Source organism: Calliphora vicina, chromosome 4 (genome assembly GCF_958450345.1).
Source record: "Calliphora vicina chromosome 4, idCalVici1.1, whole genome shotgun sequence".
NCBI lineage: Eukaryota > Metazoa > Arthropoda > Insecta > Diptera > Calliphoridae > Calliphora > Calliphora vicina.
Genome location: NC_088783.1, coordinates 89,185,322 through 89,329,500, shown reverse-complemented (window position 1 = coordinate 89,329,500; position 144,179 = coordinate 89,185,322). Strand labels below are relative to the sequence as shown.

Sequence of the window (144,179 nt, the reverse complement as noted above, 5' to 3'; positions counted from 1 at the left end):
AAACATAAAATTTTTGACTTTTTTTGCAAAATCAAAAACTTTGTTGACTTTTTTTTTCAAAATGGACCCTTTTTTAATCTTTTTTTTAGGTCAAACAAAAGCTTAGATATTATCCTTGAAGACCCTTTTGGTCGCTTAGTGGGATGCGAGTGGGATATCTATCAAAATAAATATTTTTTAACTCAAGACTTACAATTTTTGACTTTTTTTTTGCAAATACGATTTTTTTTCCAAATGGGCCCTTTTTTTAAAATTTTTTTTGTAGTCAAAAGAAAGCTTAGGTCCATTCCTTTAAGATATTTTTAGTCCCTTAGTGGGATGCGAGTGGGATATCTATCAAAATAAATATTTTGTAACGCAAGACATACAATTTTTTAATTTTTTTTTGCAAAATCAAAATTTTTTTCCAATATGGGCCCTTTTTTAATTTTTTTTTTTGCTCAAAAGAAAGCCTAGGTCCATTCCTTTAAGATATTTTTAGTCCCTTAGTGGGATGCGAGTGGGATATCTATCAAAATAAATGTTTTAACACAAAAATTGTATGTCTTGAGTTACAAAACATTTATTTTGATATATATCCCACTCGCATCCCACTAAGCGATCAAAACCATCTTAAAGGAATAGGCCTAAGCTTTCTTTATAGCAAAAAAAAAATTACAAAAAGGGCCCATTTTAAAAAAAAGTCAAAAAAGTTTTTGATTTTGCCAAAAAATCAAAAATTGTATATCTTGAGTTACAAAATATTTATTTTGATAGATATCCCACTCGTATCCCACTAAGGGACCTAAAATATCTTAAAGGAATGGACCTAAGCTTTCTTTTGACTAAAAAAAAATTTTTAAAAAAGGGCCCATTTTGAAAAAAAATTCGAATTTGCAAAAAAAAAGTCAATAATTGAATGTCTTGAGTTACAACATTTTTATTTTAATAGATATCCTACTCACATCTTCCTAAGTGACAAAATAGGTCTTAAAGGAAAAGACCTAAGCTTTCTTTTGAGCAAAAAAAATTTTTAAAAAAAAGTCCCATATTGGAAAAAAATTTCGATTTTGCAAAAAAAAATTAAAAAATTGTATGTCTTGCGTTACAAAATATTTATTTTGATAGATATCCCACTCGCATCCCACTAAGCGACTAAAAATATCTTAAAGGAATGGACCTAAGCTTTCTTTTGACTACAAAAAAAATTTTAAAAAAAGGGCCCATTTGGAAAAAAAATCGTATTTGCAAAAAAAAAAGTCAAAAATTGTAAGTCTTGAGTTAAAAAATATTTATTTTGATAGATATCCCACTCGCATCCCACTAAGCGACCAAAAGGGTCTTCAAGGATAATATCTAAGCTTTTGTTTGACCTAAAAAAAAAGATTAAAAAAGGGTCCATTTTGAAAAAAAAAAGTCAACAAAGTTTTTGATTTTGCAAAAAAAGTCAAAAATTTTATGTTTTGAGTTACAAAATATTTATTTTGATAGATATCCCACTCGCATCCCACTAAGCGACCAAGTATGTGTTCAAGGAAAATATCTAAACTTTATTTTAAGAAAAAAAAAAAAATAAAAAAAAATAGCGTATTTTAAAAAAAAGTCAAAAAAGTTTTTGATTTCGGAAAAAAAATATTAAAAATTTTTTATTTTTTTTTTTAAATATTTTTTTTCGAAAGATCGAAGAAATAGCTATCTATACTATTTGGAACACATTTTGCTAAGAACAATAGGTAATAAGTTACATGGATAAGAAAAAACCCCTGTTTGACCAAATTGTCAAAATTTTACCCCCTATAACTCAGAGAGTTCTCGACCGATGTTGTTGAAAAATTGTGTCTGAGTTACTATCCAATAGAGCTAACCTTGGTGCAAATTTCATCCCGATCGGAAGACATCGATTTCAAAAGTTGGTTCACTTGACATGAAATCCCCCATATATATGGGGCAACAAGATCGGTCAAGAACTCTCTGAGTTATAGGTCAAAATTTGACATTTTGGCCAAACAGGTGTTTTTTTTATCCATATAACTTATTACCTATTGTTCTTAGCAAAATGTGTCCCAAATAGTTTAGATAGCTATTTATGCAATCTTTCGAAAAAAAATTTAAAAAAATTTAATAAAATATTTTTGATTTTTTTTTTTAAATCAAAAATATTTTTTTCAAAATGGGCCCTTTTTATTTTTTTTAAGAAAGCTTAGGTCTTTTCCTAAGCGACCTATATGGTCGATTAGTGGGATGCGAGTGGGATATCTATCAAAATAAATGTTTTGTAACTCAAGACAAATGTTTTTAAATTAATTTTTTTCATATTTATATGTAAGTGTTTCTAAAACCTTAAAAATAAAAACCACAACAACTGACCGATAATAGCCACTGGAGGGGTGCAATATGAGGCCGACCGCTATTAATTTTCCACCCCCAAAATTTGTCTGAGTTTTGTATCTTGCGGCTTTATTAGTCAATCCTAGAGGTAGTTTTCAGCGCACGTGATTTTCATTGTTAAAATATCAGGTGCCCCAGAAACAAATTTTTGGAATCAAGTGGAAATATTTTATGGCCCTTCTCCGAAGTACCAGTTTATTTATTATTTTATGACATTTGACTTTAAGAAGTGGGTGGAGAGGTAGAAGTTGGCAGGTAGGTTATTTATATGGTGGTTTATTTTTATTATTATTTGTAACATTTGGTTAAACTAGGTACTTTAGTATGTAAGCCCTTCTTGACCCTAATAAAAGATTTTAGACTCATTCATTAAAACGTACTACCTATATGATCTTAAAAAACTATTTATTGTCATTCTGAAGACATACGGAAATCAGTTTTTTAGAAACAGCGTTAAAGTTAAGACGTGTGTTATTTACATAAATACTTACAAAATTGAAAATGTCTACGACTTCTAAAAAGGCTAAGGTTGAAAATGAAATTTATTCGTCTTTTTGTTTTAATCCCTTTAACAAAATGAAGCACAGATCATCAGATATGCGAAATATTTCCGACGGCTTATTAAAAAAATTCCCTACCCTGTCAAAACGATTGAAAATTTGTGGATCATGCAGGAAAGAGCTCGGAAAGTTGAACGAATTACCGAATTTGAATAGTAATGAGCCTTGCGTTGAAGTTATTCCAGATGAAGACAAAAGTAATTCCGAGAATGAAGACAGAACTGTTGATGATGATGGTTATTCTATCTTTTCAAATTCAACGAATGAGTGTCGAAACCAATACCATAAGGATGCAGTAGAAGTTCTTGAACAAATAAAAGAGAAATACAAAACGTCACAGAGTGAAGCTGAAAGAATTCAACTTCTCACGCTTGCTCCAAGAACATGGAGTTCTGCAAAAACAATGACTGAGTTTGGAACGTCTCAACGAAAAGCAAGAATTGCTAAACAATTGGTTGCTGAGCATGGGATTCTCACACTCCCAAACAAAAAGAAGGGAAAAACTTTTGAGTGCGATACTAAATCTCTAATAACTCAGTTTTATCAGCGAGATGATATGAGTCGCCTGATGCCAGGGATGAAAGACTGGATGTCTGTACGAATTGATGGCAAGAAAGTTCAAATGCAGAAGAGAATGGTTCTCTGTAACCTGAATGAATTATTCGCAACATTTCAATCTGAATACGAGGATGTCAAAATTGGATTCACAAAATTTACACAACTGAGGCCAAAACATTGTGTTTTGGCAGGAAGCAGCGGAACTCACACAGTATGTGTTTGTATTTACCATGAAAATGTTAAATTGATGTTGAAGGAAATCAACTTAAATTACTTAAAAGAAGATTCATCAGAAGATTTACATCATTACCGCGATTGCCTTAAATTGACTATGTGCCCTAATGCTACAACTTCTTGCCACTTAGGTGAATGTTCGAATTGCCCGGAAACCACATCCATCAAAGAAAATTTAATCAACTCTTTTGATCGAGAATGTATTGAGGAGTTAAAATTTGAATCTTGGCTTCAGACTGAAAGATGCACACTGAAAACCATAATTTTAAATGTGGATGATTTTGTGGAAGAACTGTGTAGAGGATTGCTAAATTTGAGAACCCATGACTTTTTAGTCAAAGAGCAGTGGTCATTCTTCAAGGACTTGAAAACACATTTGAAGTCTGGTGAATTCATTATTTCATTTGATTTCGCAGAGAACTATAAATATGTTCTTCAGGATTCCATACAAGCATTCCACTTCAATAACGACCAAGCAACTATATTCACAGTAGTTATTTACTACATGAAAGAAGAAAACCTGGAACACAAAAGTATGGCAATCATATCCGACGATTTAAAACATGACACCGTTGCATTTTATGAGTACCAGAAGATAATACTAAATTATCTAAAATCAAAATTTACAGTAGAAAAGGTATACTACATTTCGGACGGAGCTCGTCAACATTTTAAAAACAAAAGTAGCTTCGCAAATCTTACAGCTCATGAAAAAGATTTTGGAATGCCAGCTGAGTGGCATTTTCATCCTACTGCTCATGGTAAAGGAGCATGTGATGGTATTGGAGCAAACCTCAAAAGAAATGCAGCGAAGTATAGCCTCCAGTGCTCTCATCAAGATCGCATCTTAGATGCGACTGGTTTATTCCATTGGGCAAAGAATTATTGTAAAGAAACGAAAATAGTTTTTAGTAGCAAAGAGGATCATGAGGAAACATTGAAAACACTAAAGAGCAGATTCGATGCTGCGGTAACAATCGATGGCACTGCTCAATACCATGCTTTCATACCGCTTGTCGATGGAAGACTCAAATTAAAAAAGTTTTCTGCATCTACTCAATGCGATTTCTTTCCAAAGCCAAAAAAGAAGCCAACAGCGAAATCAGTAGCTGAATCTAATAACGCCAAGAAAGGATTGACAAAAAAAAAGCAGCTAATAAAGGTGACAAATAAGGAGGATAAAAGTATGGATATTTGAAAATTTAAAAACTTCATAAATTAAGTGTAAAAATAGTTATTATATAAATTGATCTATTGTGATTAAGATTAAATTTTACTAAATTATTCATCTTTTTATTATTATTATTATATATTAAATTAATTATTATTACAAATAAATAACAAAATTAAATTATTCAACATTTCCATAGAAAAAAAGTGATTTTTATTCCTGAGGTTAACATATTATGGGTATTACAGTATCGAGGCTATGAAATTTTAGTTGGGTATGTTACATACCATCGGAAAGGCTAATGTGTCTAGTTTCTCTGCGTAAGTTTAATTTTTAAGGTTTACACACAAATATGAAAAAAATTAAAATAGTGCAAATTTAAAAACCTTTGTCTTGAGTTACAAAACATTTATTTTGATAGATATCCCACTCGCATCCCACTAAGCGACCAAAAAGGTTTTAAAGGAAAAGACCTAAGCTTTCTTTTGAGAAAAAAAAATTAATAAAAAAAGAGTCCATTTTGGAAAAAAAAAGTCAAAAAGGTTTTTGATTTTTCAAAAAAAAGTAAAAAATTGTATGTCTTGAATTACAAAACATTTTTTTTATAGATATCCCACTCGCATCCCACTAAGCGACAAAAAGGGTGTTAAAGGAAAACACATAAGCTTTCTTCTGAGCAAAAAAAAAAAATTAAAAAATGGGTCCATTTTTTTAAAAAAAAGTCAACAAAATTTTTGATTTTGCAAAAAAATTCAAAAATTTTAAATCTTGAGTTACAAAATATTTTTTTTGATAGATATCCCACTCGCATCCAACTAAGCGACCATATAGGTCGCTTAGGAAAAGACCTAAGCTTTCTTAAAAAAATAAAAAAAAAAATAAAAAGGGCCCATTTTGAAAAAAAAAGTCAAAAATATTTTTGATTTAAAAAAAATCTAAAATATTTTATTAAATTTTTTTAATTTTTTCGAAAGATTGCATAAATAGCTATCTAAACTATTTGGGACACATTTTGCTAAGAACAATAGGTAATAAGTTATATGGATAAAAAAACACTTGTTTGGCTAAAATGTCAAATATAACTCAGAGAGTTCTTGACCGATCTTGTTGAAAAATGGTGTCCGAATTACTATCCAATAGAACTAACATTGGTGCAAATTTCATCGCGATCGGAAGACATCGATTTCATAAGTTGGTTCACTTGACGTGAAATGCCCCATATACTTTTTTCTCTCATAGTCCCAAAAGAATTAACGAGCTTAAAGAATTTCAGGAATACTGTTCTGTAAAATCTCATAAAATATTAGGTGTTTGCCAAACAAGATGGTTATCTTTAGAAGGTGTTATTGCAAGAATTATAGAACAATGGGACAGTTTAAAATTGTATTTTATATCACGTTTTTATGACGTAAATGGTATAAGAGCAGCAGAACTGGCAGAAAGTATGTCTAATAAAATCAAAACTTATTTTTTATTCTTGACATATGTATATGATTTTAAAAAAATGGTAGGTTTAAAACGATTTTGGTAGTTTTTTGACAAAAATTTGGTAGGAATAAGATTTGTTCAGTGGCAACGCTGGAAATAAACAAACATTAAAGAGAGTAAAAAGCAATAACAAAAGAAATTCTTGCTTTTTTCTTCTTTTCAGTTAAAACTGTAAATATTTATTTTGTTCTTATAAGAAAGAATATATTTTTAATCAGTTTAGCTAGTTATTTGAGGTGACAAGTGTTAAAAAATCAAATACTGTAAAATTAAAGTGTAAAAAGTGAAAATATAAATAATAATTCAATAAAAACATTTTAAATATGAAGGGTGGAAGTAGAAGAAATTTAAAAAGATTAATAAAAAATAGAAGGCTATTTACGTCAAAAAATTAAATAGGAATAAAAAACAAAAAGAAAGTTTATTAACAATAAAATAAAGGAAGCAAATCGCGCTGTTTATGTAAGTATTTTGTTAATCTATTACGAATGATTTCAAGTACATTAATAATTTTCATTTCAGATCCGTTGTATTTCCTCTTTAATTAAAGGAAAATTACACAAATCGTTGACTGAAATTTTTTCTGTAGATGTAATTATTGATTGCAATATAGATGGTATACACGGAAAACATTCGCTGAAAAGCTTTAAACAACTTTTTGGAGCTTTAATAGGTAAGTTATATGAACATGTATATTTAATTTACTTTCGAGTGACTACTTATCGTTCATTTTCTAATTTTCGTATCATTTAATAGATGCAGTTCGGGATAATGGAGAAGAAAACCCAAATAAGGCAATTAGAAATGCGCAGAAAATAATAAAAAGCGACATTTTCAAGCCGTCTGCGTTAGCAAAAAAAAAAAGAAAACCCACCAAATTAATATTCAAAAATAAGATTAAAATTAAACAATGATATAAGTAGAATACGAATATTAATATTTTTTATAATGTAAATAATTTTAATAATAATTGAATATTTTGGTACCTTCACAATTTAATAAATATAACACAAAATAGAAGATCATTAAAGTAAACCGTTATAACATAAACACATGCACAAGTTGTGCCTGACAACTAAAAATATTATACTTTAGTTGAAACAAAACTGATGTGAATGGGCATCTCAAAATATTTCTCTTAAATATTATCGGTCTAATTCATAATAAAAACATATTGTAGATTTAAAGCACAAATTTGTTAACAAACACTTTTGCTTTATAAACCTTTAATAAAAGTAGTCTATTCCATGGCAGAACAAGCAAGGTACAATTATTAAAAAGTACGTTCTCAATTATACATTCCCTATAACGTCAAACAAAAGAAAATTAGAAAAAAACAAAACGAAATGTCTAAAACAAAAATAAATTAATTAAACAAATTTTTGTGTATTTACTTTTTTCCGTGAAATATTCAATTCAAATTAAATTTTTTCCAAATAAATATGTGTTAGTTTTAATATAAGGTGCAAAAATTGCGAAAACAAAATAAAAAGTGATGAGAGTAAATGCGTTATTTGACGTTGTAGGGGTAAGTATTGAAAACTCTCCCTAATAATTGTACCTGGTTAGTTCTACCATGGTCTATTCATAAACGTTTGATAAACCCACAATAACTAATGTACTGTTTTTTGTCTAAGCTGGCAATGCTTTTCAGTTATTTCCCCTATTTCGTTGTTAGTGTTGCTAGTCATTAAGATAAAATATTCGTTAATTCCCTTTTTTTTCATTGTTTGTTTTTAGTAATAATACATTTTTGAAGATAAAAACTAATTTTTAGAGAAAAAATCTATATTTGATTCTAGTAAATTTATATTAAGCTAAAATGTATTAATATACAAACGTTTTTATATATTTTGTTTCAATTATTCGAATGACGAATATTCTGTGATAAAATAAACATCACTATTTTAAAATCTGTTTTATTAATATATTTTTATTGTCATTTTGTTAATTTTAACAAAATTTAAAGAATTTCTATTAGGAAACATAATTTTAATTCCGGAGTGGGTATATTAGATTGTGTGGACCTACTTCCACAATGATTATACATTTTATTACAACATGGCGTTACAAGTAAAAAGAAAATGACAAAAATGGCAATCAAACTCACTTGCGAACCTCATGTAGCTCACTGCCTGAGGAATATGAAACAAAATCATATATAATTAAAGTGGAATTTATTCCCCGGCGGAGTTAAAATTATGTTTAGCAATTGCAATACCATCGTCTATTATTGCAATTTTGTAAATAACTATCTTTAAAATTCCCTTTTTTCCAGATAAAATGTAAAAAGAATACCTTAAAGTAGGTTTAAAGTAGTGTTGAACCTACAATAAATAATTCAAATTTATGAATGGCTTATAACATAATTATAACACTATTAAACGTTTATGAATACTGTTTTTTGAATTTTTTCTTATTAACGACTTATAAAGCTGTTTTAAGTTATTATAAATTAGACCGTATGTATGTAGGTATGTATGTATAATACACATTGTATATCGAAAACAGTAAACGCATTGTGAAAAATTTGTTTGTTTCTTTTGTATAGTAACAAATAAAATAAACCAAATTAACCTTCGCTTTACCAAAGGTTTTTTTATGTACATGGTTTACCAATACCCACCCGTGTGACACTACACTTTTATAAATATATGCGACGAATGAAATTTTAAAAAACCTTATAAAAAGTTTAAAATGTTTCTATTAAATTCTATAGAACCTTAAAATTTGTTCAGTGAGTATAAATTTCATTTAAATCGAAACAAAATTAAAAAAAATATTAAACCAATAAAAACGATGTGGTCACCCGGGTGGGTATTGGTAAAGCGAAGGTTAAATGAGCGCGATGAGAAAGCCTCTTAATTTTGAACATTGGACATTTTTTACTTCTCACTATTCACATACGTATATGTATGTACTCTAAATAAAAAAACTAGTGTATTTATTTATGTATGCATGCTGAAAAGTCAAAAAATTCTTAGCTACTCATTTTCAAATGGGAACGTAAAACAAAACATTTGCAAATTTCATTCATGACAATTTATTATGAATGCCTAAATTTAAGTGTTCTTTCATGAATTCTTCTGAACCCTGGCTAAAACCCAAAAAATAACTGAATACAAACTCATAAATATTGTCTTTTTATTTGTGAGATCGACTTTACTAGTATATAAAATATTACATTTCTTAGTCCCCTTTTACAAAACAGAAATTGAAAGGCAGACAGACGAAGTTTGTGGGCGAGGGGTTGAAGAGGTAGAGTGTGTATTACACAGGTTTAAGTTAGTTCAAAAGAGAATGAGAAAAATGTCTGCATTGTAAAAGCATTGTGATTAAAAAATTGTAATATCAATAAAAATTGGTTCATTTTTGATAAATTAAACAAATTTCTGGGCACTTATGAACAAAATCGGATCCATTAAATAAATATAAAATTGATTTTTGAATATGACTGATGTGTTTGCTTTGGAAACAATTTCGCAGCCTGTTCTCATAATTTTTTTTAAAAGACTATTTCTATGTCATTTAATTAAAAATATTGTTTTATTTTTAAAAAAAATTTCAAGAAAAGTTTAAAATAAAAAAAGGCTAGGACAAAATAAAATGGCTAATTCTTCCGGCTAGATTAAATCTACCCATTTTTTATGGCTAAATGAAAATAAAATCGCTAGATCTAGCCGGAAAATGGCAACCTTGGTTATACTTCGTTTTCTTTTGGTTTCTATTAATTTTTTTTTTTTAAATTTTTTTATTGCACAGACATCTTGTATGTAGTAATCTTAATTAAATTAATGAATTTAAGAGAAATTAATAATACAAAGATCGCCCGGTGGCCGAAATTCTACCACTTTTAAAATGCTATTTACCACGTTTATGGAAAGAATTTTTAAAAATTTGTGCATATCTAGAAAAACTTACCTTTTAAACCATATATGTTTCATCAATATTGGTGGACAATAACATACTTAAAAGTGTACCACAAAAAAACGTGTGGCCTATTTATATATAAGATTTCTTTGCAATAACATGTATTTAAATATTCACCCTTAGATATAACAGAAAGAGTTATTTTGTTTATTTTTTTTGTAATTAACTACATATACACATGAATGTAATAAACAAGATTGCGACATCGACAATTCCGTTATTTTAGTGTACTCTTTTACTCTTTTTTCGTGACGTCAGCAATTATTGTTTTCTTATGTTTTGAATGTAAAATACTTACTTTTTATATGAAATTTCAAAACAAATAGTGAAAAAAAAATTAATTAAAAATTAAAATGTGGTGTGCAGTCAAAAATTGCAATAATAATAATAACTAAGATCGCCCGGTGGGCGAAATTCGACCACTTTTAAACGCTTTTTACCACTTTTATGGAAAGAATTTAAAAATTATGTTCTGCAAATCTAGAGAAAATAACCTTTTAAACCATATATGTTTCATTAATATTGGTGGACAATAACATACTTCAAATTGTACCACAAAAAAACGTGTGGCCTATTTATATATGTATAATATATATAAGATAATAATAAAAAATCAAAATCGTGAACTAAAATATAGCAAAAATATTGAAAATTAATAAAGTAAAATATGTCTAATAACATAAAACCTAAAATAAATTTTATTTTATCACAGAAAAAAGTTTCAACATAAATATTATTATTTGATTTCATTGATTTCAATTCATAACATTTATAAATAATTTCTTAAATATTAACAGCCACATTTACAAAATTATAGGAAAATTTTCATAAAGTTTTATTCATAAACGATTAATAGCTTAAAATACCTTTGATAAACAATTGTTAAATGTAAACATTTTATAGTAGGTTCGACCATACTTTAAACCTACTTTAATGAATTCTTTTTGCTTTTTATCTTAAAAAAGAGGATTTTAAAGATAAATTTGGAATAATATTGCAATTGCTAAACACAATTTCCACTCCGCTGGCGATTAAGTTCCATTTTAATAGTATATGATTTTGTTTGATATTCCTCCGGCAGTGAACTATATGAGGTTCACAAGTGAGTTTGATTGGCATTTTTGTCATTTACTTTTAACCTGCAACGCCATATAGTAATAAAATGTGTAAACATTGTGGAAAAAGGTCCACAGAATCTAATATACCCACTCCGGAATTAAAACTATGTGTTTCCACATAGAAATTCATTAAATTTTGTTAAAATTTAACAAAATGTCAATAAAAATAAATTAATAAAACAAATTATAAAACAGTGATGTTTATTTTATCACAGAATATTCGTCATTCGAATACTTTAAATAATAATTGAAATAAACTATATAAAAAAGTTTGTACATTAATTAATTTTAGCTTAATATAAATTTAGTAGAATCAGATATACTTTTTTATCTAAAAATTAGTTGTTATCTTCAAAAATGTATTATTACTAAAAACAATTAATGAAAAAAAGAAAATTAACGAATATTTTATCCTAATTGAAATCAACACTAACAACAAAAAAGGGGAAATAAATGAGAAACATTGCCAGCTTAGACAAAAATCAGTACATTAGTTATTGTACCTTTATCAAACTTTTATGAATACAATACTTTTATAAATGGTTTTTATACCCTTCACCTTCGTGAGAAGGGTATATATAAGTTTGTCATTCCGTAAATTCTACATTTTTCATTTCCGACCCTATAAAGTATATATATTCTGGATCCTTATAGATAGCGGAGTCGATTAAGTCATGTCCGTCTGTCTGTCTGTTGAAATCAATTTTCTGAAGACCCCAGATATCTTCGGGATCCAAATCTTCAAGTCAGACATGCTTTCGAGAAGTTTGCTATTTAAAATCAGCAAAATCGGTCCATAAATAACAGAGATATGAGCAAAAAACCGGGACAACCTCGATTTTTGACCTATTTTTGATCTATATCTAGATTACTAAGTCATTAATATAGACAATATGGATATCTAATGATAGATATTTCAAAGTCCATTGCAACGATGTAGATAAGGCTATATTAAGTTGGACCTACAATGGGTTAAAATCGGGAAAAACATTTTTAACCCGAATTTTTTCATGAACATTTTTTTAAAAAAAAAAAAAAAAAAAATTTTAAATTTTTTTAAAAAAATTTGGAAAAAACTTTTTTTAAAAAAAATTTAAAAAAAAAAAATTTAAAAAAAAACAATTTAAAAAAAATTAAATTTTGTTTACCTAAAAATATTTAAACAAATTTATTTTAAAGTATAATTTGGTGAAGGGTATATAAGATTCGGCACAGTCGAATATAGCTCTCTTACTTGTTAAAGCTAAAGTGTTCGTTAACAAAATTGTGTTTTAAATCTACAATAAGGTTTTTTTATGCATATAGCCGTAAGATTTTGTTCATATTATATGTTTTCAAATTAAATCTAGAAGACTTGAAAAATATAATTTCATTTACATATGTTGTTGAAAAATGTTTGCAATTTTCCTTGGAAAATTTTTTATTTGTTTTTATGATTTTCGGCTACAAAATGAGCAAATATGCGCAAAATTGATTATATTTTTTTAAGGGGATGATATGCTTAATGTTTATTTATATTTTATTATGTTTAATGATACATATTTTTAATTTTCAGATATTGTTGATTCATCTTAAAATATTGGCCAATATATGGCTATTATGCAAATAGTTTTGAATTAATTCATTAGATAATGCAATTTATTATAAAATATTATTAAATTTATGCAAAAAATGCAAAAATTTCCGTCATGAAAAATTTTATAATAATATATTTTATATAATATGAACATGTTCTTATTCTGAATGAAAAAAGTTTGGGAAAAAAAAGTGAAGTTCGATTAATAATATTTATTACAAAATTCATTACAATTATGAATTTCTTTTTCCTGTGATTAAACATATATAACTTTTAAACATAATTATTGACTTTTCCATTATAAATCACATACAATTTTCATATAATATAAGAGAATTTTTTTAAGAGAGCCATGTCGCAATCTTCTTTATTTCATTCATGACATATACATACATACATATATCCATAGTAGAAAAATAGAATGTAGTTTCATTCTCTCTTTATTTTTTCAAATTCTATATCTGACATGCTTAAGGATTGTGACGTTTTCATAAAAATAGTAATGCCATATTAATTTTAAATTTTCCCTTTCATTCTTTGGGTATATTTAAATTACATTAATTTGAAAAATATTAAAAAACATAAAAATGAGTTTATTTTCCCCAACTGCAAAAATACCAAATATTTTTGCAAACATTCAAACATGATTTTTTTAAAGTCTCTACATTACCCAACATACGACAACAGCGGCTGGCTATATCTAAAAATCAAAGTAGGGCACCTTCGACATGCAAATTTTTTAAACGCGTGCCATTTTTTGTTTTCCATCAGATTTCAAAGACTTTATATTTTCTGAAAGTGCTCGGATAGATCTTGAAAATATATTCATGCGTGTGCTGTCTCTTATAATTAAAATATAAAATATTTGCATAATAATACCATAAATGGAAAAATGCATACGAAAAAAATAGTCGACGTGTTTCAATTATAAGTAAGCGCACGTTAGAAATTGAATCAATAACTTCCAACACAACATAATACATTTTTATTTAAATACTAAATTATAAATTACACATTTTCTGTAATAAATGTCTCGATAATCAGAATCATTTTTAGGAATGTGGCAACGCTTTTTATAATTCTGACAAAATAAGGAAACTTCAAAAAACCTTATTTTAAAAAACAAAATTTGATTGAAACTACCTTCTATATTTTTATCATGCATATATCTATCTACATATGAATTTTTGCTTTATAATAAATTAGAAATAGTCTATAATTTAAGGTAAAACTTCGAAGTCAGAGGAAAACAGGTAAAGTGTATTAGAGGATTCCCACATAAATTGTATATAGACCACAATGGAGTCCATAGGTTGGGAGGGTAATGAGGTCAGGGCTTTTCCATCTGGTCCTACAATATCTTTTCAATGGAAAATTTATATGTATATATGGTTTTTTTATTAGGACTTATTTTAGCACACGTGATTTTTATTTTGTACGGCTTTACGTCTACTAAGAAACAAGATCCCCACCCCTTTGCCCGAACTAGCTAGTCTATCAAGCACGTGTGTGAAGTTTCCAATAGGGACTAATGGGTGGAATATTCTTGCCAACATCATTGAGGTACATATTTCATTATATTTTGAAACCAACAACTTTCCTATTACTCGCACTTATAAAAGCCAATGTTACAAACTAAGTATTTTTTTTTAGTTTTAAACTACCTATTTATAAAAGAACAATAAACGAGTGAAAATTTCTCATAGTAAAATATTAAAATTGTCTCTCTGTTCTGAACTAAAACAACAGATATGGTACTAGAGCTAAAATGCTCCTTGGTTTTTAATTTGCTGTCAGTTGCCGTATAATGATAACGGATTCTATAATTATGACTCTTAGTTTTTCAACATTATGTCAGAATTCGTATAAAGAGAAGCAATTTTAGTTCATAGTTCAATACTGAACTAAGTGAGAAAACTATTTGAACTAGTTCATTTAGTTAAAATAATGGAATCGTTTTTTTTAACTAGTTCGTTCATGAAGCTCCCAAGTCTACTGATAATACTAAAACATTATTTTAATATGCCTAACCCCCAGTAACACGAAGTGTGGTTATGTGTGTCAGTATAACTATTAGATACACACAAAAAAATCCGTAGGTTATATTTCCTAAAAATATGGTATAAATTTAACTAAGCGCAAGGGTAGAATGGCATTTGCAAAGTTTCTTAGTTAATATAACTAAAATGTTAGATAATTTCATACATACCATTTGCACCAAAAATATTTCCAATTGACAATAAAATAAACAAAAAAAAACTTCGAAGAAGATACCAAACATCAAATTACTAATTCCAATAGTTATATTAACATAGTTTTTAGGTAAAGTGTATAGTTTGAATTACCTATTGGCATAGATAATAAAACTTAGTTTTTAGTTTTCATATAAAAAGAAATTAACTATGCAAGCTTAGTTAATATAGCCTCGATTATTTTTTTGTGTGTACTGACAGTTTTCATACAAAAATAATTTTAACCGACAGTATAACTGTTAGTTAACGCACTCAAAAAAGTTTAGTTTTTCTAAAGCCTTTTGGGAAAAGGTTTCCTGATGATCTGGCCTAAGCAACCAGTGAAATGCGCATAGGAACTAGCTTATCCCCCAACAATAAATTTCAGTGAATTTATCAAATTAAAAAATTGGGAATTTAGCATAAAAACAATTTTACTAATATATTAATTTTGTATTCCCGAATAACCTTTTAACGATTAACTGATTAGAATGATAAAGAATAATGAAAAAATAGTTATTTTGTGAAGAAATTAATTTTTTAACTTTCTATACACGTTGTTTAAAAAACAAACTACAAAATAAAAACGTTTTTCTGTTCAGTTAATATTTTTAGTTATTAATTTGTCTAAAATTGTTTACTACAATTATTAATGTTTTTGTATATTGTCAAAATAAAAGAAGCAATTGTCAAAATAATGAAATTAATAAATCAACAAATATAACTAACAATAATTTGGTAAGTTTTTCACTATTAATCATTATGTTAAATATGTATGTACAATTTATATGTAATATAATCCACAATTTTCTTCAAAGCATTGCACCAGACAAATGGTCGCATAATAATATGGGATGGAATCTGGAAAAATTAGTAACATAGTTATTTCGTAAGTAAGTATTTTATACCTAAAATGTAAGGATCACATGGTTTATTATGCCTATTAACAATAAGAATGTGCCAGAGTTGGGAAACTTTAACCGCCCCCCCCCCTCAAATGAAATTCAGATGTAAACTTTCAAAACGCCGATACACATGTCTTTTTTTTTGTCTCCTCTTTCAAAATTTATTAGTCGGACCTCGTAATTTTTTTTGGTGTTTTACACTGTAAATTTGCCGTATACACAGAATATTACTTTAATCCACACAAACCTCATTTCTTAAAACGAAACGACAAACATTTCAAAACTTTTCCCAGTATTTTTAGTACATGTTTTAAATTTACATTAAATACTAGTGATATTGTACAATCTATACATAATCACCTACATTTTTTATTTTCAGATTTCCATAGATTTTGCAACGATTATCTCAAAATATAGATGTGACGAGGTCAAAGAGAAATGTACTTATTTCCAGATATACATGATAAAGAATATTGAAGTTTTGAAATACTTATAGTAGCCCCAAGCTTATTTAATATTAATATTATTTTTTTTTATTCATTTATGAGCAATGTATGTATGTATTAGGGTATTCATTCGACTAATGATCGTTCGATTAATCGAATAATTTCTTACGAATAATTACTCGAACAATTTAAAAAATGCCATTTTCGAATAACGAATAATTCGAACAATTCTATGTAGAATAATCGAATAAAATGAATAAATATTCATATGTAATTAAATTTATTAAATTGCTTTACATTTTTCATAATTTCAAATTTAAATAACTCACAAAAATTGTATTGTTTCGGAAATTCGACAAATAACTAAAAACAAAGGGACTTTCGATCACTTTGGATGAGTGTTCCGATAGCTCCTTCTATAAATATATAAATATTTCTGCAAGAAGTTACAATTCAAGGTTGATCCAATGAAAATAAAAAGTACGGAATAAAATATTTAGCTGCCGAAGTATTAGAAGATTTGCAATTAATAATCAAAATATTAACTTAGATTAAAGTTTAGTTGAATGTGATGGAGAATGTGATTTTGAAACGGTCATCGAAAGTGATACTGAGGATGATATTTATAATGACTACATTGAAATACATGAAGGCCATGAATTTAAAATATATACGTAAGTGTTGCAAAATATTTAATAAATCGAATGATAAACACAAATATTGCAAACTAATGTTTTGTTAAGCATGGAGTTCGTCTTATACATGATTTTGAACATCGTTGAACATCTTTGTCAAACATGGTAATAAACTTTTTGCGTATTTGTAAATGCGTCAATCATGCACTGCCTGACTTCAAATTAGCTACGTTCACTGACAATGACATCAAACTTTGGACAGATTCCCTTTATTGTGTAATTCCCCAAAACCACTTTATTAAGCAAATATTCGCCAACGCACAGTGGTATGAGAATAAAAAAAGAGGGAAATAATAATGTTGAATTTTACATAAAAAATAGGCATTTTTTGAATGGACCTGATCCCGTCGGTATCAAAAATTATAAATGGTTTTTACATTTAAAATATTTGGCGTAAAGTTAGCTTTTCAAAAAGTACAAATTCATTATACATCCTCTTAGAAATTTTTTAGATAACTTAAAAAGAATAAAAGTACTTTTTTCCCAAAAAATTGCTAAAAATCGCCTTTTTTATTTTTTTTTTAAATTCAAATGAATATAACTTTGGACTCAGCCATGATTTTTAAACACTTCTTTCTTTATTTGATATATAGATCTATTGTTAATTCTATAAAAGAAAAATTGATAAAATCGGGGAATATTTGGAACCACGGTCACCAAAAAACTGGAGTAGGGTGGGTAAAAATGTTGAAAATTAAATTTTCAAATGCGAATATCTCCTAAGAGATAATTGATAGCTACGACGAAGTTTTATGTAGTGCTCGACGAGGAGATTCTAAATGTGCAATTTTTTTAAATCGTAACACAAACGAAGAAATAGGATCATTTTAAAAATTGAACATACCCGAGGTGTCCTACTTTGGGAACCCCTGGTCCCGCTCCTGGTGGGCTCATGAGGTCCAAATTCAAAAAATCGATGGAAAAAATATTTCCATCTTTTTTATTCTCATACCACTGTGCAACGTTGATAGAGCTTGATGTATAATACAATTTGTTGTAAATAATTTAGAAATAGTGAATAATTAAATTACTAAAGAATTAGTTACTCAATTTAAAACCCGAATTAATGAACTACATAAAAAAGTTCTTAATACATTTATATTGTATTTGAATTCAGGATCAAATCAACTAGCTCAAATTTTTTAAAGCATATCTCCAAAACGGAAACTAAAGGTTTTGCTAGTCAATTGTATTGTAGATTGTTCGGGAGTTATTCTGATCGGAATATTATTGTTGAAATTTTAATAATGGACTTTGTTTTCGAATGTTTTTTAACATTATCAATACTTGATTGTTAACTTTAACGTTATTTTTTGTTTTTCTTTAACAATAAAATATTAAAAAACCGAAATCAAAACTTCATTCTTTACTTTTAAAAAAAAAATTAAATTATTCGAATAATTCGATTAATTTTAAGCGTGTGATCGAATTATTCGAACAAGTTAAAATCTCTTATTCGAATTATTCGTTTTATTCGAACAAGAGAAAAATCGAATAATTCGAATACCCTAGTATGTATATTTTAATAAATTAAATTGTTAAAAATAAAATATTAAAAATATGTATTTATATAGAAATAAAAAATAGTAAAAATAAATTATAAAACGGTTGTTTTTAATGATTTTGTAGGTAGAAATTCGTCAGTTAAAAATAACTGAAAAACCATTCGTTTCTAATGTTTTGTAGTTTGTTTTTTGTGAGTTAAATTAAATGAATAATCAGTTATTTCTACTGTTTTGTAGTTTGTTTTTTGCAAGTTAAATCTAAAGAAAAATCAGTAATTTTTACGAAACTTATTGGTTAAAAAATTAACATTTAAAAATAAATGAAAATTTATTTTGATTCAAATGAAATGTAAGCGGTCCGTTTTTTGAATAAATTTATAGTTATTATTAATGAATTTTCTGTTGAATTTACCTACATAATATTTTGAGTGTGGGGATAAGAAAGATAAATGTGCTACTTGTGAAAATGTCAAGAGCTTGAGTAGCACATAATGAATAAAGAGAAGTCAAAGGAACATTTTATAGCGGAATAGTGGAAGAGCAAGGCTGATTCATCACTTCTATGTGTTAGTTTCGATCTGCAGAAGGTACTAATACACCACACGGAAACGCTAAAATACTGTTTTACTCTACTATAGATTCTAGAAAGTATGCATTCTATAACGAAAGCTTATACAAAAGTGGCAGAATTTACGGTCTGCTATATCTAAAACAGATAACACGAACATGGTCCGCTCATATATCATAATTAGGCAAAAAATCTCGACTTAAAAAAACACGAGTTAGGGCCTTTCTATATTAAGGCAACGATATGTATATATGTATGCATAAGAAGTAACAAAATGCAGTCCTTTAAGGCGTACCCAACATTACGACAATGATTCGTACTATTGGACATCCACTGTATTGATTACAAAAATATTTAATTTAAAGTACAAATAAAAAACCTAATATACATAAGTATGTATGTTTGTAAATACATACATTTATGTATAAAATGTTATAATAATGACCTAATTAGAAACACATACATACATATTAGGGTATTCAATTAATCGGGTTTCTGATTTAATCGGTTAATCGAGCAAATAATTAATCGAGGTTTAGATTTATTCGGTTAATAATCGGTTAATTTAAAATTATTCGGTTAACCGAATAATTTCTATTTTCATTTTAAATTGAAAATACAACAACAAATTTTGTGCAAATAAGGTATTTGAGATCATTTTTGTAAACAATCGCCTATTTGCTGCAACAAAGTCATAACTCAAAATCCGTGTTTTATGAACTGAGTAATACAAAATATGCGCTGTTCTATAATCTTTCATATAGTTTCATCTGTTTTCAAAAAAGTGAATTATTTTTTGTGTGAGAGTGTTTTTTGTTGTAAACATCAAAATTAAAATTCATGTTTTCTCGTATATTTGATAAGTAAAAATTTGGGTTAAATACAGATTAGAAAGATATTAACATCTACTATTTATATTTCTGAAATCACATGATTTGTTGAAAATTTATTTAAGAAATAGTAAAATGTCCTAAAATATTCAAAGATGTTTTTCTCGAAACGACTTTTTTTGAATTATGACGTTGTTGCAGCAAATGAGCGATGTGTGAGTTGTTTAGGGTTTTAGTGAGATCTTCTGAAATAATCTTTTATAAAAAGAATATAATTTAAACGATTTTATCTTTAGATTTAATAAAACTTTTCTTGAAAAAAAACTCTCTCGCTGATTGTATATGTTGGAGAAATCAAAAGCATAATAAAGAAAATTCCTTTTTGGATTGTTTTAGATTTTGATTAATTTAATAGTTTCATTTAGTTATGATAAAACACTCATTTCAAAAAAAGTTTCGTCTATACATGGAAATACAAAGTTTCAAATAGATGTAAATTAAATATTTCAATTATTATATATACTCACTAATCATGTTTATTGGATGTTCAAAAATATCTAATTTTAATTTGAAATTTGTATATGAATTGAAACGGAAAAATAAATAAAAAAAAATTTATTAAAGTGCAAAAAAAAAAGAATTTCGGTTAATCGGTTAATCGACACAAATTAATCGGTTTATTTGTTATTTGAAAATCGGCAATTTCAAATTATTCGAACAGTTAACCGTCCAAAATTAATCGGTTAACCGATTAACGGTTAATCGATTGAATACCCTAATACATATATTATAACAAAAAATGGTTTAGTAAATGAAAAAAACCCTTGTCATAAGAAAATTATATCTCAACCGACACAATTATTTCCAGTGTTATTCTGCTGTTTCGAGATTAATCAAGAAATAAATAATAAAAACCTTCTCTCCTGTAAAATTTCGTTTTCGTCGCTTGAGCTTTTTTTGCGGTTATGACTCCATATGCAACCGATATGTGACAGAAGAATATCAATTTCAAGTAACAGACGGACACACATTTTCCCTAATTTGATATGCATAAGAACCAATAATATTTTAATATTAGGGATTTGGATTTGAGAATTTCATGCAATATAACAAAGGAGATAAAAAATATTATTTAAAAACGATCGATTTATTCCAAAAATAACATTTAAAAAAACTGACACCAGTAAATAAAAAAAACTCTTTTTAAAACGATTGAAAACCCGAATTGATCGTCCAAGTTCTACCCGATACAAAAAAAACAACACTAAACATAAAGGCAAACTTATTCGAAATTTAGGATTTAAGGACATATCAATGCTAAAGACTTTTAATCAAGTCTCATAAATCAGAAGCAGCATAATTTTCATTTATGCAGTTACATACATAGGTGCCTATTATGAACTAAATTCGATTTTTGACTGTAGTCGTTGCTTACAACCTTAGACCTGCATAAAATTAACGAAAATATTTCAGTTAGTGGTACTTGGTTCACCAAAAACAAATAAAATTACAAATACTTACATTTTCAAAAATTTTTTTAATTTTATTTGCAGTGTCGAAAGCAAAATTGTGTTGGTTGAAATATTCGACGCTCAACGAAATTTTCAACAGCGATGCCAACTTATAATACGAATTTTACATACGATAGCCAACGAATATCGTTTGTCGAATGTAACTCATAATAGGACAGACTCTACCAGTAATATAAGTTCTGCACTATATTATATTTACATCAGTTGGTCAATATTCAAATTAACCCTTAAATTTTTATATATTTCCTTTAGCTTTAGCTTGATTTAGAATTTCTTTAGCTGAAACTTTTCGTACTCCATTTAATTTTTCTGAATTAGTATCGAGTTTATATTCGTCTAACATTAAGTGGAACTGGAATGTAGACAATTGGCAACAATATGCATTAAAGGGTTAAATTGCAGAATTCCTATGTAATTATACCCTTCAGCTTCGTGAGAAGGGTATATATAAGTTTGTCATTCCGTTTGTAATTTCTACATTTTTCATTTCCGACCCTATAAAGTATATATATTCTGGATCCTTATAGATAGCGGAGTCGATTAAGCCATGTCCGTCTGTCTGTCTGTCTGTCTGTCTGTCTGTCTGTCTGTCTGTCTGTCTGTCTGTCTGTCTGTCTGTCTGTCTGTCTGTCTGTCTGTCTGTCTGTCTGTCTGTCTGTCTGTCTGTCTGTCTGTCTGTCTGTCTGTCTGTCTGTCTGTCTGTCTGTCTGTCTGTCTGTCTGTCTGTCTGTCTGTCTGTCTGTCTGTCTGTCTGTCTGTCTGTCTGTCTGTCTGTCTGTCTGTCCGTCTGTCTGTCTGTCTGTCTGTCTGTTGAAATCAATTTTCTGAAGGCCCCAGATATCTCCGGGATCCAAATCTTCAACAATTCTGTCAGACATACTTTCGAGAATTTTGCTATTTAAAATCAGCAAAATCCGTCCATAAATAACGGAGATATGAGCAAAAATCCGAGATAACCTCTGAAAATTTCATCAAAAAACACAATGTTGCATGCTTTGACAAAAAAACAACAAAACGTATGTTTCTATGTGCAAGCTTTGTGTATTTTGTTTTTTCTTGTGTTTTGTTTCTTTTGGCGTTGTTGTTGTTTTTTATACAACTAAACCAGTGATGTTCAAAAATATAAATGAAGATGTATTGGTGAGAGAGCTACCCAGCAAACATAATGTCAAACACTTAAAATAAGAACAAAATAAAGAATGTTTAGATTTAGAATTTTTGCCAGATATAACCGATTTATTAAATGAATGTAATTTAAATTTTAAGGAAATAAAAGAATACACATTATACGAGCTTTGTGTATTTTTTTTTTTTTTGTGTTTTGTTTCTTTTGGCGTTGTTGTTGTTTTTTATACAACTAAACTTTTGTTTGGTTGTGTGTTGGTTTTTCTTTTGTGTTTTGTTTCTTTTGGCGTTGTTGTTGTTTTTTATACAATTAAACGTATGTTTGGATGTGTGTTGGTTTCATTGCCTTGCGTATTTTGTTTTTTTTTTGCTGTTTTGTTTCTTTTGGCGTTGTTGTTGTTTTTTGTGTTCTTGATAAATTTAGGATGCTGTACGCTGAAAATGGGCAATGTACATACATATATAATAATTATAAAAAATAATAATGCATCCACAACAAAGGTGAAGGGTATATAAGATTCGGCATAGCCGAATATAGCACTCTTACTTGTTTTGATTTAAAGTTATAAATCTTACGATAACACTTCGTTTTGGATGTGTAAGTAATTTTGTTCGATACTCATACATATGTATGTATATTCAATTCATTCACAATAACAAGAAACGATTTCTCATTGTAAAGATAAAATGGCTCGTAAAATGGGTTTCGATTGATTGATACTTAAATAAAAAACACATTTGTTTATATGAATGTTTTTGTTTTATTCTATAGTGTTTTATTTTATTAATATTTTCTTTGTCTTTTATAATTATTATTATTATGAAATTTTAACACATACAACTATATATAAATAAGTTTTTGTCTTTTTTCATAAGAAACTCTTAATTTACTACTTAATTGAATATATTGATTTTTATACGTATTTGCACACATTTCATTTTAAAAATACACGATTAGTTTTTTTTTATTATAATTTTAATATATGTATTTTGTTATTTTCTGTTTGTCTTTGTTTTCATAAAAACGCATTATTGTGTTCCGATTTCTATAATAATGCTAATATTTTACACTGGATTCATGGATTCATTTGACCACAATTATTATTTTACAGAGTTATTTAGAAAAATTTACAACTAAAATGTCTTTTTTCTTTCGATTTGCATTTTTTATTTATTTATTTATGTATGTACATCGTTAATTGGCTAAATTTTGAAGAATGAAAGTATTCTTAACTTATTTTTGAATGTAAAACCTTAAAAGAAAATAAATAAATGAAAACATAGTATGTATCAGAGCTGTAAATGAATCATTCTTTTTTGATTTTAATTCATTATGAATTAGCTAAATTTTGAATTAATTCATTGAATTGAAAAAATGAATTGAATGAAATTTGAATCAATTCAAACGAATTAGGCAGAAATGAATTTCAATTCATTTCCAATTCAAATGAATTTGTAAAAATGAGTTGCAATTCATTTACAATTCATTTGAATTGAATTGATTTTGAATTAATTCAAATGAATTAGAAAAAAGAATTAGCAATTCAAATGAATGATTCAAAAATGAGTTGCAATCAATCAAATTCAAGAGCAGATCTCTAGGGGGAATGAAAGATTTCTCCTACCAAAATGAAAATTTCCAGTACAAAAATTGAAAAGCCTTGTCCTGTATACGCGCCTGATCAATGAAAACATGGTGTTTGCAGTTTATTTCTTCAAGAAGAACTGATTTTTATTTTGAAATACGCTGAACGACATAACGTATTTAATATTCAAGAAGCAATTAATAATTTTTGAAATTTTGTGACCCACGACCACCCAACAACAAACTTTTTGCTAATATTTATATTATATTTATTTCAAAAAAATAAAACTATCTTCCAAAAATAATCAAAAATCAGGAAAAATAACAATGTATGTAGTTCAAAACACAATTGAGTTTCATAAATAAGGCTAATTAGATTTAATTAGAATACTTCATTCACCTTAAACAACAATAGCTTTTCAAAATTATCATCTGAAAGAGATCCACGTTTAGGGATGTTTAGAATAGAGGCGTACGAAAATAATCTTTCAATACCAGCTGACGATGGTAACGGCGCATTATATTTAAAGGAAGACTCTTTAACCGTCGATTAATTATACTGCATACTTAATGACATTGAAGAATCTGCTAAATATGCTGCGAATTTCGCGTCGGAGTTGCAAATGAATTGCTAATTTTTTTTCTAATTCGTTTGAATTAATTCAAAATCTTGTTCAATTCAAATGAATTGTAAATGAATTGAATTAATTCAAAATCAATTCAATTCATTTGAATTGGAAACGAATTGCAATTCATTTTTACCAAATTCATTTGAATTAATTCAAAATCAATTCAATTCATTTGAATTGGAAACGAATTGCAATTCATTTTTACCAAATTCATTTGAATTGACTCAAATTTCATTCAATTCATTTTTTTGTGTGAATGATTCGCGAATTAATTCAAAAATGAGTGATTCATTTACAGCTCTGGTATGTATTTATGTATGTATATGAAATGTTTGTTTTGTAATTTATTTTAATTCATATGTAATTATAATAATAAAGTGTTAAATTTAAAATACAATAAATTTTCTAGTAAATGTAGAAATAATAATAATAATTATAATTATATAGAAATAATATGTAATTAAGAATGTATGATACAGTGGTATTGATTTGTACATTTCGATTTAAATTTAATTAAAACTAAAAAAGGCAAAGAATAATTTACAAAAGGCTTAAGAGGATTACGAATGATTTAATGATGAAATCAATTGTATTGGCAAGTTTTTGTTAATGAGATGTAATTTTTCTCTCTGAAAAAAACACACCAGTAGAAGTGATTTCATTCTTTGGATATTTAAATTTGGAAAACAAACATTGTACCGGTCATTTAATGTCTTTCTAAACAGGTACAAGGAAATGTTTTCTCTAGTCCGCCAATCTATCTATCATTCTATCTCCTTCTTCTCTTTTCAGTCCTCTTCAAAACTATGTTTCTAAACAAATTTAATCAATAAACAACACAAGATAACGAGAGAAAAAATAACGATGATCACAAAAATTTAAGTCCTTAAAAATCATAACGACAACTAAAACCAAAACCAATAAAAGTCAGTCTCTTGAATAAACAAACAGCTTTTTGTGAAGTGGGCGGCGAGTGGATTGATTAATAAACACTTGCAACAAATCAAAAACACAAAAATGATACGTAAGGTAGTAAAAGTTACTCGTATATTATTTGTTATAACTATTTGGTAGACAACGAGTTTGGAGGCAGAGACAATCTAACTGGTCTGGGTCTCACAAAACCCATTCATTGCCTTGGGTCATGTTATTTATTTTACCTTTTGAAGAAGAGGTCAATGCGTAGTATTCGCTATTTTTTGATTTTCTCATCGATCACAACATTCGGAGGTAACACATATGTATGTATTGAGGATGAAAATATTTCAAATATGAACGAGTACTACTCGTACAATTTGTTTGCCTCCTTTCCATTTAAGATTCTCCTAAATATTTAAAAATTTCTACTTAACTTCACTGGGATTATATATTAGCTAATAGTTTTTAATGGGTAATAATTAAAAATAATAAAAAAAAACAAACAAATAAAATACAAGAACATTATTGGGTGTGGTGGAGCATTACTCGTTCAGTTTGAGGTCTTTCAGCAGAGGTGTTTTACATTGCTGGATGATTAAAGTTGTGCATTTTCATTGGCGTTTTATTGCGAACGAGAGAGAACGAGATACAGCAGTACCCACAGGGATACTCGATCGTGGATCATTTATTTTTCATATAGTTAAGGTTTATATAAAAAAATGGGCCAGCTCTTTCTTTTATAAAGTGAGCTCAGGTGTTCCGGACATTCCGAATATCGAATATTCTCAGAAAACAACATTATATTTACAAGAATTCACTAAAGTATGGACAAATATCTTTAGAAGATACGTGACAAAATGCGATTCACTGTTGGAAGAGAATGTTGAAGATGGTGATGCTGTGGAGGTGTCAACAGGTGTTGCTGTGGCTGCAGAACAACTGTCGGAGAGTTGAAGTTACCAGAACTGTTGTTCCAATTATGATAAAGTCATGCCTCGTGTTTTAGTGATATGGCGTGCTGGGAAGATACACTTGTGGAGGCATTGGAATCATTATCGCCAATACTGCTGGGCAAGGAAATTGTGCTGCCGGCCATGTTGGTAAAATGTGGAGGAAATGAGGCATTTGTAGGTGGGGAGGAAAGCTGCTGTGAGGGCATTTGATTTTGAAGTTGCGCAGCTGCTGCAGCCTGTGCAGCAACAACGGCATTGGCAGCATTGGCTGCAGCTGCGGCTGCCTTACCCTGATTGACCACACATTTGCGCATGTGTTTTTCTAATGTGGATGGGACGCTGAAAGGCATATCACAGAAACGACAGCGATACACATCCTTACCAGTTCGGCCATGTGTTTTCATGTGGCGTGTAAGCTTGGAACTCTGTGCACAGGCGTAGGAGCAAAGTTCACATTTGTATGGTTTTTCGCCAGTGTGACTGCGGCGGTGGACGGTAAGATTGGAACAGTTCTTGAACACTTTACCACAGAACTCACATGTGTCATTGCGTTGACGGCTCTCCTTTTTCATTAAAGGGTTTTGAGTCAGTAATGAATTGGCCGTACCCAGACCAAGCGGCTTAAGTTTGAGATTTTCGAAAAGTGAATCATTGCGATGCAGGGCTTGCATATTCCACCATTCGTTTCCATCCATTTTCATCCGTTTTGAGAGTTCGAAGGGATTGGGAAAAGGGTTGAAAATTGGAACTTGCGATTGAGGAAGGTTTGAGTCTTGTTGTTGTGGTGGTTTCTGGAACATATTTTTTGCAAACTCCTCCCTGAGACGTAAAGCAGCGGGAAATCCATTTAGTTTGTCAGCCATCTGATGCATTGGAGAGTTAGTGGAGTTATTGTTATCAAGATCTTTGGTAAGTTGCTTAAAATTTCCCGATTCTTGCAGAGCCTGTTTATAGGCTTCCGAATACTGAGCGATGTTGGATAAACCAAATTTGTCCATTAGCTCACCAACTAAGGATGTAGGGGCGACCGAAGAGGCTCCCTTAGGGTTATCATTTTTGATATCTAAACGATTATTGCTAACACTAAGATCTTCAGCTTCATAGTCTATTTCGTCTTGTTCATCCATTTCTTCGTCTTCATCTTCGTTCATTTCATCATCAGGATTTTCTTCTGCATCATGTTCTGGCTCAGTGTCACATTCATTTGTCTCTACCGACCCTGTGTTGCTTAGTCCATCTTCCATGGGACTGCGGTGTACTCGCATGTGTTTCATAAGTTTTTGAATATGTGAGCACTCAAAATCGCAGGCAGTGCATTTGTATGGCTTTTCGCCGGTATGAGTTCGCTGATGAATGATAAGGTTGTTTTCAAAACGAAACTTTTTGTCGCAATAGGCGCATGTGTAAACAGATGCACTAACCGCTGATTCCTGACTGGGCTTTGAGGGAGGCGTGGATGCAGAGCGAGGTGTTGTGTTTAATGTCGTTCCATTTTCTACCGACACGATATTGCTTTTTTCAGGTGGTGTTAGGGAATGCGGACGAGTGTTATTTGTGACTGGGGTAGGTGGGAGTTGATGTGACGGAGATGGGCTCGCGAAGTTCGGCGATTGCTTTTGTCGTGGACTCGGCGAGCTCGAGTTAACAATGTTTCCAGCTCCAGGACTTGTTGTTCCTGCAAGCTGACGCAATCGCTGCGAGTAAAAATCCATCTGAGGTTCCATTGAAAGCGAATTAGATTGCTGTGCTCCAGCATTTGAAGTCTGCTGTTGCGCGGCAATCAGCGGTAGTGAAGAAGGCGTTGTCGAACCACGGTGACAGCTGTTACTCGATGGCGGTCTTGCCTCTACTGAACCCACGGATGAGACATTAGAACTTTGGTTGAATTGTGATGTTGGCGTATGAGGTCCAGCAAGTGAGTTGGCAGCAGCGACTGCTGCGGCTGCTAGATTGAGACCATGATGCCGAAATTGCTCCGATACTAGCTGCTCCATGCGATAATGATCGGTATGAGGACGCGAGAAAAGAGGAGAAACTGTAGGAACCACTGATCCCTGAGCAAGATTTGGCGGCAAAGGCATTCGCAATAAATTGAATGGATTTGCAGAATGCATATCAGGTGGTGGTAACAAAGGGTGATGCCGCATTCCCGCAGCGGCGGCAGCAGCCAAATTTTGAGCATTTTGCATGGCTGTTGTCAAATTATTTTGCTGCTGTTGTTTATGTTGTTCAGCGGCAACAGCTGCTGCTGCAACTGCAGCAGCTCTGTGCTGCAATTGATGTTGTATTTGCTGTTGTTGCTGCTGATGGTGTTGATGTTGTTGCTGCTGTTGTTGTTGTTGTTGACTACTAACATTAATGGGCGATGTTATGCATACCGAGCTACTATGACTGCTACTGCTGGTGTTATTGGAGTTATTTTCTCTCTGTTGCGCAGGCATCGTTGTCGTTTCGGACACCAAATGCGTTGGGTCAGCTGATGACGAAAATTCAACATAGATTTTCACTCCATGCGAATGTTGTACATGTTGGATTAAACGCCATGCCGAAGTATATCTCGTTTTGCATGTCGAACATGTATAATTGCTGGGTTCTGAAAATATTGCAAAAAAGAAACCAAAATAAATACGAATGTTTATATACATAGTACATATATTTGTATGTGATTTACTATTATCTAATCAAAGAAGAAAAATAAATTCAAACATTCATTTTGCTAAGATGATGTCTTCTTCCCACAGATTAAGCTTGTGGTACATGTTTGAGTGTTTTATGCAAATGAGTCGCTAAACCTATCCCTAAATTACTCTCTCGCTACGATTTCATTAATATAATTAATAGTGTGCGAAAACGCAATGGTGATGTGTGCATACAACAACAACAACAACAATAATAATGACAACAGTATTACCAACAACAAAAAAGCAACCACGCGACAATGTTTTAAAAAGCGCACCTCAACTGCGAAGATGCGAATCGCCGTCAAACTGCATGAACATAAACATACAGCAAAACGTACATACATATTTACAAACACACGTATCGATGGAGTTGCTGTTTCAATTGTAATTTTAATTTCAATTGTTATTATCGTTCGTGTTGTTGTTGTTACTGTTTTTATTATTTCTGTTTTATGTGGCGCGCATTCATTATGAATGAGTCTTAGGTGCGGACGCTGCAGTGTGTAGGCAGTAAAGATTCCCAATAACATTTAAGTCAGTAGACAATTTAGTCGTCGTCGTCGTCGTCGTCATCATCGCTTTTGCCTTTGCCTTAGCTGTTGTCGTTTTCGTCGTCATTTTGGTTATTGAGGTAGTTGTTAGTTAGGAAATTCACAAATGTTAACGTCACGCAACACACCTTAATTTTCGATCAAGACTGGGCACACCGAACGAAAGAAGTCGTACGTACGTAAATATATATACATCCACACAAACACACATACATAAGTATCAGTATTTTTTAACCTACAGACAACACATACGTAAATGTTATTGTAGATGGCAAGATTTTTGATGTGTTCGGCCCACTATGCTGTGTATTCGTGTATGGATGTACATTCGTAGTATTATTTAGATCTCTTCTCTACATTCACACATTCGCAGATACAACTTCCGTTAGCCATCATTCGTATTACTGTTATCAACTACAGTACAAGTACTTCAAATATTTCGTATTAGAAAATTAAATTTTTTAAATTCGCAATATGTGACAATAACACGTTGCCTTTTTTGCAAATACATACGATTAATATGTACATATCTACATCAGACTGTAGGATGTTTTACTCCAAATGTGTGAACTGAAGGATTGTCTACACTGTAACGCATACAAATGACCGCCATTGACTGAATAGGTAGGTATTCATCTGGAGCTTTCCAAATTGTCTAACCGTAACAAATGAGTTAGAAAGCGGTTTAGATAATCAAACTAAATCATCCCTTTCCCATACATGTGCAGATAAACTTGCGGTTATATGTGATGTTTATTGTTATTTAAAAACAGACACACACACATGTGTACATTAATACAAGACATAAAGTACACATTGCCACCGCAATGGGACCCTGAGAAGTTCACAAATGGTGCAAAGATCTACAAGACTGTGGATGGATGTGGTGTTTATGTTTCTAATTTGATGGCACTACCATATGTTGCTAAAAAAAGAATGAAAAATTGCAAATCCTGCCGTTCGATTAAGAGTGAAATTCGCAATTTTAAAAAATGTAACATAATTTTAAAAAACAATAAATATGTAACCGCACGTAGAACAAATCATCACAACCATGAGGACCATACATCACACACATTACTTGTAACATCCCTTGCCCGCAACTTAAAGTTACCGCCAACATTTTTCACAAACTTAAAAATACATACTCGTATTGTGTTTATACGATTAAGCATGTGTGTGTTTGTGTGTATGCATATGAGTGTATGTGTTTGCGAAGGAGGGGTTGCACAATACCTAATGGTAACTACCGATTTTGTTTTTTAAAAAAATCGTCTTGTTTTTAAGGTTCATGCGAGCAGCTGCAAGATACTTTTGATTTGTATGCAATTGAAAAACTTAATGGTTGAAAGAAAATGATATGTATATGTCACACTGTTTATAAGTATAAATACATATTTATGTACGAATACACAAAAAGTAAAAAACGACCACTATATTTATATCAAATAACCTGGAATTGTCAGCTTACAAGGTACAGGGTCCCTTTTTAGCTCGTGGATGCATTGTCACCTAAACCTGATCCATTCTGTGCTTCCTTAATTAGAAATCACAATATCAAAGGTTATTGGGCTACAAAGACATAGGGTAGAGAAATGAGTCGGTCTTAATCCTTTTTCACGTAGAAAGGCACGCATGCAAATGAAGCTAAACATACAGACAACGCATCTTCATTCACAAAACTGAATACATTCGTACAGACATACATACGTACGTAGGTAGTAAGTATTTTCCTGTATACGGAAACAAATGATTAAAATTTTAAAAAAAAATAATAATAATAATGGTAAGGGTTGAACCCAAATGTATTACCTTTGACGAGGTACGAGTGCTTAAGAAATGATGTTATAGCAACTTGCGGCATGCGCGGATATGTTACTTTTAATTTGCATTTTTTTTACGAAAAAGAAAAAACGATTTAAAAACATAATAAAAACTAAAAAACATATCTATTCGAGTAAATTTGTTTGTACCGTGGCAAGACCATCTTTCGGTTACGCATTTTGTCGCAAGCATCGCACGAGCCATTCATTCACTCCTGTACAGGAAGTACATATGTATGTTTTGTTTATTTTAATTTTAACAATTTCTTATATAACAACGATGATTTCGATAGTGATATGTGATGACATTTAAACTAATCTAGCGGACGGGCGGACGGACCAACTGACTGACTGAATGTAAATTTTGAAAAGAGACTTACGGTCTACTGCATTCAATAGCAGAATGCATTACAGTCTGAGTGGATTATTTGGAGCTATCAGCGGGAGCAAACTACCATGTTACGCGTTCTTTCCTTCCTTTCTATGCATGTAATATGAACAAGAAAGCAAACATATGCGGATTTTTTTATTGCCAAAGAAATGTTTGCAAGTCCTTCCAAGAAATACAGCGTAACAAAAAACAATACAAATTATATATGTCTGTATTGTATGTATGTAGATGGAATAAAAACATTTACTGTTTTTGGCAGCTTAAGACGCAACCCTTTAGTTGCGGCCAGCGAAGCGATGATAGAGAAAACAGCAAGCGACCAGCACCCCCACCACTTGGCACACAAGGGATAAGTGACCGCATTTGACAAGAAAGCCATAAACAAAACAATTGGTCGCCTGCTGATATGTATGTTGAAAACCCTTCAGTATTTGATGTGATAATAATAATGTCTGTTGTATTCTTCGTTCCCATTGTTGTTATTACGTTTTCGTTTCGTTTCTCCATTATTTCTATTTAACTAGCTCCTTTTTTTCAGACTCATACATAAATACACAAACAAATATCGAACAATATAAGTAAGTATTGTTCTACATATTGCTGCTGTTCATTTTTGCCTCATATGTTCAGCAGAAGAAAGCGGATTATATCTACTCAATGGCAAAAGCAGACAACAGAAAAAGTTACAAACATCCATTTGAACATAATATTTACATACATGTAGATACATAGTTGCGTGATGTTGCATAATCAAAGGCTAGTAGTAAGTAATCCTTTCATCTTAAAGTACTTCATATCCTAATGTCTCTAATGCTGTTGGCTCAAAAATCACACATTTGATTTGTTATTGAACCATTATACTACATACATATATGTATACTTATGTGCAAATGACCGGCTATTTGGAATCTTCTTTGCCATGATGCTCGTTAAAGACTTCAGCGGATTTAAGGCGATTTACGTTAGTGCCTTTATGCCATTTGAAAACAAAATTTCTATTGAATTTCCTCCACATTATGTATTCACAAACACTCACTCACTAACACACACACACACACCTGTCGGTTTAAAAACGGAAAACGGAAATAACCCTTTTGCATATCCTTTTTGTCCGTTAACAGACATGTAACATGTAAGTGTGCTGAAGTACGCATACAAATACATATACATTTACCAAATATATCAATTTTCATTATTTTCCCTACAACATGTCACATTGTGGATTAAACTAATGTCTGAATAAGTTCATTATTTTGTTAATTTTATTATTTTTACATGCTCGTAGTTCGCATAAACAAAAACCTGAAGAGAAAATCACAAGCATCGCTGTGAGTTTTAATTAGACATAAAGTACATAATTGCTATTGAAACCACAATTCATTTACACATCCATACATACGTATATGCTGGAACGTATCAATCAATGCGAATAATATTATTATCACGAAATGATGAAAAATCATTACGAATCTCAGTACTTTTAATGAATTAATACTTCAATTATATGAACTATTTAAGTATGATGAAATAATGCAATTTATTCTATAGATTCTCTGTATTCTGCAAATGAATGTTGATACATTGTATGTATAAATATTTAATTTTATTATTATTATTATTAAATAAAAATGTATGTATGTTCTGCACACATATAATTCGGTTTGGCTAGCTTACATGGAATTGTAATTAAATTTTCAAAATGATATGCATACAAACATACAACACAATTGTCAACGTTGATGACATCATGAATCCCTTTTTAAAAGTCACAGCTATTTATGTATGTTGTAGTATATAGAGAACAACAATGTGTACATAGGTATGTATGTACAAGTACATATGTATATCCATAAGAAAAGTATGTATGAATCTATCTGAATAGCATCCACGAACAATTACAAATGTCAAAGAATAATAAAAAATAGAATATGCGAAAAAAAAACAACAAAACAAAAATTATCATTATTGTTTATCATACATATATAAAAACTTGAAGCGGTCAAAAGAAAAGTCGCATGTGGTTGAATATCTCTTGGAGCTTATCAAGGAACAGTGAGAACGAGAAGATGAAAAAGAATAATAGACAAGAAAACAAAATGATTCAGCTTGAGCAAATTTAATGAATACCGACCAACCAAGAGTTGATTAAAACTACCAACAACATACATACGATGAGATGATGATGATGCCTTTGTTTGAGATTCACTGAAAGGAATATCATTTAAAGTTTCTTACAGGACAACTCATACGAGTGTACACTTTGTTTTTGCCCGTTTGTCTGTCAGATGTATGGACCGAAAACGAAAGATGTTAAACTCTTTTCCAGTTGTTAAGTATTTTCAATTGAAGGTCATCCAAGCAAAAATTTAATGACAAAAAAAAAACAACAAAAGTCAAAAAAGAAAACATAAACACGCAAAATAAACACATACATATCACAATAGGACCCATACAATGTCATTGAAAGCTTTGTAAAAGACAATTGTTCTGTTTTCTTCTCTTCCTTATACAGAACAAAACAACATTTAGCAACTTGTGTTCTAAAGGGATTCAACGTAAAACCCCCTCCCCGGTACTACTTACTTATTTACTATACATTCCAGCTAATCTGTTCTTGTCTTTCTTACTCAAATCATTGTTAACGCTTATCAAATACTACTACTACTACTATGTACTATATACATATACGTATTGTTAACGATGACTGATCACGTTTACATCATTTCCTTATCATTATTTGTGCGTTTTCAAAATACATATCGTCACCTAAAATGCAAAACAACGTATCATCAAAAAATTCGAAATTGATTTTATTATTGATTACGATTCACTACATCATATTATATATGTGTACAAAATTTTAAACTTTTACTATCAAAAATAACCAAGTTATAACCAAAATTGAAACTAAAGTATCATCAAATATATGATTTTCTTGAACAAAATAACGTATACGCTTTGAGTAATTAATAAATAAATCGTTTTTACCTTATATTAGGTAGTATCCTAATTTTTTTTAATAAATTTGTTGCAATTGAATATTTTTGCAGTCTTAATGACAATTTAATGAAGAACCTTTTTTAGTTTAAAAAAGTAGTTGTTAGTAATTAAAATAAAAGAAACATAATAAAATTAAAAATGTATATAGGTATAAACTGCTTTTATTAAAAATAAAAAAAATATTTTTATTTAAGTTTTTATTTTTACATCAAAATTTATATTGATGATACGTTTTTTTTGTTTCAGAAAATAACAATTCAAAAAAACGTAAGCCACATAGCATAAAGAGTACTTTGAAAAATTTAGTTTTTTTCATACAATGTATTTCTAGTATCATTGTAATTCAGACTTGAAAATTTTGTTTCAATATCTCAAGTAGTTTTCATTTTATATAGTTTTTTGCTTCTCCTATAAACTTATGAAAAGTGATGTTACGTTATTTTGCATTTTAGGTGACGATATGTATGTATGTAAGTATTTAAAGTAACTGATTAATGCAACTGAATATATGTTTGTGAAGAAGTATCTAGATGTGTATGTAGTTTAGTTATTGCGATCTCACCTTTGTGACACACGCCGATAAGCGTGTGTACAAAGATGCGAAGCTGTATGTATCACTCCTTTCAAAATGACCCTATGGTCAGAGTTGTTTGACCAGTCAACTGATAATGGATTTAATTTTGTTCGGTTTTTTAGCTTTTAACACAAAATTTAACTTGTTTGTTGGATAAATGAATGAATGGATGACTAACATGAAATGTAAGTATTATGTATGGATGTATGCAAATAATAGATGAGAATAAAGTGTGTCAGAGGTCAATTCGTTTGCTGTCAAAATATTTAAAAACTGACCTTTTGAGAACTGAACACAGCATCCGATATTTTTAGGGGTTTTTCTACTCGAATTTTTAATGTTTTATTTTGTTTACAACCTTGAGTACGAAAAAGGATAGTGGCTTGTCTGATGGTATTTAGTCGCATGTGTGTAAAACGTATGTATGTTTAATTGAAAAAGGGGTTGAAAGTGCAAATTTTTGGACAGTCAAGCTGAATGTATGGTTTGATTTTGAATGTCGAGAATTTGTATTTTATAGTGTGTTATAATGTATTTGGATTTGTATGTTTTATTTATTATGTTTTGCTTTTTTCCCTTTTCTGATTACTTTTGTTATTTTACAAATGTGTTGCATAGAATGGACCGGCATGTTAATGGCAGCTTATCTTTACATTTAGTACTGTATGTCAGCGGCGACAAATATGACAACATTTTACGCTGGCTTTGATGCTTTTGATGTTGTTGATGTACTCTTTTTATTATAAAATGTCTTTGTTTTCTTGTTAATTTTTGTTTTTTTTTATCAAAGGACTTTTGACTTTGGAAAAAAGTCAGTGGTCAAATACATCCTGTATGTGTGTTTATAGTTAAAGTATGCTAAAAGAAAAAATCCGCAGAAACAATATGAAAAATTGTAGCTTTGAACAACACAAACGAGAATGAAATATTTCAAAAGGCATACATTTAACGAGTGACTGACTGACTCTTAAGGGTTGGTGCATTAACGATTATTGCGATGTTACGGTCATTGGAATTTTAATTAAATTATTTGCATTTATCAAAACAAACAAACAAATAAAAAATATGCAGAGTATATTGGAGTTCTTACCTGTTTGTAAAGTATTTGATTCAGCATCAACAAACTCTATCTTAGGACGTTTTGTCAGAGGTTGGCAATCATCTGTGTCATTGTTACATTCCGTACTTTCGACATCGTTATCGTCATGATCAAGTTCTTGCTTGATAACGGCTGTATTGCAGGATTTAAGATCATCGCAAGTGGACTCTGTATTTTTGGGTGTAGTGTTGTCGTTTTCTTCGGAAGATAAATAAAATATTATAAATCAGTTGACGGTAAATAGCACACTATTATTCTGTAACTTACCATCTACTAAACGCTTTGGTGTACTAGATGCACCATCGGCCAACATGTCCGCTGGACTAGGTGGTGGCGTGTGAATGCGAGAACCACCAGATGGTTTACGGGTGGGTGCCGATAATGATGGACGTCGATTGGCCAGACTCAGAGGTCTTCCATCTTCGGTATCAGCTCTGTCATTGGAGGGACCTTAAGACGACACAACATATTTGTAAGTATTTCTACAGAAAATATGTTTATAGTATATTTACCTTGAGTGGAACACTGGCCATAGTTCTCCTTATTGCATTGCAAAACTTTATGCTGTATGAATTTGACTATGTCACAGAGTGCAAATACTTTTTGACAAGTACCGCATGTTAGCATATCCTGAGCAGTGCCATCTGCTTCTGTGGAGTCAGAATCTATAGTTTGAAAAAAGAAAGAAAGAAATAATAAAAATAAATACTTTTTATAAATACTTGTATGGAGTTAATAAATTATTCAATAAATTTTATCTTAATAATACGGTTATAGCCTGACCTCCAAATTGGCAATTACAAAAACAGCTAAAGAAAGGCATTTCATTTCATTTCATTCGGATAACATATGAGTTTTAGGGCGCCTTTCTGGCTTATGCCAATCTAAGGATGGGTGTAAGTTATTGGTGGGTTTATTTATGGTTTAACTTAATTTGCAGTCAAATTTATAGCCAACTATTTACGATGGATTCTCTTAAGTACTCGTACTACCGACGACGACGATGATAACATTCAAAAACATTGTGCGAGTGTAAATCGTGCTAATAAATTCAGAAGATGCGTAAAAGCAATTAATTCCCAGTATATTGATTTCCCAAAAAGAATGCTGATAATGATATGCAAACTGATAAGTCTGCTACAATAGTGTGGCAATTGTTTAGTCAAGATGTGCGTTGAGTGGGGTAGTTGTAGTTGTCCCATTAAATCCATGCCAATTTTCCGCACAAAATTTATTCATAACCTCAACTTGTGAAATAACCAAATAAATCCAAGACTTGAATAATTTCATATGTACAAGTACGAATAAATATCGACTAGGATAATTTTCAAAAGGTGTCCTCATATGAGCACCATAAACAGTTCGGTTCGATTCAGTTCATCAGTGTGCAAACTTATAAATTCCAATCAATGTTTGTTAATGGACAATTTACCAATATCACAAGCTATTGTGCAAATGTTGTCCCTTTTTTTTCTCTATGGTTTCCTTATATTTTCCACTTTAACTCTGACCATCATAAATAGGGGGTTGAATTTTTTTAGCTTTAGGCAATTTAACACTACTGCTACTACTACTACTACTTCAACAACAACACACATTCACTTGCTATCCTAAGGAAAGATATCTTTAAAAAAAAAAAACACAAAAACACGAAAAGAATTTGAAAACTTTCTTTAGTTGGGGTTTGACATTATTTGACTTTTGGTTTAGTACTTGTGTCCACAATGGATCTTAGCATATGTAAAAGTTTTGCCCTGATGATTTCATGATTAGCCCCATAACTAAAAGGCATTTTTATTATCCTTGCTTGACTTGTCAATACTACCAATGTACATATGTGTTAGAACAAAACACAAACAAACAACAAAAAACCAAACCACAATATTAAATAAAAAAGTGAAATTGAATGAATAACAACAACAATAATAATAATAATATAAACTCACAACAATCCCCTGATAAAACAAGGATAATCATATTAAACAAGCATAGCAATCCAGTTGTCAATTAGGTGCTATACGACATAAAACACTAAATTATGGACAATGGTACGAATATATCGTAGTATCTAGTGATGATAATACAAACTAATAATAACAATACAACAATAATAAAAAAAAAAAATAATAATAATAAAAAACAACAACAAGATGATGATAAACGATGTAACAAAATCCAACCTACAAACATACTAGATATGTTGTGTATATGTGGGCAGAAGCAAACCGACGGACCGACCGACAAACGGACAAATAAAAGAAAAACAAACAAACGGACACAATTTCATGCCTGGAAGCTGCGATATTATTATTTTTTTTGTTGTATTTTATTCCTTTTAAGTGCGTGTGTGTTGTCTATGTGTCAGTTATTTTTGTTAATTTTTTACGAATTTCCTGGGGGGTGATATGAGCAGGACTAAAAAAAAGGAACACACATTTATAGTTGACTTATTAATTTGTGATTGACTGGGATGAGCTCGTAAACGATATGTTTTAGGATTCTACTCGTTCGAAGTTTTTTTTTTTTTTTTTTATTAGATGTGGTTTTTTATCACAACGATGCTGATAATGATGATGATTATTATTATTATTATTGTGACTTTTTTTGTTCATTTTTTTTACAAAAAAACATCATTCTTTTTGTGTTATTTATTAATTTATTTGTACGTGTGTGGTTTATTGAAGGGGCGTCAGTTATATCAAGAAAATGAAACAGGATATGTAATCAATTAGTGTTGATAGATTTGTAAACTGAATTCGAATAGATTTTAGCTTGTAAGGAAATGCCAAGTGCCCAATGGTCAATAACTAAAATTGTGTTTAAGAAGTCACAATGCGATTGGTTATAGAATAGAGTTTGGTTTTGTGGTAACAGCAGGTATAAACTAAAGTACTTGTCATAATGTTTGGCACCACCTTCTTCTCTCTACATTTACTTTTTATTTACTTTTTCCAGCAATATTGTTTTTATGAATGACTCTGAGGCAATAAATGTGCCAGCCGCAGCTGATGTTTGACGTTATCCCGAAATGTCAGATGGCCACTTAGCTGTAGTGTATTGTTTTGTATGTGTGTATGTATGTACATGCTGCAATTCAACCCTTTCTATTTCTGTTTGAATAACATTTGTTATGGCAATTCTAATGTGTGATATTAACGGCAAGATTACTGAGATTTCGCTATTATGTTTGCTCAATACTTGGGTAATATGTCAGTCATTCTGCCAGCCCGCCGCCACTCTTTGCAACAAAGGACAACGTGTTTGAAACCCGTTTGTTTAATAATATTGAGTATTTGTTTCATTTGATGAAAAGTGAGGAAAATCGCAGTTTATTGTAAGTGAGTTGTCATATTTTGTGACATTATTAAATGTCAACCTCCCCCTCCCCCTCAGACATTGTATTTGAAATGTGAAAACCGAAAATCATATTTGCACACACTAGTAAGTAGAGTATGTATTATTGAAAATAGGCTAATGTGTACTTTTCAAATATGTCCAAAAATTTCATACATTCGATTGATGCAATTAGGTAATGCGATTTATACTTTAACAAATTAGCCAAACAAATTATGCATGCATGGATAGTATGTGTGTATATTAAGCTAGCTGCTGCCTTAATACATTCTTCTTAGTCAATTTAGTCCTGGCTCTGATACATAATTAATCTGTTATCGACATTAGCATATTTATGGGTTGAGCGTAACCAATGTGTTGAAGATAGTATACGGGAATACTTAGAGGATGTAGATGGAATGGAATTGAATGTCGTCGCATTTTGTTTCGTAAACTTAAGACAATAATAATGAAATAAAAAAGAATGCGATTAAGTGTGCGATTCCTTGTCCTACAAGTTCAGTGTTTAGTAAAAGTACAAAGCAATAGCAACTTCTGTTACTACTACGACTTTTCTAATTTATTCACATGTCAACAATGAACGAATGTTTATTATGGTATGTTTGTTGCTGCTGATTTATTAAGTGGCGCCCAAAGTATCTTCAGTAAATTGCTATAATTTTTTGCCATTTCATAAATATGTACATACATATGTGCATACTCACAAATCTCAAAGTGTGCCAACAAAGTAAAATCCATACATGGATTGTGTGTATTTTAGTATCAGTACTTAAGAAAGAATACAATTTGTATTTATGTAAATCGTATCGAATGTCATCCATAAATAGACTACAGATACATTATAGTATATTTAATTGTAAGTAAATCCAGTCATTCTTTTAACCTCTATTTACGTAAAACCGTTATTGTTCATAAATGGTTTATTTATTATCATTTTGTTCGTTGTTTGGCTATGTATGTATGAGTATTGTATTTCGTTTAAATATTTAAATAATATAAACATGTGAAACAAAATTATTAAGTTTATCTAAAAAAATATGCGTTTTTCTGCTCCCCCCTAAACAATTTAAAATACAATAAAAAACGACTGTGCAAATATTTGCTATAGCGGGCCACATTTAACTACACACTCGTGCGTTCTAAATGTGTGGGTAAGTTTTTTTTATACTGTTCTCTGTTCCAGTCATCACACAATGTTTATTTTGGTTATTTTACCTTTGAATACTACTTTAACAGCGTTAACAGAATGAAAAAACAAACAAACAAAAATATGTACTTCAAATAAAACATTTTCTGATAAGAAGCGAGGGAGTTTTAAACTCCGTACATACAAAGATACATATTATTTACGTGTACTGATACATATTTACATACATACATATGTAGATTACATTTACAATAATATGCAGTTGAATGTGAGTATGAATTTAGTCTGACGATATTAGTTGCATATGAGGATCATGACTTATTGTGGACTTTATTTCAGTTTCATACAAACCAATTTCAAACACCTTTTCCCAACAACATCCATGTGTCCCTAATATGGTATTGGTGGTGATAGGTACCCTCTTTTTGGGGCGACTGTAAAAGGGGTAGTCGTTACGCGACATGGGTCTCTTATCAAGCAATAAATGGAGACATACAATGAATGGAGGTTATTTGCTATAACCAGGTGTATTTGGGTTAAACACCTTTTAATACAGTTTTTGTTCATACATACATATGCACATCAATACACTGGCAGACAGACATACAGACATAGTACGTAACGCAAATGAATTTTAAAAGTTACTAGGTCCAACCAAATATTCAAATACATAGATAACACCCGCATATAATCACTAAGTAAACTAACAAGTCTTATGCAAATAATTTACTTTTCAGTGGGGCTGATACGGCGACGTTCCAATGTCGCTTTGCGGCTGTAAGTTTTTATTACCCGTCAGCACCATTTCTGATTATTATTTCATGAAATTGTGTATTTTTCTCTGGTCATCAAAAGTTTCTATGGACATAGTGAAGAAAGCAAATTACCCACATTAATACTTGTATGAACTTAGGATAGGTAAACGCACGCAGTTAACGTTTACTGATAAGATCACATAAAGTTGAAAACCCAACATTTTAAGCGGTCTAAAATTTGAGAAACTTAATTAGCATATTGTTGAATCAACAATTCCACCCACACATTGTATTGAATCCTTCGGTATTGCTATTTTTCTGGAATTGTTTAATTAACTTACGACTTAGAGAACGAAATCCTTGATCCTCGCTTATAGACAGCATTTTTGTATACATTTTAGTTGGAAATTGTTTTATATTTATCACTGGACAAGTGTATTTTCTTGTTATGCACAAATCACAACTGCAAATCACTCATTAAATTCAAACAATTTCACACAAATTATTTTTTAATAAAATTATTTTATTTGCGATTTTTTTTATTATTTTCTTCACTATATTCCTTTTATTTTTTTGACTTTTATTGTGATGGTAAATATGTTTGTTTTTTTTTTGTTTTTTCTTCTTAGTTTTCTTAAATCATATATATTTTGTCTTATAAATTTCAATGGTTTCTTAGGTTTTTATTTAAATAGGTTTTTCTTTGGCGAGTGTGTTCACCCCACAAAGACTTTACGTGGACTGATGTTATAGTTTCATACACGTTGCCTTGACAGTCCTGTTGACTATTTTGACGGTGACTGAGGCTTATACGCACCGTAGATGACCCAAACGTAAAAATCAACAAAAAAAATGTGAGTCCTCACACACACATCGAAATACATATTTTATTACTCTGTCTCCCTTCATCAACCACCACTAATCTATAGATAGAGTAAGCAAATGTAAGATGAGTATGTGTGCGCATATATCTGTGTGTATTTTGTTACTATTGAATGAATTGAGGGGATGATTTCTACTCTCTATTTATTGGTTGTAATGAGCTCTGCTTCCGTCCTGAAGATACGGCTGCAACATTTTCAGTCGCAAGTGATGCTGAGAGCAACATTTTGGGAACATTGAGCTCAAGAATCAATTCAAATGATTCATGTTTTCTGAGATAAATCTTTAAATGATTTAATGCGCAATTTTCTCTATACCAACTCATAATTAGTCATATACGCAACACGCTTAATCACAATGAAATTCATAGATACTCGTACATACAAGCATAAATACGAAAGGGTTTTATGTGTGAGCATCACTTCGCGCACACACACAATACAGTGCTCAATTTTTACAAAATATCGTTAATTGTTAAGACTAAATCTCTTTTTAAATCATCCGATCATATGATTAAACATGTATATATAATCATATACATACATATGTATAAACTATAGTTAAAATGCAAAACTTTGTAAATACAATGCTACACCGAATTTTAATATTATGTCAGTTAGTTAGTTAGTTAGCTAAACTAAAGATGTACAGATTTAGAATCAATTCATCATAAGTGTAAATACAGAGATCCTTAATAGACTTTGTAAGCACTGGCCCATTTTCTGCCGGATATGTAAACATCATTAAGATCACATAAAGCGATGGATATTGACATGGTTTTGATTACTTAGTTACATTCTAAAGGTTTTGCTAAGTTTGATATTGGACTTCCTTAATTCAGAATAAACTTTAAATACAATTTACTATAAAATAAATCCATAGAACGGAAGGAGGCAGAAATGTCAATGAAAATAATTGAATTTTGAAAAGCACAAAAACCCCGTATTTTTCGTAAAAAAAACATACAAACAAAATATTAAATTGTTCAAAGGAAAAGTCAAGTTTTTATGAAAAATAACCAAAATTCACCCAATATGTGCAACCGAAATTAGTGATAGGGTAATTTTGAATATACAAATTACTATAAAATTCTAAAAGAATTAAATTAGCTTTAGCAATTTAAAAGCTAACGCTTTCATGCATATTTTCATACATAATTTAAAATGTTGAATACAAATAATTTTATCCTAATATCGATTCAAACAGGTATGTTCTGTAATCCACGTGATTTCAAATCACATACCGTTTTAAAATCACACATGTGATTTGTGCCTGTTCTGTAAATCACACTGTTATTATATTTTTCGGTGTGATTTTAAATTTTCGAAAGCACAAGAAAACAGCTGATTCGTTTATTTTAAATGTTTTGTTTTGCTAATAATTTTGTAGAAATATTAAAGTGAAAATAAAAAAATGCCTGGAGCTTTTGTTATATCTTTAATGGAATTAAAAAGAATGGAACTACATTTTATACAAATTTTGCAAAAACTATGGCGCAAGCTCAACCACTATGTCAAAAAGAAAACAAAACAGTAAAGCTGCCACAGTACACAATTGCTTTTGGTTACCACTTGCTTCAACTTTGTTGGATTTTTTTTCCAATTTGCGCAAAAAACTTAACGCATATTGATAACTTATAATATAATCTAACAAATATTATAAATTTTATGACGAATTCTATAATTAATTTAAAGATATTGAACATATTTTAGACAAACATTAAAAAATTTTAGTCCGGCAAGCTTCCATGTATTTTCGAAAATCATAAACAGCTGACAACTGAAAACAAACCTGAAACCACAAAAGAAATCACAAAAGCAAATAAACTTATTACAGCAGAAAAGGTGTCTCTAGATTTTTATTAAATTGTTGGTGTTTTTTTAATAAAACAAGTAATTCTATAAGAAAATTAATAAAGGACATATTGTTTAATTTATTTAAATAATTTATTTTAATATTTTCCATTCAATAGCCGCAGAAATAACCAAGTGATTTGAAAACATTAGTGACTTTGTTGAACGTTTTAAAATCACAAAATTATGTGCTCAGAACACCATTTATGTGATTTCAAACCACTTTTATAAAATGTGATTTGCAGAACATACCTGAAAGTTATGTTTTTATGGTTCTGAAACAATCATTTAACAATTCTCTATGGAAGTGGGAAATTCTAATTTTTTTAAATTAATTACTCTCGATTTTACCATAGCAAATAGTTTCTTTTTCATACAATATTCTGAATAAAAATGGACCTAGCGTTTAAACATGTATTGTTATGTATAGTTAATAACACGTAAGAAATATACATATATTCGGCTGTGTCAAAATACACTTTAAAATAAAAATAAAAATATATTTGGGTAAAAAAAATTTTGGTGAAAAAATAAACTTGGGTGAAAAATGGTTTTCCCGATTTTGACCCATTGTACGTCCGAATTACTATGGCGTTATATACGTCTATCATTAGATATCAATATTGTCCGTATTAATTCTTAGTAATCCAGATATCGATCAAAAATAGAGGTAGTCGCAGTTTTTTACTCAGCCATTTGTGGTTCGATATTTTCGATTATAAATAGCAACCGAACCGCAAAGTTGATTTCAACATACAGAAGGACATGGCTTACTTATAGGTATATACACTTGTCACTTATAGTAAATGGTATACAAATAATTGTTCAATATTTTAAACATTTTTTAATTTAGTGCAACTTAAGCTTTTAAGAATCTGAATCTATGCTATATACCTCAGAGAGTTGTACATAGAGACGAGACGTAATTGTGAAAAATCTAAGTCTGTTGTCATAAACCTAACTCTTGCAGCAACAAAATACATGTTAGTTAATGTATTTCGATGTTGTATCAGTCATACATATGTATGATTTGTTTTATTTTTGTTTGACAAATTAGAGTGTCTCGTCTCTATGGTACATATTTTCTATTCTTTTGAGTGGGGGCGAAAAATAATTGCGCCCTAAACTATCGTAAACGTATCTGATCATCTGAATCTTTGAAGTTTATAGAAATTGGAGCTGAATACAAATTTTAAATTTCTCTCACAACTGCTTCGTCTTCACAGTCGATGGGAAGAACATTGAAAACCCCTATTGTTACTTGACAATGTTTCACTTTTTTGTTAAATTATTTTGTTTGATGCTTTCTACTCAAATTACCAGTGAAGAACAGTGAAACCAATAATAAAAAAACACAACATCTCAGCTTGCCAATGTACATAGATCGCATATTCATACACACATATGAGTACTCGTTCATCTGATTATGGGTATGAGCATGAGTAAAGATATACATAGACTTCTTTGTTTCCTTTAATGTTTTTTATTAATTTTTTTTCTTTTTTTAGTTTCTTTAGGATGATTACTATACACATTGTACATCATGACCCCTAAGATTGTGCGCAGACGCTGTGTGAGCTAAAAAAAAACTCACACACATTAAAGTAGACGTTTTTCTTTTATTCCTACCCTTAGATTTTTTTATTAAGATTTTCTTTTCAATTAATAAAAAAAAACGAAATAAGAGGCGAACGGTAAAGCTGCGTGTTGGACATACGTATTTAGTTTTGTAAAAGGATGCTGCTAATGTCCTGACAAACAAAATTCCACAGCTTAAAAAAAATATCAAATGAGGATTGTTTACCCAGCAAGCAAATGCGATTTTCTTCTTCTATTTCGTAATAGAAAAATTCATACATACATCCATATGTATGCATGTATTTATGGATGGATGGATGTGTGTGTGTGTGTTTGAGTTTTTTATTACGCTTTTGTGACCCTTTGCATAATGTCTTAGGGAGCCTCTGTTGTTATTGTACGTGTTTATCCTTGCAAATCCAAATTATTGCAGTTTTTGCTTTTGTTTACTGTTTTTTAAGGGACTATTGTTGTTTTATACATATTCCCTGTCTGTGTTGAGATTCTTTCCTCAGTGGAATGTTTTCAAAGAAGTACACATACGGTGTTCTCGTCGATGCCAAGGAAAGGATGTGCAAAATCTTACCCCTCAGCATTCGCCGTTATTTTTGTTGTCTTCTACGATTCTGAATACTCGTTCGAAAACCGAAAACTAATAACAACGTATGTTTGAGTGATACACAAACGTACAATAAGATCACGAAAATAACAACAAATAAACAAACAAAAAAAAGAAGGACTAAAAATTATAACGTGTCCCGTCCGTTTGCAATCACATTCGTATCTCGTATCCTTTTTAGGTAGCGCCTGCTTTTTTTAATATTTTGTGTAACGGCATTTTTTATGCAAATTTTGTTCCGGGATGGGTGATACAAAGGCTTTGTGTGTGTGTGTACGTTTTTTTTCAGCATCTCTATTTTTAACAAGATTGTTTGTATCTACCACCACGAAATAACAAAGGTAAGAATGTCAGTTTTACTTTAAGAAGTTGTATGTAGTTTAGATGCACATGTCATAAAAAATATAATGTGTGTGTATTTTCTTTTTTATTTTTTGTGGGTAAGATTTTCCCAGGATTTTTTTTAAGATACATCCCTTCAAAAGGAGGGTACCCATAAGTATTAAAAAAAACTGTCATATGAGCGTTGCGGATGGAAGTTTTGCATAGGAAACTATTAAATGGGATGGGAAGCTAAATAATAAAATGCATTTGCGAACCTACGTCATGAAAAACGTCCCTGATAATTGCTCATTATTCTTCTTTTTGAGTAATGAATCATTTTTTAATATTATAAATGGCATTGATCCTATATTTTAATTTCGTGCACATCTGATAAAATTTCTTGTTTATTTTTTAAGGCAGTTGTTCACATTAATTCCAGATACTTATATGTACTTTAGATTATTTATAGAATAAATTATATTAAACGTAGAAATTGTTAAGTAAAAAATATAATAAAAAGGCTAACTTTTGTAAAATATTGAATTGTTTTTTTGTTTTTTTTTTTTACTAAAACTTAAAATAATTGCGTGTTGACTTTTGGTATTTTTAATGTTCCGTGATCTAATCGAAATTACAAATAATCTAAACCATAGTAGAAAAATAGAAGGTAGTTTCATTCTCTCTTTATTTTTTAAAATTCTACGTCTGACATGCTTAAGGATTTTGACGTTTTCGTTAAAATAGTAATGCCATATCAATTTCAAATTTTCCCTTTGGGAATACATAATTTTCATTAATTTGAAAATTATTAAAAAAATAGAAAAAATATTTACCCAACAACAACAACAGTTTATGGATATATGTAAAGCTTGCGAAGAAGATTTGACAAAACAGCCAATGGTGTGCTCCGACCATTTAGTTAAAAGTAATATTTCAGTTAAAACAAAGCGTGTGAGATTGGATATGAATGCTGTCCCAATGAACACAAGGTAACTTCAAAATACTATTTATTATGTAAACATATTTTGGGATATATATCATCGATTATTACCGATCATAATCCATTAACTATGCACACTGGAGTAGAATCGAAATTATTTGAAAATAAATCTCGTATTTCGAAACGGCGTACCCAAGGAATATTCGAGTTTAAGATTTGAAAATGAACTCCACAAATACTTCAATGGCGGCGCTATGGGACCCAAAGTAGAGCACCTTCGACATGTAAATTTGTTAAACGCATGCCATTTTTTGTTTTCCATCCGATTTCAAAGACTTTTTATATTTTCTGAGAGTGCTCGGCTAGATCTTGAAAATACATTCTTCCGTGTGCTACTTGTCTCTTATAATTAAACCTCCATTTAAAACATAAAATATTTATATAGTAATAAAAAAAATGAAGAAAATGCATACATATAAAAATAGTCAACGTGTTTTAATAAGTAATCGAACGTTAGGAATTGAATCAATAACTCCCAACACAACATAATACATTTTTATTTAAATAATAAATTAAATTACACATTTTTTGTAAAAAAATTCTCGAAAATCATAATCATTTTTTGGAATGTGGCAACGCTTTTTATAATGCTCACAAAAAAAGGAAACTTCAAAAAACCTTATTTTAAAAAAAAAAATGATTGAAACTACCTTCTATATTTTTATCATGATCTAAACTATTGGGCAATTTACCCTTTATCAAAATAGAAAAGATATTAATTTTATATAAAAATGGAATACATTAATATTTAATTTAAAATGACACATCATGTTTTCATACATACATATTTATAGTATATGTATGTATATTTATGTTAAAATGACTGGGAATGAGCAGACAATCAGAAAAATTTAAATATCAAATGCAAATTAATTTTGGTGGACAAATAGATTTCATGGTTTTACCGAAATTATTCCAATTCACATCCAGTAATATTGAACTGTGTATCAGGAAGTTAATAGCGGTAACAGACGTCTAGTCTAACTTACATCAATTGCATACTAAGAAATCCATTTAATGGGTTATTCTTTTGCAGCTAACCATATACCTACATACATATATTCCATTCGACTGAGAAGTAATTCCTGAACGGGTAATCCTATAATCAAACTACAGGTTGCAATATTGTAGAAAATTCAATAAAATTTGACACATTTTTCAATGCTAGGATACGAACGGTTCATGCTTATCGAATATGACTTCAATGCTCGATATCACCATTCAGGAAAAATTAACTGTTAAAAAATTAATTAATTCTCTTTAAAAATTCATTAAGATAAATTATTTAAACAAAATTTTAACAACATTTAATTGTGCAACCCTGAATTTGTAGAATATGGAAATGTTTCTGATTATTATACCCTAGAACATCATAGTGGGGAAGGTATTATGAGTTTGTGCTGATGTTTGTAATGCCCAAAATAATAGCCTAACACCTTAAATTATACCGATCAACTCAAAATCACTTTCTGAGTCGATTTAACGATGTCCGTCCATCTGGCTGGATGACTATGTAAACTTGTGCGCAAAGTACAAATCGCAATTTTGAAAAAGCCTATTGAAATTTGTTGAAATCGGTTCGTTATTTCACTTAGCCTCATACAAATTTCCCCTGAAATAGGACTTTAGTGATCATAAACTTTTTCAGATATTTATCATTATCCTAATAAGCATTTGCTTGTCTGCAGATACACCCAGAGTCTCTGACGGGAATCGAACCTGCAACCCTCAGATTAATATTCCAGCACACTATTGACTGGTCTATCGGTGCACCCTGTAAATAAGCCTAAAATTCAAGCATTTGAAAACATTAAATTGTTTTTAAATAAAGACTTTCGGTTTAATTTTTATTTTCTATATACCACTATAATTCAATTGCTTGACACTTGACTCTAGGCTGTAATTATAATTCTTTTGATCTTGAATTCCAGCAAAATAGGTGGGTATAACTATTTATCGACTCTTGTGATCGATATTTATATTTGAAAATAAAAATTTATCATGATATGATAATTTTTGAACAAATGATACATTTTTATTTTCAAGTATAAATTCCATCGTCAAATGTCAAAAAATAGCTATACCCAATAAGAATTTAACTGGAATTCAAGTTCAAAAAATAGAATTCATAATTTAAAATGTTTAGCTTCATGGCGAAAACGTTATTACTCTCGAATGCTTAAAATAAGTGACAGTCTATCAAATGCACAAAGGGACAGTAATCATAATCTTCACGTAATTTCAACAAAAAAAAATAACTAAACAATACAAACTCGCCGAAGAATGAAAATGCATTAGGGACTAGATATACATATGTACATATTTAGAAGAGTTTCAGATCATATACGGAGTGACCATTGTATTCCATCACATTTACATCTCAAGGGAAACAGGCCAACACTTCGTTTAAGTGAAAACTGAAAGATCGATTGTGCAATGCACTTTGAGATATTAAGCAAACAATGAAACATGTTGCACATGCTGATGTCCGAGACGTCATTGTTGTTCATGTATGATGTATTTCTAAAAGATTGTTTAAATAAACAACACACATTGAAACATGTGTATTATGAAGTATGTATATATGTACATATGTATGTATTTATGTGGTATGTAGATACACCACAGTTGTACAGATTTTGTTTGGCGTTATTGTTGGTTCTAAATAGTTTTGTTTCGTAGCATTCAAAGGAATGAAGAGGAAAAATTTAAGCCGTACATGACAATTATTCATGTGACATCTTTACGTGAAATCAAGATCAGCAGTATGGGACGTTACGGAACGGTACGTTGTTAATACACTTGGACAATCTCTCTCTGTTGCGTATTTAATTCTTTGTTTTGTACATATGTATATTTTTTGGTACTGAACAAAAAGATTTCTTGGTGCATACGTGTCCAGCATAAAGAATTCACAAGTGATGCGCGCAATGATAAATGTTTTTTTTTTTATTTTTTTATCGTAGAAACCCATCGAATGGGTGTGAAACTTATAAAACAAAAATACAAACAACTAATATACATATGGTATGTGTATTAGGGATGTCGAACGGGACAGTTTTTCACAATCCCGGGATAACGGATTTTAAAAATTACAAACTCCGGATCGCATAGATCTATCGAAATAATGTAAAAGCAACTAATTTTATATTTGAAGATAACAACAATGGAAATCGAATGGTACAGTCACACAGAGGGGCCAAACATACTAATTTTCGGATTAATTGAAAAAACAAATTTCAAGTATTGTGAAAACTGAAAGTGCCAGCTTAAAGAGCTTACATCAGCAGGCAAAAAATTAATGTGAAATATTAAAAGGTATTTTTACAGTCACGTGTTGAAATTACATATTGTGAGAAAAAAACCTAAAAAACCTATTTGTGATAGGTAATTTAAAAAAATTAACAAATCTAATTATGCAACCATCAAGTTCAGGTATTTATTGATATGTTTTGGTTAAATTTAAATTTGAATTATTTGTGGAAGTGGCTTTGATATTAGTTTTTATATTGGAAGTGCAAAAAAATGGATTTTGTCAGTTCAAATGGACATAAAGTTATTAGCTGGGCTCAGCTGGGCAGAGAATTTAATATAATTTAAAAGCCTGGATAGTTAGGCGTTGTTTCAGAAAAAATTAGGTTGCGCATCGCTGCGCCTCATAAGTTATATGTAAATTAGTAAAAGCTTCACCCTTTAAGTCTACCATCAAAAAGCACTTTGCGATTCTGATAAACGTTTTATTGCTGTCGTTGTTGTTGTTATTGTCATTGTTTTTTGTTTTGTTTTATAAGAGATGTGCAAGTGTTGTGATTAATAATACGTGAGTCAGGCCTGGACGTGGCTATATTCTTGTATTATAACGAGATAAAAAGTAATAAACTTTTACCAATTACTTTTCTTTATTTCAGTTTAGTTTTCCATCCATTGATTTTCTATTTTTTAATTTTAACAATTTAACTCTCATGCTCACGCTTGTATATGCTTGTTTAAATTTTTTTTTTTGTGATTAATTCGAAGTTTTTTCTTGTGGTTAATACGAAGTCATCCGATAGCTTAATAAAAAAATCATGTTAGTGAGCGCAATCGCGAGAATTTTAAAGTTTTATATCGGGAGCCAGTTATCACTCACGTTCAGATCTGTAGTTTTTATATTGTCTCATTTAATGATATCATCTTAAAACAATATGGTAGTTTTTTTTATTAATAACATGCATAAATTTAGTGTGTCTCACTGATGTAGTTCTATAGATATAGGAGAATTAATAATTCATTTGTATGGGGGGAACCCGATTCTACCCTCGAATACCCATCCGATTTTGGCGGAACGTGTAGTTTGTTTTTAGAGTTACCCGCAGTAAATTTAGTGTGCATAACTATTGTAGTTCTATAGGAGAAACAGTTAATAATTATTTTATATGGTGGGTCTAAGGACTACCCACGTAAAATTTTGCGAGCGTCGCTAATATTGTTTATTAATATTAATAAAAAAAGGGGCATTTGATCCCACTGTGAGTTGGTTCAAAATATATCTAAATGAATTGTTTAAAAATTAAAAAAAATTTCAAGACGAAAATAAAAATGGTTGGTGCAAAAATTTTATGAAAAAAACATGCTTTATTCAAATTAAGTTTCGAACAAACTAACAGATTTTTTGCAATTTATTTTTTTGTCACAAAATATACTTTATGGCCACTCTATTTACTGAATCTTGAACAATTAAATTAAATAAAAAGTAATAATTTATCGGGATTTGTTTTGATAAAATCCGTTATTCAATATATCCCATAATATCCCATAATATCCCTACCCAGCAATAACACTACTTACCTAGTAAGCCAGCAAGTAATATTGGAGCTAAGTGATAACTACTTATTATTTGACTGAAAACTAGTTATTTTTGTTCGCGTCACGCTTACAGAAGTACTTACAGTCCCCCCAGGAATATATACTTAAATTCACCCCAAGAATATGTAGCTAAAAAACAGAAAAAAATTGCCTCGTGTGTGAAGCGAACCGGCATGCTTGATTTTTATTGTGTTTAAAAGTCTAGCTGCTTTCTCACTGCTCCATGTACGAGTTATTTAATCGTAAGTTAACAATGATTTTAACATAAACATATAAATTAATATGAACAAAAAATATGGATGGCTTCAACTGGTGTTAAATTACTAACACTAATTCACAAAATTTTGGCTGGGTAATGTATAAATCTAAACCTAATGTGATCTATTTAGTTCTAAATGTGACAATGCAAACCTTTGTGACAGTATTTTTCAGAAGAATGGTCAAAACATTGACCTAAATTCATCTATAATGGGGCCAATTGATATTTAACTGTCCATTGTGGTGAACAAAGATGAATTATTTTCGTTAATTATACTGTACGTATAACTGTAATGAACTTTGAATTTGTTGACAAATTCAGAAAAAACGGTTTCGTTTCGACAACCGGATTTATTGCAAATTCCAAAGACCGAATTTTTCAATTGCAGCTACAAAATTTTAGATAGAATGACAAATATTTGATTGTTTCAAAGGTAATTCATATTTACCAACTGACTTTCTGTTAATATCGAATCGTATAAAATGCTACGTAACCTGATGTCAACCTTAATATAATTAAATGTCCATTATACAATGGGTATGTGACAGTGTCATCCCATTTTACAATAAAATAAAACAGCAAGTGATTGTTGAATAAGTTAGGTTTAGCAAACAGTATTGTTGTACAACTGTCACCCTTTCGATTGTATAGGTAGAATTTCAAAGGATTTCAGACTTGGTCAACGCCTTCATAACTTGCATGCTAGGTAGTACTAAAGTGACCATTTGGTAGTACACACTCGTCCCTTTTCCTGTTACGTAGAGTCTAGACATTCATCCGTATGTAGTGTATTCGCTTGCTTGTCTGTTTGTTTGTTTGTTTGCTTGTTTATTTTCGTTCCTATTGTTAAATCTAAAGAACACAAATCGGAGGAGTTTTTGTTTTGTTAAATACAAAACACATAAGCACACCTACATAACTAAATATTAAATAAGTACTTTAATTACCTGCTTTGAGTGGGCTAGAGGCTAAATGTTTGTTCTTTCTGTAATCATAGTCACTCTTAGTCACTTTGGCTTGAGAAAAATCTCAGTTTCACCAAAACATATTGTTAATGAACGCATTGGTCAACATTATGTAAAATTTTGTTACGCGTTTGATTTTGATTTTCATTTCGATCTCATTTGATGATTTTACAAATATTTATGTGTATATGTATGTTGATAAATCAATTTGCTGCACTGTGCCATAAATACAGGAGGAACCAAATTTTGAATTTGTTGGTGATGTGTGAAACATGCGGGTTCGAAAGGGTTAAGCTATGCAAGTCTAATCATAACAATGTAACATATTTTAATTACTTAATATCTATGTCAATGTATCTTTATCGCTAATAAAGTAATAGTACATAAACTCCAATAAAAATATATATTCCACATGTCCCGCATTACGGTGACAGACCTACAAACATAATATTATGTAGGTATTAGGGTTGTCATTCGAATAATAATTACATACTACAATAATTGATGAAAAAATAATTTTTTTGTTCGAATAAATAAGATTCTTAAATTTAGAATAAAAAATTATTCGATCAATAATTAATCGATGGATGGATTAACGCACCAATATGAGAACATTATGAAAACTAACTTAAAAACCGCTTGACTACTAAAAACGTAGGGAAGCTTAAAATATCTGCAATAGACTTTTAATGAATTTTTAATTAATAATAAACAATATAGATACTCTTTGAATTTGAAAATATTTTGTAACAACCCTAGAAGCTATGTAGTACATAAATTATACATTTGAACGAGACTTCATACAATACATTGCGATTTTATTAAACATATGACAATTTAAAGAAATCTGTTCCGAGCCGCTTTGCAAAGCTATTTGCAAAGCATTTTTAATTCCTCATGTAAACAATAAAAAACATTAAAACACTTTAATTATTTTACTTTTTATTAAGTATGTATATTGAAAATTGATCAAATTCCGAAATATCTGAAATATGTATAGGGCTCCTAGTTAATGTATTGACAATTAATAATTTCTTAATTGTTTTTATTATTATTAATTGTATAAACTTTATAAATTATTATAATTCTGTTATAAATACTTTGTAGCATTCCTAGATGTGTTTTGGGTAAATCATTTAAAATTGTACATTAATATTTTGTGAAATAAAGGGTTGGCAAATTTTGTAGCACTTAAAAGAATAATTTTATTTATGTTACACAAAATAAAAGTCGGTTGTATTTACTGATCTGTTTTATTTTCTTCTTTTGAGAACATTTTAAAATTGCCACGCGAAATGCTAGAGTATGAATACGAACATTTTGTCAACGTCATTACCAAACCAATACATAGGATTTGCCAAACTTAAAGTACAAATAACGTATTACGAACGGTTTATGTCCATGTTCATGAATTTCTCGATTTGCTTGCATTCAATGTATCTATCTATACATGTACATACGTTTCTTTTGATGAAGCTTATAGAAACGAGTACAAAGAAGCTAAGTGTTGCTATGATAAACTACTGGCTACCGGACGCCTATGCTGTCTGGATTGTCTGGCAATGGCGATCGAGAATGTAAAGCGACTGTATTGGTACTGGTAGTTTTTGCAATGTTAGGTGAAGGAAAATAAAAGTTCGTGAGAACTAGATATTTATCGAAACGAATTGCCAAAATAACTAAGTATGCTTTGCATACATTATTGCTTTGGCAAAAAAATATGTACCTACATATGTAGAATGATTATCGAACAACATCCCGAATTTAATAATTGTTAATGTAAAAGGGAATATTAGGCTTGGAAGACGACTAACAATGCATAATTACTTTTATGTAATAGCGAATAATTAAGTACATATTTTAGCGAATACGATTAATGCATAAATTTAATTACAAATTTCATTGAAATTATCCACTTAAATCCTTTCTCACGCATATAAATATTCGCTTAGAATAATTTCGTTTATTGATTGGCGAACTTCCTTTAAGGCATCGGTATCCAAGTTGTACCATCATCATCGTTGTCATGAATGGATCATAGAGCGTGTGAAGATATTTTCCTGACAATTGCCCAAAAACGATTAACGGTACCTCATCAATTGTTGTAAGTAGAAAATTAAAAAATAAAGAAAGGAATGACTGAATGAATGAACACAGGTAAACAACATGCCACATTCTTAATGCAGAATGTCCATAGACAAAACAATTACACTCCTCAATACAAAAACAACCCTCAAAGGTACGAAATATCATTTGCAAAAATACCGAGCAGATTTAACGCTAAACAATAGTAATTCACGATCAATTCAATTTACGAAAAAGAAAGAAAAAAAAACTAAAATATTAGAAAGAAGCAGCAATGACGAGCAGAAAAAATACATATGAAATAGATTTTATAAAAAGAAATTGTGAAAGCAATGAAACGAAAGGATAAGGTTTAACAATCCGACAGAATAGAGCTAGCTTGCAAGCAACACACCTGCCCAATGTTCCCATGATGGAATTAGGGGATAAGGAGTTCTCTTTGAAATACACTCTCTACATACTCTGAATATGGCGTACATAAACTCATATTCACAAACTCGTTTAAGTGTCGTCTAAATCGAAGAAATTGTATCTATGAGATGTACTCGTGTATGCAGTATGTTGTACTTATTTTTTTAATAAAACAAATTGGCAATGGAATTTGATATTCATATTTTTCTATTAATACCACAATATAGATTTTATTCAGAAACATTTACAAGTTTTAATATTGTTTAATTATTTGTAAGTTTTGATTATTCAAAATCATCTGATCCAGTTAATTAATTTCTGATTTGCGAATCTTTATTTGCAGAATTAGAAATGTCGTTTTAAATCATGGACTTAGTCCATAATAATACATTAACTATTTCTAATAATCATATTTACGATTTACTTACTTAGAGAAAAAAAAAATTAAGCAAATAAGAATGCGCAGATGATCTTGGTAAGAGTGTGTACATTCAGTTCAATTCACTTTCAAAGGTTATTGTCCTTTAATCCTCATACAACGAGCAATAGACGGACGATATTGTTAATGTATTGTTCTTTATTGCTGTTCAGGGATGTGTACGTTTAAACAAGTGCATTAATAGTTTTTGGTGAAATCAGATCAATCTGTGTTCGTTATTGTTAGTGTGTTTCGTATTTTCTTGTCCTTGTCCTTGTTCTTCTTGTATTTCGATATCGCCTATTGTTTTGAGTGCGAACAAAGATATTATAGGAATATGCTATACATAGATCGTCTACAGGTTGCAGGTTCATCTATCAGTGTGGGAATATTTGTTGGAATATTATATTTATGCTAAAAATGGAAACAGAACTCAACACTTATTCCGTGTGGCATATGGAATTTATCAGCTTTATAATAAATATGAAGAGGAAATGGGTTTGCTTTCCTTTTGTGTTGCAAGTATGTACTAGAAAATTTTTATTTTATTTTGAATTAGTTAGTCCGATCTTTTGTACCGGACAAATTTTCTATTAAAAGGTTATTGAATGCAAATGTAAATTACATATGTAGCTTCGAACTGGGAAACAACTGTGTATATACTTACATATCTACATATTTATATATTTGTGTAGGAGAATTTTGTTTTTGTGCTTCTTTTTCAGCCCTTTCAATCTAATGTTATTAAGATATTCATTAATTCAATATGTAACGGTTAACTGTTGCGTTTTATGCAATAAATAGTTCCCATCGTGGGACTATCCCAAGCTGTGGAAATGACTTTCATTCACTGTGAGGGTTCGTGTCAGTGTTGGTAATGGTGATGTTAACAAAAAGAAAAAAGAAGCAGCAGAAAAAATATAAATAAATAATTTGCAAAATAAACGCTATTTTCACCTTAACCGAAAACCTAATAACAATTGTGAAAAAGACAACAGCAACCAGCCCAAGTACCCAAGCAAGCCAGCAAGCAGCAATAAGCCAAAGGCAACAGTAGCCAAATGCTAACTGCTTCGCTAGTAAGTTAGTAAGTACTGCAAGTTAGCAGTCGCGCAGTTGTAATCACAATTGTTGTGGTAGGTGCAAAGGTAGGTAGGTAGGTAGGTAGGTAGTCAGTAGGGGTATAGTGGAGCATCACCATTTGAAAGTTCATGCCATGTATATTGTAAGTAAGTAAGTATGGATGCATGTATATGGAGAGGTATGTATGCAACATACAAGCGGATCATCATTTGGTTTATAAAAATGCACGGCTAGTTGTGGTGTCCAAACACAACAATTGTGAGAATGTTCTCATGGAAACACGATTACACTTAAGAGTAATATTTAGTGCAAGCACCTCGCGGTCTCGTGTCTTCGTGTAAGTCAACTAAATAAGTATGTATGTATATCTGTATATGAATGTACATTGCATGTACATACATACATATATCCATACATACTTAAGAATGAGCGAATGAATGAGTGAATGAATGTACATTGGTAATGTGGTGGCAGTGGCTTGTCGTGTCCAGAAAGCAAAAGCTTTAACATTAGCAGCTCTAAAAAAGTTTAAAACATTAGAAAATCAAAACATTGTGTTGTGCATCTCAGGCAAATGGATGAGTTAAAATATGTATGTACGTTTATATGGATGTTTGTACACGTACATTCATGAAAATGAGGTGCAGTCTTTAAAACAACAGTAACATCATCATCATCAACTTCGTCATTATCGCCACTATCATGATTATGATCAACATGTTTAAACATCTACAAGACTGAATGACTACATACGAGTACCAAAGGTTCGAAAGAATTAATTCTTAATACCATTTTCGAAATCAAATTAAATTTTATATCTCAACCATTATGAATAAATTCATATTCTTATTGAAATCATTCCTTATGGAATCATTCAAATTCATTACAAAATAGTTTTAAAAATATAAACTTCAAAATGGTTGTCTAAATAAAAAATTATCAGGTATAGTCACCATTTATTAGTATTATTGCCTCGTTATGATAAAATTATTAGTGCTTTTGCTTAGACAACTTTGTCTTGACAACAAATGTCATTTATTGTTATGATGAATATTTATCTAGTTAGACAGGGGGTTACAAAAAGGTTTAAGTCATTTGTTTTCAATTCATTTTGTAAATTATTAAAAGCAAAACAAAAACCAAACTGAATGATGAAAAAATATTTTAATTCAATTTGTATTATATTTGAATTAAGAACAATTGAATCCTTCAAAGGTTGAATAAATTCTGAACGATAAATACTTTCTTTCTATTGTAATGGATTTATGGAAGGATGTCTGACAATTTTTAATTCCGAATTAAGATTTTAGAGAATTAAGTTCAAATTGAATTAATTATTTCGAAGCTCTGCTTCATACTTATACATACAGTATGTCCAAAAATAATGTATGTATGTATTTAAAAAACATATAGTATTTATTTTACGATTTGATCTTTTTTATGCTAAAATTAAAAAATTTTAATGTAAACAACCTTGCATAAAATGATCTCCATTGACATCTCATCGGTGTCGATATGACAACATATGTCTTTGGTTTAAATTTTAGAAAAGATTTTATTTTTTTTAAAAAAAAAAAAATTGTTTTGGCACTCCGAAAAAAAAATTTATAAAAAAAAGTTCTAACATTTTAAAAATCAAAAATTTATTTATAATCTTACCTTTTTCGTAACACACAATAAATTATTTGTTTTTAAAAAGATGAGTTATTAAAAATTTCAGCTCTTATTGCTATTTATGTATGTAAGTAATTTAAAAATCATATTGATTTTCTTTGTCAAAATAACATCTTGGCACACTGTACGTGTAAATGAAGCAATGTTTTACACGGTATATGTATGGATGAATTCTAGTCGATTTTGGTATCATCACAAATACAGTTGCAATAAACGATTCAAGTTTATGTTAAGACAATTAGATGCGATTTGGATGATGTAGGCGCCCTTTGTATGCGCTCGCTCTCACGTACATATGAATGTTTTAGTCGGGTAAATTAAATTCATTCATTTGAGTTGATTATTTATCAATGAAATATGTGGTGAGACTGGCAGATTTTACAAGCGATCTAGTTTAGTTTTAATATTATTTATGATATTTTGTCCTTAAATAACTACGTATGTCTGGTTAGAGGATATTTTATGGACTTTTCAAAATAAGAATGTGTCATTAGACGGTCATGTACTGATATTAAAACTAACAATGAGATGGGTAAGTTTTGTTTGTTTTGCCTGGTTTCATATCGAAAAGTAGTAGTCAATTGTTTTTTCTCCCGTTTACCTTCCTATTGCGGATGTATGTATCTATGTATTTATTTATTTATGTATGTATAGTATAGTATAGTATACATTGCAAATGGTACGTGTAGTACATGTAGTGAGCCAATTAATTAGCCAAGATTCTCACGACCTCAAATTAAAGAAACCCCATAAAAAGTCGACAGTACAAAAACAAAAAAAGGCAATGTAGGAAAATCTAACAAAAAAAATAAAATAAAAGAAGAAGCTGTTTTAATGCTCCACAATCAAAATAAAAACTACAACAGTCAAGAAAGGCGACCACATTACCGCTAAGTCATATACTCATACATATGTAGATACGAATATGTACATATGTATATCAGTGCATATGTGTATAGGTATATTAGAGTTGTTCATCAATGTATGAAAAGACAAAGTGAAATTATATAAGTTGATCATAGGTAATATCTTGACCATATTTCATAATCTTACGATGATTGGGACGCGGTGATTCACGATTGCATATACCATTTTGAAACCACATTGAATGTATAGTTAATTATGATAGGTTTTCTCTGTGGTCCAGTTCAAATAATTTAATGGAGTTTAAATTTAGTCAAGATATTAGATATATTGGAAATGTAGCGCATAAAAAGTATAGTTGTGCCACTCTAATACTACATACACGTGAGTATATATGAATGAATATCTTTTAGACTCAATTCACATGTGCCAACGAACCAACTAACCAACATATCGCCTCAGTAGTAGTACTAGTACATGGTAGGAAGTTGTTGAAGAAGACCCAGTTGTAGTGCAAAGTTAGGAGGCCACATATGTTTGTATGTATGTACTATGTATCTTATGGAGATGTTGGTTTTTGGTGTAGTGCAAAGATCTGATTTAAACTGAAATTAGGAATAATGAGTATTGCCAGACATACATGACAGTAATAGTAACATCAGTGAAGACTACGAAGTTGCAGGAGAAGGAAAACTACAAAAAAAAAGTGAAATAAAAAACAATAATACAACAGAGATTCAGTCGGGTCCATTGAAAAGACATTCACTGTAATGAAAATTTACTGAAATGTTTAATTGGTATTTATATGTGTGTGAGCTTTAATTTTGGAATATCCATTACTAATAGAAGCTAAACGGTTATGTGTATAAAGTTTCTTTTATTTCAGAATGGTTGGTTGAATGTTTGTTTTATTTTTATTTTTTATTTGACTGTGGCAGCCTGACAATGTTGCCAATTTATATTTGTGTAAAATGTTAAAATGCCCTTAATCTTATAGGAGTATGTTTGTGGCAATGTATATTGCAATGTCTGTAGCAGTACAACAGAGGCTGCATCCACAGCATTAAGAGCATCGAGAGCAAAAACAAATAAGAAACACAAAAAATTAAAGGCAAAGCAGCAGCTAAAACAACAACATCAACAACAATAATAATAGTAGTAGTGTACACTACACTGCACGGCAAAGTGCAGCGAACAATGAAATCTTATTACACCTGACTACAGATGTTGCTTGGCAAAAGAAAGGGTACCATGTTCCCACACTCAGTTCAACTCGATCAACACAATGGAGAACGGTGACAACTGTACCCATTTATTGTGGGCACGACAAAAGCGGGAAATTTTGAGCGTGTCAATGTGTAAAACGACCTGTGAGTACTCATGTACAACACAACTGTGATGGAAAAGTAATGCAACAACAATAATAATGACAATAATAACAACAAGCTAAACCAATACAATTATAAGTAATTAAATAGCTATTACTCCAACATGTGAAATGATACCACCTTAACCATGTATAATTTGCTAAAAAATTACAAGAATTTGCAAAACAATGACGCAAAAAATATTGTCTAAATCATGCATTGAAGATCAATTTCCTTATCGCTTATCGATTATGTACATGCTCTTATATACAGTGAATAATCCCAATTGAAAACAATCGAATTATTCCTATTGTGATGCAAAATGTTCTTTGAATCTATGTACACTATATTCCTGGTCATTCATGTGAATAAACTCTGATTTCAAACTTGAAGATATGGTCAGAAACTGTGTTCTTTGTTTTGTGTTTCTCTTTATACATATTTTTTAAGCTTATGACTTGTCCCATTACCATTACCACAAAACCACGAGTATTAATAATAATTCAAAATTGAAAATGAAATGACTCAAAAAATTTTTGAACTTACAGTCAACATCAGTCGTGTCCATTCGTCGTGATTACCTTTCAATTTGTATTTGTGGTGGTATGTATGGATTGTGTGGATAGATGGATTGTTTGTTGCCTTGCTTACTTGCTGGCTGGCTGGCTGGCTGACTGGCAGGATGGATGGATCGTTGGTCGGTTGAATAGTTGGATGGGACCGTCTAGTCTCAGTTAGTTGTCAATGTTTTAAAAACGGCAGTTAAACCTATTGTTATTCTATTCTGGATGGTGTTGAGGTTTTGTATAAAATCTGCATGATTTCAACACAGTCACTTTTACACCAACCATCAGTGCTCCATACATAAGTACATACATATGTAAATATGTATGTACCCAGCAACTTTACAAGTAGTCAATGTAACGCTTATGACTCCAATTTATATACATATACTAGCTGACCGTCCCGGCTTCGATCGGTAGCTATTAATAAATGTTTAATTCGTATGGGAGGTGCCACTCCCATCGCACCTATATAGGTCAATTGTGAATCTAAGCCACCCAGTAGAATTACAGAAGAATTATACATATGTATATATAAAAATATAGAATAAGATGTATCCATATATTTTTTTATATGCAAATAAAAATCTAAATTGGTACTGCATAATTTAGGGGCTTTATTATTACAGTTGCCTGGACTCAAAAAAGCCGGTTTTAGCCGGAATATTTTTTCTTTACAAACCATCTCCTGAAATTTTGAATCGAATAAAAAAAATCAGCCAAATCGCTCCAGCCGTTCTCACGTGATGACATTATATACATGGACCATTTAATTTTTATATACATATATAGATTGGGTAATTTGGAACGTACATATGTGCTCTTTGTAGTGCAGAGAGAAGTTAATTGGTTATACATCCGTTGTAATCTAGCATGATGTCAATTGCCACTTTAGGGTTTCTAAGTGTTCGAGAGTGTAGTCACTTTTATCGTTTATTTCGTAATGTACTTTAGAAAGTCGTTATTTTGCCCACCAGAAGTATTCTATTGGAGAGTTTGTAATCTGAAGTGTAGTACATATGTTTAAATTTTTTATTGTCATTCCACATCAGAGATACGCCAAGTAATTTAGAGTCGGCCAATCATATATCGAAATTTTGTTACGAAATTTTGTGAATATTAATTTCACTCTGCTACAAAATAACACTTTTTGTCTGAACTTGAAAAGCAACCTAGGTGAGGACATACTAAAACCGTTTTCAAAGATTTTAAACACCCTCAAAATTATTATTTAGTTATTTAGAAAAAAAACTTTTACAATTTTTATCCGATTTGAATAATTTGTTTTGTTAAGAACTAATTTTCCTTTATACATTTGTATACATTTTTATAAGTTTTGATATCAAAATAAGCAATATAAAGCGACTAATATCAAAAAAGTTGATAAAATTTGTTTTTCTTTTAGATATTCTTACAAAAACAATATTTATAACTTACAAATGTATCAAAAAATGCAGATCATTTTAAAGCGAAATCAGTTTTATTTCCAAACTCTTTAAAACATTTTAAGTCGGACAAAAACTGACTAAGTTACAGTTGGATAAGTTGACGAACATAACTGAAAACGGGATTTTAGAATAATGTACTCAGCATGACCTATAACCCATGCTGGGTAGTTTTCCAAGTTTTTTTCCATCGTAGCACCGTGTTTTTATTAACTCTAATAATGAAAAAAATATATAATTTTTTTTCGGTCCTTTGGACCAGCTATATATGACAGTATCTTTGTAATCTATGTAGGATCAATTGACCCCCAGCTTAGGACACGCACATGTTGAAATAACTATTCACGTAGATATGTATGTAAATAGTGGTCACCCAAAATGATAGGTAAAATCACTAGTTCGGGCAGTCGCCTAGAACTGCTGGGTATATAGATAAATGCAATTATGTACAATATAAATGCATGTACGTGTGTATGTATATCATCAACTCGGCTATACATTTATGTACTTTTGTAACAACACTTAATCGTGTAACGACCATGTTTAGGCTTAAATTGACAATGTACTGGGTTTAGTTGTTGTCTGCTTTTTTTGTAGACAATATTGTTCAATTGAAAACATACATATTTCACACATTAATATACATAGATACATATGTATATGTATGAATGAGCTTAGAATCTCTTTACATCATTGTAAAGTTATTGTTATTGTAATCATCGTCACCAACCATCATTATCACCATCCTAATGATATACATACATATTTATGTACGTTTGAATGTATGTAGGTGTGTGGCTTGACTGCAAAGTAGATTTAAAATGTTAAATCAAAAACAATATGTAGTAGTTATGTTTATGCCAGAACATTCATACAATCATAGTACGTACATATGCATGTACTACGTTCTTACACGTGTGAATGTGCATGAACTTTAAAAAGCGGTTCAATTGGCTTATGGTCTTGTCTGAGGTTAATACTGTTTGTAACCCATTTAAATGTGTACATACTCACACATTTTTAGTTAGTTACATACATAGTTGTTTGTAAGAAGCTTGTTGTAGTTAGTATCGTAGATTTTAAGCCAATAAAACAAGTTAATTGTTTGTTTACACAAGGATAATAAAGGAAAACGATGGACGAAGAGAAGAACGATAGGCAGTCAGTTAGACATAAAGATAAATCACTTCATCTCAATTAGATTTGTATGGCCAATTTCAAGGGACTAAAATGTTTTAGACACATTCATTTAAAAACATACTTATGTACATTAAACTGGGTCTCCGATATTGAACATTATTACACTAATGCTGATTCTCAAAAAAACTATATAATTTTTTTTTCCAAAATTGCTATACCTTTAAAGAAATCAACTTTTTGGTTTTTTCTATGATATTACATTTAAACAAAATGTTTGTTCTTGTGTTACCCTCTAAGTACATATCCATATAATCCATATCCATATAAATATATAAATTTCTTTGTAAGTTTGTTTGTTTGAGCATCACGCCTAAACGGCTGAACCGATTTTATTGAAGATAGATCCTTACTTGGAAGCGTCAATAGGCTATATCTTCTTTTAATACTTGGACCAGAAAGAGATTTAAAGGGGAAACCGGTAAAATTGGTACCTTTAGTTCTTAAACAATCAAGAGTAAACGGCTGCACCGATTTGATTGAAATTTGGAACATAGACATTCCTTTACTTGGAAGCAATTATAGACTACATATATAGTTTTTCTTAACTTGGACCATAAAGGGACAAAAGAGAGCAAAATTTGACCACCCATACAAAGTAAATAGTTATTTTCGAATATCTGCAGAACTAAAATTGTGACTATCTTCAAACTTTATACGAATCAATTTCGTATCACTGTTTGAGTTTAACTAAAAATGGGACGGATCGGAACAGGGGGTGTGACACCTCCCATACAAAGTAAATAGTTATTTTCAAATATTTGGTGAACTATAATTGTGGAAGTCTTGAAATTTAGTCCGAATAGCACCCTTATCATTTTACATGGTTTGGATGAAAAAGGCCGGTATCAAATTAGTGGGCGTGGCACCTACCATACAAAGTAAATATTTATTTTCGAATATCTGGAGAACTGTAAACGTGAAAGGCTTCAAACTTCATATGAGTTAATTTCTTATCAGTGCAAGAAGTTAATAAAAATATATTTATATAATTACTAGATTCTCCCAACTTTGTCAGAATAGCTCTCTTATCATTTTACATAGAATAGCTGAAAATGGGCGGGAGTGGATAAGTGAGCGTGGAACTTCCCATGCAAAGTATTTAGTATTTTCGAATATCTGCAGAACTATTATTGCGACACCCTTTATAAACTTCATAAGAATCAATTTCTTATCAGTACATGAAGTTTATCCAAAACTGGGACGGTTGGGAACAAAGGGTGTGGCACCCCTTCTTAATTTCTGGCATAACTGGACACTGGCATCAACATAATTTACACAAAGTTTAAAGACTCCTGTAATTAGATTCACTTGATATTCGAATATTTATATATTTTATCTACAATGGTAACAAAACAACTCATTTGAAGCTTTACTTTAAATATTATAATTCTCCAGATATTCTTATTACTGTACGGAGGTTAGGTGAAAATATGAAGAATTGGATTAGTGGGCGTGACACCTACCATACAAAGTAAATAGTATTTATAATATCTGGAGAACTATAACTATAAAAGTCTTCAAAGGTTTAACCAAAAATAGGAGTGTTCGAACAGGGGGTGAGTCACCTACCAAAAAAGTAAATAGTTATTTCTAAACATCTTTAGAACTATAATTGCAAAATTCTTCAAACTTTGTATGAATTAAACATTGCTGGGATAGGAACGGGCCCTTCCATACAAAGTACTTAATCAATTTTTGTGTATCTGGATAACTAAAATTGCAAGACTCTTCAAATTTTGTCCTAAACATTTCTTTATAATTTTACTTAATTTTTTGTCTGAAAACGGGCGGGTTATTAATAGTGGACATGGAACTTAACATACAAAATAATTAGATTTTAGCGAATACCTGTTGAACTGTATTAGAGATGGTCATAAAACTTTTATGGATTGTATTAGTTATTTTCGATTAATTGGAGAACATAATTGTTAAAGTCTCTAAGATTAATAATACTGTACGAAGTTTAGCAAAAAATTGGCGAGATCGGAACAGAGGGTGTAGGACCTAATTACAAAGAAAATTGTAATTTCTTGTGAATGACCTCTTACATATAAAGAAAATAGTTATAATTGAATATCTGGAGAATTATAATAGTTAAAGTAATGCTTCAATTGAGTAATTTTGTTACCATTGTAGATAAAATATATAAATATTCGAATATCAAGTGAATGTAATTGTAAGAGTCTTTAAACTTTTTGTAAATTAGTTTGATGACAGTGTACTGTTATGCCAGAAATTAAAAAGGGGCGTGCCCCCTCCAATACAAAGTAAATGTTTATTATCGAATATCTGGAGAACTCTAATATTCCAATTCTTAATACTTTGCATGTGTTATTTTGGTACCTCGACGCATTGAAAATTGATATCTAAACAACTGTTATAGCTAGAGTCTTCTAATTTTTTATAAATAGCTTTCATATCATTGTAAGGAGTCTGACTAAAAATAGGCGAATGTCTTAAAAAAAGCTTCAAGATTTTTTAAAATCACAGGATATTTTTTATACCTTCAACGGCATAGTATGCAATTAATCACAAACAAGAAATTCCGATATTAATTATATTCATTTATTTGCTTATAAAATCTTTTCACATTTTTTTTTTATTTCTCTTCGACAGGGGTAGCGAAGAGCACATATTATTTGGACAGATTATTGAACTATAATTTTTGTCATTCGTTTGTAATTTCCACAATATAATTTTCCGACCCTATATATATTCTGAATCCTTATAGATAGCGGAGTCTATCGGTCTGTCTGTTGAAATCAACTTTCCGAAGCCCCCAAATAACTTACATACACGATTCATACATCAATAGCTCGGTTGCTATCTAAAATCGAGAAAATCGGTCTACAAATGGCTGAGATATTATTATTGTTTATTATTATTTTCATTGCAGATTTTTGCCGATATTTCAACAGTCCCAAAATTAAGTAATACCAAACATAGATAATCTGGGTATCAAATATGCCCCAAAGATCAAACAAGTTCGTAGATATTAGAATAATATATAATTCTACCTTCAGATATACTTATGTGTTTAGTGTATGTTTTTTAAAAAACTCCAACTGTTTAAACACGATCGTTCACATATTATTTCATTGTGTTTTCTTCTTTGAGAAGTTTTTCTTTCGAATTAAAACAATACAAAATTATTATTGTTATTACTACACCATTTCCATTTGTATTTCAGAAGTTTCTAATTGTATTTCAGAAATTTCCAATTAAATTTCAGAAATTTCTAATTATATTTCAGAAATTTAAATTTGAATTTCAGAATTTACTAATTGTATTTCAGAAATTTCTAATTGTATTTCAGAATTATCAAATTTTATTTCAGAATTTTCCAATTGTATTTCAAAAATTCCTATTTGTATTTCAGAATTTTCTATTGGTATTGCTATTAGAATATGAAATACATTTGGAAAATTCTGAAATAAAAATGGAAAATTCTGAAATATAATAGCAAATTTCTGAAATTCAATTGGAATTTTCTGATATATAATTAGAAATTTCTGAAATACAATTGGAAATGGTGTAAATATAAATGAAAAAATAATTTACAAGATTTGTTTTTTCTTTACATTTCTGTTCGTTCAATGTTGTGTTCATTAAAAAGGTGCTTAAAAATCATCCCTACACCAAAACAAAAAAAAATAATTTTAGCGTGTAAAATTAGATGTTTTGAAAAACAAAACATGTCAAAATTCAGGTGTTTAATGAAAAACATTAGGTGTTTTAAAAAATCACGTACATATATATGTCTGAACGTAACATTGGGTGAATTCCAAAATGTATGTATGCAATGCAACCTTAAAAAGTCGAGCGATTCTTAACGCAACCGTGTAAACTTTGATAATGTTTCATATCGCAAAATGTATGAAAAAGTAAAAACAGGCTGATAAGTTTTTTTTAAAATTTTAACTACGCGTTTGCATGATTTGTCTTGATAAAGATATGGCTGCATTGCATGCATACATTTTGGAATTCACCCATTATTTGAAGTTTTTCAATTCAAAACAAGTATTTATCATTCGAACTAAATATATGTACATTGTACATTGCTTGTAGATTTGATGCTCCGAAAGGTATGGCAACAATTGGCAAATATTTGAAGATTTATTTGAATATTTTCTTTAACATCGGTCAAATCACTTGTTCTGTAAAACTTATTTAGTTTTATTGTATTTGATGTAATGTAATCTCCTTTTCCAACTAAGTGCGATATTTGGTTTGTTGGTACATATAACGACACACACAGACTTATATAAGAAACCTTATTGCCAAAGCAATTTAAATCGTATTATGTCATTTCAATGTCAAGAAACATCTCATTAGGTAAAGCACCTGACACAGAAATTACATCAAAGCGGCTTCATATCCATCAACAATGCAGTTTTCCTTAGTCTGTTGAACTTGTTCTACTCCTGCTGAAATTACATTGCAGTATAGCTGTGCTACTATTTTCTACAACTGCGTACAATTTGGGCTGATGATTGCGTAGATCACAAGTAAATGATCATGTACTTGTCGTCGGCAAATTCCCCAAAATGTTGTGGCAACCTTTGATTACAATAATGTCATGTTCAACAAGATTTCGTAACAAGCTATTGAAACGTCAGCATTGTCCACGTAAGATCAATAAAAAATGATCAAAGAATATTTTTTTCTTTTAAGTTTTATATCGCATTAGTTGTGTTCTTGTTAGTTTCAAACATTTGGACGCCACCGCAGTACAATTTGTTTAATTACAAATAAATACATACAGTATTACATTGCAACCTACCATCCTAGTCAAAGTCCATACTGTTTAAATGCACGAGTATGAATAATTTGAAAAATATAACTAGTTATCCGTGAATATTATTGATCTTAAAAATACTGTATTTTTCAGCACAACATCATTCCCTTGTTGCCACATAATCTTATATATAAATAGGCCACACGTTTTTTTGTTGTTATTGTCCACCAATATTGATGAAACATATATGGTTTAAAAGGTTATTTCTTTAGATGTGCACAATATAATTTTTTTGAGAAAAATCTTTCCATTAAAGTGGTAAAAAGCTTTTTACATTTGCTTGAAACACAACAACAAATACCAGTGTATTTGTACACAAATGTGAAAAATATTTTTGTGTATACTCAAAAGTAACTGTATAATTTCATTATTAGTGGTCGAATTTTGACCACCAGGCGATCCTATTATACTTAATTCGAACTTCCATGCTACTTCATCCATTACAACTACCAGATGTTTATTAAAAAATAGTTGCAAATATTATTGTACAACAACAAATAACATTATTATCGAATTTGAATCCCCTAATCGTGTCTTCCTACGATATTTTTAAACAAAGAAGAAGATCAGGATGATACCCAGTAAATGAATGAAAACCAGTTATATCGAATATTTATAATTTTAAGTAACATCAAATGTTGTACACTTATCATGAGCAGGCTATCATCGAATTCAGTAGAGGTCAGAAACAATTTTATGCTTCATTAAGTTTGATTTAAGATTTAAATAATCCATCTATTGCAAAAATGTAAAGTCTCTAATTTATCATAACTGCTCGAGGTCCTTTAAAATGTTTTCGTTGTTTCAGAAATCACTCATATTAACAGACATTCTTTGTTAATAATATTTGCATTTGTTGTGAATGTTACAAGAAACCTTTGAAATGTGCATAAGCTACATAATTCATATGAGAATATGTATTTATTTATTTATTTATTGTCATTAATACAAGCCGATAACGAATATTTAGTTTGATCAATAACCACGGTAATAAATACATAATTGTTCGCATGTCTTGTATGAAATTACATTGCTTAACAATTTTCTATTCAATGGATCAATAATAAATAGGTAGTAAGTACTTATGTATGTATGTACGCAGGGTTTTCATTTTTATTTTCACAAAACACGGGACAAATTCTAAAATAGGTGAAACATGGCAGGATTTGAAAAACTTAGACGCAATTGTTGGACATACTTAGTGGCGGTTGTGTATTGTGGAATATCAATAGCATATGCTGAGTTTTAAGCATTAATGAATTGGTAGTTTTACAAAATCATCTTTTTTTCAAAATATAAAATTTAAATCTTTTAAAAACTTTGACATATTTGACCATTTATTTTACTAGACTAATTGCGTAACTTCACACAATGTGTTATATACTTTTTATACTTAATATATTTTTAAACAAAAATATTATTAATTTAATCATGATCTTCTTTTTATACCCTTCACAACGAGTGGTATTTTTGTAATTTCTACAATATTACACAACCATATGACCACGACTACTTCGTTTTTCTTATATATTTCACATACTAAATTCTGTATATAGACGATATGTATATCGAATGAAAGGAATGGGATTTCATCTGTTTTCACCGAAATACTGAAACTATGATAAATAAATAATGTTTTCATTAAAATACAGTCACAATCTATTGTTATCTAACTATTTATAGAAATCAAATCATTAAAACAGATTATCAAGTAATTAAAAACAGCATTCACCTTCACCATAAATCATAGATAATGATGTTTTGGATGCATCATCACTAAAACCCAACATATAAGATTTTGGAAGCTTTTAAACGACCCATCTTGAGCAAAAAAAAAAATCACAATATATGTGTATTTCTGTAAGCTTTTGCAGGTATGCTCGCTTCATCCTCATAATTGCTTTCAGTTTTTGAAATTAATTCAACCATTAAAATAGAACTGTCATTGCAAACACAAATAATATGTACATACATATGTAGTTTGATGTATGAGATCAATGAACTTTTGTGGCAATTACACCCGATATTTATTGTGGTTACGGAGATGTAAACGCTATTTGCTGCTGATGTGTTAGTAGTGGAGGTGATGATGATGATAAAGATAAAGATGACGATGAATATTGATCGTTTACTTGATCTTTCGATCGATAGCCAACAACTATTTAAGTATTACTTGGCTATGTATATACATATATATGTATATACTTACTATATATGTATGTATGTACAATGTGTTGTTATTTTTAGTGCAACATCAACTAACATGACAACTACCACTTATTCGTAGGTACTATTTCTATTTACTACTACATACTTAGTTCTCAGATTCATTTGCACCGATTGTATTGTAAGTTGTATGTCTGCTTGGATTCATATAATATGAATGTGGTTAACCAATGTTGTCCATAAATTCTTAAAAGTGTCTCATTATTCATATGCAACACAATGGAACAAAATCATTCAAATTTCGATTGTTGTTGTAATCAATTGAGCAGACTCAACTCTGCTCTAACCAAACAGTACACGTACACGTTGGGCCTACTATATGGAGAAGATTGGCGAAAAATCAAACATTAATAAATCGATTTAAGATTGAAAAAATATACCATCGGAGTGATGAAGAAAGAAATCTAAAACTTTTACTTAACAACCGTGTAAAAATGTACAATAGAAAATGAAAAGAGAAAACTCTCTTTTCAGCGATACCAATTTTGTACGTTATGTAACACCATATTTTATATAGTTTTGTCTCAACTTCAAATGTGGTATGAATCTTATAAGTTACGTATATAATGTTTGTTGTTATCATGCGCATCTCAGCAGTTCTAGGATACAGTCCCGTACTAGTGATTTTGCCCATCATTTAGGATGACAATTAGTTACATAACTAGCTACGTAACTAGTTATTTTAATACGTACATGTCCTTGACCTTTTTTGATTACAATGAGACTGTATTGGATTCACATACTGGTTAAATAGTGTAATCTACCTTACTAGCTACATAACTGGTAACTTGATCAGCTACGTAACTAGTTATTTTAACATATACGGGTGCTAATTGATCTCAAATAGTCAGCTAAAACACAAATCATAGACAGTCCAATAAACGAACGATTGCTTGTAAAATTACTACTTTCTAAAGTGCAGTACAAAACAAACGTTTAAAGTGACTTCACTATAGATTACAAAGAGACACTAAAGTGTCTATTGAATTCACGCTATGTTACATGGGATATCAGTATACTTAAGGAAAAATAAAAATAAACTGTATGAGAATTACATTAACACAATTTGTATAAAACCAGTTTGTACGAATTACTCACAAAACGTTCAAAGTGACTACACTCCAGATTATTTAGAGACACTTAAGTGACAATTGTCTTCACGCTAGATTACCTGGGACGTATAAAGTAACCAATTGCATCTTCTCTACACTACAAAGAGCACAAACATGCCAAATTACCCAAAATATATAAATTGGAGTCAGCCAATTAGTGATACATTTACTACTTGCTTAACTACTGGGATCTTACAAAAATTTTGTGAGACTGTGCAAATTTCTTTACTGAATTCGAAAATGAATATTTTGTGTGACTTTAAATCAAATAATGTGTTAAAACATTAAAAATAAAGAAACAATTTTATAAGTCCACTGAAAAAAACAAAATTAATAATAGCAAATGAGCTAAGTCCCAAAAAAAGAACCTATAAGTCGCCAAAGCACTTCTTTTAAACTGCTATTATTCAGCATTATAAATCATAACAAATAAGTAATAAAAGGACAAAAATATTTAAAGCCATGGTTTTTTTTTATATCTCCTGTAAAATTTGTGAAAAGTGACTTAGCTCATTGTGAATATCTCACATAATTGTGTTAAAAAATTAATATTTTTAATACATAAACAGTTTCATAGTTATACGTACATACATACATATGTTCTTATGTTGGCAGGTTCTTATTTAATTAGTGGTTTTGGCTATAAGTTAGCTAGCTCACCATGTATCCTTCCATGAATAATTATACATATATACATATAAATACGTATTGATTGAGACAACTGCTGCCGTTTAGGGCTTTTATGTATGGGATCTTATGTTAAACAATGGACTTTTGAAACTTTTGTCTGTGTTTCTGGACAATTTGAAAGTTTGTTATGTCTTCACTTTCTTTAGAAAAGTACAAAGAAGTGCATACACATTTAGTAACTTTATCTTGTTTGAGAGTGAGTACATTCATACATATGGTAAGTACGTTCGAGGTAAAGTAAACGATTGGTGATGGTAGAGGACATATTTACATGTGTGTATTCATGTAAAACATTAGTATGTATGTGTATGAATATTAATGTTCATATGTTTTCAATGAATAAAAGGCTTCCACAGGCACACAAACATGTGCTACACTCCTATACATATAAAAGTATAATGAAAATAATTTTATCTGTGATAAATGTCGAAAATTCGACACTCATTCACTGTTCAACATAGGACCATCATGATAAATATTTTACACAAGTTTACTTCAACGTAGTCTGCGTGTTGGTGCGAATGTATCATTCTTGGCCTCAAACTTATCATCAACATAAATATCTAAGGATTCTCTGCTGAGAATACCAAAAACTCACTAATTTCCACAATAGTCAAAAAGGTATTGAAGCACATAATATACAAATTTTGTAAAACTTTTTCCTATTCATAAATAGTCGGACGATACACACACACATATGTATGTTCGATTGTCATCATCATCATCCATCCTCTTATTCGCAATAATTTTAAAATCTTTTCAATGGCAAATATACAACACGTATTTGGAAAATGTCAAATACGGACTTAATATTTGCACTTGCCCTTGTCCAATAGTTGGACTAAGCAATTCGAGTACGAGTAGTTCTAAATATGTGTGCATGTTCATTAGACCTGCCCTCCAAGAAAAAGTAAATTTGCTATGGAACTTCTTTAGTAGCTAAGACTTTCTGTTGCAAAATTTTAGGCCAATAGCTGGAAATCTATTTAGATTTATAAAAATGATAGTTTATAATATGTTTTTTTTACATATGGGCAATTCCACGAGAATGACAACAAATACTGAAAAAACAAAAAACCTTGAAAGTTTTTTTCAAGATGATTTGAATAGGAGAAAACACTAAAATGTTACTATGTGAAAGTATTTAGAGCTTATTACAACAAAAAATAATATACTATATATACTGACTAATATACTAATACTAATATACTGACTATACATATTTAATTTTTTAATTAAATTTAAGTTTTAGGCTAAGATGACTATGCTCCCAATTAGCATTTATTATGAAATGAATTTGACACTGATTGTCATTTGCAATTATCAAATTGTTTATTGAAACCGAATATATATTTTCTATTTATTATACCCCTCACCTTCGTGAGAAGGGTATATAAGTTTGTCATTCCGTTTGTAATTTTCACAATATAATTTTCCGACCCATTTATATATATAATTATATATATTGTCGATCCTTATAGATATCGGAGTCGATTAAGCCATGTCCTTCTGTCTGTCTGTTGAAATCAATTTTCTAAAGATCTTCGGGATCCAAATCTTCAATAATTCTGTCAGTCAGGCTTTCCAAAAATGGCTGAGATATGAGGAAAAAACCAGGACAACCTCGATTTTTAACCTATATCTGGTCAAAATATAAAACTTAAAAAATTTTTAAAATAACAATTCGAAAATTTTTTTTTTCCAAGAAATGAAAAAAACAACTTTGGAAAAAAAATAATATATTTTGTTTACCTAAACATATTTAAAATTTGTATTTTGAAGTATAATTTGGTGAAGGGTACATATGATTCGGAACAGCCGAATATAGATATCTTACTTGTTTTTTTTAGTTTTTGTAAACATATATTTACAGAATATATGTATATTGTTTTACTATAAGAGAAAAATCTGTAACGTACGGTATGTCACGTGCGGTATTAAATGTTATTTATTATAAAATCATGCAGATTCTTTTTATTTAAATATGACGGTTTCGAAAGAACTTATTATTTTTTTTAAATATTGTACCCTCTGAATGGAACATAAAGACCGAAATAATATATTTTATCCAATGTTTGGCATGCAAGAGTTGTATAAAGAAATATTTTCTACACAGAAATTACTAATGATTAGATAGAACGCGTATAATTTGGTTGGACAGATAATTTTCTCGTTTAAAAATTATTATTTATGATTTTTAAAGAAATCGAAAAAAAGTACCATTGTTTATGCAATTTTAAAACTTAAATATTGCAGCAGTTAGTTTTGGATACTAAAGAAAAAAATAAGACCCATAGAAAAGGAATATATTTTTTTGGGGCCTGGACTAATGGACATATCTGAACATTCGGTGTAAGTATGAAACTTGTGAAATTATTATTCTCAGGAGACTGGGTGTAAGAAGGAGTCATAACGGTGCAAGAGTTTTCAAAAGGAACTATGTTTTTAATTTATTTCATCTTGTTTTATTTGTTTTCTTTTGGTTTTGGACAAATTTGAATCCAACCGAACATTGACTCATACTATGGATGTGTCTGTCGTCCTTATGCATATGTTGTACAACTCAAATACTAATTCTTGGCATATACATACACACAGTATGTAAGTATGTATGTATGTAAGATTTGTTGTACACATATTTGTAGAATTTCTCTTGGTTATTTGTGGGTTAGATGTTCTCATCTCTGACTAAAGTGCGGTTAAGTTTTTTAGTCTAACGAATATTTTATTTTTTCTAACCCACCAAAACTGGTATGAATGTATGTATATAAACATATTCTATGTACATATGCATAAGAATAGTTAGTATATTGTAGAATTGTGAATTTGTTAGAAAATAACGTTTGGTCTATGCAATATGTTGTAACCAAGAAAACTTCGTGTCCTATCGCTACTGTATCTACTATACTGATTTTGTTCGGACTTACGAATCTTCTAACTTCCAAGACAAATACTAATGCCCAGCTACCGAATATATACACGTACGTACGTTTGCTATGAGACAAACACAAATAAATACAATACAACAACATTAAACCAGCAAATTTCAACAACATACTTACGTACAATGGAGAACAAAACTGATAGAATCCCCCAAACTCCCTTATCCTTCTCCAATGCTCGCCCTAACCACTTCACAGCACATTTAGTCCCCTTTGCTACATACACTACAGAAAGTTATTTAAACATACACAGAAATAAATGTCTGCTTTCATCTTTTGACTGGGGACTTGTATTTTTAACGTTTTTGCTAGGATACTATTGCAACATATTGCTGCAAAAGTTTTCATTGTGGCCGCAGGGTAGTTAAATCTGGTATAGGGTTTACGATATGCTACACATACTCAACCTACCATACTCCTCACAAAAACACATTTACATACTTACATACGTATCCATATATACATAGTATAGCCATATATACATCCATCCATACATACATTCATACACATGTACATGGTCGTAATAATGATTGTTGTATGAGTTGCCGTTGCTTGTTATTGCACAGGACAACGGATATCCAAGCGAAAGTATACTTTTTACGGATACACATAAATATATTCATACATATACGTACATACGTACAACTCGTACAACCAAACTCAAAAACTACACAATATAGCCTGTAACATTTCACATGTTCCATATCTCTATGTTGAAATGGTATCCACATTTGTACATCTCAACAAAAATAAAAAATAAAAAAAATAATAATAATAAAATAAAAAAATAAAATAAAAAAAAATGAATGTTATTTGGGAGTGCGCCACAATGTCTGGTGCTTGCGACCGACCGACCATACATATAGTCGTAGATGTGAGTATCCGCAAATGTGTATTCTCATATATGTAGTACGTATGAATGTGGCAAGCAGACTTACGTACATACATACATACATACATACATCCATACATACATATATTGATTTTAGCCAGGCACAATGCTTTTTACTAAATTGGTCAACGTATCTTTGTGTATTCATCTTTGTAAGTATGTATGTTTGAGTGTATGGATCTGTATATCTGTGTACGTGTCTCACATGATAACTCCGCCCACTCACATACTTACACACAAACTAAATACTACATACACCTATTTATACTCGATGTTATAGTTTGCTAAAACTTTCCAACACAAATTCGTTCGATGAAGTTTAATTGTTAGTTTTTTGTCACTTAAAAACCAATAAACTCCTACATTTGAACATAGCCTAGACTAGACTAATATGCAGAAATGCATACATATGCATATAACTATCTACTTACGTGGATGTATGAATGTATGTTGCCTGTACATCGTTAGAAAGCTAATTAAAATCCACAATAGTCATTAAGAGAAACATCATCAAAAGATGTACTATACGCATGTACTTAAAAAAGTATGAAACCTCATTTGGCTACAACTGACTAAAAATTCCTTTTCACAAGTATTATATTAAAAGTTGTGCCTAAATTATCGGAGATTTCCCGAAACTTTTTATATATTAATATCACGATGAAGCATGGACATTAGACAGGCCCCTAAAATATACTTATTTGCTTTGGATGGCTCCTGTATTTGTTCTTTAGTAGCTAAAACTAACTAATGGAAAATATGAATTGATTGAAAGTTGTGAATTCGGGTAAATAATGGTACTCATTTTGTTTTATACAAATTTATAAAAATGTTGCTATTGAAATAACGTTTGAAATAAAGATTATTATTCGAACATGAATGTCGAATGGAAAATAACAATTTTAGCAGACCTTATGGCTTATTCGAAAGATAATTTTCTTTAGAAGATAAGCTTTATTTCAAATGTTTAAAAAATAATGTTTTAGTACAAAATTTGTTTATGAAATTAAAAAAAGTATCATTGTTAACCCAATTTTACAACTCTCAATTGTCTTCCGACAAATGAGACTTATCCAAAGCAAATACATTTTTAAGGCAGATCTAACAATAAAAATTGTGCCAAAACATCTTATTATGCTACATGAATTTATAGATCAGCCAAATTTTAACTGCAAGAAAAACATTAACAAGTGAAGGTGTTATTTTCGGCTGTGCCGAATCTTATATATCCACCACAAATTATATGCTGCTGATTGGGCATCTTTTAAAAATATGTATTTCCCGATTAGAATAGTTTTATATTTTCTACGTATTAAAATTTCATGCATTTAAAATGAAAAAAACTTGTTCATATACATATATTGATCAGAAACTTTTCAATGATTCAACCTATTTTCGGATGCATATGTTAGCTATTATCAAAAACTATTTGTGACAAATTTGAGTTTTCTAGGTCTCCTCCGTATTTTAAAATTCGGACCGACATTTTGTTCTCAATTTTGTTTGGTTGGACCGATATTGCTCATTTTAAACACCAAATAGTCTGTCAGTCTAGGTCGTTATAAAGCTATTCTCGGAAGTGGATCTTATGGGAGCTATGGATATTTACATATGTACTGTTCGTCATAAAAACCAATAGTATGATTTTTATATACATACAACTGATCTGTGTAAAATTTTGTTTCGATATCGATATTTACATTTATGTTGGTTTATGTGTTTTTCGGAAAGAAAATAGCAATACGGCTCATATTTTTGGAAACTATAATAGCTATAGTTCTCAAATTTTGCATTAGCAATATTTGAGGCAAAAATGGGAGTATTAGTCACAGAGGGCGTGTCAACTCCCATATGATGTTAATTAAAAAATTAGAAAATGTACGATACAATAATATATAGAGCCCATACATTTTGTACGGTTATTCTACCATGAAAATTAATATTTAGGACAAGAATGGGTGTGGCATCTATCCTACAAACTAAATACTAAAATTCATATCTATCTGTATAGTTGTGATATGTATGAATTACTTATTTAGGTAAAAAATTGGGCAATATAGCAATAGTGTAAAACATTGCGGTACGAGTAGCAAAGCACACCGGGTTTTAGCTAGTGTTATCTATGTAAGTACAATACAATAGGGTTTCTACTAGCGAAAATTATTCTCGGAATTTATTTATTATCTCGAATTTTTTTAACTTTAATTTTCGGCAAAAAAACATAATTTACTTTTTCAAAAGAGTATATGAAGAGTGTATAAAATGTTTGCATTTTATTTTGCCAGTTTGAATTTTATGTACAACGTACATATCTCCATAATTATAAACTTGTGATTTTTTTAACTTTTTCGGTCAAGAATGTACTTGATTTTTTTTTACATTTGGTAAAATAAAATTCTATTAAATATGCATTGAAAGTATGTACGTACATTAGGGTTATAACCAAATGTTGTGTTATTTACGATACATTTTTTTGGGTTATTTTTAAAGTCAAAATTTTCTCAAATTTGTGTTACTATTTTTATTTTTTTTATAGCGGATTCTTTCCCGTTACCGCAATTTTTAAATATTGGTTCAAGCCAGGTAGATGATATATTTATAAAAAAGAACTATTGCGTTTTTTGGATAAAAAAAATAAAAAAAATTATCTCCAAACTTTACCGCGTTTTGTGGGTGAATTTTTTTGGAAACCGCTAAAAAGTAATACCACTTTTTTAAATAATTTTAATATTTGCAAAAAATTTAAAAAAGTTATAGCCCTAATACATATGTACATATGTATGTAGTAAAATATTGAAAGGCGTGGATATGCAAAGGAAAAATTAAATTTGAATGTTGTAATTAATTTTATTGTTTTTTTTCCAGATTTCAAAATTAAATTATCTTTATCATAAAACAATTATTTAAAACTATTTTTTTTTTTGCTAAAACTGGGGAAACAGATTTTCTCTTTGTAAACGCATCTCCAAACCATTTTGCTTGATGTATTATTTCTTCGTGATATGTACGTATACTGTTTTGGACAAGCTCCCTTTATTATCACGTTTTCTTGAACATTTGGTTTTTATTTTTTCTTGCTTTGGACAGATTCCATGTTTCACATGATCGTCAATACATATTGTTCTCTAAAAATAAGTAAACCAGTGAGTAACATTCAATATCAACAATATTAGTTTGATCATTGTTATTGCTGTTGTTGTTTTGGTTATTGTTATTGCGTTGACGCCTCCCCTTTTGTTCAACGTGTGGATGTGTTTAGTTTCGAACGAAACTTAACCGATAACTTTTGAATGTGTATGTACTAAATATGTATGTATGTTTAGCTCGTTGTATGGATGTACATATGTATCTATGTATGTATGTATTTACTTTTGGTTATACTTAGTGCCTCTGTATAGTCAGTCCGTTGTGTGTAGTATTCGTTTGTTCGTTAACTGGTCTGTTGTTTGTTCATTTACTGTCGTCGAATCAGGTTTGCCGTTGAATTTTCTGCGTACTCTACGGACACACTTACATACATCGTATCGTATCGCATCGTCTCTTTTGCTCTGTGCTACGCCTTTGTTGGCGACTCAATCGTTAACTCTTTCTATTATTGTTGCGTTATATGCGTGAGTATTTATTCTCGTGATCACGATCATCATCTTACTTGGACAAGTAATTTTCCTGTTCGATGTGGGAATTAAACTAGCCAGATCACAAATAAACATACCCAGTAAACATTTCAAAATATCTAATTTGAAACTATATAAGACAATTGAACGAATTGTCTAAAGTTTTGTCAGAAAATGAACAAAATATTGCCGATAATTTTCGAACATTTGATTCAAAGATTTCTACGAATTTTATGCAGAATTGCGGTTAGTGATCTACATTTTCAGTTTCTACTAACAGATAGTTAGTGTAGAGTGCACAATTTTATTGTATAGTGGTGAGTACAAAAATAACAGCCTCACTTAACAATAGAGATAGTGAAGTTGAAAAGTTTTTCACTGAAATTTCTTTAATGCAACAGTTTTTTCTTCACTAAATTTGAAAAAATTCCAGCACTAATAATAGTGGAAGATTGAAATGTTTCAATAAAAATTATATATGTTTTTTCACTAATTGAAAACTCAATAGCAATATGTACTGCATTAGAACAAACAAAATCAAAGAAGAGAAAACTGTAATACAAAATTAACACATTCGCAGTAGATAAGAAAACAAAATTCGAAATATTAAAATCGTCTAATATACCTACACACAGTTACTAAATTATACGGACGATTTACTTTTTGCGCCTTTTTTAAAAATCTATATATATAAAAATACAAGGCCTGACTTATTCATTCACTCACTCATTCATGACTGATGAGCCAGTGAATTATACCAGCCCAGAGGGGGTTTTCATGTAAAAAATAAGGAAAAAAGAAAAATGTAGAACAAAATTTGGATTCCCCCTCCCCCAAATGGTTGACCTGGATCGGCGCCTTATTATACATATGTTATTGATATTGAGATATGAAAAGCCCATTATGTTTATTATTTGTTTGAGTTAAAAAGTATTTGTGCAGATTTATTATAATAAGTGATAAAGTTGTTTTTAAGTAAAAAATTAGAGAAATTTTGTATATATGTATGTACATATGTTTGGCATTAATTATATGTAAGTTATACAATATATAATTTGAAAGGAACCATTCATTATTTACAGAAATAGCACAATCGTTACATGTAAAAGAAACTTCTTTGAGACTTCCAGAAGTGAAATAATCGACACGTAGACACTTTATTTACATTTTCGGATGAATCATATTCGTAACATCTAGAATTTAAACATTATGACATTACGAGGCAGAAACTATTGTTATAGAAAACTGAAAATCTAAATCAAATACATTTTCGTAGACTTTGTAAATTTAAACTCAAATATCTGCGAAGTTTATGGGTTTAAATATTATGTTATATACATTCAGATAAAGCCAGATATATTCTATATATGTACTAAATTGAAACTGGTTTTCAGGTTTCGATTCATCAACGATTTCGGAATAACAGTATCTCAATATCTAATTGAGAAAACACAATTACTCCAAATAAAATTTGAAGTCAAGTTGAGAAAATATTATTTGTCAAACATTTTTTCTCAAATCAATATCAGATTGAATTCAAATATCTGTATATTGCTTTGTCAGTCCCTCTATGTTAGTATGTATGTATATATTTGTTTTTTAGTATCTGAAACAAATTGATGCAATATTTACAGCCAATCTTATAATGTACATATACATACATACATATGTATGTATATTCAAATGGTAAGCTTTTATTCGCGCGTGCCTCCAACAAATTGAACCTGTCCACTGGCTGTATTTAAAGAAAAAATTGACATTGTTCCAAGAACGTTCATTCAAATGTGAATAAACGTTCGTACTGATCTGTATGTATTGTAAAATATCTGTCGTGTTGCAGATCAGAGTATGGGTTTCGTGTTAAATTCAAAAATTTATATACATAAATGTATTCAACTAGTCGAATATCATTCATATTGTAGATAGATAGATATACATATATGTATGTATATTAGTGTTGCCAACAAGAACATAATTACACACGTCAGATTCCTAAATTACACATCCGTATAAAATTGACACTTTCAATTGTTTTCTTATTTTATAAATATCAATCAAATAATTGTTGTAAAAATTAACTAAATATCTATATATATGTAGATGCTTCATTTGGCAAAATGGAGCATCTATATCTATGATTTTTAAGATATTAAAGCACTTGACTGACACCAAAGAATTTTTATTTCACATAAATTTAAAAACTAATTATGAATAACGCCTTTAAAATCTAAATTTTATGAACAAAGTTTTAAAAAGAGAATTTATATTTAATTTACCGGATACGTTTTATTATTTAAAACCATTAGGTAACCCTGATAAACAGATGAATGTAGATATGTACATATTTATATGTATGCATATGTTTATTTTAGTTATTACTTACATTCACTTATTTTTATTCTCTACAAATTTAACTTCAGCTGAACTCAACTACATATAATACTTCGTTCATAAGAAACCAACCATTCGATTATGTTTTTTTTTTATTTTTTTATGCGAAAACCGATCGCAGCTTGAAGCTGCATCACTTAAAAATGTATATGAATGAGAGCTTTTGATTGGCCATCGCAACAGATGCGAATATATATATATATACATATAAACATACATTCTCTAAATACATATGAACATAAACAAACACTCGATCATTTAGACGGTAATGACGTGTGCTCTGTGAGGTGTTGTATTCCAGCAAACATCATTTGCTGAGCTTGATCGTCAAGCAGGGATTGGTGTCTGACTGTGAGGAACACGAGCTGTATACATAAACGAAAAACGAAGGTAAATAATTATTTATTCAGTAATTTTTGTGCATAGGAGAGGGGCACACATCGATGTGAAAGTACATCCCAGCAGTTAAGCAACTAGTCAATGTATCTCTTGTAGATAGTAATTGTCACCAGCGTTGCCGCTTTGGTCCAATTGGACCAAAATTGGTAGTTTGAAGTTAACAAATTGACTTTTGGTAGTTTGGTTGGTTTGTTTGGTTTGTTCCGATATTTGTCGTATTTTGGTAGGCTACGATATTTCTGAATACAGAAGTATTTTTAAGAACAAAATAATTAAAATAATAACGGAAAAACTACTTATGTTAAGCCAAAATAATAAAACTACATATTTGCAAAATATGAAGATAGCATTTTCTAAAATATTTAGTTTAGTCAGGTAAATGTGTATTTATTTAGTAGTGTTGAGTTCAAAAAATGCCAAAGGGCTCTCAAAACATTTATTTTCTAATAATATGTGTTAAACTCTGCTTCAATATCATTCTTCCTCTGGATAATTTTATAGCAGCAATAATATAATTTTAAGTTAACTATTAATTTTGAAACAAATTCATATAGCATTTCTCAAATATTTTAAATTTGGTAGGCTTTGGTAGTTTTTAATTAGAAATTTGGTATAAAAAATATTTTATGAGTGGCAACGCTGATTGTCACCAATGTCTATTCACTTGGCTGACTCCAATTTATACATTTTGTCTCATTTGAAACGTAGTATGTACCTTTATTGGATACTTTATACATTCCATGTAATCAAGAATGGAGACAATTGTCACTTAAGTGTCTCTAAGTAATTTAGAGTGTAGTCATTTTAATCCTTTATTTTGTACTGCACTTTTTGTGAGTAATTCGCACAAACTGGTGTTATATAAATTGTGTTGGTATAATTCTCATACATCTTCTTTTTGCTTAAGTAAACTGACATCCCTTGTAATCCAACGTGAAGTCAATTGTCACTTTAGCTTCTCTAAGTAACCTAGAGAGTAGTTACTTTAAACGTTTACTGCAAATAATTATTTTACCCACCAGAAGTAATGTCTTTTTAACAGACTATTTGAGGTCAGTTAGAACCCGTACATGTTGAAATAACTAGTTCTGTAGCTGATCAAGTAACCAGTTTGGTAGATATTAAGGCATCTGACTCTATGTAACCGGTCTGAGAATCAAATGCGTTGTCTACTTAGGATCAGCTATCAGGCATTCTCCAAAAGGGTATTCCAAAATGGTTAATGCATAGGACATGCACGTGTTAAAATAACTAATCATTTATCTATGTAACTAGTTGTCATGCCAAATGATAGGTAAAAACACTAGTTCGGGACAGTCTCCTAGAACTGCTGGGATTCGTATGTAAAGATATTTGTAAGTGTCATGTAGATTTGCACGTAGAAATATAAAGGTATTTTACATGTACAATATGAATTAAATGCATGAATACATATGAATATTAGGGTATTCAATTAATCGGGTTTCTGGTTTAATCGGTTAATCGAGCAAATAATTAATCGAGGTTTAGATTTATTCGGTTAATAATCGGTTAATTTAAAATTATTCGATTAACCGAATAATTTCTATTTTCATTTTAAATTGAAAATAAAACAACGAATTTTGTGTACAAAAATATAAAAAACAGCAAATAAGGCATTTGAGAAAGATATTAACATCTACTATTTATATTTCTGAAATCGCATGATTTGTTGAAAATTTATTTAAGAAATAGTAAAATGTCATAATATATTCAAAAACGTTTTTCTCGAAACGACTTTTTTGAATTATGACGTTGTTGCAGTTTTTTAGGATTTTAGTGAGATCTTCTGAAATAATGTTTTTATAAAAAGAATATAATTTAAACGATTTTTTCTTTAGATTTAATAAAACTTTTCTTGGAAAAAAAACTCTCTCGCTGATTGTATATGTTGGAGAAATCAAAAGCATGATAAAGAATATTCCTTTCTGGATTGTTTTAGATTTTGATTAATTTAATAGTTTCGTTTAGTTATGATAAAAGACTCATTTCAAAAAAAGTTTCGTCTATACATGTAAATACTTATGTCAGTTGTTATACATACTCACTAATCATGTTTATTGGATGTTCAAAAGATATCTAATTTTAATTTGAAATTTGTATTTGAATTGAAACGGAAAAATAAATACAAAAAAATTCTTTAAAGTGCAAAAAAAAGGAATTTCGGTTAATCGGTTAATCGACACAAATTAATCGGTTTATTTGTTATTTGAAAATCGGCAATTTCAAATTATTCGAACAGTTAACCGTACAAAATTAATCGGTTAACCGATTAACGGTTAATCGATTGAATACCCTAATGAATATATATGTATTTAAGTGAATTTTCACACATGTCTGCAAGTTAATATTAACAGGCATGCGCAACAGGACGTCCACGAACGCCATTTTTATGAATAAGTTTTAAGTCGTATCTTAATTGCATTATGTTTAATAAGATAAAAATGGCGCATTGTAAAATAACTCACCTACCAGTTTGTTTGAAATAAAACTCCGAATATGAAAATTAAATCAAATTATTTCACATTAAACTAAAGTATTTCGTATATTGTACACCAGAATTTGTATTACTAATACCGTTTACAAATTAATAATTGGGGTATTCACACGGTCTACTATTTGGTCATATTGTCATAATGTCCTAATATATTATGATAGTTTAATCAAATTTTTGTTGTGTTTCAAACAAATGTTTATGGTTTTGTCATAAAATAATACTTTTTTTGTTTAAAACACAATAACAACTATTATAATATAATAGGACATTATGACAATATGACTAATAGCAGACCGTGTGAATATCCCGAATATAGGAGAAAATTACTTGGAAAAGTCTACATTAGAATATACATTAATCTACCCAAAAACAGTATTTACAGAATAACTTAGAATATTGAGGATTTTCCTGAAATTGTTAAGACTAAATAAAAGCGGATACATTTTCTGTTATTGTTCTCTATGAAATGCTAAAATATTAATTTGCCTGTGTTTTGAAGATGTATGTATATTAAATAGGTATGAGGTGTACTTTCTAATTATCTTTTCTGTTATAACTTAAACATTTCATGCTATCGTACATGACAGTCGCTGAGCTTTATTATTCTGTTGGAATGGTTTCTTAGGATATCCTCTGAATTTCCAGATAAGAAAAAACCAGTAGACTTTCAGCGAAAAACCAATGAATCATATGATCTAGGAGTATTTGATTTTAGTAGAACACAGCACATGGACAAACAATTTCGTGGTTGCGATTGATATGGTTCATTACCAACAAACATATTAAAGCAGATTTTCTTCAGACACTAACAAAGAAGTAGCATTTCCCTAACCTCAATCCGTACATACCCGTTGCTTTTCATCAGTTATTTCCATATTTATATAGTTTTATTTTTGCTTTTAATTTTTTCAATTATTTTTAAAATTTTAATTAATTTGCTTAAATGTCAGAAGAAAACTTGCATTTATTTATATTACAACCACTAATATTTCGAATTTATTGAATACATTTTCTCAAAAGCACGATTCGATTACATTAAATAATAACTATTACTACAAATTGTTAGAATACTACTTAATTCCATTACAGTTAAGTTTTTACAATTGTAAACATAAAAAAATATTTGCGTTTAAAGTTTTTTAATAATTCTTACAATAGCATTGCTGTTCGTCTTATTAAATGTTTATAATGGTAACCGATTTCCAACCAATATTTCTTCTGTGTGTAGTTGCTATATCGTTATCGTTTTAGCTCTTAAGGAACAAAATATGATCCATCCAAAGCAAATCTACTTTTTAAGGATAGGTCTAGTGGTCAGACAGGTGATTTTTTTACTTTACAATAAAATAAAATGTATATAAAGTCATTGTCGACAGCGGTTGTAGTCCCAATTGTAATCAAGCATTTCAAACATTGTACAGGAGAGCGCTTTGCTGTTTGATTTTAGTGTTCAGTTATATGTATGCTACCTATTTAGTACTCAGTAAAATTGAAATAGATAGATCGTTGATGAAAATTATTTGTTACTAAGTAATAAATATGTAACTTTGATTACTCTTAATAAATGTAGGTAAGCTATAAGTGAAAAATCGCCATTATTTGAGTTTAGCGAGAACAGACCTTTACTCTCAATGGAAATAAATTCTGTAATTGATTAATTTTAGAGCTTTTCGATTATTTAATACTACATTGACACCCACACTGCTCTTACATGTACATATGCTTTAAAAGTTTGACATTTTTAAGTCTTTAGGTGTGCACAAAGGTGTGCATCATCATTTGCAGCAGATCAGATCAGAAGGGTGCAGACCAGGCCAGACACAAACGAAACGAAATGAATCGTTTTTGTAACTACATTCTTATTTCCTTAAAAAGACTCGCAAGTCAATGGAATTGATGAAATGGATGGAAATTATTTATAATTTTTTTTTAGTGAGTGAGTGAGTGTGTGTATGGAAGTAAGAGAGCGTTTAATTTTTGTTACTATTGTAACGCGTGCTAATACACAAAGTCAAGGCGAGTTTGTAAAATGTTGCGTGGGCAGATAGTTACCAATCATATGGCCATCCATTACTTGTATCTTGAATGTGGTTGCTCTTCATTGATTCATCATACTCGTAAGATGCGCTGCGCTCAAGCCTATAAATGAACAAATTTAACCACTGTTGTATTGCTGTCTGTCTGTAGTTTTTCATACTTACAATGTACATGTACATATGGATGTATGTATGTTGAAATGAGGTGTGTGATTGCTGTGCTTGGATTTTTGTTTGTTTACGTGTTTCATTCAAAAAGTAATTGCGCGAGCAATTAAACAATTTTCTATAAAATAATAAGACGTTGGATGACACGTTTGTTGATTTGGACCTCCAGGTAATAAAGGCGTTTTAGCGCGAAGGCGTTTGTGGTCACAAAAGCAAAGAAGAAGAGTATAAAATAATAAAAAGAACAGAAAGAAAACAATCTACAAAACAGCACGAAACCTTAAAATGTAATCAATTGTAATGATCAGCAGCAGATCACTCGTGAAAACATCACAAACTCATTCACATACATATTGGTTGGGTTGGGCACCCAAATTAAGTCTACATACATACACGTGTATATTCAAAAATACAGCGCAACATATTGAACGTATGACAATAACGATATTCATCACGGCGATCTTAGATTTGTTTAATATGTGAATTTATTAGCACGCTTCAAAGCAGGGATGGGAATCTGTTTAGTCCCTCGAATTTTTAAATCAGTATCTTTTTTAAATACATATGTAGGTCAAAATTAAATAATTTCCATACGCCTAAAAATGAGTAACTCGTTTCGAAAGATAACTTTTTCGTATGTGAATGAAAAGTATAAACAAATTATTGCTGTCATTATTTTCTCAAATAATTCTCGACGTGTTTTAAACATAGAGAATAGACATAGAGCGGAAACTCTCCTGTCAAAGTCCTAACTCAGTTGTCAAAAACCTAAGTGGTGAGAATGTATTCTATGTGAAAACAAAAACAACACTCGTATGTCTGATTATTTTGAGTAATTTTTTTGTTTGAGTTTTTTTCTAGTTTCCGCTCTATGTTTCTCTATGGTTTTAAATATTAATTTGTTTGTTTTTGTCACATAGAGAAAAAATTAGCAGTTCTTCTGTCTGTGTAAATTGACTTTCTGTTGCTAGCATAAAAAACATCTATAATTACTTATAACACTGTGCAAAAAGAAAATCTTTCCCGAATGAGACCAACGGGAAATGAAGGTAGATAATTAGTATACCAAAACCCCCAAAGGATTTTTAAAAGTTAGCTCGTGTTTTACAGTTATTCGACTTATATATTTTATGAATAATCTATTGAAGTAAGTCAATATTTATATAAAGTAATTTTAGTTGAATGTTCTAGTCCTAATATACATAAAATTCATTAATTTTAACACTTTTTGCAGATTTATTTTTTTATTTTTATAGTTTTTGGTACTTAGATACGCAATTACCAATTTTTGGAGAATTGCTGAATATTGCTGTAAAAGTATTGAGTAGTGGGTATCGTGTATCGAGTATTTGCCATATTGTTTGAGTACTCAATACTCAAAAGTAGTTACTCAATACTTTTAGACTTGTATTTTTACAATTTAATTTATTTAAATTTATGGTGCAAAAAATGCATCTCTACTATAAATACAACTCTAATCAATATTAGAAATGCAACTCTTAGCGTAAACAATTTTCAAATCAGAATAAAATATTATTAAAAAAACTGGAATAATAGTTAAAAAGTTCAAAATATTTATTGATATAATCTTGTAAACCTAAAATGGTTCTAAAAAGGAGTGATGTCTGCTAATACATTACCGAAAAGCAGAAAAATATATCGTTTTTAAATTTAAAAAAATCCGTTAAAAGTATCGAATAGTATTGAGTACCCAAACGAAAAGTTTTGAGTAGTATTGAGTAATCAAAAGAAGTAGAATGTTACAGCACTATTGCTGAACAAAGTATTAAGATGTTTTAATTTTTTGAAATCAAATCGTAGTTACCTGTTATAATAGTGCAACTTTTTGTGAATTTGTGAACCATTATTTGTTAATAAAGTGAAAAGAAGTTTTTAAATAAAGTTAATTACTAAAAAAAATATTTTTAATTTAATAAAGTTTGTGAAATGTCTTGCAATATAAACAATTTTTGTTACGTTTGTGGCCATTTCACACCACAAATGTTAAAACATGGTTCGTTTACAGACGAATTTATATCTGTTGGGTAAAAATAGGTCTGACAGCTATCAGAGATCTGTTAACGTAATGATGAATGCTTTTTCTAAAATAGGCGTTATATGTCGCTCAAAATTCATTACCTACATCATCATCTAGACTACTTCGGTCAGCAACTAGCGACCGAATCAGTTGAACGAGTACCACCAAATTGTAATGCCATTTGAAATGAGGTAATTTTTAATATACATATATTTTTTTCACAATATATTTTAACACAAATTTTGCAGATATCGAGGAAAAAAGTCTTCCGATGCTGTATTAGCGGAAATTTGTTGGTGGAGCAAGAACTTGCATTACGATGATGAAGGAGAAGAAAATACAGGAAGTGAACTACAAAATTTGTCTACATCAAATTCTGGATCTACAGAGCATCCACCAGAGCAGAAAAGACCTCGAACTATATAATGTAGTTCATTTTTATATAAACTATGTAAAAAAATACAAATTAAATATGTATATATGAAAAATGTTTGCTCAAAAAAGCTGAACTTTAAAATACGAGCTAACTTTTTAACACCCTTTGGGGGTTTTGGTCTACTGATGTTCTACTATCACTTCCCGTTGGTCTCATTCGGGAAAGATTTAATGACCCGAAATTTGATGCACAGTGTAATCGAATCATTTTATCTGTTTTTTCTGCAAATCGATTATAACGGATCGTACGTGTTTGGAAGTTCTTAAAAAATATGATCAAAATAATTAGAAGTGTACCAACATTACCATCCTTGCATCAAAGCCATCTTAGTACGTGGATAAAGAATAATAATAAATAAATAAATAAATAATAAAAGAAAAACAATACAATGCCACTTAAATTGTGTGAATGTATGTATGTGTGTCATAATTTGTATACACACATTTAATACAAATAAATCAGTTTCGTTTATGTAGTTCGAAACTATTAAATTTTGTTTTTGGTTTAACAATCAACTTTTTCGTGTTTTCGAAGTTTTTTTTTATTATGTATTTCTCTTTTTGTTCTTGTTCTCTCCAGTTTTCTTGTATTTATGTATTTGTTCTTGTTGTGTCTTTTGTTTCACGTTTTTCTTTCGTTGTCATTGTCTACACTAAAGAGTTTGTGAGGTACCATCTATGCTAAATGAATCGTATCTCCTCGCTGTGCCAGAGATACGCAAATAAAATTGTTTGTATCGAGTAAGTATGTACATACATATGTATGCGTGGATGTGTGTACCCAATAAACATTTTTTGATGAATTCTGTCAGAACTCGTACGGACAGTCTGTAGATGTTACCGATTTCTTATCCCATGACGGTACGACATTGTACCGAAATTGTCCAAAAATTCTGATTTGATTTTTGTTAAAATAAACTATTAAGTCGACTTACAGAAAATGTTATTTTATTACCCCCTCAAAATAGACCTTGGTTTGTTTTAGGATATCTCCCAAAATATTTCAGTTCTAGTGATGACCGTTCGTGAGCTGGACCATTTTAAAAATATTTGTATTATGTCCCAAAACAACACATATAATATAGTTGGTGAATTCACAAGGTCTCTTATCATGTCATATTGTCATAATGTCCTAATATTTCGAAATGGTTTGTATTGTTTTTCAAGCAAAAAACGTGCTAAAATAATACTACTCAGTATGCTATGTTTATTGTGTTATCGTAACCAACCAGCAGAGACGAGTGCCGAATGCATAAGAGTCGGTTAAGCCGAGCTGCCGAGTCGTGATATATTTGGACATTATGACAATATGACTGAGAGACCTTGTGAATTGATCAAGTGTATCATTTGAAAGGGCTCCTCCAGTCGCATATTACTCTATATTTGTAATGTTAAAGCTTACACTTAATACATATAGATATATTCCTTAATTTATACGATTTTCCAAGGATTTTTTTTAAGAAAATGTTCATTATTTTGAAAGTAAATTGAAATTTTCTGAATTAGTTCAGAAAATTCTGACATCAGATACGTCGGCAAATAATGTTTACTGGGTACATTGTATATTCACATTCACATTCACATTTACTTGCGTATGTTTGTTGTATGCAAAGTTTATGGTTTGGCACGTGCTGCAAAAGTTAAGAGCGTATAAACGTAAGAATGTTAATATGTATTTATTATATATCGTTAGCTTAGAGTGCAATGGTACTAAGTCCCTTTTATACATTTAATAGTTTGATTTTAAATCTTATATGTTGTGAGTTTGTTTTAGAACATATTTTCATTATATTATTTTAACACTATCATTCATAATGTACCTGATATATACTACAGAATACTATTGAAATTCATCAAAATCGGTCTATTAATGAGATATAATAAAAACTATATTTTTGGAAATATTTAAGCTCGGTATATCTAATACTCGAATATAACGAATCAGCAAATATTTGCATTAAAAATCTTATATAACTAGTCAATATTCATTCCCCTTACAATTAGTCTCCCTTTCTCAACTTTTAATATTAGTCGATTCAAACTTTTTTGTATTTATATAAAATATATTTTATGATTTGCAAACAAATTGAATACATAATTTATTTTCAGATAGATGAACAATTACAAATAAAATGGTGTACGATTAAAAAAACAAAATAAAATGTTGGAAAAATATCTGAGAGCATTTGGAAATTGCTTAAAGATATATGTATAAATGTTATTCGATAAAATATTTTTCAGTTTAATGACATGTGCTGACATCATTCATGAAAATGTACTTAGCACTTTTATACTCTAAGTTAATGACAATATTTCTTTGTTCTTAAGCTTGCTATATCTGAATGTTATTTTGTGTGTGTGTAAAATTTTAAAATTTTTACGCTACAATTCAGTACAACTGGTCATGTATACAAAAATAAATAAAGGGTAAATAAAGGCAAAATTATTAAAGAATATTGACATTAAAACCCCTTCAAATGTGAAAAAGTTGTCTCAACATGGGCATCGCTTTATTAAAAGTGTGCTCTTGTCATACATTTGCGAACAAAATAGTTATCTATCTAATGATTTCTATTAAAAAATCGAAATTTGCATTAACCCATTAACGCCTTGCCCCAGATTCCGTATTTAAGATGTTTGTGTTGATACCAATATTTTATTTATTGGTATTACTATATATTTTCTACATAAATTCGTTAATTTTTTCTCGAAAAATAAAATTAATATTCATATATTTAGATTACGTCAATTCCGAAGTGGAAATCGGAATTGTAGCACATGTAAGTGGACCTGCCAAGATTTGTGTAGAGGACATACATATAAAGCTATAAGGTACCAACAGGGTTTTCTGGATTTCCATTCCCCCAATTTTCCAGAGCCATTTAAATTCAGATTTTTTGAATTTGTAAAATAGCCGACTTTTGACCCGCTAATTCTCCACTATTTTTCCTGGAGTAATCCTATTTTTCCTTTATCTACCCATGAAAACGGATATGCGACAGTTAGATTATTTCTATTTTCCACGGCTCTATTTTCCCATCCGGTGTTAATGGGTTTAACCAGAATGTTGATTTCATCATATTTTTTATGATATTTTAACCATAATATGATTTGATGAAATTTCTGGACTCGAGAAGACAAAAGTGTTTTCTGAACTATTTTCGAACGATAAGTTCAATTTCGTAGATTGTATTCGAAATATAATTAATTTCCCCCCTTTTCCCGATTTCTTTGGTTATTTTATACAAAAAGTGCAGAAGTTTCAGATTAAACCTTAAGTACGTTATGTAATCCTTAAGGTACGTTCATATTGTTGAAATAATTCTCTTTTGCAGAAATGTTTATTTAATTAGTCAAGTTTTAATTTAGAAAACATTACATCTAATGATGATTATATTGCTCTTTTTTCGTCAACTTACCTATAATATATCTCTGAAAATAAACTTTAAAAAGCTGCAAGCACATTAAAGGCAGTCAACAAAATTATTTATTTGAGAAAATCAAAGTTCTCAAAGTGTGTCTTATTTTAGTACAATTGGTGTAAAAAAGTACCCTTTTTACTTAACTTAATACAATATTGAAAATTGGATTTATTCTTTTTAGGAACATATTTTATATACACATACATACATATGTATTATGTTGGGTCTACAAGAAAACATATCTCAAAAATTAATTTCGAGCAACAAATTTGACCCACCCTAATAGATATAATATATGTATACATATATAGTATATAAGGTGTTTATATATGAGCGGGTTTATGCAAGTGTTAGTATGTATGTACTACATACTTACATTATAACTTGGAAGCTACTACTCACTTCCAGTTGAAAGTGAAATTTAAAACTTAACTAATGTGCAATAAGAAAACTAGAGATACGCGCGTAAAATCATAAAACTTTTGTTTGTTAGTCTGCCAGGCAGTATTGTACACTATTTCACAGGATAAATCAACATAATTTAAAAATATCCACTGCAAATTAAATATTTAACATTATGATCAAATTAATCACTTATTATTTATTTTGTTAGAGTGATTAATCGTGCGCTATCCTGAGTAGTCTAATTAGAAGAGTTTAACAAATTCTTCGAAGAAAACTGCAGGAATTGTATAAGGAATGTGTTTTAAGGAATCAATGTTAAAAAATATAAATAACTTAATATTATGAAAACTTTTGATTACATGCATTGGATTGGCTAATAAAGATAATTATCTCTTTCAGCATCTCCGGTTACATATGCATTATTTTACGCAGAATCAGACTTAAGATATTAACTCATTATATTTGTTTTAAAAGTTAAACATTTAAGAATACTTAAAAAAAATATATAATTTTTACAAACACGTAGATAAAATATTATTCATGTATACATAGATATAAAAAAAATTAAAATACACATAAACATATTCATTCACACACAACAATAAAATAGAGATATTTTTATTAAAACAAAAGAAAGTACCAAACAATCGCTCATACATGACTGCATTTGTGTTGCGAATCGCCGCAACGGAAGTAATACAGTTTGCTATGTGTACCGGCTGATTATGCAGTCGCAAGAAACCAAAGGACTCTCGCTATAATTATTCACTACATGCCATAAAAACATACATATATGTACATATTTATGTAAAATGTTCTCGCAATGTCACATATGTATACGTACATTAGGGTCCCAGCAAAAACTTTTCTTACAAATAAGCCGAAAAATAAGGGGAATTTGACGATTCAACTACTTATTTTTCTACTGTAAGAAGTCATTATTTTTGTTCGCGATGTCCCAAAAGTAATCCTTTATATTTTGGCCAGAAATAAGTTGTTTTGTTAGTAGAGTTATTTATAGAATTTTTATTTACACAAAAAAATAAAAATAAAAAAAAAATAAGTCGCAGACCCGATTCGAACCTGCAACCTTCTGTTTGGTAGTCTGCCGCTGTGCTCACTACACCACTGCTTAGTTATTTCATTGTGCATCAAATAATGGTTTTCACACAGTAATGCAATATTCTTTTCTGTTTTTCTAAAAATAAACATGCAATAAAAAATGGGCAAATTGAAAAAAAGTAACAGTTTTTTGTTTTGTTTGTTTTTTTAGACTTTACTACTTAAAAAGTAAGTTATTAAAAAAGACATTGTAGCCTTTGTAAGCGAAGTTTTTGCTGGGGTATACGTAGTACACAACTCTTTAAAATATCAAACCGGCCTTATCCATATCGTAAAATGCGTAAACCCCAAATAAGTTTCAATATAAATCTACAAAATATTTTTAATTCTAACTACAACAAACACTGTAATCTGGGTAATTGTTGTCCAAAAATTAAGAAATGTTGAATGGTTTAAGCAAATCTCATTTGCGTGGAAAGTTTATGTTTCAAAATGGACCAAATGAACTGTTTCCTTATGAATAATACCACGTTGCAATGGAGCCTAATCTTAGCTGCATCCTAATGTACATTCATATTTATATATTATATTTATGTATGAGTGTATATTAGGATGATCACGAAAATGATGTTAATGTTAAAGAAAAGTTTAGTATTTTCTAAATTACCATTTCTGAAAACGTTTGTTGACGTTAGACGTTGATGAGCAGGACTCTCTAACAAAAATGTAGAGTCCAACCGAATATTTGATTTGGGATTAGGCCATAAATTGGCCGAATACAAAAACTTTTATAAAGAAAAAACTTACACAAAGAAAACAGATTCGTGATAGCAACCGAATTTGTTGCCAATCGAATGATTCGGTTGCACACATAGAATTTTTCAGTTCTAACAACAAAAAGTCAGTTGATAAAGAAGAATTTCAGTTGAGGCAACCAAACTTTAGTTGCCTCTTCCAAAATATTGTAGCCACAACAATTCGGTCACTAAGACAGAATCATTCGATTTGCAACAAATTCGGTTGCTATCACGAATCTGTTTTCTCTGTGTAGATTTCAAAGGAGAAACACGTTTTGAATATAATCAACATTGCTTCCAGAAATCTGTTCCATTAAAAAAAAAAACAACTTTCTGTTTAAGATGAAAAACAAGACTAATTTAGTCCACAACCATAAGTTAAGATAATTAAATTATTTCGGAAATAATACATTTGAAAAGTATCGACTTAACCCAATCATTTTTCAAATCCATTGGTGGTTTTACTATTCTAAGAGCTAGATATTTATTATCTTTTTTTTTGTAAATTATAACTTTGTAAAAAGAATAAGTAAATTAAATAAAATAAAATGGGTATTAAACATTATAATGATGTATAAATCAAATATTCGGCTGTGCCAAACATTATATACAACTGTAGCGGATATATTGAAGTATATTTGGGTATATTATTTGGGGACTTCGGAAAGTTGATTTATAACAATCCAGAATATATACACTTTATGGAATCCTTTGCCACTCATGGTGAAGTGTAGAAGTTCTGAATAGTTTATTGTGTTTTAACAGTTCTGACTTTGGTTTAACTAGTCAATGATGCTCAGTAAAACCTAGATTATAAACTAAGTAAATAATAAGTGAAAAACTAGGTTAATACAAATAATGTAGATTACCTTTATCTCAAAAAGTAGCTCTTGTTACTTATACGTAGATTAATACGTTGTCATGTTAAACTTGAAATAAATTTAGGCTGATTTTAACCAATGATTGTGTTTTTCACTTATGGATTACTCATTACATTTCCGAAAATGGTACACATCAGAGAACGGATTGAATGCTCCATTTTGTGCTTTTGAATGCATTCACAAAAAATTAGCCTTTTGTTGACAATATACATTAATTCTGTAAAGCAATGCATGACATCATTCATAAAATGGAGTGCAACGAAAAATGATGCATGTATTGCTTGTCTTCTATAAAAGTAAACTGACACTCCCAAATGCAACGAATACTTAACGAATGATGTGAATGGTTTTAATACTGATAAAATTAATTTACGTACATGTTAAAAGTTTTACAGTACACAAGTTTAACTTAACATATTGGTGTTGCACAGTGGTATAGGAAAAAAATAGAGGGAAATAAATATGTAACTTCTAGACGCTTTGTCCGATTTCAATAAAATTTGACGTGCACAAAGAGGAAATATTTTCGAGTTTAAGTTTTGAGTTTCGACCTCATGGGCCCCCAGATGCGCGGCCAGGGGTCCCCAAAGTAGGACACCTCGGGTATGTTACATTATTTTTGTTATTGTCGATTAAAGGCAATGCAATAGCAATGAATTTATGAATGGACAGTAAACGTGAATGTTTTCAATCCATTCTCTGGTACACATAAATATGCTTTAAATTTTATAAAAAAAGCCACCGCACGCACCGCGTGTTTCTAATTTTAACTTTGTAAAAGTTATGAAAGAAATATAATAATGATAGTATTAAAGCAAATTAAAACAAGTCGCTCAACTTTAAAACCAACGAAATATTATTTTTGTAAAACTAATGTTCTCAATTGCTTTTTTATTTATTTAGATATTTGTGTTTTCAAAGTTCAAACTTAGGTTAACTGGTCAGTTAAACCTAGATTTTTAACTAAATAAACAACAAGTGAAAAATAAAATATTATTTTAAGGTGGGTTTAAACTAGAGTATCCAAAACCGAAAACCGGTCAACCGGTTTTTTCATCTTTGTAAACTCCACCGGTTTCGGTTTTTTAACTTTTTGGTTTTTTGACAAACCGGTTTTTGTATGAAATATATTTTCTAAAGCTCATTCAAATATATTTATGAAAAACTTTGATACAATTTTTAAAAATATTGATTTATTTTATAGAAAATTGTAGCATTTGACAACATTTCGTAAAAGATATAAAATGATTGCATAAAGAATTAAAAAATTATGAATTTCCATTAAATACAAATTTAATATAAACTGGTTAAACGGATTTTTTGAAGACCGAAACCGCTTAACCGGTTTTATTAAAAGACAATAATCGAAACCGGTTTTTCCAAAAACACACATTTTCTGTTAAACCGATTTTTTTGGACACTCTAGTTTAAACAAATAATGTAGATTATCTTCATGCTGAAAACTAGAAGTAAATGCTATCATTCTGCATTGAAATCCTCCAGTCTCATGATCTACACCCTAATTTAAAGCGCAAGTGCAATGCTAGAACGAAAAACATTAATTGGAAACAACGACAACCATTTTTTATGGAGCCAATCTAATACACATATGGATATTATATACAGGACAATGTTTCAAAAACAAAAAAAAATATTAAAAAATGTACACTTACGGTACGGTACGGTAGCTGACTAAAGAGGATGTCCCCACTCTACTAGCTACTAACAAAAATGTGCATGATACCCTTCTACAAATACATACATATATGTACATTAACTATAATATACAGACACTCGTGAATACAAACATACATACATCCATATGTATGTCCGGGACATAAAGAAATGCTGGTGTGAAAAAATCTTAATGAAAAATACAGTTGGTGTGTTCGCTCGTCCGACAGGCTGACTGTCTGACTGTCTGCCTGTCTCTTCAGCACTTACGAACCTAAAGCATAATACATACATAGAAAGAAAACCTTTTTTGCGAGTCATTTTCATACAAAATTTTTTATAACTTGAAATAAAATAAAATGTATGACTCGACCCTATATCCGAAATTTGCACTCTGAAGTGTGTGTACAATACATGTGTAGTATTTATACATACATATGTACATATCTATACTATATACATATGTGTATCGGTTGCATTTATCGTATGCGGTTAAGAAATTAAATATCAACATCCATACATGCATTCATAAGCAAGTATAAAGGATTTTCATTGTTTATATGTTTGTATGTGTTTTAAGTTTGGTGCGTAACAAAAGAGTTTTGCCTCTTGTATTGCTGGCTGTGTAGGAAGGACCTCATTGTGGAGAATGCCGTTTTTGCATACTGTTCAATGAGGTCCAGCAGGAAGACGTGCAGTTGTTGAGTTTAACTTGGCTGTATTCTTTTATTTCAAACGTGTAGTTTAAGTTGACAGCTCATGACAAGTTTTATTTTACTGGCTTTTAGATGCTTTTAATTATAATGTTATTGTACTCGCATTGTTTATTTGAGTACGTATGTATGTATGCTTTCATGTGTGTGTGTTTGAGAGTCCTTTGTTTTTGTTTTTTAATGAGAGCTTTTGAATGTAGGTATGTAAGTATGTATGTGTAGTAAGTATATTATGGTGGCAGTGCCAGTCGTCGCTTTTTGTTTTTTGTTATTATTTTCTAACAATGAATTTACTGTTTTACATCTGGCCATTTCCAAAGCAACCTTGGGTCAATAAATTGCGGCATTATTATCCTTGCGGCTTTGCACTGTTTTTATTTTTATTTTTGTAACAGACAAGAGTTGCCATGGCGATACAACATTATTAGCTTGTCAAAAATGTTACAAAATGTTTTTGTTGTTATTTTAATTTTAACATATTAAACTGAACCATAATAAAAATAACAACTGCATGCATCGAATAAAACTGACATGTTAATGGGCATCGTTTGGTCGATAATCAAATTAAATTGAAAAATACTTCGCCGAACAGGATTTCGGTCATGCAATACAATGTTATTAATGAAAACATCTGTAAGTAAATTGAAGTTGGGCAAAGGTGGGTTTGGGAGTGGGTGTTCGCATTAGTAGTGTTGGTAACAGTGCTACATCGAAAACGATGTGGTGACACCTGATGAACCAACGTGCAAAGACCGCACTAAAAAATTAATTAATAAAGGGAATGACAATGTACATACATACATACATACATATAAGCAAAAATCATAATGCGACATGTTTATAGCAAAAGGAAACATGTGGATCATACTTGCATACATATATACAAACATTACATACATACGACGGTCAAGACCATACTACTATAGATACGTTGAATCACTTAATCACAACCATTCCTTCCACAACGGTTTACATTTTTTATGCAATTCTATATGTACCTTATTTAGATCTGCAATCCATTCATCAAAATACTTTTTTTCTTGGTCAAGCACTCAGGGGATGACCCCTATTCATGCAAATTTGAATTTTCTTATATTGAAAGTGACAGAAAAGACTTCAGGAGGAAGCTTATTCCACATACGGACAGTACGGTACCAGTCGACAACGAATTTATGTACCCTTGCCGAAGAGCGTGTGTTGCGTAAAAAGTTACGGATTTCAGGAACAAGTTCCCTAATTTCAAGTAGTATCTGTAGAACAGTGAAACACAACCCACATTGCGACGATGTTCCAGTGAGTCAGTAGAGCTGGATACCCTAGTGTCACCGATAAGCATCTTTGTCCATATTACAAATTCAGCAATATGATATAAAGTGTACTTCGAGGCCTCATTAAATAACGACTTTTTTAAGGTTTGCATAAAAATAGAGCATTACATTACTACTGATACATATAATCGTATAACTGCACCAAAAAAAATAGTTTGCGAATTTTTAATGTAACAAATGTTATCATTTGAATTTAGCTGTTTTGGAAAAAATCTAATCATTTTACAATTGACATATTCTTCAATAACACATATTGGATGCTATTTTAACAAAAAACATGGATTGACAAACACAACATCTTTATATATGTAGTACATATGTATGTACATTAGACTTCCCCTTAAAAAAATAGATTTGCTTTGGATGGGTCTTATTTTGTTCATTAGCAGCTAAAACTAACTACTGCAAAATTTAAGTGCAATCGGACGAATGAAAAATAACAAAGTTATACGAGTTTTATCTGACCAAATATTAAGCAAAAAGTGCTAGTTTACTCATATTTTACTCGCATTTATATTGTTGACATAGTTGTTTACATAACTTTTGCATGCAAAACAGTGAGCAAATAATACAAAAATTTCGTTTTTCTTGAATATATGACGTAGGGAAATACTAATAACTTGGGTATTTTTAACTCGATGTTCATGCTTTATACCTTGTTAGAAAGATAGTTTTCTCTAGAAGCTTAGGCTTATTGAAAAAACCGTATTTAAATAGGGACATTTTTTAAGATATCGGAAAAAGTATCATTATTTACACAATTTTACAACTTTCAATCGATTTCCGGCACGTGTTCTAGTTATCCGTTTAAATTTTGCAGTAGTTAGTTTTAGCTGCTAATGAACAAAATAAGACCCATCAAAAGCAAATCTATTTTTTAAGGGCATGTCTAATGTACATATCCAGAGAACAATATGCTTCGTAATGTCTAGTGCTTATAATCTCAGGATTTTCCATTTTATTATAATAATGTATTGCTTTTTTAATAAAATATTAGCTTATGACTTCTAATTTATATATACATATATTGATTTTTGCCAAATACCGGTTTGGTTTGTAACAAAAATATGTATCACAGAAGTTGAAAAAATATGTTAAAAAAAAGAAAAACTACAAAAATATTTAAAATAAACAGGGACCGCAAATAGTGATGATTAAATTGCAACTAAAAACATCATTCTGAAAGAGAAATGCTACGTCCATAAGAAGTACTCAAATATAATCATTGTTGCACGAACTACCGTTAGGCCTTAATTTTTAATTGTTTAAGATATGTTAAAAAACTAAACTTTTATAATTATTTTCCGAGTTATTTTTGAGTTTTATTTTTCGCTTAAAAAATAACAGTTATTTGTTGTAATTTAGTTTAACAAATAAAAGTTTATGCACGGACTTTGGGGTAAGAGTTCGTGCATAAACTTTTAATTGTTAAACTAAATGACAAATATCTTTTATTTTCTCAAAAATAATAATAATAATAAATTATTAAGTTCTTCAAAAAACGCTTTCCAAAGAAAGCAAAAGATCTAAAAAAAACTCCAAAAAAAGGAGAATTTTTCCTACGTGTAGCTTTGGAAAGGTTGGAAAACAATATATTTTAAACCCGCCTTTAGTTCAGATCATTTTGCTTCTATTATACATCAAATTGTGACTTATGAAGCAGTATGTGAAGGTATTAGATAAAACTGGTCCATGTTTTGCTTTTCTTTTCTTTAAAGCAAAATTTCAGGTCTGAATACTGAAGAACTAATAGCTGGTATTTTGAAGCAGCGTCTGGGAAATCTTTTGTTGCCGTTGTAAAACATTTCATAGGAATTCAGAAGTCTGAAAATTACAAGAAATTAATTATAATACCTTTTAATTAACTTCAAAAATCTTGGATGGAATATGATCATAAAAGTACACTATCTGCACAAATGACTGTTTCCTGAAAATTTTGGATCGTATAACGAACATCAAGGAGAATGTTTCCATCAAGATTTAAAAGTGATGGAAGATAGATACCAAGGCCGATGGGATGAACATATGATGGCAGATTACTGTTGGAGTATCTTTTAATCTGTAAAATAGTTTAATAAAATGTTGTAAAATCATTAAATTTCTCGAAAACTGCACTAAGTATACGGTTGGAATCATGGTATCACATATACTTAAAATCAATTTTAGTTTTGGCGGCACCAAAATTGTATCCCAGTAAAAATTGTATAAAATAAAAATTTAAATCTATTTACATATATTTTTATTGTTATACCCTTCACCATGAGTGGCAAGGGTATATATAAGTTTGTCATTCCGTTTGTAATTTCCACATTTTTCATTTGCGACCCCATAAAGTATATATATTCTGGATCGTTATAGATAGCGGAACCGATATAGCCATGTCCGTCTGTGTGTTGAAATCAACTTTCCGAAGCCCCCAAATAAATTACATACACGATTCATACATCAATATCTCCGAAATTCTTCCGGCTCGGTCGCTATTGGCTGAGATATAAGGAAAAATCTAGGACAACCTCGATTTTTGACCTATTTTTGACCTATATCTGGATTACTAAGTCATTAATATAGACAATATGGATATCTAATTATAGATATTTCAAAGACCTTTGCAACGACGTATATAAGACCATAGTAAGTTGGACATACAATGGGTCAAAATCGGAAAAAAATATTTTTTTTCATAAATTCTTTTTCCAAAAAAATTAATTAAAGAAATTTAAAAAAAAAAATTTGAAAAAAACTTTTTTTAAATAAAATTAAAAAACAATTTGAAAAAAAAAATTTTTAAAAAATTTTGATTTTGTTTAAGTAAAAATATTTTTAAGTATATTTTGGTGAAGGGTATATAAGATTCGACACAGCCGAATATAGCTCTCTTACTTGTTTTTAAATAAAGTTTTTTTTAACCGAAAAGACAAATATGTGTTTTATTCTGAATGCAAGTGTTTTATTATTTTTCCGATGAAAACTTAAAATTTTGGGTTTTCGGTACTTAAACTTTGACTTAAATAATGGGAGTAAAATAATCCGCACTTTGTGGATTAAACAGTAATTTCTTTTAAGTTTCATTATACTTGATTTGTATGAAGCATGAAAATCCGAATCTACTTAATGTTTTCTAAGATTCAGAAAACTTTCAAAACATCCCATTAATTAATTTTCAAATAAAATGTTTAAACATATTGCAACTAGCAATATTGGGTACAGAAATTGAATTATTAAATTACAGCAGATAAAAACATGCCATCGAAAATATTAATAATTATTTTCAATTCGTCATTTAACACTTTTTAATTAACGTGTTTTCAGCTATAAAATTGTCAAGATAAAAATTTGACATCAAACTATATACTCAATTTCGTTAGATAAACAAATTATATCGACATGGTCTCAGAAATCGAAATAATTACTTAAGAACTGATACCCACCCGGGATGTCAGGAGTTGTAGATACATGCTTCAGTTCTATACAGATATATATTACATATGTATATGTATATGTGTGTGCATATATAACATATCTTTAAATGTATTTGTGATCTTTTATAGAGATAAATGACTATAGATTGATACTCGGAAACATTCATGTTTTAAACAATAGTAATTTAGGCTACAGTCTAAATTATTTTCGATACATTTCAAAACATATTTTTGTTCTTTTCTCATGTACTTTTTCTTTTATTTATTTTTGTTCCTTTTATTTTTTCGATAAGAGCTCGCAGCTAAATAAATAGTTTGTTTGTTTGTTTGTTTGTTTTTTTTTATATTTTTAAGCGAAAGAAAATAATGAAAACAAAAATATTGTTAATAATGTTCTTTCAAAACATTGTTTAAATAAATGGACAAAGTGGCAAGTGAACAAATATTGGTTACGTATGTCTATGTATGTATAAAGAAAAGCCAGAAAAAAATAATAATTACACAAATAATGAGTAAGTCATAATATACATATGTGCAATGATGCCACACGAAATTTCTCCACAAAGTTATAATTTCTACTTATATTGTACTTATTTATCATCAAACTTTTCCTAATTTTCTGTATTATTGATATGTTAAAAAATGTTAATACTGACTACATAATAGTTTCGACAAAACTACGCAATAAGTTATTTTTGCAGTTAACACAACGAGAGAAATCATATAGGATTTTTTGACGTAATGACATTCTTTGATTTATATGTCAAATTCCTATGACACATTTTTAATGTTCCACAAGCGTCGGCTAATCACTCCTTAAAAGAACAAACTTTAAATTTAAAAAACTTCTTCAATATTACAAACAAATTCCCTATCAAAAAGGTAAAATTCCATACATCTGACATCACTGTGTGTATGTTGCACAAGGTGTATCAGTTTAAGATGGTTCCTTTTGACATTTTAGAGATTGCGTGCGGTTGGGAGTGTGTGTAGTTGTTTGTCTGTGTGTTGTTTGTGTTGTTCAATTTGTTACATATTCAGCGATAAATTGTTAGCACTTGCGTTTATCTAAATACAACATTGTTTTCGTTCTTTAATTGTCGGCTTTGATTTCTAATGCAAATAAAATAAAACACGACATAATGAAAAACAAAATTACTTGGATAACAAAAACAAATTATTAAGTGCCTACATAGACATTATTTATAGTTGTGCCTGACAGATATCTACCGACTAGCACCCATCGTTACAAAATATTCAAAATCCAAAAAACTTTAAAAAAATACTCCAACTATTTTAGAAGACTTTTTATATTTAGAAAAATGTCACAAGCGATCAATATTATATTCTATATATTTTTTCCATTTATTTTAAACCTAACGTAGTTTTTGACTTTTGAAAAATTTCAAAATGTGTCAAATTTGACCCGAATATCTTAAGAAAACAATACTTTGGTATTTACAAGGGGAATCCCAGTTTTCATACAAATATAATGTTCAGCAAGTATGATGAAAAGAGACGGATATATGTTAGTGCTACCAAAGCTCTGAAAACATTTAACTTAATTGTGCGTAACAAAAATTTAAGATTTTAGCTCCAGGTCAAATTTGACCCAAAAATTTTATAGATATTTTTTTTGGCAGATTTGTGTTTCTAAAACGTAGTTGTATTTAAAATTAAATAAAATTCATAAAATATCAACCACACACTTTTAGAAAAAAATCAATTTTAATATCAAAATGGGTAGAATTTGACCTGAAGACCTTGTGAACGCTAAAAGAAGTAATCAAAATTAGAATTAAAAAGTATTTAAGCGTTTTAAAAAGGCTTATTTTTTGTAATTAGAATACATGTACATTTATTTTGCCAAAAAAAACCGGTTAACCGGTTATTATTAGAAAACCGAAACCGGTTTATAAAAAATATCGAAGAATCCATCACCCTAATTCCTACATAATAAGTATAGATAAATTTTGCGAGATTTAAATGCATTTCTTTTTTATTAATGTATTAATGTACATATTTTGACAGTTTGTCCAAATAAAATGACCTAATTTTGTGCTTATTATCGCAAAGATATTTATCGACCATTATATTCGTAATAAATTATTAAAAGGGGCGCCTAATGTGTATATGTATGTATTGTGACTAGAGATGCCAAACGGGGAATCCTGTTCCCGAAAATCCCGGGTTTTCGGGATTTCTTACATTACGAAGCCCGGGATTTTCCAAATCCCGTTTTTCATAAATAAATAGTGGTAATTGTCATTTTTGTGTGCCTTTTTCAAGCATTTTGACATTCTACATGCCCAAATATTGCATAGTGATGTTCAGCAAAGTTGTTAAGCTCAAGGCCTGCTACAACACAGTTAATAAAGGAAAGCGGTATTTTTGGTTTTCCTTGAATGGGGCTATGGAAAATCAATTCTTCACCTTTTCATATTTTGCCAATGTGAAAAATGGAATGTGAAAGATGTTTTTCGACAGCAGCATATGTCGGAAATAAAATTCGATCCATTTCGTTCTAATTCTGACTAAGATTTTGAAATAATCGAAATATTTATCGTGCTGTAAAGTCGAATTCAATCATGATATTAATCTAGTAATAAATGGCTGCAAAGATTGGTAACTTTGGGTAGTTAACAAACAAAATATGCATTGTAAATACAATATGTAAAAAATATGGATTGTCATTAAAATATGTAAAAATATGTATGCCCAACAAATGAGGCAATATTACAGTAATATTTATGATTCGGATAAGTAGATAACTAGCCTACAAGGATGTTTGAGAAAAACATGCATAAAAGTATTATGATAGAATTAATAACAAACAAACATTTGAATCCTATTGCAAAGAAAATATGAAAAATTATTTCTTTATGTATTATATGCTTTAATGTATTTTATGGACCAAAACTATTATAGAGAAAGATAGATAGATTTTTTGAAAATTTCCTGAAGCCTGACAAAAACTAAAATTCAAGATTATTTTATGGGGCAGCTAGTTTCTTTGTGCATTTCGTCAGCTCATTAGGAAATATTTCCCATAAAAGTTTATCTAGTAAAATAAATAAACTAGTAAAATAATTTTAAACTCTATGGGAATTATAAGCCTCATCCACAAGTTATTAATGTTCTATCAGTTAAAACATCAGTCAAACTACATAAGCTATTTTAAAATAACGCTGACTTAAACAAGAATAAACTTCACTTTAAAGTTACACGCCAATATTCTATTTTTTATAAATTTTTTTAAATATGTTATCATTGAATAAGAATAATAATAACAAGAATAACCAAATTAATTATTTTAACATTCTCTCACTTATCACAAAAATATCTTTGGAGAAATAAAATGAAAAGATACAAAAATTTATAAGATATCACACGGTAAACTACATTTCTGAAAAAATCTAGTTAGGGTTAGAGCAATTAAATAAAAATTAATGTCGCTTTACAAGTCCGTCGTGTATTTTGTAAAATATCCAGATATAAAATAAGGAATGAGTGGGTATGGTAAGTATGTATGTTTGTAGTTTTGCACTATTTATAAAATAATCACAGTTGTTTCATTAGACTCTGCATATAAATGATAAGAATTTAAGCGTCATTTCTGTAGGTAAATACACACCTTATTGTACTAAATTTTATTAATATTTACACAGATATATACATATGTATGTATGTATGTATGTATCTAGATAGAATATTTGTATACGTATGTGTGTAGGTATGCATGTGGTCACATAATCACAATTATTCCATGAGCGCATTTAATGATGTTTATAATTGTTTTATTGTTATACAACATTATTTGTGAGTTTGTATTTGATGTTTTTCTTTTGAACTATTGCGGTCCCTGCATCGTAAAAGTCTGCGATTTATAATCGGACATAAGTATTATTCGATAATTTTCACTTTGACGTGATTTCGTTAAATGAAACCAACAAATTGAACGCTCCCACCCAGTTCAGATTTTTTAAAGATATGTACTGCAGAAAGAATAAATAAGTAAACATGTACGTATGAGTATTTATTTATTTATTTTGTTTAGTAAAATTATTAAACATGAATACTACGTCCATACATTTGCTGTTGCATACCGTCGGCAAAGTGAAAACATACATTTGTATGTATGAATTTAAGAAATATTTAAACGTACAAGATGTATTAAATCGCAGAAAATTTAAGGACAAAAATATGAATATTTCCCTTTTTAGAGAGCGCGGAGGCTGGCTAATATCAAATAATAGTAAAAATATTTGATAAATAGTTGTTATTAATTTATGCACCCCTTTAAATTGACAACTAGTCGTATGTGCTGCAAGATATGTTAATACATAAATACAAATACAAAATTGTTTATTTACAAACATACACACTGACACACACTTACACACGATAGTAAAGCCAAGAATGTCAAAGTTTGAAATCACAATTCTTGGCTGTTTTGGGTGCGATAGGGGTTTATTAGCATTTATGTTTTTTTTTTGTATTTTTTTTTGTAATTTTCGATAAACTTTTTTTCACGCTTTCACTTAAAATTAAAGCTTTAAAGAAATAAAATGTAAATAAATTGTTTGGATGTAACTAACCTTGCGCAATCCTAACTGCAGGCATTTTAATTCGCATTTTAGACCAAATTTAAATTTGTTACTTAAAAACTTGTCACTTTAATAGAGTGTCAGTCGATAGGGGTGAAGAGGTGGTGGGGAGAAGAGAATCCACAGTTTTCATTCAACTTTCTTTTCGATTTCTATGCAAGACGTCGTCGGTGTATCCACGAGTGTATGGTTAAATTCCAACTTGATAGATAAATGCGAGGTATACGAATAGTGTGTCTGCATTTGTGTGTAGTGCGTGTGTTTGCATACAAAGAACGTGTCAGAGTAACCGTTTCCGTTATGTTCGAGCACAAAAATTCGTATACTTTCGATGGATATAATGATGAATGTCCTCGATGATACTATGTTTCACTGGTGGACTTTGCTTAGAAGAAACTTGTTTTTCTTTTATTGTACTTTTATTTATATTTGTTTTAAATAAAACATTTAATAGGAACCTTAAAAACTTTTTTGAAACTTATTATTATTATTATATTTTCTATATATTTTTCTGTTTTATTTTTGTTTTTTCTTTTTGTAAAATTAGTAAAAAAAAAGCAATTTTAAAAAATTGTATTATTATTATTAAGTTGTTGTTTTAGCGCAGTATGTACTTGTATGATATTTATTTAAATCGTTTATCACTCTGTTAGTTTTAGGTTTTAGCTGTAGTATTTTCTTTTTACACTTCAGCATGTTTTATTCATATTCACTTGTTTTATTTTGAATTTATTTATTTATTTTTGTTTTTATTTATTTATTTTTTGTTATGTTTGGATGTTTGTATGAGTATGTTTGATAAAGTTTTTCGGTTTTTAAAAGGTAACGTCCAAAAATATACACGTCCGAACACGTCTATGTCCTGTGAGTGACTACGGACACATACGTGCAGATAATTCAATTTTATTTTCGGCGTTTACACATTGATGCCAATTTGGAAATTAGATTTTATTTTGTTGGTTACGCGCGAGGGTTGTCAGATTGGGGGTGGGGTGGTGTGTTGTGATGTGGTGTTGTTGCTGCCAAGTCGAATGTAAAAGGGCGAATGCGCGGGAGAGGGTTGTGCTGTTAACTCCTTACTGATAACTATTATTGAGGAAGAAACAGAGAACTGGCAGGCAGGCAGGTGGCAATGCTGTGTCGTTTTATTTTACGTATTTTTTGTTTTGCTTTTTATCTAATGTGTTTGTTTGTTTTCATATGAGAATCCGATATACACTAACGGGTGTATTTTGTTATTGTATGTATGTACTTGTTTTTGTTGTTGCTATTGTGGGTGGACACACAATCGCGCGCGCGACTATTCCACTTGGCGTTTAATACACGAATGTCGTTTGTTAGCGGCTAATACGTGTGTCTTTGTCTGCCGATTCGACGGACTGGCTGGTTGACTGAATGAATGAATGGATAACTGAACTAACTGTTTAAGCAGCAGCGGTGATAACGGCTGCTAAACACACCAACACAACAACAACTCTATTCTACTAAAAATAATGGCAGCAAAGCGGCAGTGTTAACGTACATCCACATGTACGTATGAGTTACCGATGCTGATTTCGATACCGTTACGCGTAACGCAACCACAACCAAACCCCACGACAAGTAGTGAAGAAGAAACAATAGTAAGTAAACATCAATATTGCGAATTGTTCAAATTCTCTCATATGTTTGAGTGTGTGAATCTTCTAGTGTGTTTGTGTTTGTGTTTTTGTGTGCGTGTGTATTGTTTCGTTATTTTGGTGTATAAATTCCGGCGCAGAACTTATATTAGTTTTTGCTAATGTTGGTTGCTGTTGTTGTTGTTGCTTGTAACCGTGTACGTTTGTTATTATTGTTTCTGGATGAAAAACTAATTGTAGATTTTGAGAAACACATATAAAGTCGACGATAAAGTAGACGCTGACGACGACAACGAAGGCGAAGACGTCAACAGCGTTGAGGGCTTTACATATGCCTGAGTGTACGAATATGATCGATTTGGGAACATTTAAGTTAAACACACGACCGATTCACGCACTATCAGAATAATGTAACTCTTAATACTATTCTTAAATAACTATGGTGATGACGATGATGCTTTGTTGATGCTACGATATACATACATACATACAAGCATGTAAATAAAAATACGAAATTTTGTAATGTAAATACAAAATAAAACACCGTTACAGAGAACTATAAATAATGCACGTCCTCACAATGCGACAGACCGTATGCATCTAATGAACTTACATTTGTCCATCAAATATCTATTCAACACACCAACCTACCAGCAACAACAACAATCCATGCATCCATCCATCCAACCATTCATTCATTCATTTTCATTCCTTCCTTCATCTATCTATTATTATTATTATTTTCTCTGTGCGAATTAAGCAAACCATCCAGCTTTTAATGGTCACAGTACATTTTTTGCTTGGCTTTAGCACAAGTTGGAGGAGGTTTGTTGAGTTTTCTGTTCTGTTCTGTGCTCTGTTTTTGTTTTGTATTATCTTGAATTTACTCTTTCGTTGAATGGTTCACTCACGCGCGCTCTCTTTTCATACATGAGGCTGGTTAAATGGTTAAAAACAAATGCTACAACATGGGCATGGGACAGAGAAACTCCAGACCACATCAATTGTTTTTATTTCTATTTGTCGGGTACGTCGACGTAGACTTCAACGTAAGCGTCAGCGTCAGCGTAGGCGAATACACCAAACAACTTAACCCATGCATACACCTATATATGTAGTATGTTGATATACTGTATACATTTGCATGTGTGTGTACAAAACAAAAGCCAAGAAAAGAGTTTATTCAAATTAAAGCTGCCTGCTCTCGCATTTATTTCGACTCTGGTAGCGATGGTGCGGTGTTGGTAGATATTGGTTTTGGTGGTGGTGATGGTGGTAGCAATGAAGATGAAGTGTTGTAGTAAGTGCTTTGCTTTTGTTTCGTTGGTATCGTAAAGTTTCACTTACTACTTCACATTTTGCGTCAACAGCGACTTGTTCACATATGTACGTTTATCTTACTCTTTGAGTGGGTGCGGGCAGTAATTTCCGCATGCATCCGGCTACAGAATTGTATTAAATACTCAATATCTTCATTTTTGAGAACAACACATATTGTTAATGTTCGTGAGTATCACATGTCATCAATTTACCTATACAAACCTACCTACATACATACATACATACATATGTATCTTTATTTGAGTGTAGGTATATAACCGCAGGACATTACAAAATTCAAAATTTTGAACTTATTATATCAAATTTTTAACTGATGCATCCCTCATATTCAAACCAGTATCTTTTTTACACTCATGTCTGTATATTATTAATGCGATAAGAAACAACAACTTACCATTAAACAAAATCTACAGACATACATACATATTTACATGTATGACGGACCACCTTTGTCACCCTAAATATGTACATATTAGTACATACATTTCTATGTATGACCATATGAAATTTATTAAGAGAAGCTCTTAACTCTTTTAGCTATGTATGTACAAACATTGATAAGCACACATTCACTTGTACATGCATACACATACACTGTCTGAGTTATGTACACAAACAACGTCCAGCTTGGGTACCAAAACACACACACACACTCAATATATAAATTAAAAGTCACTTGCACAAAAAAAAAACTCCCCAACAAACAGTTATTTCTCCGATAGAAATGGACCACCGCGAATGTGTGTGTGTGCATTGTACATGTGTGTATGTAGGTAAATGTGTGAAACACCATACATGCATATGCATATAGTCATATTGAAAATCTCATACACCCATATCTGGATTTGAGCTTCCACCACACCACCATCACTACATACATATACATATGCGGACATATATACTCTTTCAATGCCTCTCTATCACATTAGTTTTGTCTCCCTTTTGTTGTTTCTACTACCAAGTCTCTTAAAGTCAGTGATAAAGCTCTTAAATTTGGGAACAATAACACACACACCACTAACAGTAAATGTAGAATTTTCCAACAAACGATGACCACATTTATACCAATAAACAAGAGAGACAAAATTCATTTGAGAATACTTATTTGCCATATTCTCTCGAAGTATTTCATTACAAAGAGGCTTTTCAGTTAGCAATTTGGTTCGACAGAGCCAAGACTTTGTGGTAGCAGCAAAACTTACATACATGTTCGTTGTAACCAAGTGCCAACACCGAAGCGAACCATGTCATTCACAAGTGAAACGTACTCAGAATAGTGCACGGAAAAAACATGTAAATGATGGATGTGTGTGTTTAAATTTCAGCTACATAAAGTGGAGCGCCTACCGGTCACATGACAGCAATTATGTAAAATGTATTATTTGCAAATAGTTTTAGGTGTGAAAATATCAAATAGTCTGGGTAATAAAATCATCAATGTTGCAATTATGCGTTAATCAGTAGACAAGTGGTCATACGTATTGTGTTGCTGTGTTGCCAGATCGGCGGATTTGTTCTAAAATTGGGGATTACAAATTTGATTTTGGGACACAATTTCTTGGCGAGGGATTTTGGGATTTTACAAAAATTTTGTCCAGTTTTTTGGAGTTATTTATTTGAATACAGTGAAAACTCTCTATAGTGGACAGCTACGGTCGCCATAAATTTGTCCATTATTGAGAGGTGACCGCCTAAGGAAGGTCTAAAAAAAACTTCATATGTTTTTAGTTTATTTAATAACAAATAAGTTCACCACAGCCTATTGACTGGGTATACTGGGTCCCTACCTATATTTGCTATATACTTGTGATATGCCAACTAACAGTCGAACCCACATATCAACATTTGCTGACGACACAGCTATTCTGCCATACATGAAAACCCCTAATAAGCATCTATACTTTTTCAAGACCATATACTCGACATAGAAAGGTGGTTAAAACAATGGAGAATAAAAGTAAACGAGCAAAAATGTATACATCTCACTTTCACATTGCGTAGAGAATCGTGCCCTCCAATCCTAATAAATAATCACATAATCATATAAACAATCTAGGTCTGCATCTAGACCTGGAAAAAGCATATATGTATGTAGATACGAAATTGACTCAAATAATTGGTAAAAACTCGAGAGTGAGTTTAGATTGTAAACTTTTGCTGTACACCTGAACAATATAACCCATATGGTGCTATGGAATTCAATTATGGGGCACGGCTTCAGCTTCTAATATTGAGAAAATTCAAAGATTCCAAAATAAAATATTAAGAATGATAACAGCATCGCCCTGGTATGTTAGAAATATTAACATTTATAAGGACCTAGGTGTCTTCCTGGTGAAAAATGAAATCAAAAAAACAAGCGGATTCATATTTGAAAAAGTTAGAAGTTCACCCTAACCGACTTGCACGTACATTAATGAGAAGTAATGGCTACATCCGACTAAGAAGAAAGAATCCAATAGACCTGCGCTGATGATAGGATCTATAAATTAAACATCATTTTTCGTCCAACTGTGGTGGGACGTAAACAAAAATTAATATTTAGATTTAAGATTTGAATAAATACAATAAATACAAATACGAAAAAAAATAACAAAAAACAAAAAGAAATCATTTCAATTCCATGCATCTTCCGCGAAAAACATAGATTCAAGATTTGAACAGAACTATTTTGACAACAAAACTGCGATAATAAAATTTAAAATTTGATCTAAAAGCTGACAGAAAGAAGTTGTACTTTCTTGTAAAATACACAAATATGTACATACAGTGACCGACAAAAGTCTACCATAATAAGTAAAAGTAATGATGCAGTTTTATTTCAAATGCATTTTTAGTAATATAACAAAAAAAAAATATAGCTAAATTTATAATTAATTTAACTTTTATTCACAAAAAATTAAAAAAATATGTTGACAAAAGTCTACATACGATCTGTACACTAAATCAACATTTTCAGCGAATACAAATTTTCATTAAATTCAATATTTTGTTGGGCATCTACAAGCGTCTGGGCATCCAAGCAACTAAATTTTCCAGTTCTGCGGACGTTATATTTTGCCATTCTTCTGGAAGGTTCTCCTTTAACTTTGGTGCACAAGTAATAAGATGTTTTCGGATCAATTGTCAAGGGGCATGATAGAGTAGCCCATCTTTGACAATTTGAGACCAATGTTTCCGATCGTTATCTTGCTGAAAAATCCAACTTTAACCAAGAGTTAAAATATCAACGGATGCTCTCAAATTTTGTTCCAAAATATATTTGTACTGATAACGATCCATATTATCCTCAATAAACACTAACTTTCCCACTCCAGAAGCAGCGACCATCACACTTCCAAAACCATGCTTAACTGTAGCGAGTAAGTTTTTCGGATCCATTGCTGTATTTGTTTTGCGCCATACTTTATCTCTCCCATCACTTTAGGCTTGCCAGAAAAAAGCAGTACAATTTGTATCAGTCGAGCTTATGGTTGGGTGTTAAAAGAGACAGTTCGGTGTTCTTGTGCACCGGCTCTAGCTCAGATGGTGTGGGAACTTGTCTATACCTTGAAATTTGCCGAGTTACAAAAAAAACTGGTTGAGAGCACCAGCGAGTAGATCAAATAATCTCACTGTTGGCCATATAGAAATCGGATATTCCCTAATACAACAAATGTTCCTATAATTTATTTACCCCATTATTAATAAATATTTTATTCCATCACGAAATAATTAAACAAATTAAATTAAATTAATATTAACATTTTTAATCGGTTCAGTTTTTTTAGATTCAATTTTTAAAAAAAAAATAATTACTATATACATTTTTTAGTAGAAATATTAATTAAAATTGAAAAATAGTCAAAAAAAATTACAATAAAAAAAATTGTTTGTATATTGATATTAAGAAAAACAAATATTTTTTTATTACTCACCCTTTATCCGGACGATGAACAGAGCTCTCTTCACTTCACTTCAGGATCAGGATTTTATCAGTTGAAAAGTTAGAAACAATTATTATATACAATCCTTTTTTTATGGTATTACAGTAGAAATTAAATAAAACTAATTTGAAAAAATTATTAAGAGTATTTACGTTAAAAGAAACAAAAAAAATTATAATTATGATTAATTTAAAAAAAATAAACAAAAATCGATTAAGTTTGATTCCAAAAGATGAAATATTAAAAAAAATTGTCTTTAAAAAGACAGATTGAACAAACAAAAATGTGTCTTTAAGAAGACAGTTTAAACAGGAAACAAAACAAAAATGTGTCTTTAAAAAAAACAGATTATAATAATCACAGTTTTTTTTTGTCTTTAAAAAGACAGATTTTATCTTTAAATATATAGTTATTTCAATAACAATTCGTAAATTCCACCTTCTATTCGATTCTCAATGTGTTGTAGGATTCCATTATCAAACATTTGGATATAACAGCTTTTATTTATTGCAATAAATCATTCCTTTAAAACATAGATTACAGAGAATTGGTTATACTACCTTACATCTAAAATCGGCCCAAAATATATAACATTTCGTTATAATTTCATTAGAAATTCCAAATATTGAAAAATTTGACCTTTGACCTTCACAATTTGAAGGTAAACGTTTTCCGATTTTAGTAAAACTTTCAGACCATATTTAAAATTACCGGGACTATAATATTATGAATAGGTTTTACTTAAAATTTAACAGTAAAATTTAAAATTTAACAGTAAGGAAATTCGGCTCATTCGCCAAAATATGGACAAAAAATTAGTTTTTCTTGAAAATCGAAAAATTTAAATCGCAGGTACGGAAAAACTGTAAGAGGTATTGATATACATTTTTCATCTTTTTATTACCTATTATGATCTCAATAAATCCCAATGTGATGATCGAAAAATTCTGAAATTTGTTTAACAAAATTTTTAAAAATTTAAAAATGGAGATTCGAAACAGCCGTTAAAAAAATAATTTGTTTGGCCATACCTGCGAATAGGTTAACGGTAGCCTACGAAGGCAAAAACTCATACACAAGTAAATACGGATATATTTTAAGTAAAAATTAGCTTTTATTTTAATTTTTCTCGAAATATGTTAATTTTTTTTCATAAATTTCTTGTTCAAGTGGCCTGAGACACGTTAATGGTCTGGCGAATTTGTAATAACTTTACCATTTTTTAACCAAATTTTGTCATTTATATCTCATTACAACGATAATAACGTACACATTTCGATTCTTTTGCATTCAATAGCAAAAGTATTTTTTTAGTAGCAAAATTTTTAAAAAAAACTTAAAAATTTGCATTTTTCCCGAATTTTGGCTATAATACAGTTTTTGGGTTATTTTGACCCAAAGGAGATTCAGGGTCAATTTCCAAATTTTTTTTTAAAAATTAAAAAAATGGGTCAAAATCGGAAAAAAATATTTTTTAACCCGAATTTTTTTTCACCAAATTTTTTTTAAATTTTTTAAAATTAAAAAAAATTATTAAATTTAAAAAAAAAATCGAAAAAACAACTGGAAAAAAAATTAAATTTTGTTTACCTAAAAATATTTCAAATTTGTATTTTAAAGTATATTTTGGTGAAGGGTAAATAAAATCGACACAGCCGAATATAGATCTCTTACTTGTTGACTTTAAAATTTACTGATACATTTAAATAAATTATAAATATTTATCACATTTTTGGGCGTTTGTTTGTTTTGTATGGACATGTTTATAAAATTATGATGAAAGTACAAAAAAGGTAGAAAAAGAGTACAAAAAGAAGTACAGATACTAAAAAGAAGTACATTTGCGTACTTCTTTAGGGGTTATGCAGTTAAAAGTACAAAAACTAAAAAAAAGTACGCGTACTGTTGAAAACAGTACTTCTGGCAAGCCTATCATCACTTCTAAATATGTTATACTTCAACTCATCAGTGAACAAAACTCGCTTCCAGAATTCCATGTCCTTTTTAAAGTGCTTTTGGGCGAATTCCAAACTAAGTTTGCGATCCGTTTGCTAATTTATGAGGAGTTCTGCTTTAATTACCATTATTATTTAAGGTTCTTTGAATTGATCGTGAATAAACAATATCATCTGATCTTGTTGCGAGTTCTTCGGCCAATTTTGTGGTATTTACTTTTGGGTTTTTGTTGACTTCTTTTAAAATGAATTTTACATCTCTACGATGTAGTTTCTTTGGGCGACCACTTCGCGGCTTGTTTTTAACTCTACCAGTGTTTTCAAAGTAACTGAATATTTCTTGATCTGTAGACTATATTTCAAACAAAAATTTCAAACAGTTGCAGATAAAAAATTTTACTATATGAGCAGATCTCCGTACCATGTTTCTCAAAGCATGATTTAATTTTCCTGAACTACAAATTTATACCTCAACATTCGAATGACAATACTATGTACTATTACTTTAAACATATGGATTATAACATTATGTTCAATGAATTAAATAACACAGACTGAAATTCTATCTATTTTATGCCCGAAGTTGATAGTCAAGTAAACTTCCTTGAAGAAAATCTTGCTGAAATATTTCGTAGAACTGTACCATTTAAAACAGTGTCACACAAAAATGCTAAACCTTGGTTTAATGAACAAATTAAGACAAAAATTCAGCAGCGTTATTTCGCTTTTCAATGTTGGAAACGCTTTAAAACTAATGATCTACATACTGAATACACAAATGCACGAAAAGCAGTAGGGTATTCAATTAATCGGGTTCCTGGTTTAATCGGTTAATCGAGAAAATAATTAATCGGGTTTTAGATTTAATCGGTTAATAATCGATTAATTTTAAATTATTCGATTAACCGAATAATTTGTATTTTAATTTTATATTGAAAGGAAAAACACGAATTTTGTGTACTTTTATAAGCATTTTGTTAATAAAAAAAAACAAAAACATAAAAACCAAACAAAACATAACAATTCAATAAAACAACAAATAGGGAATCTTCTTAAATATTCTTTTTAAAAAATAATATAATTTAAATGCTTTCCTTTTAAACGATTTTTTTTTACTTTTTAATAAAACTTGACTTGACTAAACTCCCTCACTGATTGTAGAAATGGAAAGTAAGGCATGATAGTTTTCTCTAAGCATATAAAATCCTCTATCATACCATTGGAGTTCTTTTTGGATTTTTTTAGATTTTGAATAATTTATTAGTTATGTCAAGATCTGATAATATACTCGTTTCAGTAATGTCTTCAGTTTCCTCTAATACCATGTCGTCCTCGGACTTATTAGGACAAAGTTCATCATAGAAACATTCTAGAAAAACGGTCATTTCCAAATTCCTTAGTTTCAGTTTTCGTACAATACTTCAAAAAACTATTACTAGAAGGAAATGTTCACGAGTTAAGAAATAAAATTTGTGTGTTTTATATAGTTATATTTCTATATAAAGTGCAAAAAACAAAAAAAAAAGAAATTTCGGTTAATCGACGAAAATTAATCGGTTTATTTGTTATTCGAAAATAGTCAATTTCAAATTATTCGAACAGTTAACCGACCAAAATTAATCGATTAACGGTTAATCGATTGAATACCCTAAAAAGTAGTGAATAAACTAATTACATGCGCAAAATCCCCGTACTACTCTAGTTTTTTTTCTTAGACACCAAAAAAAAACGTGGAGAATCATTCGCGATATTGGTATCAGCAAATCACAAGATTGCAAATTCTTCGGATATTGATGTTAATTTGTTAAATGAGTCTTTTACCAAACTTCCGAATATTAATGCTAATCCAAATTATTATTCCAGTGTAAGTCCTATAAGTTCTACAAGACTATTAAATTCGTTCTCCTTTAGATGTGTTACCCAAGCTGATGTATTTAATGTATGTTTTAGTATAAAATCGAATAGGCAATCCGGCTTTCGTCCTAAACATAGCTGCATTACCGCTCTTATTGATGTGTCAGAAGATATTAGAGGCTATATTGACAGTGGTAATATTACATTCTTAGCGCTTTTGGATCATTCTAAGGCATTTGATATTGTCAACCATAATTAGCTTTGTATGAAACTTAATAACCTGTTTAATTTTAACTCATCTGCAACGTGTCTTATGTCCTCTTATCTTGAAAATAGATTTCAATATGTATATATAAAAGGCCAACTATCTGTAACTAAAGGTGTTCCTCAAGGATCAATCTTAGGACCTTTGCTTTTCTCGGTATATATAAATGATTTACCTCAACAATTGTCACACTGTAAAATTCATTTGTATGCAGATGACGTACAACTATATCTATGTAGCAGCACCAGCAAAATAAACGAATCTGTTATTAAACTGAACTCTGACGTATTAAAAATTCATCAATGGGCTACATCGAATGGGCATTGCTTAAATCTTACCAAATCCAAATGCTTAATAATTTCTCGTTCTACTCAAACGCACATTGTTCCTGACGTCATTCTTAATAACCAACGAATTGAAATTGTTAATAAAACAAAAAATCTCGGAATAATCTTCAACTCTTCCCTTACCTGATCATATAATCGCCGCTGCAGGTAAAACTTTTTCAATGCTCCGCGAAAACAAAATAAAGATAAATAAATAACTGCATTTCAGTAGAAATTGGCATAAGCTTGATTATTCCACTTGCTGTATTATCTTGAATAAAATGGTGTTTGGTTCTAAATAAGTTGTCATTCCTATACAACCTCTATTGTCTCCATAAATTTTAATTTGATAATTGTCATCTATTTCTTTGAGAACTTGCATTATTCCTCTTAACAAAATTGCTTCTGTGGTCGCTAAGCTAAGAGCTACATATTCAGATTCTGACGACGATATGGCTACAGTCTGTTGCTTCTTACTTCTTCAAGAAATTGTACAGTCGTATACTTTAAATACATAACCGCTAACAGACTTTCGATCAAGAAGATCAGAACCCCAATATGCGTCCGTATATCCAATTACAGGCTAATTGTTATTTATAAAAATCAGCTTCATAGAAGATGTTCCCTTTATATATCTTACAACTCTCTTTAAATATTGCCAATGTGTCTCGGTTTAACTTTTTTGAAATCTGCCAAGATATCCAATTTGGTAGCATATATCCGGTATTGAACACAATATAAAGTACATTAAGCTGCCTAGAAGTTCTCGATATTTAATGTCCATTTTCAAATGTTACTTTCATTGCATGTGACCTAAACGCTTATGCCACAATTCAGCTTAATTTTTATTGTAGGAAGAGGCAGATCTCATTCTATGCTCTAATTGGAATTCATAAAAATTATCTTGAAGATACGCTGTTGCAATTTCTGATTCAACTTTTAAAATTATAATTTTTCGTATAGATAATAAATTATCTCTCAAGTCTGGAGTATATAAAACTTCATTTATTTGAATTTCAAAACCTTTGTTGCTGATTCCATTCATTTCTCCAATATGATTTGCCAAAATGGATTCATCGTTCTTTGCAGCGACTATTTCTATAGGGGTTCGTATTTTTCTGGAAGTTTTAAAAATAACTGTGCTAACACATCTGAATTTTCCATTTTAGCTCCAGCCAATTTTAATTGTCGGATCAAATTTTCGAATAATCGAATCTCCTTCGTTCATTCTTAACTTGGCCAATTTCTTCGTTAACAATAGTTGGTTGACTACAGATTGTTTGGCAAAGGCAAACTGTTCCACATATCAAATGCAGTTTCTTGTCCCTTATGAAACTCAAGCAATCGAAATGAAAAAAACTTAAGATTCTGTCCTTTGCTTTCTCATCTCTTCGAAAATATTCTGCCAAGGCTGCTGCATCACTTGGAGAACTGCCGGTTTGAACATCCAATAAGCTCAGAAAATCCAGATGAGTTCTCACCCGGAACTGCCAATCATCGAAACCTTCTCCATTAAATTGGGGAATTCCACTTGTAAAATACACAAATAACGACAAATTACTTAAGAAACCAAAAACTAAAAATTTGTTTTGAATAATTCTTTCAGCATTGTACACATTTTCTGGTTTAAACTCGCGAAGGAATAATTGAAGTCTTTGTCTAAATTCGTTAACATCATCTTCAGACACTTCTGCCGCCTGGCCTTTAATGCAACAAATGTTGTCGTTCCAAATTTTATGGCGATTTGCTTGGCATTTTCTTTAACAAGAGTTCCAGACATAGGAATGTTTTGTGATCAAATTTGCGAAATTAAACAAAAATATTCCCAATGCACGGTGGTCCATTCCGACCAAAAATCCATAACTTCTTTATTTCTTCATAAAAATGTTTGAAAGAATAAAAATGTTTGTTAAGAATAACATAACCGATCGATCGATAAATATTTATTTCCAAAAAGCAGTGACGTTCTAAAAGTATCAAAAAATTGCATGTAAGTGGCTGAAATTTAGTCCAAAAATAAAGAATAAAATATGTGATCGAAAAAAAACTTGTCATTCAAATTTTGGATTACATATACAGGGTTTGGGCAAACAATCATGGACGTTTTAAAAGCATCGAAAAAATTAGTTATTCATGTAAATGCCTGAAATTTAGTCCAAAAATGAAGAATAGCATAAATAATAGTACCAATTTCGGAATACATATACAGGATTTGGCCAAACAATTATGGACGTTTTGAAATTATCGGAAAGTTAGGTTATTCATGTAAATGCCTGAAATTTGGTGTACATTTAAGAAAACCACACTTGATCCATCGCAAAAATTATTAGAAATTGCATACAAGTTATAAAAGTATCGAAAAAAGAATGTAATTTTTGTAAATGGCTTCAATTAGGTTTATAATTAAAAATAACATAAATGATCCATTGAAAAAATTTCGACATACAAATACATGGTTTGGCCAAATCAGCATATACGCAAATAACTCACAAACTTGCATAATTTTTGAAAATGAAAAAATGTGAAATTGTTCTGGTTATTGGAATGGCAGATATTTGCAGCTGAAATTTATAGTACTTACTCTTGATACTTTACAGTATTAGATGTAATTTACACTTAACCTCTAATAGCCCCTTTTAATTTGTTCTGGCCTTTAACATTTTTTTTTAATTTAGTTTCTATAGATTTAAAACTAGTTCCTAATCACTTCACTTTTATATAAAAAGAACACACAAAAACTCCCTAATAACTACGTGGCATGGTTAACTGCTAACTGTTTTATAAAAACATGTGCTAATTTGCAAAAAAAAAACTTTAAAGAAAAAAGCACAGGCTACTTCGATTCAAAAGTAAAAAAATCAAATTTTTCTAATATTAAAATGACAAGATAAAACTTTTGACTTTACAGCACTATAAATAACCATATAGTTACTTTATATCCAAAATAATAATGATACTGTATATTCTAAAGTGTTAAGAAAAATTTACCATCAAAATTTTATAAAAATTAAAAAAACGAATAAAAACATTTTTGGCCGGAATTTACCACCGTGCAATGTGATGATTAGAGTGACAGCCGATTTTTTTTTAGATTGCAAAGAGTTCCGGGTGGAATATTGTGACACTAGGCCTAAAAGTTAAGTGCTGAAAATTTGAGCCAAATCGGACAACGATTTCTAGACGCGCAACGAGGTCAAAGTTCAGATATATGCAAAATTTTACTATTTATATGAAATAAATAGGTGAAACTCATTAACATTCTGCACTGTTTTCTATAAATTTGTAGATTTATTTATATTAATGAATATTAAATTAAAATTTTTTTTTGGAAATTAACCCTGTATCTCGTTTGGGTCAAAATGACCCAAAAAATTTTTCAGTTTTTGTAAAAATATTGCTACTAAATAAATACTTTTGCAATTGAATGCAAAAGAATAGAAATGTGTACGTAATTGTCGTTGTAATGAGATATAAATGACAAAATTTGGTTAAAAAATGGTAAAGTTATTACAAATTCGCCAGACCATTAACGTGTCTCAGGCCACTTGAACAAGAAATTTAGGAAAAAAATTAACATATTTCGAGAAAAATTAAAGTAAAAGCTAATTTTAAAATATATCCGTATTTACTTGTGTATGAGTTTTTATCTTCGTATAATACCGTTAACCTATTCGTAGGTATGGCCAAAAAAAATTATTTTTTTAACGGCTGTTTCGAATCTCCATTTTCAAATTTTATACTTGCGATTTTCAAGAAAAACTATTTTTTTTCCATATTTTGGCGAATGAGCCCAATTTCCTTACTGTTAAATTTTAAATTTTACTGTTAAATTTTAAGTAAAACCTATTCTGAAAGGTCTGAAAGTTTTACTAAAATCGGAAAACGTTAACCTTCAAATTGTGAAGGTCAAAGGTCAAATTTTTCAATATTTGGAATTTCTAATGAAATGATAGCGAAATGTTATATATTTTTGGGCCAATTTTAATCTCGAAATATGTTAATTTTATTCTTAAATTTCTTGTTCAAGTGGCCTTTTCGAATTATAGGTATAATACAGTTTGTTGGTAATTTTGACCAAATTTTACTGTAATTATCATTAATATAAATAAATCTACATATTTCTGTAAAATAATGCAGAATGTTAAAGAGTTTCACAAATTTGTTTCATATAAATAGTAAAATTTTGCATAAACAAATACCTTGTGACTAATAAAGGCTAATAAAGGAGATATAAAGTTACTGCCGTTATAAAAAACATACAAGAAATGTGTATTGTGTCAAATTTTTACACGCATTTTTCAAAATTTGTATTATTTTTTTATACTTTTTTAATTTTGTTATTAAAACGAAAAGTACACCATATTAAATATACATTGATAAGAAGGAAACGGAAAGGAGCATTACAAAAGCTGAAAGTAGTTTTCCAATATATTTTAAAAACTATGGTGTGATCAAGGATGCCAACTATATCGCCCATAAAATGACTAGATTTGTTAAAGAAAATAGCTAAAATTTTCAAATGTGTAATAAAGTCAGTTATATAAATATATTTACCAATAAGTAAACGAAAACTTTATTAAATTATATACTATCATTTATATTTTAAATAACGTTTTGTTTACATATGTAGTTTTAAATTGTTTTTATACATATTTCTATTTATGATTTAACTCAAGCTGTTTATAAAAAATGTATATCAATCCAGTCATCTGCATTTGGTTTAACTTTTTCGAATGACCAATTTGTTCCTATTTGCCTTAAACATTCATGGTTAATAATTGTGACATTTGCTTTGAATTATACATATGTCCATAACTAAAAACAATTGGAATAATATAATAAATTTTCCTAAAAGTAATCTTATTCAAATTTAAATACATACTGAACATGCATTAACCGTATAGCTTTGGATACGATTTCTTAGTTATGTATGTCTTTACTAAATTCATTTGACTGAAAAATCTTTCTACATCAGCGTTCGACCATGGTAAAGGGAACATATCAATAGCAAAATGTGATATTTCTTTAAAAGGATTGTTTCCTGCTGCATCTTTATATTGGTATTATCGCCAATATAAACCCATTTTATTCAATTTATATCAATATATTGGCCAACAATTTTCTCTTTCAAATTTTCATTACTGCAAGAAAGAATTGAATATATTTTTTCTTTGGTATCTAACTCATCTTTTGCAATAACGTATGCGAAAAAAATTTTAACACAAATCTTGACACTGGTCAATAAAAAAGTACATGAGCTAATTAGTGTATTAGGACTTATTTTGAATTACGTTATGTTTTACCTTAATACTTAATAACCTCATTTGAAAATCTGGTTTTTAGTTATTTCAAAATGTTAACAAAATAAGAACTACATTGAAAAAATATTTGCAAGTTTTTCCATGTATTATCTATTTTCATCGGTGGCAGTGAAAGGCAGAGAAGTGGACCTATTATTGATATGATTGAAAAGTAGAACATAATCTTTTTTTAAACAAATATATATGGATCTTAATCAATCAAATGTAAATTGCTAATTTGAATTAATTTTCAAAAGAATATATGCAAGCAACTTCCATTCGACTGGATTGTTTATTTGGAGATTTTACAGTGAGTTCAATATATTACCCCCCATGATTTTCGATGACTAATGAAAAGTTGAAAGAATTCTTTGAAACTCTAGGAGACGTTTCCTGGCATGAGGTAATTACAATGCGAAACACACATACTGGGGTTCACGGCTAATTAACCCTAGAGGAAGACAGCTTTACAAAGCCCTAGTTGACAGTAAGAATTGCATGGATGTCGTATACCCTGGCCAACCGACATACTGGTCTACTGATCCTAGGAAGATTCCTGACCTTATAGACTTTGCCATTCACCCGTAATAGTCACCTTTTATGGGAAAAATATACCAAAATCTCCTGAAAATACTCCGTTTTACAAAACAAATTGGCTTAAATACAGGAAGTTCATCAGTAGCCATATCCACACAAATCCAAATATACAGTATGAGGGAGAGATAAAAGAATGCGTCAATGACTTCACGTCATTAATTACTTAGGCTCTGAATCATTCAAGGATCGCGATCTGCCCTTTGTTTAGAGGAGGATCGCAGACACAGAAGATACATTGAGAGTTTGACGACTACTAAATATATGAACTTTTCTCTTTGGAAAGCCACATTAAACCACCGGTATAGGGAAAAACTCCGTTGAGAAAAGCTGATGATAATTGGGCATGAAATACTAAGGACAAAGCATTAATTTTTGCCGAGCACGTACGTAATGTATTTAAGCCAAATCCACATAACTTTGATTTTGTACTGGGAAATCCTCCTATTCATGAGACAGCGGATGATCATATCAGAGTAAGTCCCGAGGACGTTCGAAAAGTTATTAAAAATAACATAAATACAAAAAAATCTCCAGGATATGACAAAATTACGCCATCACACAGTGGGCGTAGCCAAGGAGCATTCGAGTTTAAGTTATTAAAATGGGAAATACAAATGCTCCAGGGGCGTCGATATGGGGGCTCAAAGTAGGGTACCTTCGACATGTAAAATTTTTAAACACGTGCCACTTTTTTTGTTTCCAATCCGATTTCAAAGATTTTAACATTTTTGAAAAGCGCTCGGCTAGGTCTTCAATAGCTTGCGTGTGCTATTTATCTCTTCTAATTTTCGAGTTATAAAAATTTAAATTTTAAAATTTGGTCATAATTTGGCCCGCTCTTTTAAAAATATAGGGCGTAATTTTGGACTCGAATTTTTTTTGTTGGTTAGACAATTAAATTAGTAATAATATACAAAAGATCTGAGGTCAATATCTGTTGTGGATCCAAAAATTAACGATTTTCAATTTAAATATTAAAAAAATAGTAGATTTTTGCTGTTTTTTGGGCGAAAAGGTGACTAAACTCTTTTTTTTATTAAAAAAAACTTTCTTTAAGAACATATAAAAATTTTATGTTTTTCTGTAAAGTATCTTTACGGAGAAAATTTTGGTATAAAAAAAATTTAAAATTTTTGAAATATATCGCCCCTACGCTCTTCGGAATTTGACATATTTTTTTTATCAAAAATTCAACTTTGCGCCACATGTTCTAAAATCCCAAAGCTGCGATCAGAAAACAAAAAGCAGGTTTGGAAACCTTGATGTGTTCCCTATTTATCGTCAAAGTATTTTCCCAGCCTCGAAGGAAATGTGCAAAATGCAAAATTGTAAAAAATACCATTTTTGGGATTTTCGATACAATTTTTAGGAATTGCGGGATTGCCTTTGACCTTTTCACAAGTTTTTTACACCTTGTTATTTATAATGAAAAACATAAAATGCGTTAAATATTTCATTGAGTTTCGTTAATAAATAAAGATTTTATTACATATTAATTGAGTTTCTAAAACTAAAATTTATATCAAAATTTTAATAGGATTGCAAATATAAGGAACAATTTAATCCACATTTATTCCGAGCTATGTATATTGTTTTGTTTCGATAAGTTAATTTGTGGTCTTACAAAAAAATTTCAAGTCAATATCTCAATTAGATTCAAAAATATTTAAAACTCCGTCTTTCAAAAATATTGCACTTTTTCATACTAAAAAATTTGTGCAAATTTTCTTAATGCGACTGAGTCAGAACTAGGGTATTCATTCGACTAATGATCGTTCGATTAATCGAATAATTTCTTGCGAATAATTATTCGAACAATTTAAAAATGGCCATTTTCGAATAACGAATAATTCGAACAATTTTATGTAGAATAATCGAATAAAACGAATAAATGTTCATATATATTTAAATTTATTAAATTGATTAAAGTTTTTCATAATTTCAAATTTAAATAAGTAATAATGACTCACAAAAATTGTATTGTTTCTGAAAATACAGTGACTTTCGATCACTGTAGATGAGTGTTCCGATAGCTCCTTCTATAAATATATAAATATTACTGCAAGAAGTTACAATTCTAAAAACAAATCTTTCAAAATTTTTAACTTCGGACTTGAGCCTATGAAATAAAAGGTACGGAATAAAATATTTGTTATTTAGCTGGCGAAATATTAGAAGAATCGCAATTAATAATCAAAATTTTAACTTAGATTAAAGTGGAGTTGAATGTGATGGAGAATGTGATTTTAAAACGGTCGTGGAAAGTGATATTGAGGATGACATTTATAATGATTACATTGAAATAGATGAAGGCCATGATCTTAAAATATATGTATATAAGTGATGTTATTAACCGCGTACGTAAGTGTTGCAAAATATTTAATGAATCTAATGATAAACACAAAATATTACAAACTAACGTTTTGCTGCAAGAATAGCATGGAGTTCGTCTTATACATGATTCTGAACATCGTTGAACATCTTTGTCTAACATGGTAATACACTTTTTGCGTATTTGTAAATGCGTCAATCATGCACTGCCTGACTTCAAATTAGCCACATTCACTGACAATGATATCAAACTTTGGACAGATTCCCTTTATTGTGAAATTCCCCAAGACCACTTTATTAAGCAAAGATATGATAGAGCTTGATGTATAATACAATTTGTTATAAATAATTTAGAAATAGTGAATAATTAATTTACTAAAGAATTAGTTACTCAATTTAAAACCTGAATTAATGAACGACATAAAAAAGTTCTTAATACGTTTATATTGTATTTGAATTGAGGATCATATCCAACTATCTCAAATTTTTTAAAGCATAGCTTCAAAACGGAAACTGAAAGGTTTGCTAGTCAATTTCTTCTTTTTTAGATTGTTCGGGAGTTAACCTTCATTCTTTACATTTTTAAAAAATTTAAATTATTCGAATAATTCGATTAATTTTAAACGTGTGATAGAATTATTCGAACAAGTTAAAATCTCTTATTCGAATTATTCGTTTTATTCGAACAAGAGAAAAATCGAATAATTCGAATACCCTAGTCAGAACCAATGACTTGTTGAATAAAATATTAAGAACATATATTACCGAATATAGCTATAATCGTGCTATCTGCATTGTTTTATGCGATCATTAGACAAGGCGTTTTCCAAACAAATTGGAAAATTAATACCTAAGCCAGGAAAATATTTAATAATGCCGTCTTCATACAGACCTATAAGTCCAATGCCCTACATATCAAAGTTATTTGAGAAAATATTGCAATGTAAAATAATGCCATACTTAAATAACCAAAATATTATCCCAGTTCAAAATATTATCCCAGTTCATTTTGGTTTTCGTGAACAACATCGAACCATTGATACTGCTGTGCTAACTTTTTGGGCATCGCCCAGGCCTTCAACAGGGTATGGCATAAGGGGTTAATTCACAAAATTAAGTGTCTACTGCCACCAATTACGCATCGATTGCTGGATCCATACATATCAGACTGAGTTTTTAGAGTGAAATATTGCGATTATGTAACAGGAAATTATGAAATTAAGGCTGGTGTTCCACAGGGAAGTGTTCTCTGACTTGCCTGTTTGTGATAGACTTACCATATCAACATTCGCTGATGATACAGCAATACTTAGCTCCCATGCAGATCCGAAGGTAGCTTCTACGGAATTGGTCAATTATCTCAGACTCGTGGAGATATGGTTGAATAACTAGAGAATACGAGTAAATGAATTCAATACACATCAATGACCAATCAAAGTTAAGCCTTGACTATAAAATCATCCTGTACAAATGTGTTTTAAAACCAATCTGGGCGTATGGAATCCAATTGTGGGGAACGGCCAGTAATTCCAGTATTGAGCTTATACGGATGACCCAATCGAAAATTCTTAGGACAATGACAGGTGCACCTTGGTACATAAGAAATGAGAACATCCATAGAGACCTACAAGTACCGTTAGTTAAGGCTGAATTCAAGAATGTCCGTGAGAAATACATCATGAAATTACGGAACCACCCGAACCCGCTTGCAAGACATCTCATACAGACCGATCAAAATTTTAGTTATAAGATTTTATTACTTATTGTCAGACCTAAGTAAGGCATATTCGATAAATAAATAAAAAAGCGTTATAAAAAAATGATAACTTTAAAAGAACACACTATACATACCAAATTAGTTCCACTAATAATCTATAACTCTTCTTATCTTACCAATTTTTTCTCCAATTCATCATGGAATCCCTAGCCATTTTTCCGGATACCACCGGGCAGTATCCAACCCAATTAGTATTCCGGTTGCATTTGCATCCATCTTTGGCCGAGCCCTGTCTGTCCAGTTCATCTGCTAACTCATTTCCCTGTGTGTTACAGTGCCCTGGTACCAAACACAATCTGATTGTGTATATGTACTTTCAATAACGCTATGGATCTCTATTACAGTTCGGCACTATACTCTAGTGTACAATATGGCATTTAAAAGCCCTCAGTGCTCGCTGACTATCTATATAAATTGTCACTATAGACCCCTCTGTAACGTGTGCCCTTAACAAATCCATGGATTTCCAGATCGCTAGGATCTCTGCCTGGAAGACACTGCACTGCGGCTCCCGTGCCAGACTCCATTTTGGACCCATTCTTAGATTCAACCCACTCGTCTCTACTTGGAAACACAATTGGAGGTTATATACTGAAGCCTAAATTTGTTACCTTATGGTCTGAAATTCCACTAGCCTTACCAATTAGAGCTACCTCGTACAAAATGTTCGTCTGACCTACCCGATTTGGTCTTATCAGAATAGACTCAAAGAGTCTAAGCAAGTTTCTAGCCTTCACACTTGCCGCATAGTCCCCAATTATCAGTAAGTTAAGGATTTTATCCAATGCTGCCTGATGTGTGCACCAATTATGCCAATGAAAGCACATGCTCAGAACTTTACTGATTACACTGCGGAACAGAGATTTTGGTGCCCGAGATTTGAACTACGTTTTGTACAAACTGATGAACCCTCATTACTATGTTATACTTGTTTTTTTCTAGTCAGCTCGCGTTTTCGAAATATCGCGATTTTTATATTTTCATTGAATACCATATTTTTTGGTGTTTTTCTTAAAAATTTTGGGTAATGCAGCTAAGAATGTGCACTGAACATTCAAATCATTATAGCGAACATTGTTTTTAATTAAAATGAAAAATTAGTTAAAAATTTAATGAAATATTTAGATAATATCCCCAAATTTTACATCCTAAAAAACTATTTTTTTTATAAATAAATATTTAGGTAGTCATTGGTCTTATTTCTTAATACACATTTAAATCTAACTACAGCAATAAAATACTTCATTTGACGTTTTTAAAATATTGCGAATTTTGTATTTACGTGATTTACAGCGAAAATATAGGTGAAAACATCTTAAAATTTTTATTGAAAACACTAGTAATTTATAGAAAAAATTAATTTTTACAAACGTATAGATTTATTTCTACATTATATATTCAGGAATTGTCTAAATTGATAATTTGAATACCAAAGTAAGCAAAATAAAATTGGAGAACAGAATAGATTTTCGCTGATATTAGGATCTTTAACACAGCATCTCATCTACCTAGTCATAATGAAATAATATAACAAGAGAAATTATATTTAGCAAAAAAAACATTTTTGATTAAATCTTTAGTTTATGTATAATCTTGCAGGTGTAAAACATTCAAGTTACGAACATTTGTATAATTTTTTAATACGAAAAACATATGAAAAATATTGTAAAACTTTGAGTTATTTGCCAAATAGTTTGCTATATTTTCATCGAATTTCCAATATTTTTATATAAATTAGTTTTACCATAGGTCAAACTTATAAGGATGAAACTGAAAAAAAGTTAATATTCAACATCCTTGCGATATCACCAATATATCCTGAAATTTAGATAAACAAAATTGATGTCAAAGAAAAGATAATTTTGTGTAGAATACCAGTACAAAAATAAATTTTTAATTTTAGTATCCATTTATGAAATAATCAAACAAAAAGAGAAAAAAATACAGAATAACCAAACAAATTAAAACCGCGATATCTTAAAAACAAGAGCTGCTCAAAAAAAACTAAAGATAGTTTAGACTATGAAATGTCCCGTACATGTTTTATCAAAAACATTTTCCTTGCAGCCATAGGTAGTAATGGGCCTTACAACCAGTGTTGCCAACACTTTAAGACCATATCCCACCAGATTGCACTTAAAATAACTCCAGAATCCACTAAATCTTTAAATAAAACCACTGATTAAAACCGCTAAATTTTTATTAAACGAGTTATCAAGCAAAACTGTTTTAAAAACAAAACTAATTAAATTTTAATACTAAATTTAATTATGAAGTCTCATGAAAGTTTTTAAATTTGGAAATCATCACTTTGAGTATAAATCTGAGGTACCTACCAAATTTAAAAACTTTCTTGAGACTTCATAACATCTTTTTTTTATTTAAATACACTATTTATTGAAAAACTATCTATTTTTGTCAAAATGTCTGGGTTGATAACCTAAATAACTATTAGGCTTAATGTAATTTTCAAAAAATTCGATTTGGAACTGTCTTTCTGTTAAGTCAATAAACCATAAAAACAACACAAAGAATAATCAGCATACACTTAATAAAATGTTTGTAAAATTTTATTATTTTAGTTTCGCTTAAGTAAACACAAGATATAAAAAGAGCTAAAAACCACCAACTGAAAATATTTTGCAGCCAGAAAAACCACCGCTAACGAGGAAAACATACCTCCAGATCTAGTTGAAAAACCGCCGTTTTGGCAACACTGCTTACAACCGAGATGTAAATCCAGTTTACCATGTTTTACCAACAGAATTTCTGCGTGTGTAGTAGGCATTGAGACCACTGAGTATTCTTCTTCCGTGATTATGCAATTTAATAACAATATTAAATAATCCAACATTAAACCGATCAAACTGATCGGCTTTTGATTTTCTGAAACCGAAGTTTTTTTTTGAAAAATACTTTAACCCTCAATGTATTCAGAAGACTCTTATAAACACAAATATTTTTTATTTGTTTAATCATAACAATATATTTCGTGGCGGCATCATTTAAGAAATTTTAAATGCAAAAACACAATTGCAGAAAGTTGTTGAAAACTGCGATGCATAGTTTGAATGTTCAAAGAACATAAGTGTACATATAATATAAAAAAATGTATAGGTAGTTTAAAGTTGTCAACAGAAATAAAAGTGCATCTGAATTTGCATTTAAGTATGTTTTTATACCCTACACCACCATAGTGGGGAGATGTTTGTAATGCCCAAAAATATTAGTCAGAATAGCTTTCTGTATCGGTTAAACGATGCTCGTCTGGCTGGCTGGATGTTCGCAATTTTGAAGATATTTCGATCATACATTTGTTTCAGCCCCAAGGACGAAGTCTATTGAAACTGGCTGAAACCGGTCCATTATTTCACCTAGCCCCCATACAAATGTCCTACCGAAATTGGACTTTATCGGTCATAACTGCTTAATTTATGTAGTTATCTAAATAAATTTCTCTCCAAATAAGTTTTATATATCGGAAGTCATTTTATGATGATCGGTACATAATTTATATAATCATAGCTCCTATATACGTCCCATTTCCGAAAATCACTTTAACGAGCATAAATTTCTTAAAAATGTTAATATTCACATACAATTCAACAGAAATAAGCTTAATGTAAACATAAATCACACGACCTAATTTCATGGCGATCGGCCCATAATTAGTCATATCTCCCATATAAGGCTAACTTCCGAAAATCATTCACGTATATAAATTATTTAAATTAAAAAAAAAGGTTTCTGCTCATTAACTCAGTGTAGGGTATTATATGGTCGGGATTTACCAACCATACTTTCTTACTTGGTATTTAATGTACATATTGTATGTAGATGTTATATATTAATGCATATTTAAGGGATTAAAATGCATTTTATCATTGATATGGGCAATTCCATTACGTCGAACGTGACCTCAAACTCATAAAAAAATAGACCTATAATTGGTGCTAAGGTTGATCTCAAGATTTTTTTCATTATCAAGATAATTGCAGAAAACCATTCGTTCAATGAGTAATATCAAAGTAAATACTTATTTAACTCCACATTGCTAATCGTTTGTGGTAAGTAATCGACACCAATAAGCAGTACAAGGATGAATTATTAGTCGCCGCAATAGGTAAATTAAAAACTAAGCTGTTTAAAAAAAATTTAACTTGGATTGTCATATAAAAACCTAGATGAAAATTTCTTAAAGACATTTTGTATAAATAACGACGTTACAGCTATGATTAAAATACCATGTTACCGTTAGCGCTAAGGTATCATAACAGAAATAACTGCAAATTACCGTTACCGATGTAATCGTAGATACCATAATTGCTATTAAATAAATAATTTTAAATTATGAAAATACAACTTTTTAATTTCAATCATTAAAAATATGTTAAAAAGAGCACGTATGTATGTGGGAAGCAGAAAATTGCCATCACTTATTGTCGATAAGACACAATTTAACTAATTTGACATTCCATTTATATTAAGAACGGCTTCTGTAAGTCCTTACAATCAATGAGTTTTTGCAGCCGTTACTTGTAATTTGTTATTTTGTTATGTGATATCAATGCGATGACTTACATATATATTTGTAAGGGTTTGTGATAAGTACTTACGTCCACTGAAATCTCCGTTCTTTAGTAATGAATTCAAATGCTAATGTGTAAATAGTGTTGTTATGCATAAGTATGTATATATGTAAATGTGGATCTTACCCAGCAGTTAAGCAAGTAGTCAATGTATCCCTTAGAGTCAGCAATTGTCACTAATCACTTGGCTGATTCCAATTCATATATTTTGGGTCATTTTACACGTATGTGCTCTTGGTAGTGCAGATATAAGTCAGTTGGTTACAGATTACATTCCATGTAATCTAGCGTAAAGACAATTGTCACTTAAGTGTCTCTAAGTAATCCAGAATATAGTAACTTTTAACGTCTCTTCTCTACTGCACTTTTTTATGAGTAATTCATACAAACCGGTTTTATACAAATTGTGTTTATACAATATTTGTCACTTTAGTGTCAAAGCAAACCTAAAGTGTAATTACTTTAAAGATTGTACTGAACTTTAGAAAGTTGTTATTTTAAACCCCTGAAGTAATCTATTGGAGAGTTGTTTACAATCCATCGGTTATGGGACTATGTATCAATTAGCAGCCGTACATATTAAAATAACTAGTTATATAGCTGATCAAGTAAGCACTTTCGAAGCTATGGTAACTGACTATATGTAAACGGTATGTAAATCGAATGCTTGGACTACTTTGCACCAGCTATCATACGGTCTCATTATAATCAATTGACACCCTGCTAGGACATTCACCTAATAAAATAATTATACAGCTAACTGCATATGTAACTAGTTGTCTTCCTAAGGGATAGGCAAAATCATTTGTTGGGAACAGTCTCCAAGAATTGCTGGGTATTTATTCATTAACATTTTGTTAAATCGATAAATACGACAATTGGAAAATATAATTAATATTTAAATATACATATGTATGTATGTCTGTTTATATTCTGTACACATCCCCACATACGTAGTTATAAATACCTGTAGTATTTTGTACATTTTATGTCTAAACAACACACTTGTAATAAAAATACAGGCAAGTAATGCGATGGCAACAGCAATATAAAATAATTTGCGTCAGTAAACAATTTGTCATCGTGTAGTTACGAAAAATTGAATTGGTCTAAACACTAATAATATACATACATACATATGAATGTAAATATATTATGTATGTATGTACTTTTTGTATTTCTTCATTGTGGGTCAGAAGACCCGAAATGTTTGAGTAAAGTTTAATCGATCAAAACTGTTCACATTAAGGATTGGCATTGGAAGTTTGTGCCAGTGCACTACTGAATCTTGTCGCTATGAACAAAACAATAACAAATTAAATAAGTATGAAACTAACAAGACCGACCACATAATATCCTACATTTTCAATTTATTGTAACTTGTATCTATAACATTTCAGTAATTATAAAATATATACATACAATTTATCATTTGCTACAAGAGCGCCATAACCACCGTTGTTACTTTGGTACAATTGGCACAAAATAGGTAGTTTGAACTTGGTTGGTTTACGTGGTAGTTCACTACGTGCGAACAATCAAGTAGAGTCGAAGGGACCCCGTTTTGATGAGACCACACCACTTTGAACTTAATAAATTGACTTTTGGTAATTTGGTTCCGACAATTCTGAATACATATGTAAGTATTTTCAATATAAAATAATGACGAAAAAAAATCTGTTTACTAAAATGATTAGCAAATATGAAGAATGCCTTTTTTGATGAAACACAGATTTCTGGATAACAAATTATTTTATTTTTCAACATAGATCTGCACTTTGTCCAACGATTCTCCAATTGACAAAATAATATTTTTTTGTGAGATTTTTGTGTTTAAGTCAAAAGCCTTTGCGCCGAAACATTTCTTCAGGTTTGGAAACAAGAAATATTCACTCAGGACTAAATACGGAGATTAGTGTGGAAGAGGGAGCATTTCGTATTCTAATTTATGAATTTTTGGCATGGAAACGGCTCATGTGTGTACCCGATTGCGAGCAAACGCGGCATCCATCTTACAGAAAGCTTTCTCATACCCAAGTGATCATTCAAAATTGAAACCACTGAGCCATGTGAAATACTTATGGCGCAGAAACCTCAACTGGACGTCAAGGACGTTCGGCATCTTCCGTGCTTCTACGACAACAACGAAATTCATTAAACCACTTTTTATCATTTAAATTGATGGTGCAGAGTTCCCATAGTATTTATCAAGTTTAGACTTTATTTGAGTGATGGTTTTTTCGAAATTCACTTTTTTCAAAATTCGCCTCAAGTCACGAGGTAGCAAGACGAATTCATACAAGGTGGTGTCAGTGCTACAAAAACAACGATTGGTCTTAACAAATGTCAAAAAACCAAAATGAAAAATTAAACAAATAAGTATTTAAACTTAATATAGTGTAGATAATTGAATAGTGATGGCTTTACTTATTTATGTAAACAATAAATATTTTGTTAATAAGCTTAGAATATGTAGATATTTAAATATAAAAACAAGCTTTGACAGTTGTTAGAACCAAAAAGCGAAAAAACTGACTTCACCTCGTATAAATTCGCCTTGCGAGGTAGTTTGCTATCAATGGCTGTCAAACTCAAACTAAATGACGCCGATTCTTCATATTTTAACAGGAGTCTGCTGACAGATGTCTGTTAACAGAAGCAGTATTGCCCTTTCAGTTAAGAGCCGGAAAATAAGTCGCGGAGTTGTTGTTGCAATGGTTATGGTTTTAACAACAGACTTATGTTTTTTACAATTAAGTCTCGTCTCTATGTTACTCTATGCAAATATATTTCTAAAATATTCTCTAGGTTGTTCAGATAAAGCAATAAAAAGCATTCCATTTTTATTTATTTATTGGCAAAACCAAATAAACATTTATTTATTTTTCATGAAAAGAAAATTTAAAGGCAATGCTTCTTATATTTCCTATTTAACTATTGTCAAAGCCCACAAAGAACTTACAAAAATGACAGATACCTTAATTTATCGGATATAGTACTGGTTCAGTTGCTATTTAAAATCGGTAAAATCAGTCCTCAATTGGCTGAGATATAAGCAAAAAACCACGACTACAACAATTATTAACAGATATCTCAAGATCTTTTGACCAACTTCGTGGGACAATTTTTAACCCGACTTTTTTCGCATATTCGGACAAGAGTTTGTCTGATATAAATGTCCTTTAAACATAAAAAGATGTACCAACAAAAATAGTTCTTTTTCGCTTCAATTTACACTCCACATTAAGGTCGAGCGATAATGTATGATTTTTTGTTTGTTTTTTGTTTTCAATGGAATATCGATGAGTAAGTACGAAAGATTACTTATCTATTTTGATGTTTTGAGGTGCACCAACACAATTGAAAATCAAAAAATTGCATATTTTTCATATGGTCATTAAACAACCTCATATGTACTTTATAAGCTTCAGTTTATGTTGAATATAAATATTTTTATGTATTGTTAGGTCAATATAATTACATCCAATAATTAAAAAAAACACATTTTTACTTGAAAAACTAAATTCAAATTTCATACGTTTTACAACCCACATATGCCGAAGTGGGTATTTTTATACCCAATCCACAAAATCGTACTTCTAACTTAGAAAAGTGGGCCTAATCACTTGGATATTTTTTTTACTGATAGAGGACATCCAAGACTACTAGACATTAGGAGGGGTCTTCCACTCCCCCTTTTTCTAGAGCCATTTATTTTTGTATTATTATAATGATGTGGGGGAACCTCTATATATACGATCCACCAAATGAAATTTTTTGTGTATAGTTTATAGGAGTTAAAAAAGAAACTTTTAACAGGCGAAAATATATAAAAATCGCTCCACCCTACTCCACATACCTGTATAACTAAAAAATAAGAAAAATAAAAATTTGCATTTTTACAGAAAAATCAAAATAACTCAATTTCTTGCGCTCAACACATAAACGGACAAAGTAAATTAGGTATTCAAAGTAAATTTCGATCAGTATTTAGTGTTGTCGTTTGTGTGTGCCTACTTTTAACGTGTCAACTATTATTTTCCGATAATTTACACCAATCAAACTCCAAAAAAACCTAAAAAAGCAAAAACAAACATTTTTTCTATAACTTTTTTTTTAATATTGTTTACTGTTAATTTTTTATCTTATGCTGTATTATTAGCCGTTATCTTAAATAAATCACGTTAAAAATTCAAATAATTTCATTTTATTAAAATGCAAAATCTTTTATCTTATCATTTTCATACATACACATTGAATATTTTGAGAAGAGAAACCTTCTATCTATCATGAAGTCCACAATAATGCTAAAATGTTGCAACAAATTAATTATATGCGAGATTCAGTAGTTGCTTTAAAAAATATTGTAGAATATCGAAAAACTGGTTTTTGGCTCTCCTGAAAAGTTGTGGTTTTTAAGATAGAGGGTTTTGAATATAGACCCTTGATATATTATTTCAATAAAAACTTTACTAAAATAAAATACTCAATAATTTTAGATATTGTTCATTTTATCGAATGTTTTTACAAAATTCGGCGGCCACTCAAGTAGCACGTTTTGCATTATAAGAATAAAACACTATTCTCAATTCAATTTAAGTTCAAATGTAATGTTAGCAATGACGTGACTTCAATTTAATCATAGCATATCCGTTGTGGTTTCCCCCATAGGCCAAAAATCATAAGCTTTATAGCACTAAATTTATCGACAACACTCTAAATTTTATGAATCTAAAAATTTTTGGTATTTTTTGCAAGATTTAATATTTTGTAATATTATCCCAAACCACCAATTTGGCTTCCGTGAACACCATGGGAACGTCAATCGTATAACTGGAGAGACAAGAAAGTCATTTAAAAATTAGGGATACAGCTCAGCTGTTGGCTATTACACAAGCATTCGACAAAGTGATGGATTTGTACACAACATTAAATGTATATTGCCCTTAATATACTATTAGAGTCCTATATACCAAACTGAATATTTAGAGTTAATTACAGCGATTAAGGTGTTCAACAGGGAAGGGACCTCGGTCCAAAACTTTGCATAATCTATACCTCTAATTTGCCTGTGTGTGATAGGCTCACAATATCAACCCTCGAAAGCCCTTACGTAGCTTCCATGGAAGTGGGCAACAAATTGGAGAATACCAGAACATATTATTTTTGCACTCAGTAGGGGCGATTTTCCACCTGTCTCATTGAATGATATAAACATTCCATAAACTGATACTGTTACCTACCTTCGAATTTATTTGAACCGACATCTTACTTGGTGTCGTCACACAGAAGCCAAACAAATGCACATGAAGATTAAAGCGTCCAGTCTGCATTGGTTAATCAACGTACAATCAAAACTTAGCCTTGGCTATGAAGTCACCCTGAATGTAATACTAGTATTGATCTAATACAGAGGTCCCAATCATTAGGTCCATGGCGAGAGCACCATGGAACATATGGAATGAGAACATACATAATGACTTAAAAGACCTAATGTTAAAGGATGAATTTGCAAAAATTCGAAAGAAATATGTACTTAAGTTACAACGTCATCCGAACCCGCTTGCAAGACAGCTCACTCGAACTACACCCTCAATTTGAGGCGCATTAATGCCTCAGTACATGATAGTAAATAGTTTTTAAGATTTATATATGTACTTATTGTTAGGCCTTATTAATTGCAGTTTCCGGAAATTTTCAAAACGAAATGCTGCTTTTTTGCATATTTTTCGAAAAAACTGATGTATGTGAAATATGTAAAAACTTTTCATCACTAATGACATGCCATCCAAAATGTACAACACGCCAAAATTAGTTTATTTACATTAAAAATCATCCATTAATATGTTTCTTAATATACTGTAATTTCAAAGGAAAACTAATATATGAAATTTTATTATTCACAGCAGCAGGTGTAACAAAACGGAAGAGTAACTTAATATACACACACTCAAAGTGGTGGATATTTCAAGAAAATAATAACAGAACTCTACCTAAGTATATATCAGTTGCTGTGACCATAATCGATCTAACAAAATTGTTTGCTGCAACAATTAATAGCTGGGCAACCACGCTTGCTTAGGCAACTGTGATGATGGTGTAGTTACACAAGTAGCAGCAGTGTTAGAGCATTAGGGTGCCGTCAGCATTAACTTATGCATACCATCAATATAATCAATGATTCTCTAAAATTAAAATTGGCGGCCAATAGTGATTGGTACTTTGCAATCAGAAAATATTCGCGCGTTTGCCTCGTGACCGAGTAAGGCACAAACGCCAGAAACTTCTGTAAAACAACAACTAAATAACATAATGTGGCATTTAAAATGCTTTCTTCAACACACGCATAAATCCACACAGTCTAGCTAGCTACCACTCACTCAGTGAGCCAGCCAGCCAGCCAGCTAGACAATCAGCCAAATAGTCAGTCAATTATTATGCTATGTACGCTACTCTACTCATTGCACCAAGGGAAGAAATACGGGTAATAAAATGAAGTTTGTGTATGTGCAAGTATCTACGATTCTAGCCAATCGTTTTCAGTAGTTATATTTGATAACAATCGAGCCTTCATGATCGTAATTACATGCCTCAGTTAAGAGAGTTGAGTAGAGAACACAATTTCAGCCAGCATGATTCACTATCCACTATTATATTCATGCATACTAAAAGGTGTTAGTCGGCCTCGTGCCGAAAGCGAGCTAGAGGAATAGAAAAGTTTATACAAATTACCAATTTACTGGCACTTGTAATGCTGGACGGGATGAACAAAAACTAAACGTTTATAGTAACAATACACTTAAAAAAAGACTAGAATAAAAGTTTAATACTTGTATTTCTGTGTATATATTCGATAAATATTAGATCTGTTCACTTTTTAAAATGAAATTACTCCCAATAATCGGCGGTTTATATAACTCCCAAATAAAAAGACTCCTCACGAAAAAATTAAATAACACCCAACAAATTTTTCATACAACTTGGGACTTATTTCATTATTTCATTTAATTTATAAGAATTAAAATATTGATAGAAGATTTTTTTCAAAAATATTCGAATAAAAAATGGTAGCTGATTTTTTTGGAAAATCTTAATTTTTAAAATGGAATTTTTGCACTTACATATAGAAACTTTTGATCAAAATCTAAAAGTGAAAAAGAAATTAGTGAACTATTAATGACAATCCTACAATTCCCAGAAAACTTTTCAAAAATCCCAAAAATGGTATTTTTGGATTATTGACTCTGTTGACGGTACCGAAGCCCGGGCTGTAATTTCCCTTTTTAAAAATTTTAAGAACATATTGGGCCATAGAAATTAGAGAAAATGTCTAAAGATGTAATTTGCATATAAAATAGGTCTACTACGAATTATGATATTATTTTGCTTTTATAATAAAGAAGTGGCCACTTAAAATCCGTACTCACTGTAGTAATCATAACAACGGCCCCTGTTATCCAAATGGAATAAGATTTACATATGTATGTTTTTAACAACAAATCTACCGTTATTCTACAATGAATTGCAAGTCATTATGTTTAGTTTTAAAAAGTGTAGACACAATTGAAAAATAAGCTAGAGAAAAAATTGTGGACAAATATCTAGAAAATCTAGAAAATCCGACATTGTCGGGTTATAAGATTTTCGGCAGATATCAGATCAAAAATTTGACGTCTGGGTAGCTCGAGGTTGTGTGGCCTTTAAATATGAATACGTAAAATATAACAAAAATATTAATTTTGCAGGCAATCCGCAGCTGCGGTTTGAAGAGTCAAGCTTTTCAGACTTATTTTTAAAGAATTTTCAGAATAATATATAAACAGAGAGTTTGGAAAATCGATTGCTATCATTTATAAGACATCACACATCTGATACAAAGTTTTAGCCAAGATGTCATTACTCAATGACAAGTTGTCATTACTCAAATACAACTATGAAGTGGTATAATGAGAATAATATTGATGTTATACCAAAATACATCAATTAAACAAATTGCCCAAA

General features: G+C 30.2%; 1 protein-coding gene and 1 long non-coding RNA gene across 3 annotated transcripts; one reads left to right on the top strand and one right to left on the bottom strand.

Moving 5' to 3' along the window:
- Positions 1–6,595: 6,595 nt before the first annotated feature.
- Positions 6,596–7,413, top strand: LOC135959171 (uncharacterized). Its single transcript, XR_010576510.1, has 3 exons — positions 6,596–6,840; positions 6,901–7,051; positions 7,135–7,413. It is a non-coding gene; the product is annotated as an uncharacterized LOC135959171 (long non-coding RNA).
- An 18,776-nt stretch (positions 7,414–26,189) lies between these two features.
- Positions 26,190–110,874, bottom strand: Cph (Chronophage). Of its 2 annotated transcripts, none has more exons than XM_065506845.1 (5): positions 42,641–42,834; positions 37,556–37,708; positions 37,311–37,493; positions 37,035–37,241; positions 26,190–29,517 (listed from the first exon to the last, which is right to left on the bottom strand). In XM_065506845.1, the coding sequence occupies exons 1-5, from the start codon at positions 42,693–42,695 to the stop codon at positions 26,960–26,962; spliced, it is 3,156 nt and encodes a 1,051-aa protein (XP_065362917.1). In that variant the 5' UTR covers positions 42,696–42,834; the 3' UTR covers positions 26,190–26,959. The 2 variants fall into 2 exon arrangements, with proteins under 2 accessions (XP_065362917.1, XP_065362918.1); XM_065506846.1 differs by lacking the exon at positions 42,641–42,834 and adding an exon at positions 110,290–110,874 and having other exon boundaries at positions 26,196–29,517.
- Positions 110,875–144,179: the final 33,305 nt, after the last annotated feature.

What these genes read in the sequence shown, in the direction of transcription:
- Cph (XM_065506845.1), bottom strand. Translation starts at nt 42,695, where the DNA reads ATGTATACAAAAATGCTGTCTATAAGCGAGGATCAAGGATTTCGTTCT. An exon ending in AGGATTTCGTTCTCTAAGTC is followed by an intron (nt 37,709 to 42,640) that starts GTAAGTTAATTA and finishes TTCAAACTATAG; the next exon opens with ATTCTGACTCCACAGAAGCA. An exon ending in ATCAAATACTTTACAAACAG is followed by an intron (nt 29,518 to 37,034) that starts GTAAGAACTCCA and finishes CAATATTTTCAG; the next exon opens with AACCCAGCAATTATACATGT.